Source organism: Camarhynchus parvulus, chromosome 17, assembly GCF_901933205.1.
Source record: "Camarhynchus parvulus chromosome 17, STF_HiC, whole genome shotgun sequence".
Lineage (NCBI taxonomy): Eukaryota > Metazoa > Chordata > Aves > Passeriformes > Thraupidae > Camarhynchus > Camarhynchus parvulus.
The window spans coordinates 890568-1001949 of record NC_044587.1 but is presented as its reverse complement, the minus strand read 5'-3'; the positions used below and the strand labels follow the sequence as shown (position 1 = coordinate 1001949).

The 111382-nt window shown below is 53.0% G+C and overlaps 3 protein-coding genes across 7 annotated transcripts; 1 reads left to right on the top strand and 2 right to left on the bottom strand.

Annotated features, from left to right (window-relative positions):
• Positions 1 to 3848: 3848 nt before the first annotated feature.
• Positions 3849 to 25587, top strand: ADGRD2 (adhesion G protein-coupled receptor D2). 2 transcript variants are annotated; one of them, XM_030961686.1, is made up of 26 exons: positions 3849 to 4219; positions 5808 to 5885; positions 6000 to 6060; positions 6660 to 6890; positions 7033 to 7686; positions 7842 to 7940; positions 8428 to 8513; positions 8887 to 9168; positions 9378 to 9489; positions 9884 to 10018; positions 10304 to 10415; positions 10933 to 11038; positions 11278 to 11333; positions 12391 to 12517; positions 12616 to 12719; positions 13317 to 13419; positions 13640 to 13793; positions 14559 to 14692; positions 15259 to 15374; positions 16289 to 16409; positions 18902 to 18943; positions 19134 to 19187; positions 19501 to 19642; positions 19962 to 20020; positions 22156 to 22186; positions 25273 to 25587. In XM_030961686.1, exons 2-26 carry the CDS (start codon positions 5838 to 5840, stop codon positions 25278 to 25280), a joined length of 3177 nt encoding a protein of 1058 aa, XP_030817546.1. In that variant the 5' UTR covers positions 3849 to 4219; positions 5808 to 5837; the 3' UTR covers positions 25281 to 25587. The 2 variants fall into 2 exon arrangements, 1 of the variants encoding a protein (XP_030817546.1); XR_004061226.1 differs by lacking the exons at positions 19134 to 19187; positions 25273 to 25587 and having other exon boundaries at positions 19533 to 19642; positions 22156 to 22176.
• A 962-nt stretch (positions 25588 to 26549) lies between these two features.
• Positions 26550 to 45531, bottom strand: NR5A1 (nuclear receptor subfamily 5 group A member 1). The gene is made up of 7 exons (XM_030961687.1): positions 45373 to 45531; positions 43222 to 43337; positions 42664 to 42805; positions 38516 to 39156; positions 31607 to 31726; positions 30937 to 31084; positions 26550 to 28427 (listed from the first exon to the last, which is right to left on the bottom strand). Exons 2-7 carry the CDS (start codon positions 43321 to 43323, stop codon positions 28180 to 28182), a joined length of 1401 nt encoding a protein of 466 aa, XP_030817547.1. The 5' UTR covers positions 43324 to 43337; positions 45373 to 45531; the 3' UTR covers positions 26550 to 28179.
• Positions 45532 to 49596: 4065 nt separating this feature from the next.
• On the bottom strand, positions 49597 to 109357 carry NR6A1 (nuclear receptor subfamily 6 group A member 1). 4 transcript variants are annotated; one of them, XM_030961229.1, is made up of 9 exons: positions 109312 to 109357; positions 66627 to 66857; positions 64177 to 64232; positions 62668 to 62825; positions 61596 to 61820; positions 60963 to 61217; positions 57529 to 57650; positions 55958 to 56110; positions 49597 to 55041 (listed from the first exon to the last, which is right to left on the bottom strand). In XM_030961229.1, exons 1-9 carry the CDS (start codon positions 109352 to 109354, stop codon positions 54953 to 54955), a joined length of 1332 nt encoding a protein of 443 aa, XP_030817089.1. In that variant the 5' UTR covers positions 109355 to 109357; the 3' UTR covers positions 49597 to 54952. The 4 variants fall into 4 exon arrangements, with proteins under 4 accessions (XP_030817089.1, XP_030817090.1, XP_030817091.1 ...); XM_030961230.1 differs by lacking the exon at positions 109312 to 109357 and adding an exon at positions 73288 to 73396 and having other exon boundaries at positions 61596 to 61823; XM_030961231.1 differs by having other exon boundaries at positions 49597 to 56110; positions 61596 to 61823.
• Between the last annotated feature and the right edge of the window lie 2025 nt (positions 109358 to 111382).

Genomic DNA, 111382 nt, shown 5'->3' with positions numbered 1-111382 from the left:
ACTGGCCAGGAGGGAAAGCCCTGGTGGTGCTCCTGCCCCCTCCCCACGGCTGTGCCCGGTCCATATTCCAGCACACTCCCGGCTGGTGTGTGTTCCTGGCTCCCAAACAGCAGCTCCTGTGATGTCCCAAGGTGAACTCGTGTCAGGAGTGGAGCCAGGCAGGGAGAGAAAGGCTGAACTGGAGAATAAATGCACCATGTGTCTCTCCTGCTCCAAACCGCTCTAATTTCAAACACCTCGCCTCAACAACGATCTGTTAACGAGCTGCGAGCCAAGAATCTGTCAGAAGAATTTCAATACAATTCTGACAGGATCAGAACTAGATAGACTCAAACTTTACCAACATGTGGTTAAACCCAAGCTAAAGGAGTGAGTGTTTGCCCAGGCAGGACAGAAGGTGAGCTTCCTGGGATCTTCATTGCAACTGAAACTCCCAAAAGCAGACTTATTTGACATATTTAAATTCATTAGGGGAAATGGAGTGTTGATTTGGGTCCAAGAGGATGCCCTCATTACTTGGAAAACTGAAAGAGGTTGAAGCTGGAGCAGACAGGAGGTGAGATGTGAAGCAAGTTCCACAGAGCTCCTGAAGAGCCATTTTCTGAATGGAACAGCTCCTGGCAGAGGTGTAGATGTGAGAGCAGACTGTCTCCCTCCATGGGACAGGATGTCAGCAAAAGGCACGTGAGGGGGATTCCCAGTCCAGGCTGGGAATGCACACTTGAGTTATCTGAGCTCCCAAACCGTGGAGGCCCCCGGGCTCAGCTGGCCACGACTGCTTCCTCTTGCTCAGCATCTGTGCTCCTGCAAAGTGGTGTGGGACTGCTTTTGCCAGTTGTTTGTAGGCCCTCCTGCCTTGTGGCTGGCATGATTAAAGGCAGCAAAGAGATGGTTTCTCCGCGCCAGGCTCCTGCAGAGGAGGCCTGGGCCATCTGCTGAATGGTCTGTTGTGTTTCTGGTGGCTGCAGCTCTGCTGTTGTGCAACGGCCACGTATGGAAAGCTTTAGCCTTTCATGTGAAAAACGGGAAAGACAGATGCAATCTGGGGCTAATATTGCTCTGGTATGTTTTCTCTCATCTCTCAGGAGCTCTCTTGCTGCTGCCTTTCCTCACTCTGAGCACCAGAGCTCCTCTTTTTGCTCGATAAAGCAGGCACAGCCACTGTCCCCCAAGTCCAGATCGCTGCTGAGGGTGTTCCTCAGGACCTCCAGAGGGTGTGAGCCATCTCCCCACGCTTGTTGTGACCTCAGCCTGTGCACATTGACACCTCACAGAAATGACTGTTTGCAGGGGTTTTCCTAGCTGTCATTCCAGGTTCAAGCAGATGCACAGTGGGTGTCTGGTTAAACCAGCAAAACCCCTTCATTAGAAAAGTATGGAAAAAAGAAAGATTTAGTGTTTCAAAGAGAATCAGAACCAAATGCCCTGTCCAGCTGGTAGGAGGATGGGAGATTTAGGGGTAGTTAGCTTGAGGAAAAAAGCAACACCAAAAAGATGAGTAATAGAGGCAGCTCCTGTTTTTTCTTTTAAGTTTCTGGGCTATACAGATTTGTAAATGATGGCACTAAATAAGCAGCCGTGCCCAAGCTCCTTGAAAGGCTCTGGAATATCAGCAGCTGATGTCCCACAGCGCAGGGACACAATTGGGTCTGTTCCTCCAGACAATACACCTGTCACTGGGAACAGAAAGCTGGCAATTAACGGGGAGGCTCTGCGCTGGGCTTTCATCCCACACAATGAGAAGGGCCTGGAAGAGTGAGATTAAGGCTGGCATGTCCACACGAGATTGCTGAAACAAACCTCACTGAGACTTGGGGGCATTTAAGAAGCAAAAATAAGAAAATAAAACCCTGGTTAAAGCTAACTCTACAAACAAGTAAGAAAGCAAAATAGCACTGGAACAGGATGCTTTGCATTAGAAATGTGAGTCTGGGGTTGCAGAGGAAACGTTCTTCTCATCTGAGATGTCTTGTAGTTGTCAGTGTATCACAGGAAATGAAACCAAGGGAGGTTCTGCACTCAGGGGCTGCAGAGTTCTGGCAGGTCTGCAGCACTTGCTCAGACAAGATACCTAAGGAATCACACTGGGCAGCAACCTTGCCACAGAGTCAAAAGGTTTCCTTACAAAGGCCCTGAAAGCAAAGCAGCAGATTCCGACACATGGTGTGTGCACACGTATGTGTGACACGTGTGTGTGAGTGGTGTGTACAGGAGTGTGTGACACAAGTGGTATGTGACACGAGTGGTGTGTGACACAGGCAGTGTGTGACACAGGTAGTGTGTGACACGAGTGGTGTGTGACACAAGTGGTGTGTGACACAGGCAGTGTGTGACACAGGTAGTGTGTGACACGAGTGGTGTGTGACAGTGGTGTGTGACACAAGTGGTGTGTGACACAGGCAGTGTGTGACACAAGCTGCTCAGGGTTTACTCACTGCTAAGGAAACGTTCCCTAAAATGCACCTGAGCTGATTTTTTAAATTGACTGAACGTAAACAGAACAGCGGCCTATCCCAAACCAAGCTAACCCAGAGTGACAGCATCACCCAAACGGCACAAAACAACTTGCCCTTTGCTCAGCTGCTTGTTAGAGAGATTTACCAGCATTAAAAGTGCTTTGGGGTTTTGCCATCCAGCCATCCCAAGGTCGTATGTCTGCTTGCCAAGGTCTTCATGTGCAGGACAGACACCTCTTAACTCCAGGAGCTCTGTCATCCCTGGTTTGTGTTAGGATGTGTGAATGAAGGCGATTCCAGAAGCTGAGTTGCCCTAAGGAGACAGCTGACTGGCTCTGTGGGAATCAGTGCTGATACAGCGAGGAGCTGCCAGCACTGATGGCAACGAATCTGCTCCATGGCAGGGAGCAAACAGCTGGGCACAGAAATCATCTGGAGAGCCAGGAGGTCCACAGGAACCACACTTCTGGGCTGTGCTCTCTGGGGCCTTCCCAGTGTGATTCTAGGTGAAGCCAATGAGATGCCAACTGTGGGTTCCCACTTGCTGGCTGTGACCTTTCCTTTGAAATGCCAGTGATGCTTTCTTGCCAGGGTCTCTACAGCCATCCTTGATGCCAGCCAAAGCATCAAGTCTTATTTGAAAGTCCGGTGTATACTTATGGAAATCGGTCCATGTTTAAATCCAGGTAACTGGGGTAGGCGAGGCTGGAAACTTGGGTGGCATTCAGTGATCACAGGAAACTTCCCTTCACCTCCCTGCATGTGCACTGAGGAAGGATTATTTGAATATACAGAGAAGAGTGAGGCTGAGGGCTTGATCTCTTTTCTAATGCTACCAGAAAACTGTACTTTGTGCTCTTACAAAAGGTGATTCATTCTCTCTAAGACACAGGCACAAAGACCACAGTTTTGCTGTCTGCTGGGAAACTCTCTCATTAAATCTAACCCAGCCTTAAATTTGAAATAATTTTGCAGTTTCCCTCCGAAGTCCTTTGGTGCAAAGCTGGGCTCTGCCTCGTGCCCTTTGCTCCCTCCATTCCCAAGGGAAGCAGGATCCAGTTTTGGCCAAGCGTTGGTGGGCAGCAGAGCCTCCTGCAGAGCTGCCATGCTGCTGGCAGCCCCTTGGCACTCTGTGCCACACTGCCAGGAGTGCCAGGCCACTTCCAACCGGCACCTAAGCTCAGAGCAGCTGCCTCCAAGGTCCATTCTTCTGTGGGAGATTTATTGCCAAGAGCAGAGGCGTTGGGATGGGAAAATTGCCTTCATTCCCAGGCGAAGACCCTGAAGAACAAAAGCCAGTTGCTGGTGAATCCATGGTGTGATTCAAGCATTTCCTGGGGTGGGAGGAGTGGGAGCTGTGTGCCTGTTGCTGTAGCAAAGGTGAGTGGGCATCAACCAAAGGAGCAGCTCTGGCTGGTGGGCTGGGGAGTGCCACAGCCATGGGGTGACCTGGCCCCTCCAGCCTTGGCACTCCCCCCGGGGCAGCTGCAGGCCCTGGTGGGAGGAAACGCCGGGATGCTGAAGCTGCTGGGTGAGGACGTTGCACCAGGAGCCCTCTGGACGTCTCTAGAGCTGCCCCTCTTCAGCTGCACTCCTGGGCTCTTCGGGATCTCTCTGCTGTGAGGATCCGCGAGTCACTCCCCCACCCCCTGATTTCTTTGCCATGATCATGCGCCAGGTTTTCTGGGAAGGTTTATTGGACACTTCTATGGAGCAGTGACCGCCAGGGAAGAGGATCCCGGTGCTGCTGGCACAGTGGAGCAGTGAGTGCTTGGCTGCCGGCGATGGGGTGGGCTGGAGGCGGGTCCGGGGGCCATGTGGGGTGAGGACGGGGGCAGCGGGGTGCGGGTGCCCAGCAGGACTCGGAGTCACCGTCCCGCTGCCCAGCGAGCCCGGTGCGGGGAGCGGCGGCACCTTCGGTGTGCGGGGCCCGGCGGGGCTGCGAGGGGCGGCGTGTGCGGAGCGGGGTGCGGGAGCTGTGCGGAGCGGGCGGGAGCTGTGCGGAGCGGGGAGCGGGAGCTGTGCGGAGCGGGGAGCGGAGCGGGGTGCGGAGCGGGATGCGGAGCCGTGGTTCCGCGGAGCGGAGCGGACCGGCCGCGGTTCCCACTCTCCTCCGCTCCGGACATCGCCGCTCCGCGCCCCGCCGGCTGTCGCGCTCCTCCCGCCGCGGCCGTCCGGGAGCTCGGCCCTGCCCCGGCTCCCCAGGGCGGCCCCAGACCCGGGGCGCCCTGAGCCACTGGGCTCGCCCCACAGGGTCACCGGGCTCGCCCCACAGGGTCACCGGTCTGTCCCACCAGGGACACCGGTCTGTCCCACCAGGGACACCGGGCTCTCCCCGCAGGGACACCGGCGCTCCCCACTGCCCCGTTTTTCTGCCCAAAGCGGGTTCCAGGTTTCGTCCGCAGCATCTCCAGGGCCCTCCTTGGAGAAGCGGACACCTGAGGCTAAGGGCGCAGGCTGAGGAGAGGGAGATTGGCGATGCCATGGTTCCCTCTCCCCCATCAGATTTATACTTTTTCCTCGAGGGCCAAGAGCTGTGCTGGGTGTTTCCAAAGTCTCTGCTGAACTTTGGAAGACTGTGAGCCCAGAGCCCGGGCTGCAGAGCGGATCTCCCAAGTCCCTTAGCAGCAAAGTGCTTAAATGCGCTTTTACAGCCCGCGGGAGAGCCCGCGGGGAGCAGAGATCACTCACAGCCGGCGGTGCCAGTGCCCGGAGCTCTGGGGCTTGTTTGCATTGGCGTTGCCAGTTTCCATCTTGTGTCTTTACGGGCCTCATCTATGATTTTACTGGGCTTTTTACTGTCTGCACTCAGAGTTTCCTCCCCCCGGGGCAGAGGTGGGGACATGGGGGATCGCTGCCGAGCCCTGACCCTGCCGCTCCCGGGACGGCTCCGTGGTGCTGGGCTCCGTGTTTGGGCTCACAGAGGCTGGATTTGCTGCTCTGCAGGGTCTGCTCTGGTGCTCTGGTCCTGCAGGCTTTAAAGGCAACGAGAAAAGCTGCCGGTGATGCAGCACCGTTTAATGATGCCATTTATGGTGGCTTTTTTATTTAGTTAATGCAGATGAAGAGGCTCTGCGGTCTTGCCTGTTCCTTGATATTGCACATCTCTATGTTTTATGCTTAATTATTTTGTATCCCGCAAACAAATGTTTAACTGAGACCTTAAGGTCTTCAAGAAGATCTGGGAATTCTTTGGATAAGATACTATTCAGGACAGGTATTTCAGAAGGAGTCATTTTCTCCTTTTTGTTTTGAGACTTTCTGAGGAAAGCAGCATTGTCAGGGAATGCCATTTCTACAGAGTGCTTCTGTCTCCATGATGCATCTCCAGTGATACTTTATTTATTCTAGCAAAGGGTGATAGCTTCCCAGCTGGTCAGCATGGTTAGGAGAGACTTGAGACCTGATTCTTGCCTCTTCAGCTTTCTGGTGAGTATTTCTGGTTTGTTTTTTTTTGTTTTGTTTTGTTTTGTTTTGTTTTGTTTTATTCTGGGTATTTGAGATAATGTTTCTCTGTGTGTTACAACACATCCTCTCCACCAGGTCGGTCTGTCCAGGAGTCTCCTTGCCTTTGCAGCCCTTGCCAAGAACCAGACTTCTCAAGGTTAGTGTTTTTATCAGCACTCTCTACGTGTTTTACAAGCAATATCCAGCACAGAGAAAAAAAAGGTGTCTGGTGGTGCAAACAAAGGTAAAGAAACTTTTTCTGTTGCCCTGTTTTGTGCCTAAAATGCTGTTTGCAGAGCTGGTATTTGCCAGGCTGTTTGCCCAGCTGCTGCTCTGTGCCCCACTGCAACTGCAAACCAAACAGATTATTTTGTGCCTGAAAATTGCATCTGCAAGTGCAGAAGCTGGGATGAGCTTTTTGGGGATAAAGCAAGTAAAGTTATTTTTGCATAGCTGCTTTGAACAAGCTTTTCCAATTCCTGGGCATAGCAGAGTGAGCTTTTCCTTTGTGCTGAGCTGAGCATGGTGTGTGTGTCCCACAGGGGTGTGCCCAGCTCCAGCGCTGGGCAGAGGGCAGTGCCAGCACCCCTCAGTTCAGGTCCCATGTGGTCTGGGCTCTGTCACACTGAGCCCAAGGGCTGCACGGGGACATGAGCTCCTGCCAGCAGCTCCCCCAGGGTGCACGAGGCAGGGCTTTCAACCGTGGGCTGCTGGAGAGGCTTTCTGTTTCCCCAGGCTGTGTGTGTCTTCCTCCAGGGTTTGCTCCTCTCACAATTGAGACCCCAAGACACACGTATGCCTATGTGGGCACTGCTCTGGACTGGTGGCAAGCTGACAGGTACTGTGAGCAGCACTTTGCCCAGCTGCTCCTGGAACCCCAGGACAGCGAGCAAGGCTCCTTCAGCAAGCTGCTGCAGTCCCACCACATCAGAGGCTCTGTCTGGCTAAAGGAAAGGGACAGTGTGCTGCACAAAACAAAGAGGAGACGTGAGTATAAGTGTTCATGGGCTATTGAGGGATGTTTTCAAACTGAAAAATATGACTGGAGAAGTTGTCCCTTGGTTTTTTTTATTGTCACTTTATTTGCCTATTCTTCTTCCTTTCTGCTGACTGAAATTTCTCCTTCTAGGTGGCCACACTGTCCCAGTCCTGGTATTCAGGGACAAAACAGACACAAAATATGTGAAGGTGCTCTCTGACTTCCCGGCCCTGCCTGCTGTCACAGCCTGTGCCCACCTGCAGTGGGACACCAGGAGCCAGGACATTGCCACCATCTTCTCCTACGCCGTGCCTGCTTTCATCAACGAGTTCCAGCTGCGTGGCTTTGTGGATGAGGAGGGCTTTGTTCGGTTTGCTCTCATTGTCCACGGGCACCATTCCCCCTACCTGCCCGTGTTCCGTGCTGATGGGCAGTGGCATCACTTCTGTGTGACCTGGCAGCAGGAGAACGGGACCTGGGCCATCTATGCCGATGGGAAGAGGAGGGCAGCAGCCAGTGGTTTGTGCTCCGTGGGACCCTCTGCCCCCCAGGCCATCTCTGGCCAGGGCACCTTCATCATTGGGCAGGACCAGGATTCCCTGGGGGGCACCTTCAGGGCAAAGGAGTCCTTCAGCGGGAACATCACTGACTTGCACATCTGGCACAGAGTCCTCAGCGCCGAGCACATTGAGAAAGTTCGCTCCTGCTGGGTGGTAGAGCAGGACCTGCTTTTCGGGTGGAGCTCCAATGCCCTGCAAGTGGAGAGCACTGTCCAGACAGTGGCCACACAGCTTCTTTGCCCAGGTAAGTCTCAGGATCCTCGTGGCCACTATCCTGGCTCTGCAGGCACAGCCCAGAGTGTTTGTTGTGCCAGGGCTGTGGATTACTGCAGGAAAGGCGATGCCTGCTGGGGATGGCGTGTCCCTGGGAAACCCTTCTGTCTGTGTGTGTTTCCACAGGGCCTGTGGAGGAATGCAGAGTTCTGGAAGTTGGCAGCAGTGGATTCAGTTATGTATCTTGTTTGCAGCCTTTGCCTTTCATCTGTCACTACAGCAAGGGTACAGCATCTGTTAGTTATTCATGCCTTGCTTCAAACACGCACTCCTGGAGGTCCTGGCTGGGCTGCTGGCCAGGGATGGGGAGGCCCCTGCTCTGCAGGGGTCACATGCAAAACCCTCTGGGGCTGGCACTTCGCTCCAGCTGCCTGCCCTCTGGCAGGGGGTTTGGCTCTTCCCCAGCTGGGCTGGGCAGGGGTGGCACACCCTGCATGGCTCCTGGGCGCAGGGCTGTCAGTGCCTCCCCATCCAGGCATTCCCAGACTCCTTGGCCAGGGGAGCATGGGGAGAGGCAGAAAGGGAGTGTGAAACTGTCTCTCCAGAGGGGATCTTGTGCTAAAAATAAAATGCAGCTGTGAAGTCTCCTTGTCCTGCCTGTCCTGCAGACTTAGCCACCATCTGAGGACCATTGCCCAGGCTTTGAACGTGGCATGTGTTAACCACACTGTGGGACACCTCAGCAGTGGTTCTGGTTCTGGTTTGTCCCCAGATGCATACTGGCAGCTGAAAAGAGCTCAGCTGGAGTCCAGCCACGCGCTCGCCAGCCGTGTGAACACCCTTGCAGTGAGGACTGTGGTGAGTCCTGCAGCCCCAGCAGGGGCAGCTGGCGCCTGGAGCAGGCAGGAGCTGCTGGGGTGGGCATGTTGGCACCTAGAGCTGTTTGAGGTCACTTTGCAGCAGCTCTGCCCAGGACCTTTCCTGAGCTGCTGTTGGAGATTGTGGTCAACACAGCTGTAGTTTCTGCTGTGATCAAACAAGAAGTGTTGCTTCAGATTGACTCATTGCACTGAGATGGGAGTCTGGACAAGAGATCCTTTCCCCCAGGATATTCCTGTTGGCCAGACAGGTCCTGGTGCCAGCAGGGGCATGCAGGGCATTGCCAAGGCACAGCTGAGGATCAGGGAGAGTCAGGGCTCTGCACTGAACTAAATAATCTTCTCCATGACAGATTCCTGACAGTGTCTTCTCGAGTGGTGTGCAAGACATGAACCTCTCTGTGGCTCTTGATGCTCTGGATATCTTGGCAGCTGTTCTGAGAGAAGGGGAAGTGCCTGTGCTTGAGCCATCTGACCTCCTTGCAGTCCTTCAATTACTAAAGCAAGTTTCAGATTTGGAAATCCAGGAGGGAGACGAGCTGGAGATGCTGGAGCAGTTGGGCCAGTATTACATGGAAGTAACTGAGTTAATTCTGGAAGAGCAGAACACTGGGACGTGGTCACTGATCAGCCAGGTACTGCTGTCACCAGTGTGGTGCTGTGTGCCTCACCTGCTCCTCCTTGGCCTGCTGCACCTCCACGGGCTCTCGTGCTGTCCTCGAGTCTCAACTTCTCTTTTTTTGTTCTGCCAAGGACCAAACATTTAAGGGAACTCTTGTGAGCCAGGGAAAGGGAGGGCTGAAGGTGCAGGTGCTGATTTCCATCACTCTCTCTGCCTTTGCAGGTTATCAGGGGGCCCATGGCTGTGGTTGAGCTCTGTGACAGAGTGGTGTCACTCTTGGTCCCACTGCTGACCAGAGAGAGGACAAAGATCACGATCCAGCATGGCAATATTGGTGAGTGGCACTGGAGGGCATCTCGCCAAGACCCAGATCAGTCACCCTGTCTGGTTCCCAGCCCAAATCCATTCCTGGCTCCTCTGCTCCTCTGGCTCAGCTCTTGCCAGCCCTGCAGCCTGCTCTGCATTTCCTCTGTGCAGAGTGTCACAGTGTGAGGGCACCTCTCAGGCTGTGGATTGCAAGAGCATTGCAAGAAGCCTTTGGCCATTTGAGCAGCTGAGCCCAGGTGCTCTTGGTTAGCACAGAAAGGGACCTGCCTGCTGCTGCTGCTGCTGCTGTGGGTCCTGGCTGGCCTTGGCTGGGATGGCAGTGTCCCTGGGGTACTTTGCTGTAGCAGTGGCTCTGGAGGAAGGCTGAACCCTGGTTCAGCACCTGATGTTGCCTTGCACAGGGATGGAGGTGAGGGAGCTGGAGCTGAGCGAGCAGCAGCTGAGTGGTGAGGCCTACGTGGTCCAGACCCCTGAGAAGGGCAGGCACGACCTCATTGAAGTTCCTGCAGAAGAAATGCAAAGGCTGAAATCCAGAGGTTTGTAACCACACTTGAGCTCCCCCTGGCACCTCTGCATGGCCTCCCTTAGCGGCACAAACTCCTTCCCTTGGCCACGTGAGGTCTGGAGAAGCGTGGGGAGGGGACACTCCTGGTGAAGGGAGATGGGCCGTGGGGGAGAGGTTCTGTGCAGCCCCTCCAGAGACACAGCTCCGAGCTCAGGGGGTTCTGGACCCCGAGCATCACCCCCAGGGGAGGGCAGGGGTGTCCAGCGCTGCCCTGTGCCCTGTCCCTGTGCCCTGTCCCTGTGCCCTGTCCCTGCAGGTCTGCACAGAGTCACAGTGAAGAACATGTGGTTTGGCTACGGCTCCCTGCAGCGCTGCCTGTCCAGCAGTGCAGTGTCCCCGGACACGGCTGCCCCTGATGGGGCACAGAAGTGAGTGAAACCGAGCCCCCCGCACCCCAGGGCTGCCCTCAGCGCCACGGAAGAGCTCGTTTTCAAATCTGCATTGAGCTGGTGCCTCGGTTTTGGGGTCAGCTTCACGCCGATCCATCTCAGCCCTCGCACTGGGGCTGCCCCGGGGGTGTCCCGTGTGCCTCTGGGTCCCGCGGGTTACCGGGGTGCGGGCACAGAGCCCCCGGGGGCTGCTGCAGGTGCCCGCGGATGGTCACCGGTGTCCCTGGGATGGGGGCTCTGGGCTCGCTGCGCTCCCGGAGCTCCGGACGCTAGGTGGGGATGGCCGCCCGCGCATCCCCGCGCGGCTCAGCCGCTCCGCCGGAGCCCTGCGGATGCTCCGGTGCCCGCCGCAGTGACGGGCAGCGCTGGGGCTGTGCCCGGTACCCCAGGGTCCGCTGTGCCCCGTGCCCGGCCCTCGGCAGCGCCCGGATCCCGCCGCCGTCCGGGAGATCCCGTTCGCGATTGCTGTGCCTGAGAGCGGCTCCTTCCCCGGCAGGTACCTGGGCACCTCGGTGGGCACAGCGGTGATCTCAGCCACCCTGCTCAGCGACCAGCAGGAGATCAGCGCGGCCGTGCGCTACCGCCTGCAGCACCGTGCCCAGGTACCCCCGGCTGTCCCGGCACGGCACGGCACGGCCCCGCCCGGCTGTCCCGGCACGGCACGGCCCCGCCCGGCTGTCCCGGCACGGCTCAGCCCCCCGAGCTTTGGGATGGGGCTGTCCCTGCCCCGACTCTGTGTTTGGGCCGCGCTGCCAGACCTGTCCCAGCCGGGGCAGTGACTGCACCCTGTGTCCAGCAGTGAGTGCCTGGGTGACCCCTTCTCTCCCCTCTCTGCCTGCAGGACCTGCCCAACACTCTGCTGGGGCCCGTCTGTGCCTTCTGGAACTTCAGCCTCAGGTGCCTTGTCTCAGTTCAGGTCCCCAGATTTATGAGCTTTTTATTTCCACTGGAAAACAAAAGATCTCAATATAAATGTAATGGTAAGAGTAGAGATCTGGAATTTTTTTGCCTCCTTTGCATGCTGGCATCCCCTGTCTGCTGGAGCAGAATGCTTTCCTGGGAAGATTTCCTTTGGAGAAGTCACTCACAAGCAAGTGACCTTTAATGAGGTATATGCAGCTCAAATGGAAAGCCCTAGTTAGTGATGGTTGTTGCCTGTGACAAAGAGGAGTTAGCCCAAGATACAGGCCCCAAAGACATGCAGGACTCCCAGCCTCATTAATCCTGCCTGGCACTGGGATGTGTTTTTGCTGGATGTCACTGTGGTGAGAACACTGAGGCTGTGATATGTTATAGATTGGTAATTAGGTCATTCAGGTGAAAAACAACTCCTTAGAGTGCCAGACTTGTAGCAGGCATGGATCAGGTAGGGGAAGGTGGGAAGGGTGATTTTGGAAAGAGCTGGTTATTGTCCAAAGGGTCCAAGCAGCCCTGCTCTGCTCCTGTGCTACTGGCAGGCTCAGGGGGCAGTGGGGACAGAGCTGCAGCCACGGTCCCTGCCCAGGGAGTTCAGATGGGAGCAGCGCTGGGTGCCTGGCACAGGCCGGGCCTGGGCACCCAGGGGCACCATGCTGGGTCTGTGGCGGGCTGAGCTGGTGGGCAGAGCTGGGCACAGCCAGCCCAGGGCTGCTCTCATGAAGGGGCTGTGCAGGGAGCCCTTCCCAGAGCCATGCAATAGCTGGGCTCTCTTTGGAGCTCTCATGGCTGAACTCCACTCTTTAATGCACACATTGACACCAGATCTGTTTTCATTGTGTGCCTGCTGGGTGAGGCAAAGCTGCTGAGAAAAGGGTGAACCAAAGGGAAGTCCAGGTGAAGACCTGTTTCTGATATCCTCATCTTCCTCCTTTAAACTCTGCTTTTGCTGGGAGAATGAAATTCCCATCGTGCCCTGGCCTTCTATGGAAGTGAAGGGTAATTTCTGTGTGTTTTCTGTGGTTTTGCTGCACGTTAGCCCAGATGCTGGTGGGATGTGGTCCACAGCTGGCTGCTCTGTGGCCAAGTCTCTCCCAGACTCCACTGCCTGTTTTTGCAACCACACCACCAATTTTGCCATCCTGCTGCAGGTGTATGAGATGGAGGTACGTGAGGAGCCTGGCTCAGGGTGGTGCTGGCACTGCCACATTTGGGGTTAACTCATGAGGGATTTGAGTCTTCTGTTGTTTCATGTCTGGAGCAGAGGACCACCAAGGAGGAGCTCACCCTGCAGACTTTGACTTTCATTGGATGTGGAGTTTCCTTCTGTGCCTTGACGGTCACCTTCGTTTTGTTCCTGGTAGTTGGGTAAGAAAAGCCTGGGTGCTTGCAGCCTTCTCTGTATTTTCTACTTGATATTTTACTCCTGAGCCTTCCTCAGAGTGTCCTCTGTCAGCATGGGCTGGGGCAGGTGTGTGGGAAGAGCTGGGAGCTGCCCTGTGCTCCGTGGCACAGGGGAGGGCTTGTTGCTGGCTGCAGAGGGGCTCAGCCCTGGCTGTTTCTGTGGAGATGCTCACTGATCTGTGCCCACACCTGCATGTCTGTGGCAAGGTTTCTATCAATTGCTAACCATGTTCACTATAAAAGCTGCTCTGCTAGAATTAATTTTTATAAAATAAATGGAGCAAGGACTATTTCTTTGATTGCCAACCCTTCTGTGTCGCTTGGCAAGCCTGAGATCTGCCTTGTGAGCGTGGCAGGGGCTCCCTCCACCTCTCCCTCCCTGCCTGTGCCCTGGAGCACCAAGGGCTTGCACAGCAGGGCTGTCCTCTGCCCCTCTGACTGTCATTTTGCAGGGAGTGCCAGAGAGACCACAAGTGGCCCAGGCAGGCCCGCACAGCCCGAGGGGACAGGGAGGGCCCTTTTGTGTGGCTGCAGCTCAGGGCTCCCTCTCTCCCTCCCCAGTGTCCCCAAGAGTGAACGAATGACTGTGCACAAGAACCTGATCCTGGCCCTGGCTGCAGGAGAAGCTCTGCTCATGGTCAGTGAGTTGGCCAAGCCCAACCAGGTGAGCTCAGCAGGAATGGCCCATTCAGCCCACGTGGCCAGGCTCCAGCAGCTCTGTCGGAGCAACAGAACAGAAGTATTTATTAATTCCCTTAAATTAATTAAAGAGTAATTACCTTACCCTTTCACTAATTACCTGTAACTGGCATTGAGGGTAGAATTGTCTCTCTGTTGGAGATGCACAAATATACGTTGTGCAGTGTGGTTCCTGTCCCCTCCAGGTGCTGTGTTTCATGGTCACTGCCTTCCTGCACCTCTTCTTCATGGCAGCCTTCTCATGGATGCTGGTGGAGGGGCTTCTCCTCTGGAGCAAAGTGGTGGCAGTCAACATGAGTGAAGGCAGGAGAATGAAGTTCTACTACGTGACAGGCTGGGGTATCTGCACACTCCTCTGCCTTGGGTCCTCAGGAAAATATTATTTTTCTTTTCTAGTGAAAGTTTTCATAGGAGAGATGCACAATTCTTTGATTGAATTTAATATGAGAACTGCGTGCCAGTGCCCTTCAGAGGCTCTCTTGAATTATTTGTCAAATTGCTAGTCTTAGAATATAAATTGAGCAGTATTTCTGTTATACTTCTGAATGCAGGAGTTGAGTTAAAAAAATGGAGGAGGAGATTTATGGTAAGTTCTTGTTCTTGGAGAGCATCACAGTTGTCTGATAGTAATTAAATATAAATGTGCTCCTCACTAAGCACCTTTTATTCTGAGGGAGCCCTTTAGGGACACAGAATTATTTGAATAAGCTGAGTTTTGTGTCAAAGAGGAGCCTCTTTAGGGATGTGCTGCTCAAGGAGCACACACCTCGTGGGACACTGGGCAACCACTTCAAGTATTTTGGATTGGTTTATGTCTTTGATTGTCCATTTTGTTAAAAAAGCAATCTGAGGAATAAATTGCTTTGGTCAGGACTCAGGACTTGGGATGCTTTATACCTCAGAGAAAGATGCTGACAGCTTGTAAATCTGGCTGTGTTGAGCCAGGACAGATTTCAGCTGCAGAGGATTGATGTTGCTCGTGGGGTTTTGGAGGCTCACGCTGAAATCTGGTCAGGGGGGTTTTGAAGCAATTTTCTGGTGCACAGTGCCCTGCATGGGGCATCTCTGCTTTCCCCAGGGTTTAACCTGTGGGTTTTTCTGCAGGGCTTCCAGTCCTCATCGTGGGGGTGACCCTTGCCACCTCCTTTAACAAGTATGTGGCAGCCAACCACTGCTGGCTGAACGTGCAGACCAACGTCATCTGGGCCTTCGTGGGGCCTGTGCTCCTCATCCTGGCTGTAAGTGCCAAACCCTGCTGGCAAGGGGGAATCCCTTGGGGCTGCTCCCAGAAAAGCAACGCACAGTCAGGGGTGCAGCTCCTTGTGACTGCTGCTTTTAGAGGAAAAGTGTTGTTTTACTTTATATGGACTTGTGCAACATAAGTAAATCTCTTTAATCAAAAAAGCTTTTTGATAGGAAAAAGTGCTTTAAGAAAATTTTGCTGACCAGTTCTTGGTTGGCTGTTCAGTCAGGAATGTGTTGTGTGACATTGCCTTAGCTAAGGGTCTGATTTTAATACAGGAATATCTACATCTGTGAAATATACAAAACACAGCAGCAGAAAAAGGTCCAGTGTTAAAGGTCCAGAATAGACCTTTAACAGGGAAGAGGTTGTTAGGAGCAGTTTTGGGATGTTTCCTAGATGTCATCTCTGTGCAGATAGCTCTGTGAAGCCTTTTGAATTCATTGCTTTGCCGGTGGCGATATTTGTCCCCGAGTTCTGACCCCAGCTGCCGGCAGAGGGGTCTCACCCTGAGGAGCTGAGGCTGCAGGATGCCAGCGAGCCCGGCTCTGTCCCTGGCAGGTGAACAGCCTGGTGCTGCTCCGCGTGGTGGCCGTGACCGTGGCCAGCGCCCGCAGGAGATCCAAGATGCTGACACCCAGCAGCAGCCTGGAGAGCCAGATTGGAGCACAGCTCTGGTGAGCAGGGAAGGGCCTGGCTCTCCCAGCAGGGCTGCCACGGGTGGGAAATGTGTGAGGCAGTGTTAGATACATGGAAGGAATCCTTTCCAGCGAAGCTGCTGAGGCACTGGCACAGGCTGGCCAGAGAAGCTCGGCCGAGTGAAAGGCAGTGAGCTGTGCGAGTGAGAGCAGCAGGGCAGAAGGGATTCTCTCCCCCAGGGTAGCTGTGTCCCACCCAAAGACACTCTCTAACCCCAGAGGAGAAGCCCAGCCAGCACCCTCAGCTTAGGGAACCAGTGCTGGTCTCCATCTGCACTCACACTCCCAAATCTCACCCCTTTGGGACAGGAGGCCCTTGGCAGTGCCTGCAGCAATCCAAGCTTGGGACTTGGTGGGTTGAAAGTAAGGCTGGTGGGGGTTACACACACAGGGGGAGAGGCAGTGGGGACTTCTGTAATCAGTCAATACTGAGAGACCTCTAGAAAACTGCTGCCTGAGTCATTACTTTATCATGCTCTGTGAATTTTTATTGTTGTTAGCTGGCGCCGGATACCCCTGCTAGACACGCATTGTTCCCCTGTAGCATAAATAAATTTTCCCAAATTTACAGAAGCACAAAGATAGGGCATTGCTGGAGGGCAGGGTGACATCCATGTGCAAATAAAACAAATAGAGAAACCCTCTTTGTAGCAGAAATTGGGGGGAAATAGCTGTTTTCTCATGGCTGATGACGTCAAAGAGCTCCCTTCTTGCTAACTTGCAGTGATAAATGAAGAGCAGGGCTGGCACACTGGGGTCTGGGAGGTGAAATATTTGGTTTTTCCTGTCTTAACTTATTTTGTTTGCAGAGGAATTTGTTCCACAGCTCCTGTCTTGCTGGTGTTTCATCCCTGAAATGCGCCCGGGTAACCCTGAGCTCTTCCTCCCACCAGGGCCACGGCCAAGCCCGTGCTGGTGCTGCTGCCCGTGCTGGGGCTCACCTGGCTCTGTGGGCTCCTGGTGCACCTCAGCATCGCCTGGGCCTATGTGTTCATCGTGCTGAACTCCCTGCAGGTGAGTCCTGCCCCACGGGGGTGCCCAGGGCCCGGCCAGGCTGGCACCTGCAGGGCACTCTGCCTGTCCTTGCAGCTCTGAAGCCAGCCCAGCTTTCCCCAGCCACGGGGCCATTTTGTCTGAGGAAACTCATCTCATCCTTCCAAGATACAAAATTCAGCTCTGGAGACCTTGCATGGCCCTCAGCACCAGTGTCTGGCAGCGTCCTGCTGGTGCCACAGGTTTCCAGTTCAGACCTTGTTTCTTGTGCTACTTTTTCTCACATCAGTGTGATTCCAAATTAGCAGTTACAAACTCATTAGAGTTTTTATTTGCTCGTATAATGGGTAATTAAAATGATACCTGTGCAGCCAAATGGGGCAGACATCCCTCCTGCTGTTTGTACCTGGGGAATGAGCCTCTGCTGCAGCACAGGGCTGGCCCTGGGGCTGTTCCCAGGACCTGGGGATAGCTGAACTCTGGGGCACTTGGTGACAAAACCTCCTGGAACATGTGCTTGCCACCTGCGGTCCACAGCATCAACAGAGGCCTGCAAACCTTGAGAGAAGGGAGCTGTAGATGGAGCTAGAGAAGCACTGAACACCCCTGCATGGCCCTGCACACCCCTGCACTCCCCTGAACACCCCTGCACTCCCCTGCACCCCCCTGCACACCCCTGCACACCTCTGCACACCCCTGCACGCCTCTGCACACCCCTGCACACCCCTGCACACCCCTGCACGCCTCTGCACACCCCTGCACTCCCCTGCACACCCCTGCATGGCCCTGCACACCCCTGCACACCCCTGCACGGCCCTGCACGGCCCTGCACACCCCTGCACACCCCTGCACTCCCCTGCACACCCCTGCACACCCCTGCACTCCCCTGAACACCCCTGCACGCCTCTGCACACCCCTGCACACCCCTGAACACCCCTGCACACCCCTGCACACCCCTGCACTCCGCAGCTCCCAGCATGGTCCCGAGGGGAAGGGGGAGTCCTCAGCAGGCAGGCGGGAGCAGGGAGGGGCAGCCCGGCCCTGGTGCCTCAGCTGAGGTGCCCACGGGCACTCCCTGGACGGTCCCAGCCCTTGGCACTGCTCATTCAGGGTCCCTTGCCCAGTGCTTGAGGACAAATCCTTCCCCAGGGGATCCAAGCCAAGGGAGCACTGGACACTGCCCTCCAAACCACTGGGATCAGAGGGTTTTGCAGCCCATCTCCCATTTTCCTTCTGTTTCAATAGGAAAGGGCTCCTGCTGTGCTCAGGTGTGCAGTGCTTCCCTCTGGCACCCTTGGCTGTCTCCAGCCCGGAGCTGGCCCTGCTCTCCTGGGTGACACCCAGCCCACAGTGGCCCTGTCACCACGTGCACATGTCCCTTCATTGCCAAGCTCAGGACAATCTGCAGATTGCCCCAGAGGAGAAAGAAATGCTGCTCAGAAGCTGCAGGGTTGAGGGAAAGCCATCCTGTTTCAGCCCCTTTGCTTACTTCCTATGGACCACTTGGAATTTCCTTTGAGGCTGGAGTGTTCCTTCACGTGCGGGTCTGCACAGTTGTTCTGTGGCCGGGGTTGGTTTCTGTTTGACTCTTTTCTGCTTGCCTGCAGCAGCCCAAGCCTGTCCTCAGGGCTGCTCTGTGTGTTCGCACCAAACATGACAATTCCTTCTGCAGCCAGGCAGGGCAGGAGCACGGACAGGGGCTGAGCAGCAGGAGGGAGCCCGGGTGCTGTGGGGCAGGGCCGGGGCAGGGGTGGAAGGGGAGGGGGCAGGAGGGGCTCCCCCAGAGCTGCCTCTCTGCTCCCACCCTCTGCTGCAGCTGGGCCTCCTCTCCTTCCTCCTCTCCTTCCTCCTCTCCTTCCTCCTCTCCTTCCTCCTCTCCTCCCAGCCAGCCCTCCCCGCTGCCCCTCCCCACGCTCATCCAGAATGATTCCTTCAAGGAGGACCTGCCTTGGAAGGCTGGCCAGAAATCTGCTCTGGGGGAGTGAGCAGCACTGCTGGCTGAAGGACAGGTCAGGGCACGGTGCCAGGGGCCGCTGCCATGGCCTGCCAAGAGCTCGCAGATGAGAGCAGGGCTCGTTGGAGGCAAGATGGATTGCATCTCCTGCTGCAGCTGATTTATCTAGCTGCGATAACAAAACACCCACAGATATAACATAAATCTGCTGGGCCAGATAGGGCTGCCTTAAGGCCAGAGCCGTGGGTCTGGAGCTGTAATTAGCCCCAGGCTGTGGCCCCAGGCAAGGCTGGCTCTGGGCACGTCCCTCACACAGCTGTGCCCAGCGGTGCCCGAGGTGCCACTGCTCCCCGCCCCTGTCCTGCTGTGTGACAGCAGCTCTGTGAACAGCCTGGTCTCACGTGTGAGAGGCTTTCCCTGCCTGGCTGTCCCTGCTGGGCTGTGCCCACCCTCTGTGCCAGCCTCACCAGGCCCAGGGCTCCTCAGCCGCTTTGCTCCGTGCAAAGGAGCACAAACCAGCCAGACACGTCTGACCCCTCCTCTGCTCTGTCCCTTCCAGGGCCTCTACATATTCCTGGTCTATGCTGTCTATAACAGCGAGGTAAGAGATGGCTTCAGTCCCCGCTCACAGCAGCTCTGTGTTGGCACTGGGGGGAGCTGGGTTCTGGCAGTGGCAGCGCAGCCCCAGTGTGCTGCTGGAGCCCTGGCTGCTTTTCCTCCTTGGCTTGCTGGAGCATCTCCAGCTGTGCTGGAGCTGCTGTGGCCTCTCTCATGTCCTTGCTCTGCTGCAGGTGAGGAATGCCATCCAGAGGATGAAGGACAAGAAGAAAGCCCTCTCATTCACAGTAAGCTGGGAGGAATCCCTGCTGCCCCTTCATCCACCAGAGGAGGGTCCCAGCTGTACTGTGGGTCTGCTTTGGGGAGATGATGATGATGGAAAGAAATATTATTTTTTTAACTTTTGTCTGCCTTCTTTGTGGTCTTGTTGGACAGCACAGACCCAAAGATAGCCGACCCCTATTGGGCAGCAGCCTGCTCTGCCAGGGTGGGATGGGAGCCAAAGCAGTGATGATGAAATCCCCCTCTGAAGTCGGATCTGGGTGTAGCAAAGGCTCGTTGCAATTTTCACTGCCCTGTATCTCCTGCCTGTCATTCCAGAACTGCTCTCATCCCATCAATTACTTATCCAGCCCGAGGAACACGACCTCCTGGGACACAGGGAGGCTGAGTCCTGCCCCTGAGACTGCCCTGCCGAGCCCTGTGCAGAGAGAGCCTCCAGTGAAGAACATCACCAGCAGAGGTGAGAGCATCGCTGTTAGCCCAGCCTGGGTGGTCTCATCAGCATCATGGCAGCATTGCATTCTCCTGGGGCAAAAATCCATCTTAGCGTCTTAAAATTAATTTTCTGGAGGAGAGGCAAAGGTGACAGTTGAAAATAGGGATTTTGGCTTTGGGGAAAAAAGGTTTTGCATTCTCCAACCAGTTTGTGGGTGCAGTGATGCAGAAAGCCCGTTTGGTCCCTCTGCTTCAGTGGGGGGCACAAAGCACTGAGTTCTTGGGAAAGCATGAATATTTCTGTTCTCTGGTCTATGAACTCACTGTGCTGCTTCACCCTCTAGGAAATTTTGGAGCCAGGATTCCCATGGGCATCTCATCCATTATGTCACCTGAGAGACCGGTATGTAACAGCTCCTGTCACTCAGCTGCACCCCTGGCAGAGCACAGCAGGTCTGTGGGGACACCCCCTGAGCTGGGCAGGGGACAGCAGGGCAGGGCACCTGTCCAAGGGCAGGGGAGAAGTGGTCCCAGAACAGCCAAATTCCAAGGCAAAGGCTCACCCTGAGCCCATGGGGAGCCAGGAGGGGGCTCAGAGCAGGGCCCTACAGGAACACGAGGTGCTGCTGAATTTGGGCCATAAATCCCTAGGCTGAGGTTGGTATGGATCATAGGAGGCTTTCCCAAGGACAGCAGATTGAATCAGGCAGTGGGGCAGGTGCCATGGGCAAGTCTCACCTCTCCCAGGAGGGCTGTGCTGCCTGCATGGGGATGGAGAGCTCAGCAAGGCATGGCCTAAAGCAGGGAACAATTTAAATTTGACTACTCTGCTCCCACTTCCATCTCCTGCTTTTGAAATGATCATCAGTCCTGGTGTACTTGACATACAAGTGCTGTAATTCCCTCAGAATAAAATCCAGCACTACTTTCATGAGTCTCTCACTGAAGGATCTCTCTTTCCCTCTCTAATATTTATCCTTTGAAAACCTATGTCACATAGACAGCTCTTATTTATCCAATAGATAATACTTCTACAGCTGGCATATCGTTCTGGAGCCACTCAGTAAAATCCATATTTCCATCTCTCATGATTTATATTGTGGTTAATGCTGCAGCACCAGGCCCCCTGGGCTGTAGAGCACCAGGGCTCTCTCAGGTGATGCTTTTCCCAGGCACAGGTGCCGGCTGTGTGAGCCAGGCTCAGGGCCAGCTCCTGGCACAGCTCCAGGGCGTGGGCCCCAGGGACGAGCCCAAGGACCCCAGATCCCCGGGGCAGGGGCAGCAGGAGGCAGCAGATCCCCTGAATGCCAAGGCCGTGGCATTTCTCAGCAGGCACAGACAGAAAGTGCTTCCCTCCTGTGAGGGTCACCGAGGGCTTTGCTGTGCATAAACATTGCATTTTTAATGTGCTGCTTCCCTTCTTGGCCGAGGCAGGTGCTGCAGGGCTGGGGCTGCTCCCCGTGCTGCTGCAGCTCCCGGGGCAGGGCTGGCAGGGCCTGTGAGCCCTGGGCATGGCAGGGCATGGGAGAGGGCTGGGCACAGGGCTGGGCATGGCAGGGCTGGGAACAGCACAATTCTGGGCATGGCACAGTGCTGGGCATGGCACAGTGCTGGGCACACAAAGTGCTGGGCATGGCACGGTGCTGGGCACACAGAGTGCTGGGCATGGCACAGTGCTGGGCATGGCACGGTGCTGGGCACACAGAGTGCTGGGCATGGCACAGTGCTGGGCACACAGAGTGCTGGGCATGGCACGGTGCTGGGCATGGCACAGTGCTGGGCATGGCACAGTGCTGGGCACGCCTGTGCCCTCCCCGTGTGCCCTGCGCTGCGCAGGGGCTGGGGCTGCTGTCAGTGCCCTCAGTTATGTAAGGCAGGCTGTTTCCCTGCTCCCTGGCTGAGTCACGGTGAGCAGCACACTCAGAATGTCACTGGCAGCTGCACAATAGTTTGGATGAAGAGAAGATGCTACTTAAAGGCGTTTGAAAACACTTAAAATGACAAAACACTGAGCGAATGGAGATCCAAACACAGACAAGATGTTCTTCGTGTTTCAGCTTTTTTAAAATGTTGTTTGGTGATCTTTGTTGTTGTTGTTGGACTGGGAGCAGGAATTTCACATCTCCCAGGGCATTACCATCCTTTGAGCACAGAGTGCAGACTGTGTGGGCTCTTCCCACAGCAGCACAGGGGTGCTCTCCTCCTTCCCCGGCTTTTCCTGTGCTGTCCAGCATGGCATCCAGCCTGGTGGGTGCCCACGGGGCTGGAGGGGTCCCCAGGGTGGGTGTTAGGAGCAGGGAGTCAGCTCCCCACTCTGAGAGGTGCAGCCGGGTCCAGGGACCCTCTGCTGGCTGCCCGTCCCTGGGGCGGGGGTGAGGGCTCTGGTTCCTGTGCAGGGACAGTTGGGTGGCTCAGTGCTGGGACAGGGGGTGGGTGGGCTCTGGGGAGCCCTGCCGGGCCCCAGGGATGTGCTGGGGGCAGCCAGCAGCAAAGCCACCAGAGCCATGCCCTCTGCTAACAGCTTCTCCCCTCTTCCAGGCCGTGGAGCTGACAGCGTTCAAATGCTCAGGTAAGGTTTGCCTCCATCGTGTTCTGCAGTTTTTGCTGGTGGTGCTGGCTGTGTGCTGCAGGGCTGCCCAGAGGGCAGCTGCTTTCTGCTCAGGCTCCAGGACAGTATCACTTCCACGCTGCCCCGTGGGCGCTGTCCTGGCCAGGCTGTGGGAAATCCGTGTCCCCTGAGCAGCTGAGGGACAGGCTGTGCAGCCCCAGCGCCCTGCCAGTGGCACTGCCTCCCTGGCAGCACTGTGCCTCAGCCAAAGGCCCCATCCCAGGGCGCCTGCCTGGTTTCTGCCCATGTCCCTGCACCTTTCTGCTGCCCATCCCTGTCTGCTGCAGCTCCTGGGCCCTGCTGTGCCAGCAGAGCCGGGGGTCGCAGGCAGGGCCAGGGGCAGAGGGGCCCTGAGGCTGCTGGGGCTGAGCTCTCTGCCTGCCCCCAGCCCCAGTGCTCTGTGGCAGGGCCAGGGGGCAGCAGCTCTTTCTGCCCTGGGCTATTTTAGACCAGCAGCTGCGGCAGAAAGCCCTGGTGGGTGCTGGGAGTGCCATGATCCCAGAGAAGGGAAGCTGGGGAAGGTGGGTATTCAGACAGGGCTGGATTTATGAGCTTAAAAGCAGCCATTTAGCTTCTTCTGTTTCAGGTTGTAGAAAGGCCAATGTCACCATGGAGGTGGGGAGAATTAAAACCAGAAATCCCTCCTAAGCCCCAGCCCTCTGCTGGATGGCAGCTCCCTGCCACCTCCTCAGCTTCCCAGCCTGGCTTTGGGCAAGTCCCCAGCTCCTCAGAATACAAATGCAGCATATTTCACTTTATTTTCTTTAACAACCACTGCTGGGTACTCCCAGTGCAGCTCCTGCGTGGGGACCCTCAGGTGGACAGTGCAGTGAGGACACACCAGGGGTGCAGTGATCATATTTCTTCTGCATTGTGACATTTCCTTTTGTCAAGGCAAGCAGTGCCTTAGCAGGTCTCTGATTTTGCTCCACATGAAGTGTCTAAGCAGGGCATCCTCAGGCTGTTTTCGAGACGGTGCCACCCAGCAGCAGTGCAGCTTTCCTCCCCACACTGGGCACGTGGGAAAGGCAGGAACACCCAGGAGTAGCTGTGCAGCCATTGGAATATTACCGTGTTGCAGCAGCATTTCGGGCAGGAGTGGGGTCTCAGAGGGAGCAAGACCTGCACCCACCACGGGCATTTGTGCTCTGTCCACCCACCCTCACCTTCAGCTGCATATCTGATAGCCCACGTGTGTTATTAAACTCCAGCTGTGCAAAGAAGTGGGTTGTTTAGTTTGGTTTTGTTTCCTCAGGTGAGCCCTCAGTGTGTTTTTAGAAGCCCAGGTCTGCACAGAGGGTGATGGAACACCAGGCTGGGCTCGGTGCCATGGGAGTGCCAGGGATGGAAGGAGAGCTGTGCTGAGCCCCCCAGGCTGTGCTGTGCACCCCCTGAGCCCCCCAGGCTGTGCCATGCACCCCCTGAGCCCCCCTGGCTGGGCAATCCTTGAGCCCAGGGTGAAGGAGAAGGTCTCGAAGCAGAAGAGCTCTCCTCTCACTCTTGTGCTCGCGCAGTGGTGCTGCCTCCGCTGCTCCAGAGAGCCTCCAGCCATGGGAGCAGATGATAAAAGGCTGCAGTGCCCACCTGAGGGGTGCTGGGGGCCCAGGGCAGCTCAGGTTCACCCAGGCTGTGCCTTCACATTCTGCTCACAGAGCAAAGCACTGCGGAGCCCTCGGGTGCCAGGATGGGGACAGATCATTCCAGCACAGACACTGTCCCCCTTCTGTTTGTTCTCTCCCCAAGAGTTTAATGGAAAGACGTGTGTTTATAGCCCCAGACACCTTTATTTGAAAGCTAGCAGCCAGCTGATGAAAATGGTGCTGCTGCCAGCAGGAGCTGTGGCAGAGACAGGAAAGCTGTTCCCTGTTCCACCAGTCTCTCCCGGGAAAGCTGCGCTGGGTCTGGGGTGGGGTCCAGCACCTCTCTGCTCCAGGGCCTCAGCCACCCTCCGGTGAGAACTCTGGGCGTTGCAGTGGCTCCAAGTGCAAGAGACAGGCAGTGGGTCCATGGGGAGGTGGGATGGGTGAGGATGAGGGTGGATAAAATCCAGGTGAGTGCCAGGCCAGAGCCAGAGAATGGGCAGTTTTGCAGCGTGGCTGTGGCAAGAGCCAGGCAGGGCCTCCCCCCACAAGGGCTCAGTCCATGGAGCAGCTCTGCAGTAATGAGCTCCAGGCAGCTGCAGGGAGCTGCTCTGTGCAGCCAGCCCTGCCTGCCTTCATTACACACATTTTGTGAGCAGGGCATGGCTGGGGCGGTTCACATATTTGCACAAACAATAAGTCCCATCTTCCTTGTCTTGACAAACAAGGGCTCCAAGAGGCCTCCACATCCTCCATCTCCTCAAGTGATGGCTGCTTTGTTTCCCCACGATAATTTCATTATTCTGTTTGAATACATTTATATGTTGCTAAGCCACACATAGCAACATGGATCTTGTCTGCACAGCCCAGCCTTCCACTGATCGATACTGGGTAATTCTGCAACTCTCACCATATTGTGCTCCATAAGCTTGGATTGAAATAATAAGGAATCTGTGAGTCTCTGGGATTCAAAGCCAGAAAAGCACCAGAGTGTCATGGGGTGAAAGGCAAAGCCCGTCCATGCCCTGCTGGGTGACCGTGGTGGGACCAGCCCTGGTGCCAGGGCCCTTCCTGGGGAGTCCCCTGTGCACCCTGGGGAGGAGATGCAGCCCATGGGTGCTCCCTGCCGTGGCAGAGCTGGTGTTCTCCTTAAATGCCATTTAAAGCTCATTGTCCCATGCTGTGCTGTGCTCAGGCTGACAGGGGAGAAGAGGTTTCCCTACAGCCATGGCCCTGTGCATGGAGACTGCTCTGGCTCCCTATCTCAAGGACCCCCAAAGGGACAGGGGGTCTCTGGGGTGGCAGAGCTGTACCACTGGCACAGCCAGCCCATGCCAGCTGCACCCACAGCTCTGCCCTATGGCAGGTTTGGGCTGTGGGGTCTCTCCAGTTCTCCCCCAGGCCTGGGAGGGATCCCTGCCCTCTCCTGCTGCCAGCAGAGCTGAGACCTTCTCTCTTTTGCTTTAGGTTTCTGAGAAGTTTCTGGTGATGAGCCTGCAATGCAGAGGGTCCTCCGGCAGGAAGGATGGCAGGCTGGAGGAGCTGGCTTCCCTTGGAGAGCTTCCAGCCCGGGCAGAGCTGTCACCCTGCACTCCTTCCCAGCCCCACGTGCCAAACCAAGGCAGGGCAAGTGTGGGGTCCCATGGGGCTTGGTCTGCTGCTGACGACTGCCCTGCTCCTCCCCCGGGTGGGTATTTGTGTTCTGGGCTCCCCACGGCTCCTGCAGCCCCTGGCAGGGCAGCCAGGGCAGACCTGGGGCAGGGCTGCCACCCCTGTCCCTGTCCCTGCTGGCAGCACTGGCACTGCAGGGTTGTGGCTCTGCCACCCCTGTCCCTGTCCCTGCTGGCAGCACTGGCACTGCAGGGCTGTGGCTCTGCCACCCCTGTCCCTGTCCCTGCTGGCAGCACTGGCACTGCAGGGTTGTGGCTCTGCCACCCCTGTCCCTGTCCCTGCTGGCAGCACTGGCACTGCAGGGCTGTGGCTCTCGTTGCTGCCTGGGGGAGCTGGAGCAGTGGGATGGGGACAAGCCCAGCTGTGCCCAGGGCAGCCGTGCCCAGGCAGTGCCCACGCTCCCGTGGTGGTGGGGATGGGAGCACCCTGAGCTGGGCTGGGCTGGGTATGAAGCACATGCACTAGGGAAGCCAGCAGCCGGCTCCAAGCCTTTTCTGAACCAGCTGACACCAATAGCATCTTCTGCTGCTTAGGACAAAAATCCTCTCCCTGCTCCTGCTTGGGTTCCTGCCTGGCTGGCCTGGCCCCTCGCCAGCTGGGCGCTGCTTTCCTTCCCTCTCCTCCTATTACCTCTGTAGTGTTTAGAACACAGAAAATGTGGTGGGTTTTGCTGATTACAACAACAGTAAATGCTGATTTTAAAAACAACCTCCTCTCCTTGTCGCACTGTGTCCAAGGGAAGGGGCTGAGCCCAGAGATGGGGCTTTGGCCACGGTGCCAGGACCAGGACACTGCCCACTAATTGCCCACAAATGTTGCTGTTCCTGCACTCACTTGCAAAACACTTTAAGAGTCACTGTGGCAATTCCCAGGAGCACTTTGAACCAATCTGGGGTCCCCAGTGCCCAGAAGCAAATGCAGCAGCAGCCCCCTGCCACAGCCACACTGTCCCAGCCCCACGAAGGCAGGTGACACCCCAGGAGTACACCCACAAACCTCCAGCCCTCCCCATGCCGAGCACCAACCACAAGGGTTAGAAAGACAGCCGAAAATTACAAAGTTTGCCATTTTAAATGAACTGCAAAATTTATTACAGTGGTTTGCTCCTGACAAGGAAGTTGGTAACCTTCTGCCTGGGAAGGAAGGGGGAGGAGTGGGGAAGGGCAGGGATGAGAGGGAGAAAAGGATGTAAGAGACAGAGAGAGACACTTAAGGACACTTTTCATTTTCTGAAAATAAAACGTCTTTTACCTCCCAAAACATGTTCTCCAGTTAAGTTCACAAAAAGAAGAAGGTGAAACCAAACCACAGACTTCAGGAGGAAAATGCACAAACGTGTTAAAGCAGAGACAAACATGCTGTTTCTTCTGTGTCTAACAAGCTTCACAAACGGCTCCGGGCGCAGCCCCTGTGGCTCCTCAAGGCACCGGCTCTGCAGAGCTGCAGCGGCCCCGGGGCACCAGGACAGCCCTGGGAACAGCCCTGGACAGCCCCAGCCATGCTGCAGGACCCCCAGGCTGGGGGTCTGTGGGGCAGGGGCTGGGCCAGCCCCAGTGCTGGGGCAGGGGAGAGAGAGCACGGCTGAGACCGAGAGAAAGCAACAGCAAGAGTCCAGCACGGCCAGTCTGGGGGGTTTGAGACCCCCAGTGCTCCCAGTCCTGCCTGTGAGCCCCAATCCCATGACGGGGGAGGAACAGAGAGCTCTTTGCCTGTGGCTTTGGCACAGCATTTGCTGTGCCCTGGGGACATGGCAGAGCAAAGGAGGGGGCCAGGAGGCCCAACATGAAGTGCAGGTCAATCCTTATTCCTCCTTACCCACTCGCTCAGCAGATAAATGCAGGGGGGCACTGCGGAGCTCCCCAAGTGTCCCCAAGATCCTGAGCACATGCTGGAGCTTGCCCCTCCCTCCTGCCTGGCTGCTCTGGCACCACAGCTGTGGGCAGGGCTGAGCTGTGGTGCCCGTGGCAGCTCTGGGCTCTGGGCACTGTGGCTGGCACAGAGCTGCTGCCTCCAGCACCAGCAGGCACTGGGAAAACGCTCCTCAGCTGAGGATTCAGCACTGCCCAGCCCTGCCTGCCCTGTCTTGGCCAGGGCAGCTTCAGGACTGAGCTGGCAGCAATTGGGACCCGGCATCTGCACCTTGGGGTCCTGGCACTGCTGCATGGGGCCGACATCTCCAGCACAGCCCCCAGATTCTGTGTGGATTCCTGCAGAAATCCAGCACCTCTGTGTGTTCCCCAGTGCCTGGAGACACCTCAGCCACCATAGAACCCCAGCCTGGAGGGGTTTCACCTCCCCTCTCTCCTGCCCTGTGCACGAGGGGCCCTGAGACATGGGCAGGGTTGGGGAGGGATGGCGGCGGTCAAGAAACAGCTGGTGGGGGCAGCAGGAGGAGCAGAAATAGGAGAAAAACTGTGGCAGGCTTTCCCCTTCCTTGGTGCTGCTGAGCCGGGCTGGCAAGGGACAGGTTTGGGCACCAGGTGTGCGGTGGAGCTGGAGGTCAGCACTGCCAACGGGGCAGTGCCAAGGCACGGCCCTGCAGCCTCAACTGTCCTTGCTGAGTACGAAACCTGCTGGGGCGTTTCCGATAGCAGAGGTTAAATAGCATCGCTGAGGAAGGCGGGGGGGAGGCTCCTGCCAGCCCCGGCACCGGCCCTGCCCCAGCTGGAGGCACTGCGGTGCTGCCGGCTCCTGCCCGGCCGCTCAAGTCCGCTTGGCGTGCAGCATCTCGATGAGGAGGTTGTTGCAGGGCACCTCCCCGCTGAGGTGCTTGTGGTACAGGTACTCCTCGGCCTGCAGGCTCAGCGCCCGCACCTCGGCCAGCCAGAGCAGCAGCTGGCGGAACTTGTCCGTGGAGTGGGGGTAGTGGCACACCGTGTACTCCAGCAGCGCCGCGTTGGCCTTCTCCTGGGCGTCCTTGGCCAGCGTGTGGTTCTCCAGGTACTTCACGTCTGCAGGGGGAGCACGGGCATGAAATGGTGCCAGACTCACGGCTCTGTCCCCTTTGTGCCACACCGTGCTGGGTGAGCCAGGAGGGACCCACACTCTGCATGCAAACAGTGCAGGAGGGGTCCCACACCCCATCCCTACCCACCCACGGGCTCTCCATCCCTACCCCACTGCCCAGGTCTTCCCTGATGCTGGGGACAGATTCCAAACCCCCTGGCAGTAGGACTGGCGTCTCCCTGCCCTCGCTGCCCAGGAAGCTGCAAAGCCAGAAGGTGCTGCCAGCTGTGCCAACACATTGGGAGCTGCTGCCATCAGCCCTCTTTAATTCCTGAAGGTCGAGGAAGCGGCTGAATTAATTCCCTGATAAACCTGGACTTTCCAATGTGGCAACCAGGCTCACCAGCCTGGAAACCCTAATCCTCCACACCTGGCCAGGGCCACAGCAGCTTCCCATAATCCTGCTGCCAGCTCCGGTGCCAGCAGGGCAGTGACACGGGCCACGGGCACTGCGGGGGCAGGCACAAAGGGCACAGGTTGTGCCAAGATGCAGGGGATCAGATCACCCTTCCGTTTTCACTCTGACAGCGCATTTGCTCCTATTGTCTCCTGCTACCCGGGTTGTTGTTATGAAATCTCTTTATCTGCATAAGGTTATTGTGCATGTCATTAAAAAAAGAAGTTATATTGATAAATGTCAACTCTATCCCCTGAGTTGGCTCAACAATAGCTAGTTCTACTCGATGAACTCACCTGGTTCTCTGAAAGACCCTATTCACTGTTTAATTGAATATTTGAATAATCTTTTCATTCCTGCAAGGAATAAAGAATGTTGTCCAAATAACATTGACTCACTTCATTTAGAGACACTGCAGCAGTTGCAAAGACTGTCCTGTGACAAAGCCTCCCATCACACATACAGATATGCCTGGGATTATTTCTATGCCCTCAAGTGTTCTTCCTATTCACAGCTCCTTTTGTTTGGGAGAAGCTGCTGATAAATTGCAAACGCTTAAGGGAATGTGGGCTATAAAAGCCTCTCTTCCTCCCCTCCCCAAGAGTAGCTGCTTCATGAATGTAAGTCATGAAATCGAATGATAGGTCAATCCATTAAGGCTCTATTAAGCCCTTCTGTAGAACAAAGCTAACCTGTGCCGTCCTCATAAATATTGCTATTTTGAGAAGCCCTAATTTTAATTAAATCTCTTTACCTGCTCAGGAGAGAAATCTATTTAGAACTCAAATGGCAGCTCTTGTGAACAGGGCTTGGCTTTGACTGTGCTGTGGCAGAGTGGTAAATGTGGAAATTCTCTTGTTAAAGGCAATTACATCCTGCACATAATACACAATCCCGTCCTCTACAGCTGAGCCTACGAAGGGCAAATTACTCCAAGTGAGCTCTGCAATATGGAGAGAAAAAGTTGCATTTGGGGCAAAATGATGTATGGGAAAACACGGCTATTGGATTCCACGCCCGCCCTGAAAGCCGCTGCTCTGGGGAGGCCATCGGGGGGACACTGCCCTGCTCGCTGTGCTGCGCTGTGCCAGGGGACACAGGGGGACCCGGGCAGCACCGGGGGACCCGGCCCTGCTGGCGCTGAGCCCGCGGGGCTCGTTCATTTCCCAGCCTGGGCACTGTTTGTGCCACACCTTATCTCTGCTGGAACAGCGAATTATCGTCTCTCCTTCTCTGGGTTCCTAAACAGCTCCAGAGGAAAGGAAAGCCGAGGGAGGAGATGCTGCAGGTGCAGGACGGGGCAGCAGCGCAGCTCCCACCGCTGGTCCCTGGGCGGGAGCCGCGGGTGCAGAAGCGCAAGCATAGAGCCGAGGCACTGGAACAGGGACAGGGATGGGGATGGAGACAGGGATGGGGATGGAGACAGGTCTGCCACGGGCGGGGGAGGGCCCACCATGCTCACCAAGCTCACCAGGCTCACCGCGCCAGCACCAGCACTCGGCTGACACTGGGATGGATCCCAGAGGCAGGAGCGGGCTCTGCCAGCCCGGGCACGTTTCGGGCTCTGGCAGCAGCGCCCACGGCTCCGGAGTTATTTAGTCTGCCTGAGGTGGGAGGTGTGAACGCGCCGGCTGTGCCCGACCGCAGGCTCCCGGCTGAGCCTAATCAGAGCGGAGCCCAGCGCTCTGCACGGGCTCTCTGACGCAAATCCCGGCTGATAGGGCCGGCCCGGCCCGGCCGCCCCTGTCAACACGCCTGTTTTCCGCAGCCGTATCAGCGCTTGTTTCCCTGCCCGCTGCGATGGGAGAGCCACCAAAACAGGCTCCGCTGGGCCAGCGGGTGACAGCGTCCCCTGCGGCTGGGGCAGAGCCCGGCCCCGCAGCGGGAGAGGTTTTGTGTCCCGGGACAAGAGAGGGGCACAGGCAGGAGCCAACTCTCGCTCCCGGCTCCTCGTCCGATGCCCCTTTGCGGCACAGCCGGACCCCGGGCCGTGTGTGCAGCACGGCCGTGATGCCGGAGCGCTGCCCCCCGCCCCAGTGCCCCCCAGCTGCACTCACCGAGGCTGAAGAGGATGAGGAACTTGAGGCAGACGAATTCGTGCCGGTCCACCTGGAGCGAGTGCAGGTGCAGGACGAGCTCCTGCGCCCGCATCACCAGCGTGTTCAGGATGGAGCCGGCCTGGGCTGCGATGGCCGACATGTCCACCTGCCGGGAGGACAGGGGTGGCATCAGCTGTGGCAGCCCCAGTCCCCCCACAGCCTGCTGCAGGGCACCTCACACTGGGCAGGAGCTGGGTCCAGCCCTGAGCACTCGCTGAGGATTAGGGGTGTCAAAAAAAGACTGATGGGTGGAACAGGAACACCATTTAAAACGGGGGCCCTCGCAGGGTGCTGGAATTGTAGGCGCCACATCTCCAAAAGCCACCTCCGGGAAGGGAAGGGGCCCCTCCTCCCATCCCACTGCTGACAGTACAGGTGGGGCTGTTGGTCTCTCCTTAAGAAACATTATTCTCCAGAACCAGGAGCTGTGTGGCAGGGTGGGACAGGATGGGACAGGATGGGACCTTCTGCACAAGCAGACCCAGAGTGTAACAACACCTGCCTGCCCTATGCTGAGTTGGCCACACTGGAATGAAAGAAAGAAAGAAGTCATTCCATTCTTCTATGCAGCCCCTGCCCATCCCCACTGCCCCTCCACAGCACCACCGCAGTCCCGAGCGTTCCTCACCTCCTGGCCAGTGACCAGCAGCACACTGTGCTCCTTGCCGTGCTGCAGCTGCCGGTAGATGTGGTCGAACACCAGCAGCTCACTCCAGCAGTTCTGCAGCAGCTTCATCTGGTCACCCACCTGAAAGAGAGCAGGAGCAGCACAGCTGACACCCACCGTGCTACAGTGCACAGCACCCACCCTGTGCCTGGCAGGCATCCCGTGGGAGGGAGCATCCCCTGCGGTGAGCATGGAGAGCTGGAGCTGCACCCCAGAAAGGGGGACCCCGGGCAGATGGCTTTGCAGAGCTGGTTTCAAAGCAGCTCAACATGTTTCAGTGGCACTTGCTGGCTCTTATCAGCACGGGTCTTCCCCCAGCAGGCACAACCTCCTCGAATCGCTCACAAATTTTAACAAAATGACTGCGGGAGGGGCATGTGGTGGCTGCACAAAGGGCCTGTGTGTCCAGACAGCCCCCCTGGATACTTTACAATGAAAGAAGGCAGTGCCCATCCTGAGTCCTGGCCAGGATGGCAGGCTGGGGGGGCAGCAGGGCCGCGGGGGAGCCGCCGGGTGCGGGACATCGCTGTGCCCTGCAGCTGCCAGCCCGGCCCTGCCCACGCACCAACACACGCACTTGTGACCACGTGCCCTGCTGCACATGTGCCACTGAGTGTGTGTGCCCAGAGAAACACCTGGGACTGTCCCTGAGAGGGGCTGAGCCAGGACACTGCCTGGAAGGGTCCCCAGAGGTCTCACAGGGCACTGGGACTGCAGGAGCAGCAGTGGCTGGTGGGGTGAGCTGCCAGAGCCAGCAGCTGCATTTGGAAGAACTAAAAGCCCCTGGAGCTGTGGCAGGATGCAGGGCACGCTGCCTTCCCCACTGTCCTGCCAAGAAACACCACGGGTCACCGGCTTCATCCCCTCAGCACTGCTCCCTACTGAACCCCAACTCCTTCCCACAAAGAGCTGAGCTCCTGCCCGGTCTGGACTCCCGTCTGCTGCAGGGCCAGTGTAGGGAATGGGTTGGGATTACAGAACTGCCTCCACCACGAGGAGCAAATCCAGTGCCAGCAGCCGAGCTCTGCAGGGCCATTGTGCTCCCCCGTTAATAGAGGGAAGACAGATGCAGCATCACAGGGCTGGATAATGCCCTCGTTCTGCTGAAGAGGCTGCAATAAACCTGCGCTGGGAGATTGCAAAAGGAATAGAAGCCAGATGAGAAAGAGCTTTATGGTCTCAGAGCTGGCGCTCCCTGCGAGCCGCTGGGATTTGTCTCTCAAGGGTGGTGGGTGGCCAGAGCTGGCAGTGTGGCAGGGCAGGGAATGAGGTGGGGTGGGAAGGCAGTGACTCCTGCCCACCTGTGGGGCCGTGGGCACTGTGACAGGGCTGTGGCACCGCTCCTGCCCACCTGAGGGGCTGCCCCTCATCTCCCAACCAATGCAGCAGCTGCTGTTCATGGCCCAGCACTTCAGAGAATGAGGCTCCTGGTCAGCTGCTCGATAAAACCCTGGGGAAAAGCTCATTCTGCTCTAAACCAAAATAGAGACTTTCTGCAGCCCCGGTGCCCTCTGCCAGAAGGCAAGTGGCCGGCTGTGGCTGTGGCCAGCCCGAGCAGGGAGCTGGGGCTAACCCGAGCAGGGAGCTGGGGCCAGCCCAGCTGCACAGCCCCGGCCGGTGCCGAGCGCCTCCGCTCTGGCTCAGTCAGGCCGTTGTTTTGGAAGTTCTTTCCTGTGCCTCATTCCTGAGCGGGATGAGCTCCAGAAGAGACAGACAGAAAGTTTTGCCTTGAAAACCATTTTAAAAAGTTAGCTTTTCCAAAGAAAGCACTTCAATAATTCTGAAATCTTATTTTCTTCCTTTAAAAATTACTAATCAGCTTCTCCCAAACTCTGAGGGGTGCTTGGCTGAAGCCTGAAGCCCCTCAGCAGCACATTTCACCCTTCATGGCTGCTGCAGGGCTGTTCCTTTGCCAGCATGCTCCAACATGCCGCGGTGTTTCCTGGGAACGTCGCAGTGCACCAGAGCCACATGGCCATGGCATGGGGGAATGTGCAGATTTAAATCTGCCAATGGACGTGATGGGGTGGGCTGGGGGCTCCGTGGGCCTGTCAGGGCTGGCTGGGGTCTGTGGAGTTGTGCCCAGCCCCAAGCAGGGTGTGCCATGCCCAGGCTGGGTGGCAGTGGGCAGCCCCCATGGCCCTGCTCTGGCACCGAGGCTCTGCTGCAGGGGCTCAGGCTGGGGGTCACCGGCGTCCCCCGCCCTGGCCTGGCCTGGGGGAGCAGGGCGCTGTTAATGGAGGGCACTCAGAGGCAATCAATCCTCCCAGCCAGGCGGCAGCACACACACTCCCGTTAAAAGTTAAGCAAAGGATCTTCCTCTTTTAATGTCAAGGCTTTTCTTCAGAGTGCTTTATCAAAGGCCTGATGCAAGCTGTCTTTGAGAGGCAATCCTTATCTTTTTTGAAGCGAGCATTTAACCCATTCACAAAACACGCGGTGAAACCCTCCCCGCCCTGGAAGACCAATGTCTGATGGGCTGCAATCCACAGGAAATGTAGTTCTCTGTGGGAAAGGCGCTAGGATGGTGCTAGAGGGGAGGCAGGGCATGCAGAGGCAGGGATGGTGCTGCCCAGGAATGGGAATGCAGGACCTGCATGTGGGTGTAGTTTTAAATCTTCTGTAACCTTCCCTGTGGGTTCATAGGTACAAGGTGGGGGAGCCCCTGCAAGTGTTGGGGCTCCCAGAATGTGCCCAGGTCAGGCAGGGATGGTGCAGCCCTGTAGTGCTCACTGCTCCCTGCACGGCTGGTTCAGGGCAGCCCCACCCCATGCTTTGGGAAGGAGAGTGACCCACCAGCAGCCCTTCTTTGGCAGGAAGCCCTGAGCTGGTGCCAGGACATCCATCCCCAGCCATGGGCCCAAGTAGGACTCGGATACCCTCGACCTGTCCCCCCACACACATGCCCTCTGGGCTTCCTCCCAGATCCCAGGTGCAGGACTTGCCCCACAGCCCTGTGGCAGGTGTGTGGCACATGCCAGCACCCCGAGCAGCCCCAGCAATTCCTGAGTGCAAGCAGGACCCATCACCTTGGCTACTGAGAAGTGTGAAAGTGCATTGGTGTCCACCAGCCACCCGCAATGGAAAACCCCCACAGGTCCAAGGTGTTAATGGTCAGTGCAGGTCCCATTGCCCTGCCCAGACACCACCACGATGTGCATCTTAAAACAAATACCCACCAACGCCAGTGTGGCTAGGCCAAGACCCCATCTCCCTGCTGGCTCCCAGGCTGCTGCAGCCCTGGCTGCACGGGCACCACGGCTCTGCAGGCAGGGCAGTGTCACATTTCCCCCAGTGCACGGGATGCTAAACATTGCTGCAGCATCCACCACCAGAAGGAGATTTTAAATCTGCCAAAAACGCTCTGGCCATCGGCCAGGAGATGGGGTCAAGATGACCCACATGTTAAAGGCAGAGGAGCAATTGACTGCAAATAGGCTTTGTCGTGGCTCTGGGATCTCTGAGCACAGCTGAGGGAGGGCAGCCCAGCAGACAGACCCAGTGACCTCAGGGACCCCTGGGTCTGTGGGAACAGTGCTGCCCTCAGCATGCCCTCATCCCTGGAACTTGCCTGTGGATGGAGGGTGGTTTGCCCCAGGCCCTTGGCACAAAAGGGCTGAGGAAGGGGTCGGCACCATCCCACCGCCCTGCGGCTGCTCCGTGCCCCTCCAGCACTGCAGGGACCCACTGCACACCCAGCCCAGCCTGGCCTTCGGGCTGAAGTCGTGGCAATTTGTTTAACATTCCTGGCTGCTCATCCCAATCTAAAGGTCACTGCAACCCTGTGTTCACAATATTGATATGTAGGTATGGCAGTGACACCTATATAAACCAGGCTGTGCAAGACTCGCGTGTATAAACCTCACCAAAACCAGACACAATGTGAGTGTGCAAAAGCGCCTGCGTGCGTGCACATCCCTCTGTCTGTCTCTCCATATACATATAAAAAAATTACATCTGAAAGGACAAAGTTGCCTGAGACTCACAACCCAACAAAATATATTTCACCCCCGGCCTATATTTTTCTTCCTGAAAAGATGCTGCAAATCTTCCCTCAGTCCTGACACATCTCATCTAGACTCAGTTAAAGTTCGTATTTATGGGCGTCAGCGCTGACCTCTTCCCCCTCCGCCCGCGCGGCCTCGCGCCGCGGCTCTGGCCGGCCCTCGATGAGCAGGCGGGCCCCCAAATCCCCTCTGCCCAGCAGCGTTATTAGTCTTGCCTCCGAAGGCCAGCGCAGTCCGTAACTCTCCTCCTGGTGACACGGGATGAGCGCCGCGACATCAGTCTCCCGGCGGATTGGCATGGGGACCCTCGTTTGTCAGTGGCAGACTGACAGAATTACTGGCCCTTAAATGAAACGATATATCTGGGAAGTTAAATCTGTTTTCAATCTGACTGCCCCGCGCCTGCGGGCGGACGTGGCGTGCGAGCCGATGTCAAGAGGCCATTAGCCCGTGGCCCCCCTCCTTCCCCGGGCGCAGCGGTGGAGCCAGGGGGGCTCTCCCCGATGTCTCCCAGCCCAGCCACCGCGCCAGGAGTGCGGAGACAGCAAAGCAAAGCACCCATTCTGGCCCTCGGCAGATTGCTAGGGTGGGAATGGGAATGGGAACTAGACTGGCCAGCTCCAGGGGAAACTGCTCCCACTCTCCCGGGCAGCCACCAAAGGCTTGTCCTAACGAAATGTGAGCCAGCATCTCCCCATGCCCCCGAAGATCTGCTCCTTCCTCTCCAGGCTCCCTGTGAGGCCCCAGGGAGAAGCCAGGTCTCTGCTAACAGCCCTGTGGAAGGAGCACAGGGGTGCTGGGCAAACTCAGGCAGGGCAATCCATGATGGGGCAATCTGCCCATCCACCCCTTCCCACCTGCCTGCACCTCCTCCCATGTAGTGCCAGCCTGCACGATGCCCTGGAGAGGTGTCCCAGCACAGTGCCTTTCCAGCCTGGATCCCTGCTCTGGCCCCAGCCAACAGCCCTTCCCTGCTGGGGCTGGGCACTGTCACCTTCACACAGAGCTTCCCCAGGGATGGAGAGGCCTGCTGCAGCCCTGCCCTGAGAGCCCCGAGCCCCCAGCAGGGCCTGCCGGTGCCATCGATCCCGGAGATTGCGATGTTGCTCCGTGCTGGCTTTAGGGCAGAGCCGTAAACCCTGCGCTAGCAGGAGTTCATTTACCGCCCCAGCGCCGCTGGCTTTTATGTGCCAGGCAGGAGCAGGAATGGGGATTCCAATTCTCAGAGCTGCTCCTGCTTCCCTCTGGCTGCTCTCCCATGCCTGAGGAAAAGCCTCTGCCCTGGCCAGGGAGGATGAGCCGTGTGGGGAGGGCAGGGGCAGCCCCAGGTGGGGGCACTGAGGATACCGGGCACCCCCGCTCTGTGCTGGGCTCGGAGCTGCCTGGGGCTCTGTGCACAGGAGGGAGCCATGGGCAGCCAAGCCTCATTCTCCCTCTGCCACTGGAGCCAGGGTGGGCTGTGGGTCCTGCAGTCCCCAGCCCTGGGAGGTGCTGGGAATGCACCCCACAATCACCATGTGGATAAGGCAAAATCTTGAGCCCCCAGGATGGCAGTGATGGATGTGAGCCATCACTGAGCACTGAACCCCCTGTCCTGAGCATGGCAGGACATGTGCTCTGCTCCCAGCAGGACACTGGTAGCTCTGCCCAGGTGAGGCCTGTGGCACTGCCATCCCCCCCAGAGTCCCACGGCAGGAGGGGCACCTGCCAACACCGATTCACACAGGAACAGGCTATTTTGGTGGCACAATCATCCTGACAATGGAGCTACAAGGCTACACAACTATACAGCTGGGAAGTGAATTTACGCTGTTTACAATATCTCCTGCAAAACAACAACCACCCTGTTCCCAAAATCCAGGCTGGACGCTGATATGATTGAAACAAGCCCAACCCACCCCCACAATGCCATTTCCTGACACTGTTCTGAACGATGGGGGCTATTTTGAGGCACGAGGCTCAGCCACACTCAGCCCCATGGCACCCATGGCACAGGGAAGAGCCTGATCCTGTCCTACAGCACAGTCCCACTAGAAGAAAGTGATTTCGACCACAGCCAGGCAGCACAGTCTCATGCTGGAAACACAAGAAAGCACCTGAGTCTCATCACAGCTGCCCCAGGATGTTGCTCTCTGGGTTTTGGCCATGTTGCAAAATTTTCTCTTGTATTTGGGATCTTAGGTCAGCCCAGAACATGAATGGAAAATTTCTGAAAGCTTGTCAAGGTGTGCAGGATGGCAGAAGCTGCTCCAGCCCTGCTAACCCCCTCCTGGCCACAGTAAATGTTCAGGGACATTTGGTAGAGGGCATGTCTTGGCAGGATGGAGCTCAGCTCCATGTCCCCCAGCCGGGCACACTCGTGGGCTGCTGGCAGCAGACACAGCTCTGGAGCGGGCTCGGGCTGCCCCTGCTGCCTGGTGCTAACAGCACCCACCTGACCACATCGATTTTCCTCCTAAAGGCAGGGGAGAGAATTGTCTCAACTATAATTCCTCAACGTTACATTTTTCAATTATGTCTTGAGCTTGACACCACAGTCACTCTGCCGGCGATTGCCTCAACAGCTGCCCCCGCTGTGATGAATCTGAAATCATTAGCCCCACACAGAGTGGGAATCGCTCCAGCACCACAGCCTGGCCCTGGCACCTCCAGCCCTGCAGGGAGCTGGGAGCAGGACTGGTACGTGCCAGCAGATCTGCAGTGACGGCCCCAGGCCTGTGCCCACGGGTGTTTCCCCATCCTCACAACATTTCACCTCAGTCCTGCCCACAGCCACATCCCATCCTCACATCAGGCCAGCCTCAATCCTGCCCGTCCCCCATCGTCCCCCCAGAGCAGCGCCCATCCCACTGACAGCTCCTACCTCCAGCTCCTTGAAGAAGATGCAGCTCCGTGCCCACTCCACGATGGAGAAGAGGGTCTGGTCGGCCATCTTGCACATGAGGCCGAAGGTGCTGAGCTTCTCGTGCCGGCCTTTGCCCTGCTCCTGCTGCAGGCAGGACAGTATCCGCGCCTTCACCTGGGCCTCGTCGGGCTCCAGCTGCAGCAGCTTCAGGATGAGCTCGGGGATGTCAGGGGCGGAGCTGCTGGGGTAGGTCTCTGGGTACATGTAGGCAGGCACGGCCTCGTGGGCGGCTGTGTAGTGGTCGGGGTACTCGGACTTGATGGTGCGGTTGGGGAAGGAGGGGTAGTGGTAGCCGGGCAGGGGCGCGTGGCCGGGCACGGCCGTGCCCAGGGCTGGGGTCCCGTAGGGGCTGCGCTCGTAGTCCACGGGCGTCAGGGCGGCCGGGTTGGGCGGCAGGGGCTTGGACATGGCGTGGATGCTGTGGATGGTGGAGGACAGGCTGTAGTCGCTCTGCACCGGGGACATGATCTGAGGCACGGTCTCCAGCTTGAAGCCGTTGGCTCGGATCAGAGCTTTCTTCTGCTGCTTTAAGGCACGGTCCCGCTTGTACATGGGTCCAAACTTGTTCCTCCCTCCACGCATCCGGTCTGCACGGACAGCTGGAGACAGAGAGAGGGCAGACACTGCAGTGAACCCACATGGAGAGAGACCACGGCTTCCACAGGATGCAGAGAAAATGCTGGGGGACATGACTTAGTGGCAAAAAGAATTTGGGGAGCACTGGGGAAACCTTCCTAGAAAGATTGTGTCACTCCCAGCCCAGCCAATGTCACCCTCGGAGCCTCTGGGGTTTGCAGGAAAGGAAGAGACATTTGGTTTTCACTACAAAACGAGCTGAGGGAAAAAGCAGCTTTCACTCCCCGTGGGTTGAGGGGACAGCCCTTAAAGCCTGAGCAGAGGAGGGGATTTCACACTCTAGTTTTAACAACCCGTGTCACTGGACCAGCCCTGGGATTTCTTTGTCCCTGCAGAGCCTGGGACTCCACAGTCCCCTCAGGACCCTGGTTCCCTCCATCCAGGCTGCACGTGCTGCTTCTCAGCAGATCCCTGCCCCTTTTTCGGGCAGCACGGCTGGCAGGTCCCAGCGGATGCATTTCACCCCACCGGCCTCAGGCAGGAGCTGCCAGCCCTGGGGGTCCCAGCCCTGGCGAGGGCTCTGCTGGAGCATCCCGCTGGCAGAGTCCCTCTGACGCTGCAGCAAAGCAGATGTTCCACCAAACCAAAAGCCCCAAGGATCTGCCAACATGCCAGGGAGCAGGTGGTTCTCTGCAGAAGGAGCCTGTCCCGCGGCACTGCCCTGCCGTGCTCGGGGGCTGCTGCCCGGGCATCCCCTCGGAAGAGCCGCAGATCGCTGGAAGGCAGGAGCGGGGGCTGGACGGCAGCGGAGGAGTGCGCCGGGAGAACAGCCCGCAGCGAGCATCAAAGGCAGAACCCCTCCGCTATCTTGTGTTCCTGCTGACAGCCAGCGGGTCTTGCTTTGCCTCTCAGCTGTTACCTCTGCCTTTCTTTCGCCTACTTATCCTGGGGCTCACAGCCAGCCCCCCCGGAGAGCTGCAGCACCTCCCCAACGCTCTCAAGGCAGGCTGGAAAGGCGGAGGGTGGCCGGGAGCAGCAGCATTTCCAGGACGAGCAGGAATGCGCTCCCAGGAGAGCCGCCCTGGCTTCCTCCCTCATTCTTTATTCATGAAAACAGCATCTCGCAGGGAGCGGGCTGCCAGCGGCAGCCTCTGAAGAGCGGGGTGCAGTATCCCCGCTCCCCAGAGCCGGCCCACGCCCCTCTGGGCAGCACAGAGCTGTCCCGGGGCAGCTCCCGGCTCGGCGCCCAGGGAGTGGCCACACTCAGACCTATGCACACCCCAGCTGGGGTCCCAGACGGCAGAGAGGATGGCAGCCCGAGCTGGCACAGGCAGGTCTGGTAGCCCTGGCCACAAACCTCAGAGCACACCAAAAACCAAATCTCACACCCACTCGAAGTTACCTCACCACTGCTCGAGGTCGGGCCCAGTGACGCCCAGGGATCACATCCCAAAGCAAACCCCTGTGACCCTGGGCAAGGGTGCCCAGGCAGAGACCCTCCTAGGGCTGCCTGCGCTCCCACACACAGCGAGAGGTGCTCACAGCCTGGTCTCACAAGCCCTCCAGAGGCAACTGCACACACCTCCTCCCCTCTGACAGCAAGAACACAAAGGGAGAAAAGGCCTTTTAATTCCCTCCTGCTCTGCTTTCCCTGCCATTTGTGTTACACTTGGGATTGGGAACAACTTGCCATTTGCTGTGTCCCGGCTGACAGCCGAGAGGAAGATGATGCATCCTGACCTCCAGGGCAAGGGGGCTCAAGTGGAGCCACCCACGAAGTGCCTGCACCCCCAGCAGCAACCCCAAAACCATCTGCAGATGACCCCCGAGGCACACACCCAGACGGTGGCAGGAGGGGTCTCCAGCACCCTCAGCCCCCTTCCCACTTGCACTGCCTTGCCTGCTCTCATTGCAGTGCAGAGCCCTGGCTGGGGCAGGCTGCTGCAGGCTCTGCCTCCCCTCGGCCACCTTTCTTTGCCTGGGCAGGGACATGGAAGGTGCCATGGGCAGTGCTCCCAGGGCTGTGAGCAGCCTTCGGCCAGGGCTGTGCTTCTCCTCCCGCTGCCACCTCCCTTCAGGCGCTTTGAGGGGCGCCTGTGTCAACACTGTGTTCCCCAAATCAATCACCTCGGGGGTGCTCTTGTCCTGTAGACTCACCTCCAAAGCATCACCTCAGATGCCTTGCCCAAAAATACTCGGGCCTGATAAAGGCGGTCTCTTTTTTACTACAGAAGAGACGGTTGCATGGAACATCACCTTGGCTGGGTGATTGCCCTGTCTGCCCAGCTCTGCTGAGAAGCCAGCAGCAAGAAAATACACACAAAAAGGCTGTTGGGACAGCTCTGGGACTAAAGCACCTCCACACATACACGACAGAAACTGCTGGAAAGGGACAGATTGAGACCGTGCCTTTTCCCCCGAGCACCCCAAGCACTGTCCCTGCCCGTCTGCCGTAGGGTCTCCAGCCCCTGCCCAGCGCCCAAATCCCCTTGTGACATCGATCAAAACGGCCAGAGCATGCAGCGAGGGATTTAGGGCACCAGTAACTCCAGCCCAGAGAGGAGAGTGGAACTGGGATCTGTTTTGGAAGGCAGCCCACGCCGGGAGTTTGCAGGGCTGAATCTGCAGCTCGATGTTATGTCTCACTCCTGCGCTTCTGCTCGCAGGCTCCCACCCCGCTCCCGAGGCGAGCGGCTGCCCTGCCAGAACACGAAGCACTTTGCGATGAACCGCGCCTTGTCCCGAGCAGCGAGCCCGGCGGGCGAGGGGCTCAGCCCCGCCGGGGTCAGGCGGGAGGACTCAGCCCAACCCCACCCGCTGCAAAACGCAAACGATTTCAAGGGAGATGTGGGGAGGGGGCGGCCGGCTCGGGGATGGGGGGCTCCTCTGCCCCTGCCTTTGCTCTGCCATCCCGTGCCAGCGACCTTTCGCTTCAAATACATTCCGTTGCCGGATGCTGAGCACTGCAGAACCCGCAGCACGGGCTGTCGGGGCCCGACTCTGATGTCGGGATCGTCCGCGCCGACATCGGAGAGAGGCGGCGGCTGGGGGGCTGGAATCGTCCCCCCGGGGGTCAGAAATCCGTTATACTAAATGTCACCGAGAGGAAAAATATAATTCGTGGTGGGTCTGCAGCAGTTTTATTGCGATCCCTATATTTTTTAACGTTTTTCCTTAAGTCTCGGCTTCTGGAATTATGTGCTTAAGGAAAGCAGTAATTTATTTGCTATTTCCCAACCTTTCCGCCAGCAAAAAAAAAACACGTGGAAAGCTGAAGGCGTAGCAGCAGGAATCTCGGGGAAACAAACAAAATGAAACAAGGAAAAGAAGGAGACGACGCGAAAAAACGATTTTTTTCTTAACTTAGGAGGGAAAAACGGAATCGAAGCGGCGGCGGGACTGACCGGCCCGGGGAGGTGGCGGCGGCGGTGACAACGCGACCGGTCCCGGCAACCGCACAGTCCTCGCACAGTCCCGACCCAGTCCCCCGCCCCGCCGCCCCCCGCCGTGCCGTGCCGTGCCGTGCCTACCTTCCAGGCGCATCCCCACGGTGAGGCACTTCTGGAAGCGGCAGTAGGGGCAGCGCTTGCGCTGGGTCTTGTCGATCTTGCAGCTCTGGCTCTCGGTGCAGGTGTAGTGCTTGTTGTTCTGCACCGTGCGCTTGAAGAAGCCCTGCGGCGGCGGGCGGCGGCGATGCGGCGGTCACCGACACCGGCATCCCGGCACCGGCACCCCGTCCCCGCCACCCGCCCTCGGCAGAGGCTCCCGGCGCGCTCGGGGCTCCCGTCGCGGCCGCGCTCCCCTCCCGTCACCGGGCGCGAATCCGCCGCTAACGAAAACGCGCGAGAGAAGCCCCGCGGCCGATCCCGCTGCCCCGGCCCCTGCAGAGCCCCGGCCCCGCTCCCTGCAGAGCCCCGGAGCCCCCGTCCCCGTGCAGCGCTCCCCCCACAGCCCCGGCCCCACAAGGCGCCGGTCACGCAGCGCCCCGGCCCCGCTTCCCGGCCCCGCACAGCCCCGGCTGCGTTTCCCCGGCCCCGCACAGCCCCGGCTCCACAGCCCCGACCCCGCACAGCCCCGGCCGGTCCTACCTTGCAGCTCTCGCAGGTGAGCAGCCCGTAGTGGTACCCGGAGACCTTGTCTCCGCAGACCGGACACAGCTCGTCCAAGTCCTCATCATAGGAATAGTCCATCCCCTCCAGCGGCCCTGCTGCGGGACGAGCCGCGCTCAGCGGGACGGGATGGGACGGGGAAGGGGACGGACGGCGGCCCCAGCCCCGGCGCTGGGTGCGGACCGGGAGTGGGCGCGGTGGAGACCGAGCGGCAGGTGCGGGAGCCGGAGCTCTTTATAGCGCCTGGAAGAGCATCTCCATGTTGGTGCGGGCTCACGGCCAGCCCCCCGGGGCTGGGGAACCTCCTCTGGGAGAGCGGGCGGCTCGCGGCGGCAGGGACGGGGCGGGGGCGGAGGGACCCGCCGGCCCGGGGAGCGGGGACACCGCGGCCGGGCTGGGGAGCGGCTCGGCCAGGCCTCGGCAGCATCAGGGATCCCCCCGGGGACTCCCCCAGGGACAGGCAAGGGGCACCGCTCTGCGGGAAGGGGCGTGAGACCCTCTCTGCTCCCTCACACCATCTGTGGGGTACAACAAGTCCCCCAACCTCTCTGGAGGGTCTGGCCTGAGAGAGGCAGGACTTGCTGAGAACCAGGAGTCTCAGGGCTGGAGGAAAATTCACCATGTCTGGGCAAGAGCCTGCTCTGCTCGGTGCACAGCCCTGGACCGCCAGCTTTGTGAGAAAAAAAATCACTCTCCACCAGCTGCTCCTGCCAGCCCAGGGAGAGCTGCATGGGAAACACCGGGGCGTGCAGCAGCTCCTGAAATCTCCTCTGGGGCCACCACTGAGGAGATGAGTTTGGACCTAGCGCTGGCCACCCCACTAGGAGCACCCAATTGTGTCCTGGTCTGCCTGTCAGACAGTAGATATTGAATCCATGCTTCACAATGAGGGTTTCTTGGTGAAATGTTCATGACGGCAGCAGGCCAACACAGGAGCACCCCAGCTCCCGGCATGTCCTGTTTATCAGGATGCCCTCAGGCCACACACCTCGCCCGGGACTTGCCTATGGGGAGCTCGAGGCTCCAGCTCTGAGCCAGGCACTGGAGCTGAGCCCGTCCTGCACGGCTGAGCCAGGGCCCCTTCGTGGCTGGTGCAGAGCCTGTCCCAGCATGGTGGGAGCCTGCTGCCAGCACAGCAGCACTGGGGCCAAGGCTCTGGGTGCCTGGAGCCCGGCACAGCTGAGGACTGAGCCGCTGGCAGTGCCCGCAAAGGAAAGGCATGGCTGATGGCCCCACACGGCTGATCCTGCCGGGCGGACCCTGCATGGTTTGTCTTGTCATCCCACAGATCTCATCCCACCCAGCTCACCCCACACACAGCTGCCCACGGGTGCAGCGGGTGGGAAGCAGCGCTGGCAGGGAGAGCAGCAAGCAGGAAACGGGCTCAGCGGAGCATCACTCCAGAGCCACCAGGAATGGAGCCCGGGCTAAGAATAGCAGCAGAGCGCTCTGCAGTGCGGGTCAGCCACTGCTCGGCCGGGAAGGAGCGCTCCCACTGCCGGCACAGCCTTCAGCCAGGGCCCCCACAGCCACCACAGCTCCTGGGGGAGCTGCCAGGCAGTCATGGAGCAGGACCTGCCATCCTGGAAAAGGAGCCCAGGAGGGGCTCTGAGCTGGGAGAACTCAGCAAACACTGCGAGGAACAAAAGCAAATCAGGGCTGAAGGCTGTGATCCCTGCCAGTGTGGGATGGGGACAGGACACGGGCTCAGCCAACCCCATGGGTCAGGGGGTCCTGGATGCCTCCCATGCCCGCTCCAGGGTGTGGAGGCTGCCTGTGCTCCAATGGGCAACTCCCAACCCTTGGGTGACTGGAGACCCCCAGGCACCGCCAGCTGGGCTCCCAGAGCCCCTCAGCAGCCCGATCTGTCACTTCTGAGCAGCAGCTCGGCCGCAGGGCCAAGGCTGCGGAGAGGCCTCGCTCTGCTGCCCGTGATCGGCAGAGCCGCCATCCCCACGCCCGCCGAGGGACGGGACGGGAAGCGGAGGCCCACACATGACTCCCGCTTCCTCACCAAGCCCTGCCGCGTCCCCAGCTCCGGCCTTGGCTGCCACCATGGCGGGGAATGGCGGCCGTGGCTGGGAGATGGCCGGGATGGGGAGCGGGATCCCCCCACGGACACGTACTCACCGTGAGGCGGCTGCACGGCTGCTGCGCGTGGGGCCGGCGGCTGGGAGAGCCTCGCTCGGCCACCGGCCAGGAGCTGCGACCCGAGGAGCCTCCGTGGGGCGTGGGTACCGTGCCCCGTCCACGGCAGGCCGGGGGATTTATGGGGACCTGCGTCTCTTGGGAAGGTGTTGGGGCTCTGGCTGCGCACACGCCGCCCCGGGCAGGACACCGGCCAATCTCCTCCCCATGGGGGCCAGGCTCAGCCAGGATGGACCCACTTTGGTGCCTTATTGGCTTCTGGAGCCACGTGACCATGCTGAAAAACATCATAATTAAGCTACAAAACGCTGCCCATAAACTAGCATTAGAAAGTGACAGCGAAGATAAGTGGAACCCCTGGAGCAGATAAGGTGCCCCGGGAGGGAGACCCCGCAGGGAGGTGGGGGGCACCAGAGTGTCCCAGCACCCACGGCCACCCTGATTTATGGCCCAGGGCAGGAGGGAGGCGGCCGAGGGCATGGGGCAGGACACCTCTGGGAGGAACGAGAGCTCACCTCACCCACCGGGATGCAGTCATGGCCTCCTCAGCCCTGAGAGGTCTCCTCTGCAGGGAGGACAGGAGGAGGATCCTCCACACTCAGGGCCCCACTCCCAGGTCCCTGGGGCTCACTGTGCCCGTGGCCAGCAGCTCTTCATTTGCCAGAACAGCACTCACAGAAAGCCAGTGCTCCTCCTGCGCCTAGGCAGCCACACCTTGGCTGTGTTTTTGCCATGTGTGATTCCCCATGTTTCACTGCCATGCTCCATCCTACCGACAGGCACTGTGCCGGCTGATCTCAGCTTCCAATTGCCCTGAGCAACACAGGAACTGCAGTGCCACGGCAAGAGGTTGCATGAGAAACACTTCCATCCTGCCAGAGCAGCGATCTGCTCTCACTGCCAGCCCCAGGCTCCATCCATCCGTCACCACGGTGTCCCCCAACACGTTTGCACAGTGTCCTGCTCTCTGCTTCATGCCACAGTGACGACAGCCTTGAGAAGGGGTGGCTGCCTCAAGCCCCACACCAGCCCAGCAGGGGCTGCACCACAGCTCTGCTCTGTAACCAGCGTGGAACAGCAGGACCCACAGTCCCGGCTCAGGGAAAGCTTCGTGCTCTCTCTGTTTCAGCACAGCCCTGACACGGTGTGAGTGAGGTGCCCTGCAGCATTCCCATGCAGAGTGAGGGAAGCAGTGAGCCCTGGGTGCCGAGGGGAGAGGAGTGGGAGTGCGGGCTGCACAGCCCTGCTTGTTTTTTCCTTGCTTTGCAGCTGAAGAGAGGAGAAAAACTAATGAAAACAGAGCTCTGGAAGAAGCGCCAGGCCCGGAGTGGCTTCCGCCCTGATCCCCAGCAATTATCAGCCACGTGCCAGATGTTCCGATGCGATGCCAATGTCAGAGAAAATAAATCTGTGTCAGGTTCAAGGTCCCTGCCGGGCCGGCACACAGCGCTCGCGGCTCAGCGCCGTGCGAGGCAGGACAGGGCTGCGGGCCGGCCGCGGCCGCTTCCTCCTGCCAGGCATTGTTCCCCTGGGAAGCCCCGGCCTCACACCGGCCACTTGCTATTTTTGCAGCAAGGTGCTTTCGGGGGTAAATACGTCCCTGCCGGCCTTGGGCACTTTCCTCTGCGCGGGCCCTGGCCAAGGCTGTGGCCTGGCTCCTGCAGCGGGCGTGCAGCCATGGTCAGGGCCAGCGCATGGGCCCGGCGCGGCCTGGCCGTGGCGTCAGGGTGGATTTCTGAGGGTGGATCTGGGAAGGCCACGCTGGAGTGGCTGCACAGGCACCAGGTAGAGCCGGCTCCCAGCAGCCTTAGGGGTTCCTGGGGACAGCAAGGAGGCACAGACAGGCGACATTTTGGAAGCCACAGCCCCTGGGAGGAAAGGATGAGGTGGGTCTGGCTTCCAGCAGCACGGGCTGTGCTGGGGAGGGGATGTTCAGGGCTGGGGACAGGCCCCAACGCTGCTGCCCTGAGCAGTGCTGTCCTGGCAATGGGGGCAGCACAGCTCTGTGCCCTCGATGGGCCCAAGCGCTGGCACATCTGTCACCAAACTCCCACTGTTGGTTTGGAGTCTCCTGGTCCGATCTCCTTCCCTCACGGCCGCAGCGCAGGCGGAGCCCGCAGACCCACACCGCCTGCGGCGGGCCGCAGCGTGCTTTGGCTCCTTGCTGGTGCTTAGCCTTGATGCTCAGCAAAGCCTATCTCCTGCTCGGATTTTATCTCCATCCACTCAGCTTATCGGCGCGGGGCAGCCCTCCTGCCTGCGCCACGTTCCCGGAGCGTGCCTGCAGCAGGTGTGGCCAGCACTACTGTTTGCCAAACGCCGCTGCCTGCCCGCAGTCCCTGACTCCGGGGCCCGCGCTGATAATGCGCGTGCGGCGAGGACTCTGGCGATAGCGTTCCCCATGACATTACCTTGCACCCCGCATTCTTCCGATGCCACACACGCCTGCGCTCGGGGCGCGGGCAGCCCGGCCGTGGCGGCGGGTGCAGATGCTGTGCAGGCAGCGCTGGGAAGTGCTGGTGGTCTCCTCCCGGGGGGACTCATTGACATATCAGTCACATAGTTCTGCATAATTGGGACTTGGATGCAGCCTCTCTTTATGTTTCCTTTTGGAAGTTGCCAACAACATGAAGCACTCCTGGGTCAAAATGACAGCCTTTTGTTTACTATTCCTGCTTATGTGCCTCATTTTCTTCAAGGATAAGAGCTCTTTATAGGAATCTTTATTGTGATGAGGTTAGCAGAGAGAAGGATTTCTCTCCAGCTTTCTCTCTCTGATTAGCAGGGTCGGCCCATGAGGACAGTGATGTGGAGCACAGACCTAGCATTTGTCTCAGGGTCCCCCCAGCCATGAAGTATCTTCTCCAGCACAGCCCCAACCTGCTGGCCCCCCAGCACCCAGCCCGTGCCACTGCTTCCCTCCTGCTCACTGCAGGCTGCAGGGAGGGGATCCACCATCCAATAAAGGTACGGAAAATCCCAACTGATCCCAGAAGCTTGGACGGGAGCTTACCCAGACCACACACCTCCCCTCCATGGTCTTACCAGCCCATCCATGGTGATGGATATCCTTCAACTGACCTCTGCAGTGGTGACCAACCCCATTGGAAGTGTCCACATTTGGCAAACTGAGATGCGAGATACTTGTGATGGACCAGGCAATGGAGACTCACCAGTCTGCTGCACTCAGAACTCTGGTTTTCAGGTGTGACTTGGGAAGGGATGAGGAGAGATGTGGGAACAGTTGGTGACAAGATGGGGAGAGCTCCCAATAGGCATGGGCAGGGTGGACATCAATGGAGAACCTTCCCCAGCTCTGGAAGAGGCCCCCCAGTACCATCCTAGCAGATCTTTCACCTGGTGCTGGACTGACTGTGCCGCTGCAGAGAGGTGACCCAGCTGACCCCACAGCCCTGTCCCAGCCAGTGCCCATGGGGTGACACCCTCCTGGGAACAGCCACTCCTGTCAAGAGGAAAGCAGCTTACCCTTGAAAGTTACTTAGCGAAGGTCAAGAGTGGGACTGTGACAGAGCAGCCTGACAAACACATCTCCCTAAGTCCTTGGGCCCGATAATGTATGTCCCATGCAATGTTGACACTAGTGATCCACCAAAGATCAGGTTAACAAGTTTGACGTTAGTGACAGTGTGATTTGTTCCGCGCTGGCTCTGAATTCATAGAGCCGCCGGCCTTCGGTGATAAACTATTGCGCCGCGCACGCAGGGCCGCCGCAGTTGTCACCCGCCGGAGCACCGAGATGAAAAGGAAGCAGAGCTCTAATCAAAATACAGTGGTCAGTAGGGGTTGAGCTGAAAATTAAAAGGTGCTGGTACTTTTCCCACTCCAGCCTGGCTTTCCAGGCAGCGCCTCGTGTGAGCGCAGGGTGACGGGAGAGGCTGCCTCGTCACCTTTGCAGGGCTCCAGCTTCCTTTGAAGGTGAGGACAAATCTGGCAGCCCACGTGCACAGAGCATCCTCTGCCACCTCCCAGGCAGCCCCACCACTGCTGGGCTTCAGGGCCCCTCACTGGGAATAAATCCCGTGTGGCACAGTGCCCTTATCCCAGTTCCCAGCCACGGAGGCAGCCCCAAGGCCTTCCCCACACCCACAGCCCATTCCAGAAGCACAGCAGCAGCCAGGGCAGCACCACCCTGAGAGAGAGCCACCACCAAAGGAGAAAGCACAAACAGCCTGGAGACACCAGCGGTGCAGAACATTTCACATTTATTAGTTCATACAGCTAAACACTCACTAAACATGCATTCAACACTTATTGGTCACATTTCCACAGGTAGTCAAGTCCCAGAGCGGAGCAGCGGAGCAGGGGTGGGCCGGGCTGAGGCGGAGCCGCCGGCAGAAACATTCATTTGGTCACAGGGTGGGGAGGGGGCAGCTCCCGGTGCCCGTCCCCACGGTGACACGGGGCCAGGCACACCCTCCTGCCCCAGCCCCGGCTCCGAGTGTGCCAATGCTCAGCGTGTACCATGCCGAACATCCTGCTTCCCTGATTTACACAAGGGATTGTGGGAAAAATCAACGGGAGAAACCATCACTGGGAACATCACCAAGGAGCCAACAGCTGGGACTGACCCTCTTGGGAACACCCCTCACACCAGCAAGGGGCCGACACAAGCAGCAAACTGGCCCGCTGCCTCCCCGGGCAGCCCAGGACGGACACACTGCGGGGTCCCGGGTTACACAGGCAGCCTCTGACCAGGACTGAGCTGGAATGGGCACTGACAAAACCCACACCGTCCCCAGGGAGGGACAGCAGAGCTCAGCCTCAGCACAGGACACGCAGCAGTGACAGGAGCCAACCCCAGCCCACGGGAAGGGAAACACAACTCCAGCAATCACAGCCCCTGCTCCTCGCCGGCAACAGACACTGGCAGTGTTTAGTTTTTCACACAATCCCTTTGAGATGATAAACAGGATGTCACACGAGGTAGTTTAGTTATGGAAATTGAGTCAATAATGTTATCAACTATTACAAGACATTTTATAAATTGAAAGAAACAATGAATCACAAAAGGCTTTGTTAACGTTGATCGTCATCTGGTCTCAATTTCTGTTTCTTTTTGCCCTTGGGGGCATTTCTTCCACTGATCCATGTTGCTTCTTTCACAGACTTGTCAGAAGGCAGTTCACAGGAGCTATTTTTTAATTTTTTTTTTTCCCAAGCGAAAGACACTGCCTGGATTGGCCTCCCCAGCTTTTTGTGAGGCTGGTTTAAACTCAGGTTAGCAGACTCTGGCTGAGGGTGCTGGGAGGGGATTTCAGCCCTTCAGACTTTTGCTGACTCTCAATGCTGGCCCTGTCTATGGCTGGACGGGGCTGTTTGGACACTCACAGCAGCTGTAACCCAATCAGAGTCACACACCAGTGCCCTTCTCAAGCTGTCTGACTGTTCCTACAACCAGTGAGAAAGTTGAACTGATGAAAATTAAGAATTCATGAGCAACAGAGTACAGAGCCCTGCAACTGGCTGCCAGGGACACAATGAGAAATGCCTGTTTCCACTTTTCCATGAACAGTCAAACATTTAGCCATGAGGGAATGCAGAAATAGAGCCCCACAGACAGAGCTGGTCCCCAGCTGCTGGGTGGTGCAAGGGCACAGCCTCGTACAGCCCCGTGCACCTTTGGGATGCTCTGCCCACAGCACCACGTCTGAGCCTTCAGCAGGCAAACTTCCCACAGCCAAATCCAAAGCTTTCCCCCCAAAATCCCCATATGGGGCTTTGTCAGCTCTCCGGGGTCCTCCAGACAAGTCGGGAAAGAAGCAACTGTTGCAACATCAAAACTAGGGTTTCTCTGGGTCACATTTTAAATACTTATCCCTGAGCTTCTGTGCATTGAAACAACACACCGTGAACCCAGAGAAACACCACAGCTTGATACTGATAGCTATGCACTCCCCTCCATTTACACATCATCTACAACTTAAAAATTAGTTTCATACTTTAACTAGTTCCCCAAGTTTCCCCCTTTCTCCTGCCTTTCATGTGGCAGGGATGATTGCCGCTTATTATCCTGAGAAATAACAACATTTTCACAGACACCAAGCTTCACAGCTTCAAATCAAAACCAAGAAAGAAGAAAGAATGAATGGGAAATAGCACATTCGCAGGAGATTTTTTTTTTCTTTTTTTCCTTTTAAAAATGTAGTAAAGATAAAAGAAATTCAAGTGTTGGTTTTTTTTTAACAAAGTTGGTTTGAAGGACAAGACTTAAACTCCTTTAGCTGAAGTGGCTGTGGGTCTGTGCAGAAGCCTGAGGAGCAAGGGCAGGTCCTGCTGGCACAGGGGAGGCATCACAGCAGAGCCACTTGAGCCTTTGCATGGCTGGGGCCGGGGCCACCAAGGCCCCCCAGCAAGTGAGAGCAGCCACGCTGAGGGGTCAAGGCTCAGCCCCTGGCAGCAGCCTGAGCTGAAGGGGAAGAAAACTCACTCACTTTCCAGAAGGTTCTGTTGAGGCCCTGGGGTCCGGCATTCGCCTGGGACAGAGTCCCAAGAGCGGGACCCTTCCAGCGGCTCCTCAGCAGCCTCCCCTGAGCACTTCAAATTTATGTCCCAAATCTCTGCTCAGATTAAAAGTAACTCTTCCGTTTTCTATCTGCACAGATGCTTTGAAGGAGAAGAGGGGTCAGCCAGCCAATCTGTCTTTCAAATCGGGGATAAAAATTGACTTGTCATGGCAGAAAATTCTACCAAAGACTATTATTGTTGATAGATTTCTCTATGACAGAAGGTCAGATAAGCAAGAGCAGATAGATACCAAAGATAATGAACTTCCCCCTAGTAGCATTAAGCACAAATAAAATATGAGTCCCTGTAAACTGAATGTTACATGAAGAATGGAACAAAAATTCCAACCTTTCCAGGGTGTCCTTCAAACCAAATTCACAAATACATCTACCTAACGTCTCTACGTCTCTAGCTACATTCCTACCTTCTCATAATACCTGAGTTTGCAATGCAACACATTCACATTACCCTGTTTAAAAAATACAAGTCATTAGAGGACTTGGTGCAGAAGATATCAGGAATGACTGTCCCGTGATTCCATCTGGTCTGTTTGCTGCTTCCTTACCTGTCAGTTCAGGAAGGATTTTCTACTCCCTATGGCAAATGTGTATTTGGGAGCGGATACTGCTGCCAATCAACCGTTGTAAAATTTGCTTTCTACAACAGAAAGTGGAACATTCATGTCTGTTTGTCATCATAACTGAATTTAGGTTTTTGGTTGTTGTTGGTACAGCATTAGTTTTGGGAGGCTATTTTGGAAAACCACAGATTACCCAATAGATTATTTTTGTTGGGTAGCTGGCAACAAGATGACTGCTTTTATGTACACTAATTAAAACACTTATTCATCAACAGATTATAATAATTCAGTAACTGTAGAATAAAATCACTCCTATGCAATTTTAACAATTCCTTGAGTGTATAAAACAGCAAGCCAGAAATAACCCGTAATAAAAAGATCATATCAAGCTATTTGGAAATTAAACTCAAAAGCTGAGAAATACATTCTAACTCACAAACAGATACACTAAAATCTTCCCCTGAACACGTGAGGTATTGGCTGTATGCAGAAGGCTTTCCTGAGAATACACACAGAAAGTAAATGAGATTTATGGAACCACCTTTGGGTGCGAAGCTCCACCGAGCTGAGCCGCTGCTGTGCCCAGCAGCTGGTACCCGTAACCTCCTGTTTAAATAATGGAAAATGAACAGCTATGGACTTTGAGAAGAGGGAGACGTTGAGCTGGGAGATGCCCCAGCGGGATGGATGCCCGTGGTGAGGCAGCAGCAGGCCCTGGTGTGGCGTGACCAGGCTGTGCCAGGGCACCAGGGCACAGCCCCCCTGGGGCTGCAGCCAGCAGCACCCGCTGGGACAGCAGGGAGGGAGGCAGGGAGGGACGACTTTGGGGAATGGGACTCTCCTCCTGCTCACCATCACATTCATGCACAGCAGCTGCAGCCCTGCTGAGCTGTGCTTGCTCTGTGCCACGCAGCTGCCACCAGGGAAAGACAAGAAGGTAGTGACTCGTCCCTCCTACCCTGAAGGAATAGAAGTTGTTTCCACAAGTATTTTAAAATCAGCATTCAAACACTTATCGAGGAGCCACCCTGCTAAGTGAATGCCAGATTGACATCTAAGGAGGCAGGGAAGGAAATCCAGCCAAGGCTGTCTAGGAGAGTGACAGAGTCTTTGAATATTAATTCCTAATGAAGGAGATGAGATCAAGAGCATCTCATCCAAACCTCCCCATCATGAGCAGGAAATCATGAGGTCACTCATGAGAATGCCCAAGTTTAGCTAAACATCAGCACTGAGCAATCACTCAATCAGCTAATCAGCTGTCATTAAACCAGTTCTCCATCTGGAGCTGTGGAGAGCCTGTGAGATGGAAATCCAAGCCTGGCAACACCTAGAACATGACAGGTAACCAAGTACAGCAGTAATGTAGTTTTTCCTGGGATTCCACAAGGAACAGAACAGTCTTGGCAGGATCTAATTATGGAACACCCATTCTCTGTGTCCAGCAGAGAAAGCCATGCCAGAGGACACTGGAGTCCCTCACCGCACTACACAGGCCCCACTTAACACAGGATTCATTAACTGCTCCCAAAATGGGGATTGCTGCAATGCAGAAGTCTCACGAGTCAGGTACCATGTTGGAGGAACACATTTAACAGGGGCAATCCTGCCTCTTCTCTAAGTAGGCTTTTCCTGCTTTTGTAAACCTAAAATGAATTTTAAGGAAGTGATGATAAAGTCCTTGCCATCCTCTAGTAACAGAAGCACCTTTGTGTAATGCCAGGAACCTGTCATGAACCGCAGGAACACAAATTCAGAGGAATTGGCAGGTGCTGTGGCAATAGTAAGAGGGCAGGTGGCCAGGAGGAGCTGGGACAGACCCCCTCTGCAGCTCCCCAGACAGGACAGGGCCAGGGAGCCCCTCAGAGCCCTGCCATCCCACTGGAAACTGCCAGGGGAAAAGAAACCAACTGCCTAGACAGACAGACAGACTTCTCCTTCTCCACTCCTGCCTTTTTAAAATTAAAGAAAAAGCTTGGCACTTCTCTAGCACCCACTTCTCCAAAGTCGTCCCTTTGGGATAATAACAGCTCTGACAACATTTGCTCTCTGTGGCAAATGCTTTGGATGCAAATCATGGAAAGAGCAGTGCGTGAACAGCATCTTCTCCTTGAGGTAGTCTTAGTCATCTCGGTCCCCAGCCCCAAATACAAAAGAACTAACCCTAACAAACACTGTAACATTAAACATCTTCACATTCTGTAAACTGCTGGAGAATGCATCTGCTGCATTCTTACAGAACCATGTGCATCGTGTTGAAGATCATACATTCAACTCTGTCGTGAAATAAATATATAGGAAAACGAGTAAAAAAACAAAAACAAACAATAAAGACTCTTGCTACGAGGGCAGGGAGGCGCAGTGCCCTGTCTCCTGCCTGGATGGCCTTTGCCCCTCTCCGGGTGAGCCGGGCCGGCCCCAGGCTCAGCGTAAGGCACCGGCCGGGGCCAGCTGCGCTCACTCTTTGCTCACACTCGTCTTGCAGGAATGTAGAACGGCCTTAAAAAGGAGAGGCAGCTGCTCCAGAGGGACATTCACCATTTTTCCTGGTAAGAAAAAAACCAGAATTAGCAGCCACAACTGAATCAGATTTCAGAGACACCTAAGCCAGCAGCACTGGAGATGGTTTTACCTTGAACCTTTCGCAGAAACAGTTAATCATCCTCCAGCTACATTAGACATTTGATATGCATTTGGACACAATGTGATTTATTTACTGAATAGAAAGCAAAATAAATGGGCAAAGTCAGATCAAAATGATTTCTCCACAATGGAGAAGTATTTATAGAAAGCGGGAAAGGCTAAATCCCATCTCACCTCAAACCCCTTTGTTGATCTCCATGAGTAAATTACGAGAGCTACTCTGAGATTATTATCTAGTTCATTATGACGGCGTAGGATGAAGCATACGGAGCCTTGACACAGGGAGGCAAGCATCTCCCTTTGCCATAACATTCAGGAACAGTTTTAGTAACACTAGGCCTTGGAGATCTAATTAGCAATGCAACTGCAGCTGAGAATTCACCTGAGGATTTCCGAGGTCCAGATGAGGAACCCTGGGGGTTACACTGATCTGGTTGAACTCTGCTGATCACTTTCTGCTCAGCTCAGGGATCTCTCTAATTCTGATAACTACTCAAACCAGGATTACATGCTTTTGGGACAAAATGCACTCCCATCTGGGAGTGAAAGAACAATAAGGGGAGACTGAACAATGCACTTAAAGGGTGTCAGGTTGGAGCAAGGCACCTCTTCCCCAAGTGGGACTAACCCTGTGCCCACCAGCACCACCAGGACACCTTGCCAAGAGCCTCTCTGACTGGATGAGCTCATGGCAACGGGATGGGCTTAAAGATGGGCAGAAGCTCTGAAAGGAAATGCTCCCACACAAACATCCTCGACCAAAGTCCACAAGAGTTTCACTGCAGTAAGTTAACGTTGTTCAGAAGCACTCGGAGTTACCTGCAATGTAGCGGATCTCTGGCAAACACATCATCAGATCCGGGAAGCGGTTTGGCTGGTGGGGGTACTTGTACTCTGTGAAGTCCTGGCAAACGTACCAGTACCGCTTGTTCAGCTGCTCCAGCTGGGAGGCGTTGGTCAGACCCCTGATATCTGGAAAGGAATACAATCAGAGCAATGAAAACACAACAAAAACATCTCAGAAGAGCGGCAGCCTCGCACTTACTGCCACTTCTTCATGACAGACTGATTTCTGTCACTCTGATCCGGGCCCCTGCTTTGGAGACTGGCTTCCAGCACCCGGTTAGACCAATACTAAAATTCCCACCTCCCCTCCTGCTGTGCCTGCATCACGGATGTGTCTTTATACGTGTGTCTGGATCCAGGATTTTGCTCCACAAAAGGCTGGGAAAAGAACAGCTGATGTCCTGCACTGCTCACCTGCAGCTCAATGAATGCTCTTGGAGAGAACAGCCTCAGCAACCTGAAATCCCTGCCTGGCACAACACAGCCAGGTGTCAGGGTTTGGTCCTCACAGCAGACCAGTGTAACACTTCCTCACACAGGAACACATTGGTTTTAGGTGTATCATCTTGGCTGAGGACAGCGCTCAGCTCTATAATTAAAGATATCATCACACTCCTCCCCATCTGCTTATGACTTATGTCACGGGAGCTTTACAAACTTGTCATGTTCTTATATTTAAATTTAGCTTTGCCAGTGTCAGGCAACACACACAGAGGAAGAAGGGACAGGCAGGAAGTCCCACTGGCAGCGTGAGCAGCAGCACTGGCAGGTCCTGGGAGGATCCAGCACAGCAGCGAGGAAGCTGCGGAGCGGGCTCGGTGCTGGGAGACCATCTGACGGAAGAGGCATTGATCTACTGCCCAAAAGCTGACTTTTAAAAATAAGTCTCAGGTATTTCACATAAAAAATTGCAAACTTCAACTAAAAATAAAAGAAGACAGGAAGTTAATGAAAATACATTTTGGAAAACAATGGAGACAGCTCGAGAAGTGCATTATCCAGTGTCAGGAAACTGCCCAGGGAAGCAAACCGGAACCTCAGCCCGGCACAGATTGAAGTGTCAGCATTATCTCCCTCTGGAAATGAGCGGGGGAGGAGGGAGCCCACAGCACATTTTTACAGACTGCAACTATCTTTCACAGTACAAAAGACTTTGGGGACATTTATTTCCAAAATTACAGCTGAACACTATCCACTGAGCATTCGTCTCTGCATGGATTTTGAAATGCCCAGGGTCTTGGAGGAGCCTGAACTGCCAGCTTTAATATGCTGCTTAATCAACAGGAGGATGCAGCCCTTTCCCAGGATGAATTCATGGCCTGCATGTAAACACTTCATTCGTGATTACCTTTCATTGTGAAGAGTCAGATTTAGGTATAGAACCTAAAAAGTAGGAACCCAGCTAAGAAACCCAAGGATATATCCTGAATGTAAACATTTTAATGAGTCTCAAAAACTCTAAAAAGAGAGCAACCGGTCTTACAAATTCACCTTTTGAAGTATAAAAATGAAGAAGTGTGGCTGGTAGCTCCTGTTTGCCTCACCTTGGTTTAGGAAGTTGATGGCTTTCATGCAGGCATACTCCTCATTGCTGACCTTCAGCTGGTTGAACTTGCGAAAGAGGTAGATCAAGCGCTCCATCACCTCCATCCCCTCTTCACTGAACCTGCAGGACAGAGATCACATCAGCACGCACAGCACACGGCCTGGACAGTGAAGGCACGAAGCTTATTACAGTAACTTCAGAGATTTTAACACCTTGCAAGAGAATTAAAAAAAAAAAAAGTCATCAAAACTGCCTGAAGTCTGCTGGTACCAAAAATAAGGAAGAAAATGTCTCAGTTAGAAATGCAGAATCATAGAATCATGGAATGATTTGGGTGGAAATTACCTCAAAGCTCATCCAGTCCCATTCTCTTGCCGAGGGCAGGGACACCTTCCACTAGACCATGTTACTCAGAGCCCCATCCTGCCTGAACCCAGAGATGGGGAGTTCACAATCTACAGATATTTTTAGGAAAAAATCCCCGCTTGGTGATTCAGTTCACCACCAGCCTGTTCTAACAGCAGAGAAGGCTTCACAGAGCCAGGAACCTGCAGCAAACCCAGTGACAGAGATGGGCAGCACAGGGCACACTGATGCACAGGGAGCACCCCAAAACCTCCTGGAAAATAGCCTGATGGAGATTTTGTGGGTGCAGAATGAGGTCCTCCTGCTAAAGAGGGTGCCACACTTCATCAGGAGAAATACCCCACATGTGCACCATGAAAAAGCCATGGGGAAGGACCAGGCTGGAGCAGGAGGGTGTGAAGGGCTGTGGGTGTCTGCAGGCATCTCCAGACCATCCCACGCCTGCCCAGGGCCAGAACAGCCTCTTGGGAACACATCTCACAGCAACAGCCCCGGCTTCAAAGCAGGCACATATTGCAGAAGCGCTCAGAAGTGGGACAGAAGTGTTTCGGGAAGCTTCAGCGTGCTCTGGCATTGTGCAGCACAAAGAATAAGAGCACAGCCAGCAAGCCATCTCTGAATAGAACAGAAATAGAACCTTTTTCACTGAATAATACCTTATTTTGGCATGTGTGTTTGTTTACTTCAAAGTTATTTGTAAAATGCATGATGGGGTTTGACCTCTGCAAAGTGAAAACAAGCTGTCTGAACTCCAGGTCAGTTCTTCAAGAAAGTAATATTGTAAGCGATGAAAGCCTTGTCGGCTAATCTAAAGTTATACAAGTTTTCTTGCTCTCCAGTTGACATTAAAAATCTTGCAGGTGCAAGATTGCAAAGCTCAAGAAGTTAATGAGCACAAAGACCACTCAGTCATCTGTGGGGTTTAATTGTTTTTAGAGCATGCACATTTTTACCAGCCACTCATCACTTCATAAATCCAGGAGAGCTCTTCTCTCATTCCTGCAGTTGAACTGTCTTACTTTTCTGCACATACTTTCCTCCCCCTTTCAAACAAAGCTGTTCTGTTTTTCACAGCCCTATTTCTTCTCGAGGACTGACTCCTCCACACACTTTTCCTCACAGTTTACACCAGGCAAGTTTCTGGCTGGGAGTTGTCGGCATCAGCTGGGGAGGAGGGGGAAGGGAAGCGCTATCAGGAGTGCTGGGGGAGGTCAGGAGTCTATTCATTTCATATTCATCTTCAGAAAAACAGCACAATAAAAGAAAACATTTGATCTAGCAGGCAAACAGAACATTTAGCCAGTTGTTAGCAGCAATTAAAACAAAAGGGCTGGGGAGCTCATTCTATGCCTTTGTTTGTCACCTATGCTTTAGCACTGCTCTTGTCATTTTGTTAAAAGCAGAAATTAACCCTGAAGTGCCAGACCATCCCTACTCAGTGACATTTCTCCAATCAGGTGTGAGCTCTAATGAAGTTCCCTTTGCAGTCATTCCTGACCAATGCCAGAGGAGCCGGGGACTCTTTGAGAACACCCACAAATGGGACACCTCTCCTAAAGGGCCCCTCTCAAGTCCAAAGTGACCAGATATTCCACTAGTGCTTTGGACAGGGAGACTGATACCCATGAGCTATCCCACTGCTGCTGGAGACAGTCAAGCCATGGCTGAAGGACCATGAAGACCAGTGGGAGGGAGCAACACAGCCCCAGTCCCCTCAGCTGTGCAGCTTCCTGCTAAATGGCTTTTTGGGTGTGCATTCTCCCAGGTTACTAATGACAATTAAGGACACTTGAAAAGCTAAATCACAAGAGGAGACTGCAGAAGCATTCCTCTCCCAAGAACATCTATTTTCATCCATGTGCACAGATCTTCTCTGAAGGACCTTCAAGGCGACCAGCTCTGAATTGCCGGTTTCTGCAGGGCGAGGATTCCTCCTTTGTCTCGTTGTCTTACCTCTCGCTTGTATTTATCACAAACTCAAAATGAAACAAACACTTCTCTTGTGAGGCTCTGACCAGGACAGCAGGAACAAAAGGACAGCTGAATGCAAGAACAAGTGTCATTGTGGTTTTCTATGACCCTCAGTGCTCCTCGCAGGAGCTGCACCAGATGCACGATGAATGGCTGTGCAGAGCAGCGCCGCAGAGCAACCTGTCCCAGGAAATGAGACACCTGGGGCCAGCTCCCTGCTCCCCACCACGGGCTCAGCCAGACAGTGCCTCTGCTTGTCACAACAGATGCACAAAGGAGCCCCCAGGAACCATGAGACACTGCAATGGCCGAGGACCACAGCACTGTTGTGAATCTCTGCTCATCAGACATCCCTGGCGACTCCAGCAGCATCATGAGCCCAGCAAGGGCAGAGAGCAAAGGGCAGGTGTTTAAAGGGAGGATGGGCAGCAGTTTCTCTAAATTCTACCTGTTCTGCCAAAGTATGGTGAGACTGGGACTCTTCTACCAAAAGAAGAATCTGTCTGGCACAAAGACTACAAAAATAAAATATCCAAACCAAAAAACAACACCCTGACCAACATGATAAATGAAAAGCAGGTTCCTCAGAGCATCAGATAGCCTGTACCATGGAAAAAACAAGAGCTAAGTTGCAACATCTTTAAATTTATCTAATCAAAACAATGAAATAGCAATTAATAATGAACACTTTGATAATACAGACAACCAGCTATGTGAACAACCTTTCCACTGGCCCAAAGGGTTTTTAAATAAGGCTTTCTTTCCTGTGTGTCAGGGTTACCCAAAGTGCTGGTCAGTTTTACCCTCCTCATAAATGGTGGCTTGTAAGGCTCTGTTGGAGGACAACAGCATTGCTAAGTGGAACTCAAACAGCCCCACATATCACCATGCCCTTCCCTGAAGAAGGGAGTTGTGATCCAGCACTGACTAACCATGATGTGCTTCCTAAGCCTGGAACAACAGTTCCCTAAAAAATAGAAGAAGAAAACAGCCACAAGTACAGTGACCTGTCCCAGGAGGTGGTCAGAGAACACCTGTCTGTTGGGGTCCCATGGCTCCACATCCCCAGGTGTCCCTGAGCTCAGCCCATCTCACCTGTGCAGCTCGTCATCAGAGGGAGAGTACTTGGAGGTGACATCTGCAAGGTCACCAAAGATCTGCTTGCTGTAAACAGTCAGCGAGGAGAGCAGGATCAGCTCCTGCCACGTAGAGCTGAGCAGGCAGGTATAGTCCTTGATGGAGAGTTCACAGAAGAACGGCAGCTTCTTGATCCAAGCAATCTGCCTGAAAAGCAATTCATCCGCCAGACGACACAGCAGCGCAAACAGCTCTGCCTGAGTCACTTTGTACCTGCAGGCACAGTAAGTACAAAGGCAGAAAAACCATTAAAAACGTTGAATGACACCATCTGACAGGGAACTTGGAAACAAGGCAAATGCAGAGGAATTGGGTGTCACCTGGTGACAGGAGCCACGATGTCAGGAGCCCGGGCAGGGGCTGAGGGGAGTCCTCGTGGCCCCTGGGGTCACCCACCTGCCCAGCACCCAGCCTGGCCAGAGCATGCAGCCTGGAGCCCCTGCCAGGCCCACACAGCCCAGTCCCTGTCCCAGCCCCTGCCAGGCCCACGTAACCCAGCCCCAGCCCCAGCCCCAGCCCGGCGGGATGGGCTCTGGTTTGCTGCCTGCCCCGTGGTTGTGCCCGCCCCGGGGCTGTCCCTGTCACACGCACCCGTCCTCGATGAGCATGGGGGTGCTGAGGGGCTCCAGGTCCTCGGCACACAGCAGCTGGCTGATGAGGCCGTGCGACTGCGGCTCCAGGCTGCGCGGCTGCGGCGCCACCAGCGCCGAGTGCGCCGAGTAGCTGAAAAGGTGCGGCAGGTACTGGTAGTGCGTGGACACCGGCGTGCCCAGGTACTGATCCCTGAGTGCAGCGAAGCCGTTCAGCTCCACCGACCTACTGGAGAAGGAAAAGCTCTTCAGTACACCCCCACAACTCCACCTGATTCAGTACAGTGTCACATCCAGCTCCACCAGAAATGTGAACAGAAACAGGGAAAGCAAACAGAATGGAAATGCCTCTGAGTTCAGCCCCTGCCCTGGAATGAGCTGGCCATGCACTGCTGCACACCCAGCCCGGCTGGGCACTGGTTCCACGTGATGGAGATCTGGGAGCAGCTGCTGAGCTGCCATTCAGGGGGCAAAGCAGAAACCCAAAACCCACCTGTGCCCAGCCCTTCCACCCCAGCCTCCTCACAGGGCCAGAATTTAGGACTGTACATTAAGTACTCGCACAGCCAGCGAACACAAACAAGGCCAAGCTTAAGCTGCAACTGAAAGCAGATGGGACCAGGTCTGAGATTCTTGCAGTGTTTGCAATCAAAGGCTGCATCAGGAGGTTTGCACTCACAGCAGCCAACACCACCAATTACTAACATAAATGGTTTTATTTTCAGAATCTGAGCAAAGTGCAGAGAAAGAGCTTATGCAAAATGAGCAATGAAAGCTGATCAAGTTCTCAAGATCTGCAGAAAACACAAACAATATAAACTGAGGTATATTTTAAATATAATTGTATCTCAAGATTTCTTCCTTTTTTCACAAATATCTCATTTCCCAGTTCAATTCTTTTCAGCCCGGTGCCTGTTTGTCTTAGAACACAATCAGAGAGGTAAGAACCTGCTGCATGACCAGTTTACACAAAGATGCACCCACATGTTTCCCCTACACTGACCCCAAGTATCACTCAGGGAAAGAAATCCAAGATTCCTGTAACACCAAATTCTTCCAGGGGTCATTCCCACCTTGAAGATGGAGTAGAAACAGGTGAAGGCTGGTTGCTCTCAGAAACTCCATTTCCAGGGGAACTATGGTCACTGTCTCCGTTGTTGCTCCATGACATGTTTGCCTCTCCCTCAAATTCTTGCCCAGACATAATTCTCTCAATCTCTTCCTCTGATATCTGTCAAATACAGGACACAATGGTTGGGAACAGAAAAGCAGAGCCTCTGTTTGCAAACACCCCCAACAGGGCTGAGCCTCCTGCCCCCCTGCAGGTACCACATCCTTCCTCTGCATTTAACAACACACAGGGAAAATTCTATTTACAGGTAATCACGGTGACCTCCAGCAGCACCGTTCAAGTGAGGGCAGCACAGCAGACAGGAACTGACACATGAAAAGATGATGTCAGATGGACATGGCAACGAGCTGTAAATCAGCCACTGTCACACCCTGAAAAAGCTGGCAGTAATTGAGGCCAGTGCATTGGGAACATCACTCAGGACTGGCAGAGGGAATGGCAAACAGGAGGTGGGGCAGGCTCTGGTTTGATAAAGCAATCAAGAGAGGCAAGGTGACACATATAAAATCAGTCAGGAAAACATTTACACGGAGACAGAGCTCCCTATTTTCCTCCAGATAAGAACCAGGTGGCACCTGAAGTAGCAATTGAGCACTTCATACCTAAGTTCTAGAGAGCAACATATACAAAGCTAAAATAGAGTAAAAAAATTTTAAATTGAGTTCACTGTAATATAAAGTTTCAAGAAAGTGCTGGGCATGCTCCTTGAGGAATGTTCCACCACTAATGGGGAAAATACAACAAAAATTTAGAGGCATCTTTTTTTTTTTTTTTTAATTCTGTGTATGTCCCTTAATGTGAACAGCAGGAAATAGGTTTGTGTGGTTGCAGGCTGTGTCTGACGCTGCCCAGCAGGGCAGAGCTTGCTTGGCTCCTCATGCTTTGGGCTGGGCTGAGGGCTCCTTCCCAGGCACTCAGACTCACAGAAATGGCTTTCAGTGTTATTTCTATTTTGCTAAAATAAACACTAAACTTTTAAAAGACCCCTCTTCCAGGAGCAAGCTGGAAATGGCCATCATTCCTCAGGCTGCGGCACAAGCTGCTGTGCTGAATTCCCTCTCTCTTTACAAGGCATCTCTGCACAAGCTGGGCCATCAATCAGACAGACATTTACTGGTGCCCTGCTTGCCACAGCTGAAGGGATTGCAGCAGGCAGATGAGATTTACTGGGAGTCATGGAGGGACAGACGTCCTTGTGTGGCTCACAAAGGACAGGGTGCAGCGAGCCTGTCCATGCGTCCAGCAGCACCCAGCTCCATTTACCAATCTACAGCTCCTGACGTGTTCCTGACAGAGCCAGAGCCTGCCACACCAGCAGGAGGCACGGCCAGGGGTGATGGAGGCTCAGCCAAGCCAGCCCCAGCCCAGGCTGAGCTGCTGCCATGGTGTGAGCCCAGCCCAGGGGGCCAAAAGCTGAAGGGAACCACAAGGGATAGCCACACGTGCTCACCTGGACAGGTCCAATGCTTTTGTTTCTGCCTCCTGGCATGCCATCCTCCCTGATTGCTGAAAGATACAACCAAACCTTAGTGAGGAACACTGCCACAGGGTATTAAGCAGATACCTATTTATGTTGAAAGAAGTTTTTTATACCTTAAAAGATTCATTTTTTTCACTAAAGAAGTTTACAGAGAAACCTCCAGTGCTTGAGCAGCACACAGCATGGTTCTCCCCCCAAAAGGCACAGACACATCAATGGGGCTACAAGCATTACTCAAGGATTTTAGTTCCTTCATGTGCTCCTTGAGTGACAGGTAATGAGGAAATAACAATCCTTTATCACAATTGATTTCAGCGTAATTTGAGAAGTGGAACAGGGTAAGGAACCCTATCTGACCCCTGGAAATAACGCAGTGAATGCCCAGGACTGCTGGAAAATGAGATGTGAGGCCAGCACGTCCAACTCCACCACCCACAGCCCCGTGGAGCAGCAGACAGACACCCCCAGTGCAGCCCCCAGCACAGACACACAGCACTGCACTGCTGGATTCTGACCCTGCTGTCCCTTCAGAGGGTCCCATCTCCCACAGCCACCACAGAAAACAGAGGGGAGATGTTTGACCCTGCTGGCTGCTTGCAAAGCTGCTGTTTAAAACTCAAGTTACCACCCCGAGCTGCACAGCTGCATTTCAGAGGGGCAGCCTCATTTCTCAGCCTTTTTAAGGCTCTTTAATCAATTTCCAGGGAGCTGCAGTGAAATCCAGCTAAGGGGATAAACGTGGAGCAGTTTCTGTCCCTTGCTCTTCCCCCTGCAGAGCCCAGTGGCAGCCCTGCTGCCCTGTCCCCCCTCCCAGGCTGGTCCCTGTTTATCAGGGTTTGATCTCTTTCCCACCACGACCTGGCCAGACTTGGCAGGAGGCTCTGCCCAGCTGCACGGTGACCTTGCTGCTGCACAGCCTCACCCTGCTTGGCACAGGGGCTGCAGGAGGCCCTCCCGGAGCAGAAAATGACACAAAATTTGAGCGAAAATTTCTGTCCCACAAAAGCCACGGTGCTGCTTGGTTTGAGATATCCTCAGCTCAAATCCTCCCCGTGTGCCTCGAGGCTGCTCCTGCAGCTCAGGGGGTGCCTCAGCAGGGCAGAGGAGAGGGCCACAGGAACTGAGCTGTGCCTGCACAAACCCCAACCACCGACCCGACCAAGGCACAGCACTGGCTGTTTATTTCCTATGAAAGCTCTTAAAAAAATAATCAGTTTCTCACTAAAAAAAAAAAAATATTTAAAAAAGGCTGTCAGTCAGCTGTTACCCCCTTTAGGTTTTTTTAACTTACTGGCATTACAGGAATTCTGGGGGAATTGTTTTTATTTTCCAAGATATTTTACCACTAACTGTGACTTAGAAGCTTCCCAGATTGCCTTGGTCTTTTGATTTCAAAGCATAATTTTAGCAGACAATAGCTTCCACCTGCAGCAAAACGTAGGAATGTTTTTGCTGGTGGTCCATCAAAAAGGCCTCAAGAATGGTTCCCAAATACAGATGGACTCTCTGGAATACCATCCTGGTCCTGGGCTGCATGACAGCCAGCCTCCTCAAAGCTGGTCTTCCTACCAATGCTAACCTCTGCCCCTTATCTGAATGTGAAAATTATTGTATTTAGACCTAATATGGAAGGGACTTTCCAACCCAACAATGCCATAACTTGGGCAACAGGGCAGGAAGAGAAAGCTCCAGAACCCAACACTGAGAACCTTCAGGGCTGCCTGAGGCCTCCCTGGCCTTGGTGGAGACCAGTGGGGAGTGAAATTCAGATGGTTCTTGGGGGAAGGAAGAAAAAGGAAAGGAGGAAATTAAGGGAAGAGGAAAGGAGGAAATTAAGGGGAAGGAGGACAAGGAAGGGCAGGAGGAGAGCAGGGAGGGCGGCGCGCCGCCGGCAGGTGGCGCTGCGCCCCCGCAGGTGAGAGCGGCCCCCAGGTGAGGGACCCGCGCTGATCCCAGAGGCACAGCACAGCCCGGATAGCCACAGGTGAGGGACCCGCGCTGATCCCAGAGGCACAGCACAGCCCGGATAGCCACAGGTGAGGGACCCGCGCTGATCCCAGAGGCACAGCACACCCCCAATACCCCCCAGACCCACAGCATTCTCCATACAGGAATGAAGTAGCTCAGAGCTTAGTATCTGTGCATAATTTTTAATCTATGCACGATTTTGCTGAAGCTGTGAGGTTTTTTTTGCAGGGAATTTGGGAGGCAGAAATGCAGTACAAGATGGCAGCTGATGGAGGGGCAGGAGAGGGAAGGGTGGCCCCCATGGTGGCAGTGCCCCTCTCTGTGCCTCCCCATGGCCCTGGCAGCCCCCACGGTGGCAGTGTCCCCTCTCCCGGTAGCAGCCCCCACGGTGGCAGTGTCCCCTCTCCCGGTAGCAGCCCCCACGGCGGCAGTGTCCCCTCTCCCGCCGTTACCTTTGCGGTTCATGCCCATCTGCAGGCACTTGAGCAGCCGGCAGTACTGGCAGCGGTTGCGCTGCTTGCGGGACATGACGCAGTTCTTGTCGCGGCTGCAGCGGTACACGCGCTTGTTGCAGATGCTCCTCTTGAAGAAGCCCTTGCAGCCCTCGCAGGAGATGATGCCATAGTGCAGCCCCGTGGCCCTGTCCCCGCAGATCAGGCAGGTTCGCTGATCCACCCGCTCATCTGCAAGGCAAGAGGGAGCTCTGAGGGGAGCCTGGCGTTTCTGTCAGGTGGGTCTGAGGGGCAGCCACAGGGCCCATCCTGCAGGGGCAGCTCCATCCTCCCCTTCCCCACTGCCAGGCAGGGCCCTTGGGGCTCTCCCCAGCAGCCTCCATCGACCTTCCTGCTGCTCTGAGCAGAGAGGAACAGAAATTCCAATGGGTTTGGAGAGGGACAGAAACTCCAACTGAAATGTCCCACCTCAACTGCACAGAGTGCAAATACAGAAACCTGGCAGGCAGCAGTGACTGTGAAATCCTGTCACATCTCACAGACTCCAGGGGCACCTCTGGGCTTCAACAGCCTCACTGCTCTCACAAGCCACTGCCCAGAACCTGAGAGCATCGTTAGAGAAGCCATCCTACAGCTGAGCCACAGTGATGTGATTTTACTGGTCCTTTTCCAAATCTTTGAAAAGCCTTTGGATGACTAAAAATGTAAATTTCAGGGCTCTCCACAACAGGAGCTGTCACATTAAATTCAGTATTTTAAGACTCTAACACTGCCTGAGGGAGAGAGCAGAGATGATGCTCAGCTTGGTCCAGACAGGGATGTCAAACAGAAAGGAAGATGATGGTGAAGAGACCCAGGTAGTGCACCCAGAATCTCATCACCTCCTACTGCACAGGGAGGCCTAAACCTCACTTCAACCAAGTCAGCTATGCTTAAAATAATGCCAGCAAGTTGCACCAGCAGCTCTTCCTGCAGCAGATGTTCCACAGCTCAACAGTTTAACCCCTTGTACACCAGGCCAAGCTGCCCCAGCCCCCATCCTGTGTTTTAACCCCATAAAATCCCAAGAGTTGCAAACAGATCTGCACTGCAAAGGTGGGAGCCATCCAAATACATTTAGGAACACACAGATCTGCAGTATTCCAGTACTCTCCATGGGGTTGCCTTCCCAAATGTCAAACATTACCCAGATGACTGGATCACCCTGCCTGAGCCAGGCACGAGAAGAGAAAGGAACCACTCTGCTGCTTCTCACTCCATCACACCTCTCCTCGGGATGCTGGTTAAACCAGGCTGTCTCCCAGTGCCATTGCCCACAGGGACAGAAGCACCCACGGCCCAGCAGGACCCAGGAGGTGGCAGGGGCTCTCTGGGTGCCTGGGCACGGAGCAGGGCACAGAGCAGGGCACAGAGCAGGGCACAGAGCAGGCATGGCAGCTCCCCGTGCCCACCACCCACACTGGGAGCCAAGGGCAGCTCACAGTGAGCACACACAAACCCACCCCGTGCCTGGGCTGCTGCCCACACCCACTGCTCCTGTGTGCACACAGACCCTCCCCAGCCTTTGGGCAGCACTGGCTTGCGGAGATGAGCTGGTCAAACTCGCTCCAGCACAGTACCAAGCCAATTTTCCTCCTTTAGATTTGACCAGGGAGTTTTCTGAGACAAAGGTGTTTATCCACAGGATGGATTTGTGGAGCAGCAGGAGGTAAGAGTCACAGTGAAGTCTTCTCCAGCGTCAATAAAGCCCAAGCAAACTGACAAACCAGGGTGTAGCTTCTTACTGCTGCAGCACATGTGAATGCAAGAGAAATGAATGAGCCAAATGTTTTGGGACCAGAAATTAAACCAGTTTTCTGTTACACAAGCCAAGTAAAAATCTAAACCAGCTGCTCCTACTCACAAGCAGCTTTCTCCAGAGCTTAAACCCAGTAGAAACCAGAACCAATCTGTGTTGATCTCTAAAAGGTTTGCTATGCACAGCATGCACATTTGCACTGTTCTGCAAATTTCACTGTTATAAAGCATTAAAATAAAGGAATGAACAAAGGAAATACAAACTTTAAGTGAAGAAACACTCCCGATTTGCAGCAAAACATTCCCAGTTTCACATGACAGACCACCTCAGGTATGTGCTGCACCCAAAGGAATGTGGGTACAACCAGGAGTGGGGCTATCTGAGCATCTCTGAAGGGAGGCAGCTAAACATGACTTTGTAGCCACCAAGTGCATAATCTCCACCTTCAGCAATCTGATAAGGGCGGGGAGGGGCCGGGGATTAGCCAGGACAGAGGAGTCCTCTATCTGCAGGGTTTAGCTCAGGCGCAGCCTCCCCCTGCTCGCAGAGCCGTCCATAAATCCCGGGCTCAGCAGCAGTGCCCGGCTCGGGGGCAGCGCCGGGAATGGCAGCGGCTCCCACACACGGCCAAAGGCAGGACACGGCTGCTCCAGCCCCAGGGCTCCCTCCGCAGCCCCGGCTGACCGTGTCAGTGAGGGCTCATTTCCAGGCACAGCTTGTTTTGTTGTGGGAAGAATGGGGCCGTCACCCAGGCAGTGTGGGAAGCCCGGATGATTAAAGCGAGGAGGAATCAGAACCCTTCCCTCGTCATCTCCATCTCCCCAGCCAAGGGGGAGATGGTGTGAATGGCCCCTGGCCACAGGAACTGCACTCACCTCCAGCAGAAACTGCTCCTGGGTTTGCAGGTTAGAGCTGGAAACAGCAGCAGCACACACCGGGAACAAAGACAGACCCCAGGGACCACAGAGGTGTCCGTGCTCCCCACAAACAAATGGGAGATGAAAAATGATGGCCTACAGAAAGTCATAGAGGTTTAGATCTTTTAAAAAATCCTGCAGGGACCACAGCCAGGCTCACACTGCTGCCCTGTACCCATGGGTTTGCTGACCTTTGCCAGTTTTCATCCCACGTAATGCAGCCCCTGGTGTGGGTGAAAGATGGGAGAGATGGGGCAGAACCACAGGGAACTGCACAGAAACGGTAAAGCACCAGCAAATCTAAAGCAGTTTTGCACTGAGGGTGCTCTGAACTCCCTTAACCTTGAAATTTCACTAGAATATCAAAACAGATAACAAGAATAGCAGTTTTTAAGTGAATAAGCCCTCCCTCCTCCCTGTCACCTCTCGTCTCACTGATTCCTCTGGTTTCAAACGCTACACAACACAACACAGGTTAGGACACAAAGCAATTGGTAAGAAATTTTTTCAAATACCTGTTTTATTTCAGAGAGAGAGCTGAGGAAGCTTCCCCCCTCCCCAATTTTCCCGATGGGTCTTACATTTAACAAACTCATACACGGGATATTCTGGCTTTGTTCTCCCAACCCATTGTAGCAGGGGCCACTAAATCAAACAGTTGCTGCTACGACAAAAGCACTCACAAAAATCTCAACCTCATCTTGAACCCTGAAGATTTTTATGGCTACTCCCTCGCTAGCCCCTCCCTGAAGCCACATTAAAGGATGTATTGTTTTCAGAGGTCATGGTAGGTTTCATACCACATACAATGTAAATTCTCCAAGAATATGATGATGTTACACAAGAAACACAGAAGATGGAGTAAAAAGAGGAAAAAAAGCTCTCCCCATCTATGTTTTATAAGACAAAAAGTAAAAGCAATAAATTAAATTTTTCAAGAAACTGCCTTTTGCTCTCAGCAAAATAAGCAGTCTTGATAATTTTTTTAACAAAATTCCTGTGAATTTCCAAAAGGAAATATCTTACAATCCTGCTGAAACACATAGCAAAGACCCAAACAGAAAGCACTACAGCACGTGGATGAGATTCTGAACCACACAGCAAATGAACTGAAGCATGGGGACACACACCCAGCACAGCCCTGTCACTGCTCCCACCTGTGCCAGCCCTGTGCTCCAACACCCCAGCAGTCCCACAGTGCTGGGAGTGGCACTGCCACATTCCCGAGGGGACCAGGAGCTGGCTGCAGGTCCCCAGGCTGCCGGGGGCTCACAGCCACCCCTGGAGACCCCACTGAAAACTCTACAGCAACTACAGCTCCCTGGGAGATTTACCTTGGAAACCTGGCGGGGTTTTGGTGCGGCCGGCCTGGGGGATTCTCCACAGCGGTGCTTTACGATGGAAGAGAAACAAAGACTTTATTTCCAAAAGTAAGGCCAAAAGTGAAGGCACAAGCCCTCACGCGAACCCCAGAGCAGACAGTGCTGGGATTTGGCCTGGCTGGAAAGCAAGAGGGAGAACGAGGAAAGATGCCACAGGCAAAACTTCCCAATTATACAACAGAACGTGAATTTACAGCTAAGAAAATCTTTCACGGCTGAAAAAAAATTACAGGCAACACTCAGCACTGCAATTCATTAATATATTTAACCTCTTTTCAGCTGTATGCCAGTTATTTGCTTCTTGATTAACTGACCCTATCTCAGCCCCCTGCAGCACCCTTGAGCTGGGTTTAAATCTCAAGCTGCTAAATACCAGCTGTTTGGGGAGGGGGTGGAGGGGGAGATCTCACACATGTGTTACTTAAATCCCAACCGCATCTCACTCTCCTCTCGCCTCTGGTGATGCCTCAAACACAAACAAACGTGTTGGGGTTTCTTTTCCCCTTTACTTTTCCTAACGATGTTTTTCACTATCAATTTTTAGTTTCAAGAAAACCATCCCGTGAAATTCAAGCCCCAGGACTGGAGGAACTCGCCCCTCAGTGTGGAGCGCTGCATTGTCCAAACAAGCCCACCCCCAAACCAGGCGCCTTCGCTTCAGGGGCCTTTTTTTTTTTTTTTTTTTACTTATAATCGATGAACACAGGGATTAAATTTTCTGCGCGTTGGGCCCTGCTCGGGCCGGCAGAGCCCGTGGCCGGGCGCACAAAGGGCCGGGGGTCCCGCTCCTGCTCCCCACCGAGCCCGCAGATGGGGGTCCCACCCCACGCGTCCTGCCTGGCCAGCCCGGCTCAAAGAGCAGATTGTGCTGCCCCGGATCAGGCCGGCCGCGGTGAGGGCTGAATAGAATTAACCCTCTGTGAACTAAAACAAAAACATTTGTGTGCCCAGCTGGGAGAAAGGTTAATTTAAATGGACAAGCCTCCTGTAAAAAAAAAATAGAGGAGGGAAAAGAAAGAGGAAGCCTGCAACCTTATTCCCTGTACTGTAAAAAGATGTTCTACTCACAGAGAGTCTCATTTTAAAAAGCAGCGAGTACTGGAAAGAAAAGAGGAGAAATGCTGCGCTAGCGGAATGGCCAGTGCATCTCTGGTCTCCCTTTCCATTAATGAAATCCCAAACTCACAGTCTTATTCCACTCTGATTCCGTTTCTGCTCAAGTAGAGTTCAATCAAAAGAAAACCCCCATTAAAACACCCAGAAATCATCAGCTGCTCCTTTTCGGCTCGGTATAAATCAAGAGCGTGCAGCTGATGAAACCCATCGCCCATCCCCTGCCTGGGACACATCTCTATTTGCATATCAAAAACTCATCTGTGAAATGCAACTTCTCGCGGGCAGGAGAGCCCCGAGCCCGGCCCCGCGCCCCACGCACCGCGCGTCCCGGCGGGCGGGGGCTGCCGAGGGACACGGGGCGCTGCGGGACCCCCGCCCCGCTCCATTGTGCGGGACGGGGACAGGACGGGTCCCTCACCCCCGCCAGTTGTTGCACAAAGAGTTTGGAACAAAAGCCCGCACACCAAAATGTGCCCGATGGCCGGGACCGCAGCTGGGGACACGCTCGAGGGTCTCGGTCGCGCTGCCCACGCTCACAGACCGACTCCGAGTTCAGGCGCTCTCTCAAGTGATCAACTTTCGCTGATCCAATTTTAGCAAAATAAAGCTCCATGCGCGGTCCCTGCCCCGGCTCCGGCGCGGCCGCACGCTCTGAATTAACGACGGGGTTACACGGGTTTGGTTATTTAATTGGTACATTACAAAGCAGTAGGATGAAGCTCTGACTTACCTGCCCTAAAACCTATTCTCTTGGCCCTATTGAAGCTGTCTAGATGTGCAACCCCTGAGAAGGATGCTGAATTAAGAAAATCTGAAACTAACCCCACCCCCAGCAGTCCGGGCTGCGGGAGCAGGGCCCGGGCACAACAGAAACAGTGACTTCTCCAACGTGTGTTGCCCAACACGCCATGCTCTCTCCTGAAATATTTCATCCTTACTCTGAAGGTGAGCTTTACCGCTGTCCTCAGTCACAGAGGGGAAAAAAGGCTGCAAATACCGGGGGGGGCAGCGCCGGTCCCGGGAGGGCGGGCGGGCGCTACCGAGCGCCTCCGTGACCCCGATACTATCCATAATTAACGATACTAAAAAAAGCTCCTCCAGATGGTCGCAGGGATTAGGAAGTTTAAAATATAAACAAATTAAGCCACAAAACAAACTAATGCCCTTTTTTTTTTTTTAATTGCATAATCCTGCTCGCAGCCCAGGGCTACGCTGCCCGGCCCCGCGCCCCGGGAGCCGTGAAAAGGCAGGAAAAGGGGAAAGCCCGCACGGCTCCTTCCTTGTCCCCGCGGTCCCGGGCGGCCCGAGCCCCGCGGTCCGAGCCCCGCACGCCGCGCCCCGCGGGCGCCGGGACGGGGCGGCCCCGGGCCGGTAGCGGCGGGGGCGGCGGCCCCGGCCCCGCGCAGCCTCCGGCGGCACCGCCCGGACAAAGGCCCGGCCCCGCTCACCTTCCATGCAGGTCGAGTCCCGCTTCATCCCCGGCCGGCTCCTAGGGCCGCCTCATGGCGGCGGCGGGCGGGCAGCCCGGCTCGGCCATCGCCGCCGCCGCGGGCCGCCCTATGCTAACGACGTGATGTCAGCGCCGCCCCCGCCGCACCGGCCGCGGGGGGGCCGGGCCCCCGCCCGCCCGGCAGAGACGCTGAGCCACCGGCCGAGAGACCGACTGACAGACCGACCGGCCGAGAGACCGACTGACAGACCGACCGACTGACAGACCGACCGACTGACAGACCGACCGGCCGAGAGACCGACTGACTGACAGACCGACCGACCGACTGACAGACCGACCGGCCGAGAGACTGACTGACAGACCAACCGACTGACAGACCGACCGACTGACAGACCGACCGGCCGAGAGACGAACCGAGAGACTGAGCAGTCGGCTGACAGACCGATCATCCGACCAACAGACTGACTGACAGACCAACCGACCAACTGACAAACTGACAGACTGACCAACTGACCAACAGACGGACCGCCAAGTGAATGACTGACAGACTGACTGCTGCCACCGCCATGAGGCATGGCCTGGGCAGTTGCCAGGAGGCATCAGATGCTGGCCACCACCACCAAGCACGGGCCACTGGCAACCAGCTGTTGGCCACCAGCCATCACTACTGGCCAGCCCTGGCACAGTCCTTGCCAGGGAAGATGAGAGCGCTGTTCTCTGCGGTGTGAAACAGGTACCACTGACACATACACCAACAAAACCCAGCGATCCCCAGCATGAAGGTAAAAGTTGCTCAGAGCAGCTGTGGCTGCCCCATCCCTGGATCTGTTCAAGATGAGGTCTGCACAAGTGAGACACCGGAGTTAAAATGGAACACAATAAATCCATGACTGACTTAGCTGCCCACCTCCAAACAGGTACCACTGGCAGCACTGGTCATGGTGAGCCCTTCATCAGACACAGCCGCCTGTGTCTGCACCAGAAAATATTCTCATGAAGCTCTTCTGCCCCTTCATTCTCCCCTGGTATGAACTCAGCCTGGGCTACAGTGCAGCTCATGTGTCCTTAGTGCCTAATAAACTGTCCTGGTGCTCAGCTGTGTTTGACCAGCCCAAACCAATGCTCACCACACCATTTAAGGGAAGGCCCAAGAGCATTTCTGCTGATGCCCAATCCAACCTGTCATCCAGATGTCTGGATCTCTCAAAACTGGCTCTGCTCAAAAGGCACAGTTTGCTTCTGTTCCTCATCCTGAGGCCTGCAGCACCCAACTGCGCTCTGAGAAATGCCTGGCTTAGAATAAACAAGGCTCAGAGGCAACAAAAGAGGTCATATTTCACACCATCCCAAGCCTGAAATTTTATTGCTTTCTGGTGACATCCAGCAATGCAAGTAACCTCGTGAGCATGCAGGGCAGAGCTCAGTGGTGTCCTCCTGGCAGCCTGGGCCCCCTGCTCCAGCTGACCCTGCTTGGGCAGAGGATCTGGCCACCAACCCCAACCCCTCCATGATTCCCTCTACTCATAATCCTGGTTTTAACCCAGCATTTCTGCACAGCAGGTGCATTTGCAGGAGCAAACTCTCTAAGCTTTGCTGGTGCTGTAAATCTGTGCAGTCCTGTGTCAGTGAGACCCTCGTGGGACTGGTGTCCCCTTGTCCACAGCCACCAAACCTGGGCTGGCTGAGGAGCGGTGCCGCCCTGGCAGCGCATGGCCAAGGTAAGGCAGCCCTGGCTGCACTATTGACACAGCTGTTTGCAATTGTGCTGCTCCCAGAGCTCCACATTCTTCATCCCCTGCGAGCCCTGAGCTGGCTCCCGGCACCCCTCGGAGGAGTGTGACCAGAATGCAGAGTGCTTATTTTGTAAAGCTGCAGCGCAGTGTGGACACAGCAGGCTGAAATGAAGCAACTTAATCTCCAGATAACACAAAGTTGCTCCCACAACTGCTGTTCGGACCCAAAACACAGACACACCAAAAAACCCCCAAAACAAACCCACTCCCACACCCCACCCCCCTCAATTCTGAAACTGCAATTATAGACCAAACCTGGCTTGGAAAAATTATAATTGTCCAAACAACCCAAATCATCCCAATTATTCAAAACTCGCATTAAATACACATGGCAGTTTATCCATATGAAATCCTTAAGGGCAGAAAATAATTGAAATAATTGCAGAGATCCAAAACTATTCTGTAAAATCACAGGCCAGCTGGGAATGGGCAAAGAGACAGGAAAAGGAGTTCTGTTGTCTGACACAAACAGCCATGCAGCAAGTCTGGGCAAAAGGAAAATCAAGTAGCTGGTTCTTATTTTAGCCAATTCCCATCCCAGACAGAAAAGCCTGATGCTACTGTAACCAACATCTAAGAATTTATAACAACACCAGGTTGCAACAGTAAAAGCCAAAAGCATTGCCAAAAAGTGGGCAAGTGGCACTGCTGCCTGCAAGGGATTTATTGTCCTGATGTTAAAGCCATAAGGGACAGGCACAGGAAGCAAGAGGAGGTCCTGCCCCTCTCCCCCTGCTCCCTGGTGATGTGCCATGAGATCACCGTTCCAAAGAGAAGGAATTCTCAAAAGATGTGACTTTTTTCAGAAATATGGAGACGAAGTGGCATCATGAGCCTGAAAATGGATTGAACAGTGCCAGGCCAGGCCAGCACAGCTCTCCCAGGACACTCTTTGCCAATACCATCACTTGCCGCAGCCAATCCCAAAAACTTTGATGAAAACCCCGAATTTGGGCCGAGCAGGGTTGGCAGAGCTGTGTGGCCCCAGGCCAGGGGCAGCCCTTCCTTGAGCTCTTGCTCTCCCACCCACGGCCACAGTTTCATAATTCCCCGTGCAGCAGCGGGCTCTGCCCATTTTCATGACAATCGGGGCTCTGTTGTGTCCCCGCAGTTTGAGCCATCAGCCCCTTTGTGGCAGGAACAAAGTCCGGGCTGTGACAACAAAACCCAGCACATCTCGGCGCTGAAGGCGACAAACCCAGGGCTGCCCCCACACCACTGAGCTGGCCACGGACCAAACGACAGCACCGAAAGGGATTTGATTTCAGGCAACGAACAGATCCTAAGGAAATACCCGATCCTGGCTCCGTTTTCACGTTACCAACAAGGGTGGTGCTGGCAGCACCTCCGCAGTGCCTCAGCCCGCGTGGGTCGGCAGGAACCTGGGGAACGAGACCCAGCACCCACAGCCACAACCAGCCTGGTTTGCAAATGTGGCTGAAAAAATGATAAAAGTTCACATTAGCACATCTCAACAGCCTCGGTAATGTGGATGTTACTGCTTTCAGGCACTGCAGTAAGAGCTGGTTGGAGGTAAACACAGCGTGTACTTCCCCCAAAAGATCTACTCCACTCATTATGTATGCAGCTATTTCAGAGAAAAAATTTAAAAATTAATATTAAATTGCTTAGAGGAGCTATGGAAGAAACTGCAAGGAATGATAATAAACATCCACCTGATGTCTGAGCTGCTCTTGATAATGGTTTAACAACAGATCAGGTAATTCCTCTCCTCCCTGGTGTTAAATACACCAGGAGTGTGGTGTTAATAATTCTAGTGAAGGTGGTCACTTGGTGCACATAAAATTAAGCTATTTTCTCCTTCTTAATAGTTTGATAGGTCGTTGTGTAAATTGAATCCCTATATCAATTTCTGGTTTTATCCGTTTACTTATATTTTTACTTGCCTGGCTACCGAATTTGCCACCCCAGACAATTGAGTGGTTACAATACAAGAAGCGTTTCATTGCACCTCGCTTGGTGGGTGACACACAGCAGAGAGCAGCTCTGTGTAACAGAGGAAAAGGCAGGGGGGAGGTTAAGGGCTCCTCAGAGAGGTCGCCTTCAGAGGAAAAAGGGAAAACAAATGGGATTGTAGGCATGGGAAGTATATGGTTTTACTGCCTTAGTGGGAAAGTACAAGAAAGGGGAATTGCAAAGGGAGAAGCTTTACATTTCTATGAGGAGGCAATCGAGCTCCATTCCCTTCCAGTGGGATGGCTCCATCCATTCTAAGAGTGCATCTCCTGTGACTCCCAGTAACCAAATCAGGTCACACAGCATCAGGGCACACTGGAAAGCATGGGGAAGTCCTTGGGCTGGGTCCTGGCACCAGGAGAGCCTCACAGACCCCAGCACTGCATGGCTGGAGCAGCAGCAGGCCCAGGGCAAGGTCTGAGCCTTGCACCTCATCCTGTGGGCAGCTGTTTCTGCCTGGGGTCGATATTCAGAGCACAGAGATGCAGCAGTGGGGCTTTGTCCCAGTGTGTCCCACCCACAGAACCGTGCACCCATCAGCCAGTGGGGACACAACGAGCCCAAACTCTTCATCCAAACCCAGGCAGAAGATGATGTTCAGCAGGGTGCAGGGACAGAGGAGAGGCCTGTAGGCCGGGAGGCAGAGAGCATCTCCCAGATTTGAAGAGGTGGGGAAATTCTGTGCATTAAAGTGATCAACTGAAAAGCCAAAAGATGACTTTATGCCAGATTTAGACAAACTGCAACCACACAGATACACCAGCCTTCTGCAGTTGCTGGTGTTTTTAATAATAGCAACAACAGACCAAGTTTGTTATCATAACTGTAGTTATTATATGTAGTTATTATAGTTCTGAACAGTATTTACAAATTCCAGCTTGCTGTTGAGCAGCAATTTTTTGTATGCCCAGGGAAAAACAAACAAACAGTGAGGACATTTCCTCAAATTTCCGGTCAGATGGCAAAACAAAGAAGAAAAAAACCTTCAGAATTACAACTGCAGCCAACCTGTTGCTGGAACTGCAGCAGCTTGGGAGCTTCTTTGGTGTTGGGGAAAGTCCTGTTTGGGAACATCCTGGCTGCTCCACGCCTCTCACACAGCGGTGGGACTCGGCAGAGGGACGGGAGGCGGCACCGTGACAGCACAGAGCGACCCGCGGGATGCGATGCCGAGCAGCCCTGTCGGGCCGGGCTGTCACCGGCACAGAGCAGCGCTTGGACGGGTCGGGAAACACCGGCGGATCCGCACCCACAGCGAGGGTAACCGCGCTCCAGGGCTCCGGCGGCTCGGGGACACGGGACACGGCCCCGCGGCTCCGTGCGGCCGGCGCTGGACGGGAGAGGGCAGCACCCGACCGGGGACACGGCGAGCGGCACGGCGGGACGGCACACCGGGAACGGGACACCGGGAACGGGACACCGGGAACGGGACAGCGGGAACGGGACAGCGGGAACGGGACAGCACACCGGGAACGGGACACCGGGAACGGGACAGCGGGAACGGGACGGCACACCGGGAATGGGACACCGGGAACGGGACACCGGGAACGGGAACGGCATACCGCGAATGGGGCTGGGCACACCGGGAACGGGACGGCACACCGGAGCGGGGCCGGGCACACCCAGCGGCCCCAGCCCAGCCCCTCCCGGGACATCCCCGGAGTCTCAGCCGGCTCTGCCCAGGCCGCCCCGAGCACGGCACCGATGCGGGCCCGGTAGCGATGCGGGCCCGGCACCGATGCGGGCCCGGTTTCAGCCGCAGTTTTTGTTCCTCGCTTCGGCCCCGGCGCTGCCCCTCTCTTCCCCTCCCCTCCCCTCCCCCCCCCCCCCCTCCCGGGGCCGCACCGAAGGGCCCCGCTCACCGGCTGGATGGCGCTTCGGGTTCACTCCTCCTGCAATTAGCCGTTCTGTCAGTAGGAGCAGCTATTTAAAATGTCCCTTCCCGCTCCCAATCATCTTTAAGTATTCAATTTAACTTGTTGAAGTTTGTAATCCTATTTTAGTCTTTTACAAGAAAAGGAAAAGCTGACCTGAAATGTCCTTCCAAAATTAACAAAAACGGGAACAAAATTATGGAGGAACTATCTAAGAAACCCTCAGACTTCCTCTTTGTACCCATGTAACCAGCCAAGAATACATCCATGCAGAAAACAGCATATTCCACTAAAAAAACCACATCACCTGAACTCCCAGCTTCTGTAAGAACCTCCTGCCCACACCTCAGCTTGGAGACTGAGTGATTTACCATCTACAACCATTTATAAACAACAATTACTTATTAAGATGAATTCAAGCTTAAATCAAATTGTGAAATGTCAAAACCTATGGAAAATATATTTATTAGAAAGGCAAGGGCAATTGAGGACAACAGCACAGGACAGCAGGGGAAATCACCATATTCAAAAAACCCTCCTCCAGAAAAATGCTCTCATCATTTTAAGTTTCTGCTGTTGTAAATGTGAGGAAAATGTCCCCATGAGCTACACAGGTTGTCCTGGCTGCAAGGTCAAATCTTTGTGTGTCCAGCAGGCTGTGTGCTTTCAGCTCAACACTGCAGAGCAGAATGGTGCTGGGGAAGTTCTTTGTATCCTGCTCAGTGCTTTGGAGCAGCGTGGAAATCTGGGGCAGTTCTGCACTGCTCGCCCTCCTACTAATATTGGTTCCAATTCTGAGCGGGGCAAGAGCTGAATCCTGAAAAAACCATATGTCATTTCCCTGTCTTCCTCCTGCTAAACCTGATCCTCATGCTTTCCTTCTGATAAAAGGGATAATTTATGCATCACCTGCACCAGCAGCTCCCAGGCCCAGATACCACCCACCCCAGTCAGCACGAGGTTCCAAATTAAGATGTACGTGACTGCAAAGAGCCAATTTTATTAGACAAACACTAGGGGAAAAAAATCTTCCATCCTCCTCTCATTTGTGAAGCCACACAGGGCAAAGTATTCCCATGCCTATTCCTGACAGGGAGCGAGGCTGCCCCAGCACAGGGGCTGCTGCTTTGGGTGTAAAGACTGAATCGAACATGCAGTATTTAAGACAATTAGGTTTTCAAAGAAACTACACTAAACATTTCTTTCATGTGTAATCAAATTATGTTAAAGCAAACCTCATAATTTAAACCATTCCATTGGTCAGCTCCTATTTGTTTTCCCTGCACCCTCATTTTTGCTCCAGATCTGTCACATTACATTAACACCTTTCCTACTCACTGCCTACAGAAATAACAGCCTTCGACATGCCTGCACAATCCATTTGTCCTGCTCTAATTACTTTTTGACATAGCCTCTTCTGCTGTTATCTTGCCTTTTCTGACCTCTGCCTGTATTAAAGCCATTTAAAACAATCTTTACTCTCTGTATCTATTGTGATGTGTCTTACATGATAGTGCTGGAGTATCAGGCAGCGACATTTTGTAAATCAAATATTTAAATCTGTGGTAATACGATAATGTACTTGAGGAGGGAAGCCACGGCACAGTGGTAACAGCTACGACTGGCTGCTCACAACACGAGCCCCCAGGACTGCAGCACATATTCAGGATGAAATTTCTATAGTCATAAAACTGTTGTAAATAACGACTGCTCAAAGATAAACAGGGTTTTCTGTGTACTGAGGAATTTCCCTTGATTTCACAAATGGAGAAGAAAGCAGGAGAAACTGAGAAAAGTGGTCATCCTGCACAAGAGAACCCAAACAACCTCCAGACAAATTGAGCAGACAGGAAGAGGATCAGGCAGGGTGCACCAACAATGCAACCCATGACAAATCACACTCTTCTTCAAAGCCAAAGAAGAAACCATGAGTCTCTAATCCCAGTATCCCTCTGTTTTCATCAAGCCCATTCAAAAACTGTGCCCTCATTTTCTTTTGTGGTGATTCACAGAAGATGAGCCTCTAATTACCAGCTACTTCCCCAGCTGAAGCAGAGGAGGATCTGCTCTGTGCCAAGTGTCTGCTTTGGAGTCAAGAACTTTTCCACAGAGTGGAACTAATTTTTTGGATATCAAGTTGATCCCGATGTATGTATGTCTCACTATACAGTCTAACTACATCTTTACATGCTATTTACCACATGATCCAGCCTCATGCTCACTCAGTTGGTATCTAGTCAATATTTTACTCACATTTCAAGAGATTCCTCAAGCCTACATTTGCTCTGGTTCATTTACAGGGTAATTATCCAGCTCACACCAAGGCTGGCCTTCTAGATCCAACCAGTGCAGACACAGGCACAGCTCTGCTGGGAAAGCACAGCTCTACACTTTGTCTTCCAGATGACAGCACTATAAAACCGACGGGGGACAAAACCAGAGTCAATTAAAATACATTAAATGCAATGCAACAATTCTATGATTTGTCATAGAGATTTTATTCCTTTGAATTCCTCTGACTGTGTCCTCAGGACATTAAATCCCACAAATGCTGTGGAAAGCTCTTCCCACAACATTTCCTTATGCTCATTTTTATTTTCCCCTTTCCTGTCAGCAGCTCTGACCACAAACCTTGGCCTCATTAAGGCATCTAAACAGAGAAGGGACCCGTGGCTGCACAGCCAGAGCAGTCTGATGGGAAAGCAGGAGTGTGAGACGATGCTGTGCTGGAGCAGTGATGGAAAGGCTTTTCAGCCATGGTTTTCCACAGGACATCCAACAGCAGGAGCGGGTCTTGCCCACAGGAGCTGCTGAAACAGTGAGGATTTAGGGCACCAAAAGCAACAGACACCAAGGAACCAAGGCCATAGAGATTCCCAAATTTCATGTCTTTTGTGTGAAGAGGCTCCAATTCCTCTGTCCAGTGCACAGAGCAGCATCTCCTCCAGCAGGCTCCGGAGCAGTGCACGTTGGGCCTTAATGCCTTGTGCAGGAGCCTGGTGCTCGGAGCAGCCCCGTGCTAGGACTGTGATTAGTCCTTAACAGAGCCTCTGAATTGCCTGCTGGAGGAATCCACCTCTCCCCTGACTGCCTGGGGACACGGCCCCGAATTAGGGGGGTTGATTTCCCCTCATTAAGCCTGTCCCGAGCTGCTCTCTGCAGGCACCAGCCTGGCCACAGCTCCCACCACGGCTCCAGAGACACGCTGGAGCTCCAGACCCCAGCACAGCCTGCCCTTCCTGGCTTTGGGAGGGGAAATGGCAGCTTGGCCAAACCAAACTGATTCCCCTGCTGGCTCTCGGGGCCCAGGAGCGCTGCAGCCGAGCCCCACTCACAGCACGTCTGTGTGTGCAGCACAGACAGACAGACAGACAGACAGAGCTGCCCTGCTCTCTGCAGCCTCGCTGGCTGCCATAAATCCTCCCCAGTGCAGCACAGCGGGTTTAGCCCGAGGGATCCTCTGCAACAGAGAGGTGCTGCAAGAAATGTGAGAGGGTTTGAGAGGAAACATGTAAGATTCAGATTTGAAATTAAAATGATCTGCCCTGACAACAGTGCCTGGATTTCTGCATTAAATTTTTGACATTCCAATGGCATGATACGTTCAAGCTGCTCACCGAAGATAATCCCACGCGTTTTTTTAGGAGTTAAAAATGAAAATCTGCATTAGGGTTTTTATCATACATCTTGGAAACAAGGCAAATAGAAAACTCCCAGCGCTCACCACCAGGCATCTTATCAGCAAAACTGCGAGGCTCTTTGTGCTGCGTTGTGATGACTTTGCAGCACACGTACTCCTGAAAACAGCCCCTGCTACTCACAGGAGGCACCCTGGATGCTCAGCCCCACAGATCCCACCGTGAGAGACACACATCTCATCGTGTGTCAGAACAGCCCAAATCACTCTGAGACAGCTCCTACACCAGATTTAGCAAACTGCACTTGCACTACGTCTGCAGGAGCAAATGTAAGATGCTAGACTAGGGCCACACCAGGGTTATACGCACTCAGTATTTGGTTAAATCAAGAATTAGACTTATGTGTAATAGAGATATGAATGTCACTTTACCAAACAGAACATAAATACCCACAGGACAGCGACCCTCTTTAAAGGAAAAGACATCCAGCTTTTCCTGGGTGAGTCTTGCCTAAGACTAATTACATTATTGCTTGTTATTTGCAACAAAACACAAACATTTTCCTTATGCCCTGAGAGAGCAGTGACAAAGGAACCCGTACACCCTCACCTCAATACACGCTACCGTGCAGGATATAAAGCACTCTGATCTAGCCTCATCCACCCACTAAATTGCTCCAAAGTTTGCTTGCACATATTCTCTGCAAGTCCAGGGAGAAGCTGCTTTCTGCACTGGCAGTACAGCGAGCAGGGTGACAGTCTAACATGGTGTCCTGCTGAGATCCAAGAATAGCAATGCCTTAAAAGGCAGCGATGTTGAGATCACAAGGAAAAGAGAATTAGGGCACAGCTGTGGAGTTCTGCAGGCTAAAACATAGACTCAATATGTCAGAGAAAATTAAATCACAAAGCTACATGTAATTTCTAGTCTCATTTGGAACTTTGCTGTAGCTGTGCAGAATTTGTGCTCAGGTCATACATGTGAGTCTCTGTGTTTCTGCACACAGGAAAAAAGCATGAAATTAATTTAAAAAGATAAAACAAAGGAGTTGAATGCTGCAGTAACACAAACAGCTAGGGAAGGATGTGTACATGCTACTGCAGCTCACACACAGTTCTGTGGGCAGCTCTGGAGGCCAGACAGCTAAGCCCCAGACCAGCCTGTGACACAGCCTCACCTGCAGCACAAAACAAAGGCAAACCGATCTGACAGATCTGAAAAATGCCTGTTTTCCTGCCGTTGTCAGATAAGTGAAAGGGACCCTTCCTCAAAATTGAAGGTATGAAAAGTGATAACAAACTTTAGCACAGGCTTTTCCCCTTGAAGATGTTACATTTCTCAGACAGTCTGTAGATACAAATTTGCCAATATTTATTTATCCTTGAAGCCCAGCACCAGCTTCTACTCTGGAAGCATCCAATATCCAACAGAATACAGTCCATTATCCTCTGCCAATATCTACTATCTCAATCTGTGTCCAACTAATGAATTTTCGGGACGTCAGGGTCTGTGCCTCGAGCAGGAGCTCGGTGCCCTCCCCAGTGCCTTCCCCAGCTCCAGAGCTTCTCTGCTCCAGAAGGCACCGTGGCAGAGACCAGCACAGAGGGCTTTGATGGCAGGACTGTGGGTTTCATGGATGAAAAGCTGACCTTTAGGCAGAGCAGGAGGGGCTCTCCCAGCCCAACATGGACCCATGGAGCAGCTGAGCAGTGTCTCACCCCACAAGAGACCAGGCTTTACCTGACCAGCAAAATTACCTCTTTAAAAGGCTCTGAAGGCCAGGGACAGATAAGAGAGAAGACAGAGGAGATAAAGCAGCTGGCAACAAGAGAGCAAGACTGATTGGGATGAGGTGTAGATAGCCAGACTTTCCTAAATCCCTGGTATTTGAGCAGTACTGTGGTACAGAACAGCAAGAAAACAGAGGTTGGAAGCTGCACATAATTACAACTGTGTTTAGCTAAGTGTGTTTCCTGTGGAGCTCACAGAGCACGGCTGCACTCAAAGCTGGTGTGTTGATATCAGCCCTCCTTTGTCCCTAAAGAGGGAAATTATACCTCTGATTTGTATATAAAGTTCAATAGCTGCTAATGGCTATGCTTGAGCTGCAGACAGAGCTGCAGGCTGGCATCTCCAGGAGTCAATTCCTACGAAGGGTTAGTACATTAAGAGATTTTACAAAGAGGGAGAGTTCAGCAGCCAGGAGACAGGGAGAAGTGAAAACAAGCCAGGGAGGGCTGTGCAGGGGCAGCCCGGTGAGGCCTGGCTGGGGGAGCGGGCTCGGTGGGACGGGACCCGTGTGCCCCTTGGTCTGTCTGATGAGTGCCAGCCCTGCCCACAGCAACGCAGCCAGGTGATCACTAAGGTCCGGTGGGACGGGACCCGTGTGTCCCTTGGTCTGTCTGATGAGTGCCAGCCCTGCCCACAGCAACGCAGCCAGGTGATCACTAAGGTCCGGTGGGACGGGACCCGTGTGTCCCTTGGTCTGTCTGATGAGTGCCAGCCCTGCCCACAGCAATGCAGATGATCGCTAAGGTCCGTTCGAGCCCAAGCCGTCCCATGATTCTATGACCCAACTCCTGCTGGAGTTCCAGAGCTGCGTGCACGTGGCAGGGCTCGGGAGAAGGAGGAAAGCACCGTGATAGCCATCACATGGGCAGGAGACACCGCAGCAGTGCGGATGAGCAGCAGGGATGGGATGTGTGACCGCAGCCCGCAGCGATGGACGGAGGAGAGCTCCTCTGGGAACTGCCGGCACCGGCAAGGGTTAACGGGGCAGCTCCGGGCACGGCGCTGCACGCAGGGGCACACGTGCACAGCACCATCTAACGAACAGAGAACATGCCAAATGCTGCGGGTGAATTGCCTTTCCCGAGCAGACCTGTGTAGTACCTACTTTAAGCACAGCCCGGTTCATACATATGCGATGTTCTTCACAAACACCCGCGCGGTGCGGGGAACAATCCCGTGGATGAGGATGCAGAAGGAGGTCACGATTCTCCGGGAATGTCTCCGGGAATGTCTCCGGGAGCGGAGGGAGCGGAGGGAGCGGAGGGAGCCCGCACCGCACGCGATCCCGATCCCGCCCGGCCCGGCCCCGCTGCCCTGACCCAGTTTCCCGCAGCATTTCTGCATAGCGACAGAGGTCCGGGCAGGACAGCGGCACCTCCCAGCCCGCGGCATTCTCCGTGTCCTGCCGCTTCCATTGGATGTGCCCGGCCTTTACACAGGCATTGCACATGAGTGTCAGTAAACACAGGAAGAGAAGGAATTAGAACAACAACAAAAATCCTGTTCTCGTTCACAGAATACCCCTCGGAAGTAGATACAGGGCTGTGAGAGTGGCAACATGAATATCCATCCCATGGATCCTCCTTGGGAGAAGCCTGGCAGTTCCATTCTGGCCAAAAAGCTCTTTTAAAGGGACTTTGCTCCTTTCTGGCTCATCTGAGCATTCCTGTTGCCCTGAACCATTCCTGCCCTTTCACTTCCACCAAAAGGAATCCTATTTATTGAGCCACCCAGAAGATTACAATTCCTTCATTACCCCCAGCCAAAGCTCTGACGCTGTGAGGAAATGCATTTTCCCACCCCAAGCCCCACACCCTGCATGTACTGTCCTATTTCCTACTCCCTCAGTCCCTACGGAATTACAGTGTATTGACTGCAGATATACTGGCAGTTCTGATGTCATCTCCATGCTTTTTCTTTTTAATTTTTTTTCCTAGGTGAAGCATCTTTATTTCTTCTGCTCTGAAATTTTGTGCTGAAACTTTAACAAGCCAAAAATCTTTTCAATGGGAAATTTCACAAACGGAGGATTATGACTTCAGCTCCAGAATAAGCAGCAGGAGCAGATGGAACTCTTCAGAAACAATGATTCCATTTTCATGCAAATTTCCTTAGTAGTTAAAAAAAGACGACGAAGAAAAAAAAAACCCACCAAGATATCAGAATGGTCTCTAAATGGAAGAGTTTTGAATGATGCTAAAAGCAAAGGGCTGGTAGCTCTCCAGAGTCCGAAGCATTTTAGCGGCAGCCAGGGTGAAAAAAAACCGTGACAAACTAAACCCAGACTCCATCTCCACTCAGAGTCAGGATAAGGGAAAGGGAAAATGGAGTGCATGTGTATTTTAGTTTTTATGATTTTCAACATCCTCGCCTTTGTGCTAATGCACACTTCAGAGCTAATTCTTATGCTCTTTAGGAGCACAGGCTTCATTCATGAAGCAGCATGACAAAAATTCTTTATCCACTTGATGACTACAGAAGGTGACAGGCACCGAGAAGCAGCCAGCCACGGGGACCCTGGCAGAGTGCTAACCTGCAGCGTCCTCCTCGGAGGACAGCGCTCCCCTGATTGCAGGAACACAGGCATGCATATTTCATAGCCCAAGTGTGGAAACAGAGCCAATTCTTTTGTTATTAATACTGGCAGCATACCCTAAAAAACAAATAACGCACAGGGTTAGCAAACCCTGTTTCTGGCTCTTCTACTGACTTTTTACTCAGTTTTGGTCTTGTGCCTTACTTTCCCCCTTGTGTTTACTCCCCAGGCGAGAGAATTCGAGCTGCTCCCTCTCTCAGCATGGTGAGCACAACTGGCTCTGCCCAGCAGAGTGACTGTGGCACACTGTGGTGCCAGCCACTGTCCTGAGGCGCACACAGCCCACACGGTGTGGGAGTAAAGGCAATACTTGGGCAGGCCCAGGGGTTCCACTCTCACAGGCCACTTTCACGCTGAGGTTCCAAAGCCAGGAGGATGAGCAGGAATGCAGCAGCCCTGCGCTGTTTGTCAGGGGAATGTGCAGCCAGGCCCCTCCTGGCAGAGCTGCAGCCACCAGGACAACTCCTTCAGACCAGCCCTCCAAACCCAGGCATCCCTCCTGCCACAGCTGCTCCCTGATGCTGCTCCTGGAGTTTTGCAGTGAGGCTTCACAAATGCCTATCAATTCTATCAAACAATTTCTATCTCGCTCAGTTTCACATTGATATTTTAAATTAATTTTATCCTTCCTTTTTCATGTAAAAGGGATACAAATTTGGCTTCAAATAAGGCTGCCAAGAGTAAAGGCCTCTGAGCCATGTGTTCAATACCAAGAATATGTCTGTTTAATCCCATTCTACCTACACTTATCCCTTTCATCATGTCACTGGTCAAATCTTTTCACTTTGAATTTGCTCTCAAACTGAATCTCTTTCCTTCCTCATCAAGTTAGATGGATTTAAGCAATGACAGCTACCAAAAGGACAGGGCACATACAAAATAACTCCAAAAATGGGCTCAAAAGGTTTATTTTCAATCTCTTCCCTTGCTTACTTCTTAGCAGAGGATGTAAAGAAACAATTTCCTCACTTAATCCCTCCTTGACCCAAATTAACTTTTTCCAAACTATTCTCTTAAATAATTTCTTTATAGTCTTGCCTGAACTGACTTGACAATAGGCACATCTCAGTCTCCCAAGGAAAGGAAGAGAACAGCAATGCAGAGGGATAAGAAGATAATTTAGTTGGTCCGACCAGCATGGCCTCATTGAGAACGTGCTTTAAAGTGTTTTATTCTGTCCTCCCATACTGGGGTGGTGGAAGAGGGAGGTTCAGATTAACACTCTGGATTTCTCTTTATTTCTCAATAAAGATGACACAGGAGGGAAAAAAGACATGTATCCTTTAAGCCCCCACTTCTTCAGCTGCTGGTCTTTGTGGTAGGAAGGGAAATGAGACCCATCTGCCCTGGGTCTTGCCTGTCTGGATCAGCACACTGGATCTGACCAAACTTGTGGGAAGTCTTCCTTCCTCCCTCCCCTATCTTTTCACAGCCTTTCTCCAGGATGGGAGCTGCCAGAAAGACTCGAGGATAACTGGGGGAAGCACAAGGGAGCACCGGCATTGCCTCTCCTTTAGATGCCTGAACGGATTTCCATCGCTTTTTCATTTTGACTTGGGTAAATTCTGAGCAGCAGTAACACAAAGTTGATGACAGCACTGTAAAATGGCTGAAAGGCTGAAAAGTGGGTCAACCCCCACCTCGTGCCCCCAGCCCCATCAGCACTGACAGGGTCCTGCAGGGCCCAGCTCGGCTCGGAGGAACGGCCGCGGCTGCAGTGCCCTTGCCCGGGGAACTCGCTCTCCACGGCTGCTCCAGCAGCTCACTTCCCAATGGGAAATGATGTTTTCCACGGATTTAGTGAAACATGGTTCTAATTTAGCAATCTCCATGTTCATCCTACTGAGCAGGACTGAGTGTTTTGAGAATGAGAGCAAAATAATTAGGACGAGCCTCAAAATATTCAAGTGACTCAAACATTTGAAGATCACCTCTGATGTGGGGACAGAAGGAGGCACCTGGAGATTGGCATGTGGTTGTGCTTATACACTGTGCCAAAACCCTGCTCCCTTTTCCAGACCCTAACATTTCATGTTTGAGGACTTCTACAGTATTTCTGCTAATCTTAAAATGGGTTCCATAGCTGTTCAGATATCTTGTAAAGCCCACATCACCCTCAAAAACGATCCTATGGGTTAATTTTTATTTTTCATAAATATGATCAAAGATACTATGTGTTCTTCAGTCAGAAGCCCACTCTTACCTCAGCAAGCACCAAAATACATATTTTAACAACTGCATTAACTGTGCTTCAGGAGTGTAACTACATGAGTCAAGAAATGAAAGACAATCCTCAGAAGAGGAGGCAGATAGGAAGCTGTCTGGGAGCTGGAGAAAGTACTACAAAGGTGATTGTGGGCAGAATGGACAGCAGACAGGAGTTATCTCCTTCACACTCATGCCAGGGAGGTGGGAACCTCTTCATCCACATCAATGGCAGCTGCGTGACAGTGATATGAGCCTGGGTCACCATTAAAGCAGCATGTCAAGCTTTTTTTTTTTCTTTTTCTTTCCAAATTGCTTCCTTTTGGATGAGTTCCATGTAACTGTCATTTGTTTCCTCATTCCATTTTCATCTTCCATTTATGCACTCATCCAGCCCTTGAGGGGGAATTCTACAGAAATCCGTGTCAAGAATGCCCACAAGGGCCCTCTGACCCACCCCTCCCAGTCCTCGTGTCCCTGCTAATGACATCATAGCACAGCTGAAAAACTCAACAAACTGACCAGCAAAGGGCAGGAATTGCCACCGTGGCTCCTTGCCTTCATCCCTCACCTGCAGCTGCCCCTGTGCCCTGCCCCAGGGTGCTGGGGCTGCCAGACTACCAAAGCACAGGAACCCAGAACCAGCAGTGCTTGCTGCAGTGGTTACTGAAAGCATTTTAACAGCAGCAAAACACAGAGTGAGAACAGTGCAGTGTCAGAGAATGAGAATCTGTCCCACGGGAGAGGGTCGTGGGTCAGAAGGGAGCTCAGGAGTCACCCAGTCCAAACTCCCACCAAGGAGGGTGTCCAGGGCTTTGGACTCCCCTCTCAAAATGTACTCAGAGAAGAGGAAAAGGTCAGCGACTGAAAAAAGCAGAGGAAAAAAAAGGCTAAGAAACCTGGAAGAGAATGAGAAAATACAACACAGACATTGATTTGTCCCCACTGCTCAGCCCTGAGTTCCCTCTGAGAACACTTGACAGAAACAAAGTTAGTGCATTTTACTGCAACTCCAGAGACATGCCAGTGTCTTGTTTCACTGTCCTAGCACAGGGAAGGGATGCAGACCAGTTGTGGGAGCAGCTCTGAGTTTTGTCAGGGTCAAACCGCTGGAACTGGCAAAGTAGTGCAGTTCATTCATCATCAGGTGGTCTCATTGAGAATGTGCTTAAAAGTGTTTTATTCTGTCCTGCCACAGAAACGGCAACGGCTGCTCTCACTGTGCTGAAGAATGGAAAGGAAACAACCACAAGTGGAAAATCTCCTAGATGAACGTGTGGTTGAGGGCAATGCAGCCGCAGGGGTTCGGAAAGGCTGTCCCGCCGCCCGAGGGGACAACCCCGAGCTCCGCCAGGAGCCACAGCGCTCCTCAAAGGCGCTGGAGCCGCTCTCCGACACCTTTTAGGTGCCTCACAGTGCGCACGCGGAGCGGCCCCGCGGTGCTGCCCGCTGTGCCCGTGCCGGCGGCGGGGCCGCGCCGTGACCCAGTTTCCCAGTGGCCCAGAACGCCCGGGGATAACCCGGGCGGGGGCTGGGGGCCGGCGGACCAGGCCCAGGCACCGCCCGCCGGGCCCGGGTGACAGCCCGCGGCACGGCCGGCGGCGGGGGCGGGCGGGGCCGGGCCCGCGGTGCGGCCGGGGGCGTGAGGCGCGGCGGCGCCGCGGGGCAGGTGCGGGCCGGGCCCGCCCGGCACCCAAACAAGCGCGGCCCTGCGCCCGCCGCCGGGGCGGGACGGACCCTCCGGGGCGCGGGCGCGGCCCAATCGCCGCCCGGCCCCGCGCTGCCGCAGCCAATGGGCGCGGCGGCGGCGCGCACGTGACGGCGCGCGCGGCCGCCCGTCAGCGGGCGCTATATATCGGGGCGGGGGGCGCGGGCGGCGGCGGCCGCGGGGCTCGGCGGGTCCGGCCGCCGCTCCCGCCCCGCCCGCGCCGCGCCGGGGCCGCCGGTCAGCGGCGGGAGCCGCCGGGCCGTCCGCACCGCCGCCAACTTGGGGGACAGCGAGCCCAGCGCGGAGCCGAACCCGGGAGCGCCCCGCCAGGTAAGACGTTAATCCGAGTCCCGGCGGGCCGGGGGTAGCCGCCGGGGGGGCGGGGGTCGCGCTGCGCCCCGACCTGCCGCCAGTTGTTTTTTTTTTTATTATTTATATTTTATTTTTCCAGTCTCATTTCTGCACGTGCTCCTTTGTTCTCCAACAGAAGCGCTTTTTTTTTTTTCATATATGTGTGTATATATATATATATCCGTTAATGTAACGCAGCTGGAGCAGCCGCTCCCCGCCGGTACCGGGGGAGGGGGAACAGGCAGTAGCTCCCCCTTACCCCCCCCTCTCCCCTCCCCGCTTTATTCCCTCCTCCCCCGAAGAAGAAGGAGAAACTCGAGCGATTCCGCGGCGCTGGAAGTTGCTCGCGGGTCCGGGTCGGTAACCAGACACGCGTGTCGCCCGAGGGCTGGCGGGGAGGAACTGAGCCAGACGGGGACACAAAGGAGGGGGGCAGCCCCAGACACGCCGTCCCCGCCCCGCGGCGGCAGCGCCCGGCACCGCCGAGACCCGGGCGGGGACGGCGAGCGGGGAGAGAGAGAGAGGATGCCCCCGGTCCCCCTTTTGTCTGGCTCCGGTGGCACCTGCGGGGGCGAGCGCTCGGCCGCCCCGCCCGCGGACCCTATCGCGACCGGCGACGGATTAGCGACAGTTGCGGTCGGGGAGGGCTGAGACGGCCCCGGCTCGGCGGCTTGGTTTTGTGGCCATGCAGGGCTCGGTTCCATAAGCCTCATGTTAATTAACAAAATCATTAAAAATACAAAAAGAACTGCAATAAAATGAGCCCCGACGTGCAGAATTCCACCAACTCTTGCTCCATCACACGCGGAATTTTTATCGTAACTTGCTCTGAAAGAAATTTAACATATTTGCTCCCAGACTGTCGACAGTGATTAGCTGTGCCGATTGCAGTGAACTCAATACAATATCTAAAAGAAATTTAATGTATTTGCTCCCCCAAACCATCTGCAGTGATTTACTGTGACGATTGCAATGGGCTGTGTATATGATATCCAAAAGAAATTTATTTTCTCCCAAAATCCTCTGCAGTGGTGCTTAGGCTTCTGTGCATGATAAAAGATGTTCAGTACACACTTAAAAATCTGGTATTTTCTAAGGAAATAATTTTCATAAACTTTTCCTATCGTTTCCTCAGCAAAAACAACCCATTATGAAAGCTCTAAGTAGAATTCTTCCACAAGTTTAGCAAGTTGAGAAGGGGACGATTTGCCCTCCTTGTTTTGTCCAGGAATGTGAGATAGCATATTTTAAAAGTTAATAAGTATTAAAAGCCACGAGGAGCATCAAAAGTGTATTTCCAAGTGGCATGCTGGCCGCGGCGCGGAGCAGCCACGCAGCGCCTGCAGCTCCACGCAGAGCAGAGGTTATTCACATGGCTGTTCCAGAAACTCCATTCATATCTCTGACTACCTGGATTTGAATAGAAACCAGACAGCAATTCTTTGGTCCCAGCCACTATTCGCCCCGCTGGACAATAGAGATTTGTTAGCACACAGGCACAAGCCCTGGGACACAAAGCTGGAGGCAGCAGAGATAGGGGCTTCACTGCACAGGAAATTACAGCTTTTGATGCACTGTTGGCAGGTCTGTCGGTTCAGAACAGCAACATGCCTGTGCCATGTTTAAGAGCTCCTGACTGCCATTTTTAACCACCTAGAATGTCATAAAAGCTTTATTGTCGCAGTACATAAAATCATGAAGTCTATATGGTTACTTTTCAGCTGCCCTGGGTCTGGAAGGCAGAAGCATGATCTGGCTGGAGATTTTAATTTGGGGAGGAGGAATGGGGGAGAATTAGAATTTGAGAACAAAAAAACCTCAAAGTGTTTATAAAAGCTGAGATTTGTTACCGAGGCAGCTGATGTCCAGCCTGAGAGGGGGTGATGTTCTAATGGACTTGGTTTAGTGGTGGCTGTAAGGGGACGTGGCTGGGCAGCTTATTTCATCTTAAAAGGTCCAGTAAATTTACTCCATGCAGCTCCAGTACCAGCTGTGGAGAAGAACATTGTTCAGTTGTGTCAACTTGGCAAACACAAAAATAAATAAGAAAAACCAAACTGCTCGGTGTCTGGTACCTCCCATTTCCCCTACTTTCCCCCCAGTCTGGAGTTAAAATGAGAACTGCTCGGAGACTGGGCTTTAATCTGCTGATTGGAGCCAATGAGCAGAAATTATCGAGATTAGAAAACCAACCAGCAGGTTTTATTAGCTGAGAAGCCAGCCCCTCGCTGTGCGCGGCGCCGCGCGCGGGCTCGGGGCGCTCCTCGCCCAAAGAGCGGCAGCCTTGGGGCTGGTCCTGCTCTCTTTTTGTGTTTTTCCATAAATCCTACCTCCCCTACCACCTCAGAGCCAGATGAAATTCCCGGTCCAGCGGGGTTTTGGGCTGTTAGAATTCCGCCAGGCACACAGTGTGAGGGTGTCTCTAGGTGCGAGCCTCGCTGCAGCACCAGCGGGATGACTTGGCTCTTCTTCACCCAGGAAAAACAATGAAAGTGAGAGTTGGGTACTGCAGCTGGGAATTGTGTGTGTTTGGTATGAACTGCAGCAATACAAAGCATCATAAAATACAGAAACAGACGTTGGGCTGTTTACTGCTGTTAAGCATGTTTTTATCAGCACAGTCCTGGTGTGGAACTCAGGAAAAGGGGAAGAGTTTTAAAGTAAGGAAGGTCCATGTTCCAGGGAGACACCTGAGAGAGCAGTGCTAATGCCCTGCACCAGCCCACGAGGCAGATGATGGACCTGCTTCCACTGGTCCTGAGCAAAGAAGGACAAAAAAAGGCTGGATGACTAAAAGAACACACTTCTAAAAAATGTGCTTCTTGTATGACTGACAAGGGCTCGTACATGTGAGGGGCCAGCTCATGGAATTTTCAGCTGTTACTTCAGAACATTAAAAATATAAATGTGAATGAATGTAAATACTTTTCACAGGAGTCAGTTTTGTCTGAGCAATTATATAACTTCCTTGAATTCTCTTCCTCATGGAGTACAATGCCTTGGGTGTATTAGTTCTCAGCAGAACTTAGCTTGATTGTAATCTAGCCCAATTCTTATCACCTATTTTGATTTTTTCTTTTCTTGCTGGTACTAACAAGCCCAGAAGGACCTACCTAAAGTAGGCCTTTGAACAAAAACATTATTATTTTATAATGTTAAGGATATTGATGCTCTATCTACAACACACTTTTAGATGAAATTCTATGGTATTCTTAATGTGCAGCAACCTTTTCTGTTACCTGTACGACTGCTAATACTTAATATTCATCCAGATGCTAATGTTAAAACCTACCCCTTGAAAGTGCTGTCTAAAAAAAAATGTGCTGAAAAGTTAAATTCAGTCCTTGCAACTGGGTCGTAAGATTTTGAGTACCTGTTAAGCACATAGTTCTGAATGGAAACCAGACCATTCTAGGTAGGCAAAAAGCACTTCTGCTCAATCCAAACAAACACAAGGGGAATGTCTGGGCATGACCTGCCCCCAACAACATCCGCAGACTCAGCCTGGACACGGCAATAATCCCATCAGGCATGTAAGAAAAGGATGCTGATGGCTCTTCTCATGTGGTCAGGGTTTATTTAAACTGCACATAGAAATAACAGATAATTCCAAAGTCAGTGTGCACAACTCCAGCTACAACTGTTCTAAGGGAAAGCTTATAAAGCCTGAAGCACTGTCACAAGCACTAACAGCCTTGGAAGTTGCAGCAGATGCAGAAGAGCAGCGCGTGCATAATCCAACCATTAATAGATGGTATTGCATTACAGGGTTGGTTGCCAATAAAAATGTGTCAGGTATGCTGAGATCTCACAATACACTTGGCAATTTAACAAAAAATGTGGAATCCTAAGAATTTCATTTTATCTTAATAATAGCCAGCAGATGCTGTAATCGTTTCAGACCCACAGTGTTGATTAACAGTGCTCAACAGTTTCAAATGTTAAGAACTCAAAAGATAACAATTGGGTGTTTTGATACAAGGATAACATGGAAGCATGCGTTTCCCTAAGAAGCAGCACGGACATACAGACGGATGACATCACCTTTTCAAACAGGCTTCAGTCATTCCTGCCCTCCCTGAGAGTAGCTCAAACCATCTGCAGCTGCCCTGTACCATAACACAAAGAAATGAACCCCACTGCCAGCAGTGACCTGGGTAAAACTGCACATTTCTGAGTGCTGAGTGCTGCATCTCAAACCCAGGAACCCTCCTGCATTAGCAATTGTGTGGGAATGAATATTGCAGGAAGCCTGGGAATGGGAATTCTGCTGCCTGGTAGCAGGTCCCTTTGCACCACAGCAGCTTTGGGATCCTGCACAGTTTGGGTTTGCAGCACCACACTGCTCAGCCCTGCAGTTACCCTGGTGCTCCCCTGGGAAAGGCCAGGCTCTGTGCGATGGATGAGCACGGGCAGCACGTGGAGCATTAACGTGTCCCCTGATGGCACTGCCCCCAGCTCAGAGCTGCTCCAGCACTGGGGACAGGGGCTGTGTGCTCTGGGGGCTCCAGCCCAGGCAGGGGACAGGGGCTCTGTGCCCTGGGTGCTCCAGCACTGGGGACAGGCACTGCTGATCCAGTGCAGCCACATTGGAACGCAGTGAGTCCAGCACTGCATCAATCCCCAAAATTCTATCAATACATTTACTGATTCTCAATTTGGTAACCAAATCAGTTTATAATTCTCTTAGAAAATACCTTGTCATGAGTATTCAAGGCTTTCCTACTTGGCTTTCTCCAAGCTTTGAGCACACATTACTTGAGCACTAGAGCACACATCTATCCCTCTGTTCCCGTGTACAAGTCCACAGTGTCTCTGTAAGTAGTGCTACATCTTGAGTCTGGTGTCATGAACAAAAAGGATTCATCTGTCTAGGAGCAGAAGCGGTCAGGGTTTCACCACGCACTGCAATTCCCAATCTCCCATATTTACATTTCCAGCTGCACGCACGCCAGTGCCCTGGAGTGGCAGCAGCTCCATTTACATAACCAGGGCTGGGTACCCCGGGGCTCCTGCTGGAGCCAAGCCCCCAGTGCAGGCCCGGAGAGAGCTCTCACCCTCTGAGAAGGCTGCTCCTCCCTGGGGAGGCTGGGGGAGCCCACCAGGGCAGCCATGGTACAGAGGGTGCTGATGTGACAGACAGAAAACCCTCCCCTGCAACTGGCTGTGATGAGTGGCTCTTCCTACTCAGATTCATCTCTTTAGGTAGAGCCTCAAATTCAGACTGTTAAGATGATCAACACATTGGCAGACAAGGTTCACATTAAAAAGGTCCTAGTTACAAAACAGAATACATTCAAGTTTGCCATATATTATTTTCTGCTAAAGATTTAAATATCATGTGGCTTTAGCTTTCTTTCTGTTCACTGAATATCAAGGTCAATTAGGAATGATGTCTGGCTAGTACTCTCAGAGCAGATTAGACAGTTGCATCAAAAACTAGGACCATGTATAGGTCATCTGTTACTGTGACCTAGATTTCTGAGAATCTGTTCAATTTGTTTTATTGAAAATGTGATCCTTTCTCAGTTCTGTTTCTCATAGCAAACCTTTCTGTAATAGCAGAAAATAGCTTTATTAGATACTTAGAGACATTGCTTACTACTTCTGCTAAGACACAAAGAAAATCAAATCCATGCAGCAGACCTGTGCCTGTCATCCATTTAATTTTAAAATAAGGTTCTGAAAGGCTTATGCCTTATAATCTAAAGCATTTGGTCCACATGGCAAATACTAAGCAGTCTGAAATACATAATAGCTTAGCTCCAGCTTTGTTTGCCCTATTTAATTCATTTTTTGCCTTCAGTAACCAGTGTGTAGATGCAATATTTCTGCCATCTACTTTGGAAAAGAAGGAAGTGCTGAAATATGTGAGTGAGGCTGTTTTGTCTGCACCTGTGAGGCTTTGTGGTGCCCTGGGAGGAGAGTTGGTGTGGACTGCCCAGATCCAGACGTCCCTCCCAGCCCCTCCTGTTTACTGAGGATAAGGATGGTGCTGTCTGAATCCTGACACTTCACAGTACATCCACCTATGCTTGCTGGGTCGTCATTCTGAAACCACATAAAAGCAGATTTCCATTTGGAACATTTTAGCCAAATTTCCTCTCCTCTCACAGCTCTTAATTGTTCCGGTAGAGAGCAATTACTAGAACAGAGCCCGTGCAAACCCCGTGCTGGTGGTGTAAGTACTGGTGAGAGGGAAGACAAGGAGGTGTATCTTAAAATATTAGAAACCATTTTCTAAACACCAGTGAGTTCAGTGTAAAGAAAAACAACTATAAAAATCTTGAAGTGACTGCAGAACTCACAATCCAAAGACCATCAACCAAATTTGAGCATTACCATCATCATCAGTCTCTGTGGCTTTATCATGCTGGGGCACAAAGCACACCTGGAACACCTGTGCTCTCATCACACCCCAGGACAAAAGGTCAGTCATACAATCAAACATCGGGAGAAAGGGCACCAGAAAACAAAATATGCCAGTAGGTTGAGATTCACAAATGAAAATCTGTGGTATGTCCCTCCCTCCCTCACACGTCAATCTTAGGAAATCTGTTCCCATTTTTTCAAAATTCTAAAGCCAGTTCTACCAACTCATCTGAATTTTATACTACTTTCATATTCAAACTTCTATGTGCATCTCACAGCACACCGGGACCAATTTATTTTATAGGCAAGATAAAACCCTGCAATATTTGGTGACGTTATCCAAAGATCATTCTTCTAAATGAACATAAGTACATTTTCTCCTTTTTGTTTCACATGATGGCTGCATTTAAATAGGCTAAATGTATAATTCAGAGAAGAATGGCAGAGTCCTGCCCACCTGGGGGTCATATTCACATCCATCCAATATTTAAAAGCACGCAAAAGCAAAGAAATTAAATATATAAGAGGTGGGGGAGGAAGTTGTTTCTTCCAACGGAATATTTGCCTGGTAACCAGATAGAAGAGACCGCCTCTTTTTTTACCCCCAAATCACAGTTAGTTCTACAAGTCTTTGAAGACACTTCTATTTTAAATGTTAACACCTGAAGGAGCAGTTCAAGATGTGCTGAGCCACACACAGTGGGAGGAAAGTCTCACAGAAACACAGCTGAAGCTCTGAAGCCAACACTGCACGTTCAGACCACCATTCAGTAAACAAGGCTGAATGAATTTGGTGTGAGAATGGGAAAAAAGAGCAAGGAAACACAGGAAATCCATCTGTGGTGTGGATGGCACCGTGCTGAGGGCGTGATGTTTCCCTGTCAGCCCAGAGCACGTCCATCCAGGCCTTGTGGTACTGCTGGGGCTGACTGGGAGTGACCACGGCCAGAGGATGGGAGCAGGACCTTGCAGAGGCTCAGTGACATCAGGGCACCTGTCCTGTGTGGCAGCACCCGCTCAGCTCAAGGAGGACACTCCTCATGGAAAGAATAACACACGTCTGGCTAAGCCAGGTGTTGGCAAGGGATAAGAAATCTCATAACCTTTGCGAGGAGGAGAGGGAGAAAGCCATGTAAGGATTCATTTTCCTGTTCATTACAATGTCATCATCATGTCATTTTCTTTGCTTCCGTTCTATACAGTTACTGGAAGTAAAATTTTATTGCGGTGAGTGTATTGTGAAATGGAGTCTTACAGGGTGGCACATAAAACTGACCCAGAGGTGCCACACTGCCAAAACTAAGCCAAAAAGTGAGATTTTACAGGTATTTCTTCTGAGAAGAACTTCAAATCTTGAAGTCTATCAGATGAGAATTGCTGGATCATAAAGATGAAAACCAGGAACTAATTATCTTCAAAGGGACAGTTATCAACGAATCACGAGGAGACATTATGATTATGAAAAGCAAATCCTCCATTTGATCCCTCTCCATCCATACTGCTTCCCAAGCAGATAACCTAAGCTTTATCCATATGGAATTGCTAATATTCCAAACAGGGAATCAAATATAAAAGTCCCAATTAGCATATTTGAAAAAACTCTGTATTTTTCTAGTGTTGCGCATGATCAGTGTGTGAACAGGGACACATGGCAGCAGTTCCAGGGGGGTCACGTCCCTGGTCTGAAGTCACAGGAAGCCATCTCAACAAAACAGACCTCAGATTTTTCTCCCAATTACTTTGAACCATGTTTTCCCCATGTTTGCCTATTACAAGTGCAGGTTCTGGGCACATCTTCAGTATCTCCCATGGGAAAACTGAAGTGATTGCTGTGAAACACACCCAGGGGCAGGCATCATGCTGGGGTCAGCCCACCCAATGCACTGCTCACCAAAGCCAAGGAGACCTTCACTCCAAAGCCAGGGTTCTCTGACATCATCCAGCTACATTATCCATGCAGAAACAATGACAAGGGAACCGCAGCTGGACTCGTGGGAGCAGCAGGAGAACCAGTGGTGCTTCCTGCCCTCCCTGCCCTGGCAAAGACTGGTCCAGCTCCTTCCAACCTCAGCACAACAGGGCAATGCTCTGCCACACAGGAACTGATTTTTGTGAAAACTGTCAGACTGATGACTCTGCCAGCAATTTCTAAAAAGCTAAAAGAAGGAAAACAATCTCAGTAACAGAATCGTCTGCATTTAGGATCATCTCTCTCCTTCCCAAAACAGGCACAGGAACTATGCCTGAATTCACAGCTAATGGGAAATCTTTTGATCTTCACAGACACAAAGCTGCCAGCCAAGAAGAGCAGTCAGCACAGGGGGACCTTCTGAAGAAGCACTTATCCTAAATTCACCACCAGCATAAATGCAGCACATCCTGGGTCTGGAGCAGCGCAGTCCTCAGTGATGGAGACCTGTGAGCATGTTTAATACAGCAGAAAAGACAAGGTTATTTATATCTCACAAAGCTGCTTACCCAGCGTTAGATGTGCCCAGCCATAGTGCAGCTGCAGGAATCCATCAGGAGGACACCTGAGATTCCTCTCCATTAAAAGTGATGGATCTAACACAGCCAATCATCCTCATGGCAACAAATGTTATCTTAAAAGACAGGGGATAAAAGTTCACAGGGAAGCTGTGCAAATTCATGAAAAGAAAAATGCATTCCTGGTGACTGAACGCACAGAAGTCTGTCTCCAGGAGTCTGTGTGTTGAAAAATGTCTGGAAGACAGGAGATGATTAGCAGGAAATATGCAAGCTTCTCCTCCTTGTAGCGTTCTCCAAACATCCATTAGCCACTGGTTTGATTTTATTTTAAGAGTCAGAACTGCTTTATTGATTACAGCCAACAGCTGCAATTCAGCAGTGGTCCCAGACATCTAAAATAGTTTTTTCCCAACAAAGACAATTTCTGAAGTTCTGTGAAATGAGATGACGACACCATTACTGAGACATCCTGGGCTGAGGTCATTTTGTTCCAGTCCAGGTACAAACAGTTCAAAAATGGAGCTCCCTCCAAACCCATCCCTGCCACCACCCTTGGGTGCTGGGGAGCTCTTGCAGTGCTGAAGGAGCTCCTGGTGCCCTCCCAGCCTGCTTGGGGGAGACTGTGCCCAGCCCTTGGGGAAATGTGGTGTGGGGCAGGCAGGGCTGGAGACATCACGTGCTGATCCCTTCACTTGCACAGCACAGGGCAGTGAGCTGGCTCTAATCCTGTCACTCCTGGCTAAGTAGGTCAGCAAGGAAGCCCCTGCCCATGGCTGTGTCTTCCAGCCCCAAATTTGACAACTATTTCCTTTAGGAGGTCACAGGAGATGGAGAGTTTGATTCTGAGAGCTTGTGTGTTTGTTCTAGAAACATAAAACAAGTTTCACTTCAAAAATGCATCTATTTCACCATTTTGATAGCTCAGAAAGAGTTTGGTGAAGCACCTAAAAAAACACAGGGCATTGCATTACTCAAGCTGGGATGTCAGATTGCAAGAACATTCAGAGTACCTCATTCATAAATGCCTGATTTTAAAATATTTGGGGAAAAAAATCATAACCAAAATAATTTTACTTTACTTTTCAGTTGAAATCACTTGCTGAGTCTTAGCCCAGCATTTTTCAAGCCCGAGTGTCTAATTTTCTTGCAAAATCACATCCCAACAGGTCAAAAAAGCTTTCCACTCTTTCATATGCTCTTGAAACACAAGTTGGTGCCTTAAGTTTCTGAAGACTCAAGCCATTTTTCCCTGCTAACACCCACTGCCAAGGTTCTGCTTCCTGCTGTGAAGCCAGACCCATTCCCAACGCCAGGACAGGGTTGCTGTGCTCTGACTGGCTCAGTTGTGCAGGTAAAGATGTCAGGAGACAGGACAGAACTCCTGAACCTTCACTGGTTTCCCTCAGAGAACCTGATTTTCCTGGTGACAGTCTTTAATTGCTCTCCACTGAAAACTTTCAGAAACCTGCTCAGCTCAGTGATGTCTTCAGGGCAGCCTGCGCCAGAACTGGCTAAAGCATCCATCCTTTCAGCACTTTCAGGAGAACTAGGTGCAGATGCACCAGCCTGTGCTGCTGTTCAACATTTCATTGTTTGCACAGTAGTAGGAGTCAGATTGTGCACACACATGCAGTTAATTATCTCCATGGCAAGAACTGTTCATGGGCCCAGCCCTGTATCCTCACACATGGTCTGTATTCCCTGTTCCCAAACATGGAACTTTGCATTCACTTGCACTTGATTTATCTAGAGATCCAAATCTGTGTCACTCTTCTGCCTAAAACCCCAAACCTGCTCATATGGGATATACTGTGTTTCCCCCAGGCCTAAAGCCATGCTCTAGGATGTGGCCAAGTCATTCTAAGGCTGCGCCAACTGGATCAAGTTCCCACTTGGAATTGCATTTAGACCTCCCCATTTGTCATTTGTTAATCCTTTTAACATTTGCCACAGCAGATTTGTATCATACCAGTTTAAATTGTCATTTGGTATTAAGTCAAACACCTTACAAAAGTCCAGGGTATGTTGCATCCACAAGCAGGCTTGTCAACTTAGAATGAGATTAAAAGAACTTGATCAGTCCTCCCTAAATCACTGGCAACTGGTACTAACAGCATTTCTCCCAGGTCCCAGAAGAGCTCTGCATCTGTTTTCTCTAGGATCATCATCACAGCACTGTGTTCTAAAAGGGCAAATGGAACAGATTGGTGACTTTGTCCCCCAGATTTATGTAGCCCCCAGACTTGTCACATAGTAGTCCCAAGGAATTTTTGGACAGTTAAAAATAACCTCCAGTGCTCACTGTAGAAGACTGCTGAATCTGAGTGTTTGGCCGTGGCACTGCTAATTAAACACTCACCCCAATTTCAGTGAAACAGCAATAACTAAAATTACTGGCAGCAATTCCATGCTCTTGTCTCCCCAAGGGGTATTTGCATGCTTACCCTGCTGAAGTCATTTACCTCAACAAAGAAAACACATTTTTATAATACAATTAAAGCTTGTTCCAGGACAAAGCAATTGTGCTTGCACATGGCATTTCTGTGGATGCTCCAGGCAGGCAGGAAGACTCTGTCATGTGCTGAGGACAATCCTGGCCCCAGTTTCCTCACTGGGGTCACACACCTCCCTCATGAGAGTCACAGCTACAGCACAGGGGTGGGAGGAAAAGGGAAGCTGTTTTACTACAAGATGCATATGTAAAATTTATTTAGTGATACTTTAGGGCAGTGCTGTTGGGATTCCTGCCCTGCTAAATAAAACCCTTATTGTGAGGAGCCAGTAGAATGATTGGATTAGGGTGTAAGAATTGTTCAGGCACCATAAATACAAAGAGCACAAGAAACATGCACCAAATTAACTCAATCCTGAACAGCTACCTCTTACAAACAGGTTAGCCACTGTGTTTCAGGGTTTGTATGCAAATTTTGAAGAAACCATTTTCTTCATACAGCAAGCCATTCTCCACTGTAATTTGAAAGAACCCCCGTGTGCTCCCGATGTTCAATACTTCAATTAATAGAAAAGGTCTTGTTCAGCAGGCACTGCCTGCTGCCTGGTGGCCTTACAGGGCCCCAGCTTACAAGGTGTTCATGCAGAGAACAGAGCTGGCTCTCAGGGACCCCTGTCAGCATCTGGGGAGGGTCCACTTCATGCTTTTTCACAACAAAAAATAATAATTAAGGAATTGCAATAGAGGTGGCAGCTGTCAGGTCTAGTTTCAGTGCTTCCTAGGTGAAAGAAGTCTGAGGGAAAGGAAGGTATGCTGAAGGTTCATGCAGACCATCACTTTTGGAGTGTGCCTTGCACATATTGCCCATTACAGTTTCCAGAGAGCTATTTTATAATTTCAGAGTCTGTCCAAAAAATCTGATGGAGAGCTTTGAACTTTGCAAAGGGGAAGGAGTGTGCAGCCAGGATATAGAAATAACATGTACAGTTTAACTTACAGTAGAAATTCAGGCTCTGAAATTGTGAAACAAGAAGATGAAAGTTCCTACCTCGAAGGTCACTGGAGGGATAAAGGAGGAAGAAGTAGTAAATTGAGAAGAAAGCCTCTCTCACAATGTCATTTAAATATAAACACACTGTTTTGGTCTGTTAAAACCAAAATTTCATGCTTGACTTGAACTGAGTTTCCCTGATTTATGTTATACCTACCACATGTAGTCACCCTTCACACTGGGACACTCCTGAGGCTTAACACTCCAGGCTGAGCACTGCTTGTGATTAATTCAAATTGTCTTTGTTCTTTCCACCAGCTCCTACTCCAAATGATGGCAAGAAAAAGGTGAGACTAATTTTTGGAGAATTCTTTTGATTTTCAGTATCAGCTGATGTTTAATGATTCCATTAAAATCAATCAGTTTAAGTGCAGGCTACAATCTGTATTCCTGAGCAAGATTGCTTCAAGTACTTTACTAGACAATACACTTACTGTTCAATTACATGTATCAGCACAGGATATTCTGAGAGAAACTGCTGGATCCCTACAACAAGAGAAAACACTCCGAATTTAAAGCAACTTTCCAGCATTTAAGCAATAAATTATCCCCACTGACTCTGTAGGCCCACTGCACTCATAGCAAAGTTATTTCAGATACAGCAGCAGATTTACTTTTTAACAAACAAACTGCAAATAAGTCATCCCTGTGGAACCATGCAAGCCAAGTGGAAAAGGTGAAGATAATTAGATGCAATATAGAGATTTAAAGAGACTAAACCCCTTTTTCCTCTTTTTAGGGGAAAGAAGAGCAGGGACAGGCGCTGTGGAAACACAGACATCATTACTCCACTAAGCAGATCCCCTTCTCTCACTTCTGTTGTTTTAGCACTGTGGGTGAGCCCCCACCCCCAGTTTTTTTTCCAAGTGAACTTTATAAAGAAATCTGAATCATTATAAACATCCTTAGTGCTCCTATTGAGAACCTGCATATCCACAAGAGGAAAGGCTTTTCCACAACTGCAACTCCAATATATTCAAAGCTGGTTTAAGAAATACTGAGTGAACTCAGCATCCATAACCAGAGTGTTACACTTCTGCAATTCATTAGTCCTCGAGGTTCCATTCCGTAATTAAAATACTTTGCAGTTTAAGCCTTTACAATAAAGAATGTGCAGTCCTCAGCAGTGTTTCCACTGCCAGTCTATGGAAAACATATGCATGGAAAATCTGTACAGTGCATGTGCACAGTCATCTTTGGATAGCTTCAGTGAACATTCAACGCTGTCGGTGAGTTTGAGAACTAGAAAAAACCATCGACCGTTGACTGTACCTTGAGGTTTATCACAAACCCTCTGTTCAATGGAGAGCCTGAACCTTCAGAGATTTCACATGTGGTTGCCATTAGCAGGTCATGATTTACAGATTATATTAAGAGCTACAGAGGTTGAGTTTTTCCAGTTCTGCTTTCTCTAAAAGTGAATTGGTGTATAAGAGATGCTTGTTTTCTCTTAAAAAAAAAAGAATTAAAGCTTTATACTAGCACAGAATTTCTGCAGAACGGACTATAAGAGATCAATGGAAGGTTTTGTATGGGCAGCACAAAAGCAGGAACGTATCCACACCATATGGGACACTTGGAAACAAATCTGAGCATGGTATATATTGAAAATAGCAGAATATAGGCCAGACCAGGAGGGAAACCTTTCCATTTGGGCTGGCAACTTGAGCTTTGCTGGAGAAAGCTTTGGAATGTCCGTTCATTGCTCCCAGGAACCTGCAGTTGATTCCAGCAGCTGCTCACCGGGTGAGGGGCGGCTCCTCCCGGGCAGCTCCAGCTGCTCCCAGCGCTCAGGCTGTCACCCCGCAGCCAGGCAAGCAGGAAACAGCCTTCCCTTCCAAGGCACACAACCAGGGGCTTGGGCACCTCAGTGGCACCCACGTGGAACCTCCTCCAGCCCAGCTGGCTGCCCAGGACTGCAGCCTCTGGCAGCAGGAGCCTTCACAAGGTTGCAGGCACTTGTTCTGCCTGTCCAGGGACTGCAGAATCCATGAATAAGGGAAGACCCAAAGCACGTGCCAGGGAATTTTGTCTTGGGCTGCTCTGGAGTGAAGCACCATCGCAGTGCCGTGGCATCTTCAGCATCTAATGGCTGCAATCAACATTCATTGCTGTCGGTGGGTTTTCATTGCTATCAACTCACTGATCAATGAATGCAAACTGCGGACCAGCCAGCCAAGGACCTCCTGCTCTGATGGCCAGGGGGCCTGGCCAGCAGGAAAAGTGACACCTCTGTCAAAGAAATGCTCTGCCCAAGTTCTGCCTCCCAAAACTGTGTAAGACTGAGCCATTGTCCCACCAAAGGAGTTCAGGACACATCATCCAGCTCCTTCAAGAGCAAATCTGAGTAATTAAGAAATAATTAAGAAATGCACAGGGATTTTTAAAGGAGCACGACAGTTGAGGAACTAATTCAGTTTTAATAAAAGTGACACCCAATTGGTAAATCCATCAGTAAAGCATAAACCTACAGCTTTACCAGGTTATAGGAAATTAAACTTCCTCCTGAGTGAGCCAAGCTATGGAACAGCACTGGTCCTACAAAGTGACCAGTGAGAGATGAAAAGGGACTGAACTGTGGGGCTTTGGATTGACAGGGGTGAGAATGGGAGGAAACAAAGCAGAAAATAGTGCTTTAAGGTACTGCTGCAGAGAACGTTCTCCAGGGCTGTGCTGGGCAGGGCCAGCTTCAGTTCTGCTGGAAGGGTGAGGAGCTGGAGCTGACTGCCTGGGGCAGGCAGGGACCTTCCTGCTCTGCAGCTGTGCAGGGAGGAGCAGACACCTCTCTGCATGGCAGACAGACTGACACTGCCCTGAGACACAGGAGCAGCCTCTCAGCTGCCCTCCAAGTACTTCTGCATGGCTGGCATGACATACCTGCTGCAGAAATGCCCCTGGCTCTGGACAGGGTGGGCAGGAAAGGGAGGAGGCTCCTGTGGTGCAGGGATGGTGGATCTCCCTCTGCTCAGCAGTGGTGTCAGTCAATCCCCTGGGCAGTAAAGGCTCCAAGCACTTCTCCTACGCCTTGTTTGCTCCTCCAGTTGCTCACAGGATTATCCTGAAGGAGCCTGTTCAGACATGCTGTGCTGCTATCCCACAGGAACCGTGTCCCTCTGTACAGCTCAAGTCAGAACAGCTCACCAAGGACTTCTAAACTCCAGTTTGGTGAATATTCAAAATATGTCTGCTTGCTCTGTTCAGAGACTTAAAGTTGTTCAATTTTACACAAGAACAGCTCCACCAAGTTCAACAACTACACACTAAACAGACTGAACTTTGCAAAAGTGCCATTTTAGGAAAAATCTGCCCTCTCCCTGGGTCTGATAGCAAAGAGACCTTTTCAGTCACCCACAGCAAGCCCTTCCACTGACAGCCCGGGTAAGTGTGGTGGCTTGGGACAGGGAATTTACCACAGCAGTGTAACAGTGAGCAGCCCGAAAGCATGCCTGCCAGATTGTTTTAACATTATGAAAACAAGACAAATGACTCATTTTTGATGCAGTTTGACATTCTCCCTTTGAAATCTCAAAATTTTCAGCATGCTTGGCAGACTCATTCGGAAGTGAGAGTGCACAATTTGGATTTTTTCCAGAGACATGTTACGTGATGTACAAGAAAGCACTTTTGTGTTATTTTAAATAGACATTTCAGCCAACTGGTTTTCCTCATGTATACCTGCATGAAGGTAGAAAATACAGAAGCCCTGACAGAGGTGTTCATCTTTACTGCAAGGACATGTGAAAGTAATTCACTGCAATTACTCTGAATAAGACATTTCAGACAAACAGGGGAAATTACAGTAAAGGGGCCATTACCCCAGTTTGCCAATGCACGACAAGCCAAAGGCTTGAGCACACATTCCACACCTCTCAAATGCTCTGCATGTACAAATAGGATTAAAATTTGGGTTCCTACTTGGCTGTAAGAAATCCTCCAGAATTTTTTTTTTTGCTTTAATTTTGGTAAGGAAGACAGCAAGGGAAAAAAACTAAGGAAAGACAGGCACGTTCAGAATGTTTTTAAATCCATGCTTGAGAAGCTTCAGATGTTTGTGTCAGCAAGTGTTTGCTGCCTAGCAGAGGCACCACCCCGCAGATGTGCCTGCCTGGGGCACATCAGGGTGACACTGAGCACAGCACACTCGGTGCTGCCACCACAGCCAGGGCACAGCTGGGGCTGGGGACAGTGGGCACCTGCCCAGGAGGAGCTCCAGGGCTCATCCATCCCCAGCAGAGGCCACGAGGGCTGGCTCATGGTCCTGACTGAGCAGTGGCCACCAGCGCTGAGCGGTGATCGAGAGACAGGAAGACATCAAAAGAACTCGAGGAGCTTGGTTTATTTAGTTTATCAAAAGTTTATATAAATATCTCCATAGGGAACAGACAAGCATTTTTCATTTTAGCAAAAGATAACAGACACGAAAGCTGTAGCTAGACAAATGCAGACTGGCAGTAACATACAGTTATTTAAGGGGGGAAGGAGGGTCAGTCAGCTCATGGTGGACAGCCCTGCCCTTTTTCTGCTGATACATTCTGCTGGGAGAATACTATGGGAAATTTAGTTATGTTTTAATACCTGTCAATGCACAGGAGTAAATATGAGCTGTATCAGGCCACAAAGGTTCAACAGAGTATTAGCCAATGTATCATCACAAACTATACGTGTCTCTAGATGACAAATGATTCTACATATGCATGTGAAATTACCTGTTTCTATATAAAAGTGATAAGCTGCATGAAAACCTAGCTAAATACCAACATAGATGTGTTTTATTAATCACCAGGCAAATAAGTGCACACATGTTCACAGCTCAGAGCCTACCATGCATGCACTCCACAGGGCTGCTCTCACTATAAAGGAAGGAACCAGATTTTCACTCCCATCACACAGGAACCACAGTTCTCCAATAAAAGTAAGTGCAAGTCCACCAGCACAAAGGCACGTGGAAAGGACCATGTCCTGGCTCTGGGAGGCTTTCAGCAGTTGTGAACATCTGAGCATTACTTTGAAATGAGCTGCCAGTTCAAAGTCTGCCACATTTGAAAAATCCGCAGAGTTCCCAAACAATGAGATGAAAAGTTGCTCTCAATGAGGGGCTCTCAGCCCTGTGAAGCACACGGTTTCCCAGTCCCTCCAGTCTCACATGGGCCTGTTGCCATCTAGTGGATTCCCACCGACCAGTCCCGCCGCACAGCAAATGCCACTAGATGGAGTGTTAAGAAGGAATTCTGAATTCCTACTTTTTTAGGTGTCCAGCAGCTCGGGTTTTCAAAGTCTCAAAAAGTTACAGGCCCAGAATTACCCTGAAATTGAGGAGTATTTCACCAACTGCTCTCAGTTGCATGAGAAATTTCAGGCTATAGATTTTCAAGTATTATAATGAAACACTACAGAAAAAGACTCCCATGTCAACGTAATTTACATCACCTCAGGGGTTTCTATCACTCGTGCAGGCATCTCCTTCACTGAGATATCTCTGCTGGCAACAGATCTTACTGAGACCGGATTCTGCTGGTGTAAATAGTGATGTACAGACCTGGTCTGTGCTACTTTAGAGAGAAACACCTCATCAGCTCTCAGCTATGGGAATCCTCATTTCCATATATAAGCATCAGCTGTAAAAGTTCTCCAAGTCTCTACCATGGAGTATCAATTCACATTTCTGGATTACCTCAGAATGAGAAATTCTACCCCGTCCCACATGGCAAGAAAAGGGGTACTTACTGCCCACGGAGTTCACAGGGAGGACAGGAGAGGAGGAACTCATCTGCTCCACATCTGTAGCTAATGGGAAAGTGAAAATGAGAAAGATGTGATGTGCATGTTACTGAGAAGGTTTTACTTTGAAAACTTTCATTTACACTGAAATTGAATACGCATGTCTTCAGTCACCCGAGGAAGCTGCTTTGAGGAGCAGGTAATTTTAACAGCATCAGCCTCCCCCTCTCAAGGTATTTCTGTCATACACATTATCTGTAGATCCACTTCTCTCAGCAGTCATATTAGTAATTTATAACTTGTGATGGTTTGAGACTATCAATTCAGAGCAACTTCCAGCACAAAGAAAGTCTAAATTACATCAGGTTTAAACTGTATGCAGAGCCTTACTGTGGAATGAAAGGACATGATGATCTCCCATCTGTGGCCAGTGAACCTTCAAAAGATTCCTGATCAGAAGAGAGATCCTCTTCCAAAGGCTGGCAAGCTGCTGGAATTTGATCTGGAGCAGCATCAGAAACAAGTGTCTTTAAGCACAAGACACTCCAAAGCTTTATTTTCTAGCAGCTGAAAGAAGAAACAGAACTTCCTGCCTGTGTCTGCCAGTGAAAACCCTCAAAGTCAGAACGTGATCAAAAACAAATGCCAGATTGCCCTCTGTGTTTTGGAAAGGATCCACCTTTCCAGGACTCAAACCAGGAGAAAACCATCGTGCACTAACAGGGTCAGTGTTAACCCAAGATTAGGTACAGCCAAGATGCATTCTTTGGGCTTGATCTCTCCCAAAAGACCACAGCCCCTCTCAGCACATCACCACCAACACCCAAGCCAAGCAGCTCAGTCTCCATCTCTGTGATTTTGGTGCTGGTAGGTCCCACATAATTATATATTCTGGAACTCTTGTTTAGCTCTAAGACCCAATGAATGCACGCTACAAGTTTGCATTCCTAACCACAGAACACAGCCCCAGGAGCACAACTCCAGCCCACGCCTGGCTTTGCTGCCAGCCCAAATCCTGCCTTTCACATTCTTGCAATTCCCATTTCTGGGGCTGCAGGCAGTTCCCTGAGGACCACTGTTTACACTGAAAGTGCAAAGTTCTGCTCTAATTAGGCAAACCACAAACAAAAGTAAACACTTCAGCAGACCATTTTTACAGAACGTGAGAGCAGACACTGTACCACACTGACTAAATCCTGCTGCCATACTTCCATACCACCCCGAGCCTCCTCGGTGTAGCTACTCAAAGCAGCAGCTTTAGTTCATCGTGTTAAACACCAGCCATGGCTGAGAACAGCAACAAACACAATTACAGATTTATTCAGCAATGCCCTGGCTTGTTCCTGTCCTACTCCCCACTGGATTACCAAGGCATTTACTGCCTAGAACACCTACACATGAATTTATCATCTTGCTTGGCTCCTGCAGCAGTGCTCAGAAAGCTGCATGTGACATGCTGGCTGCAGACCTCCCAACAGGCTCTGCATTACACTGCACAGGCCTCTGATGTGCTCAGAGAAGAAAAATTATTTTGCATCTTCCTATTTCCCACCTTAATACTACAGTCTCCCAAATTTAGGAACTAGTAAGCCATATACTGTACTTGTTTTGTAAATAAAAAAAATATATTCTTCATATGTAGTACAGCCATTTCAGGTTCCTGGAAAGTTTTATCCTTTTGCCTGTTGAAAGTTACATATGCTCTCACATAGATCCAAGTTAAGCCAAGCAGTAAGTGCAGGCTGAAGTTACTTTGCCTCTGTGGAGAGTGGTGCAGAGTGAGCCCTGAGCACGGTGGTTTCAGCAGGCTGAGGGAGGGGAGCAGCCCAGCAGATGGTCCCTGTGAGGTTACCTGCTGCTCTGGCACAGAGGTCACTGCCCAGCCCTGGCCAGATGGCACAGGGCAGGCACTGAGAGCTGCTGCGAGGGCAGAGGCACTTAGGGCAGTAAGCTACACCTGCCAACATCTGCAATGGTTCATCAAGTATCATTCAAAGAGCAACTCAATCATGCATGTGCCTTCTGAAGAGAGATTTCTGAGTGGGAACTGTTTAGAGAGAGGCAGCGCAAATTCTGC

Bases quoted from the DNA above. Each gene is read 5' to 3' on its own strand.
- ADGRD2 (XM_030961686.1), top strand. From the start codon at position 5,838: ATGGTTAGGAGAGACTTGAGACCTGATTCTTGCCTCTTCAGCTTTCTG. The intron at 10,416-10,932 runs GTGAGTGAAACC...CTTCCCCGGCAG, and splicing joins GCCCCTGATGGGGCACAGAA to GTACCTGGGCACCTCGGTGG. The intron at 12,518-12,615 runs GTACGTGAGGAG...TGTCTGGAGCAG, and splicing joins TGCAGGTGTATGAGATGGAG to AGGACCACCAAGGAGGAGCT.
- NR5A1 (XM_030961687.1), bottom strand. From the start codon at position 43,323: ATGGACTATTCCTATGATGAGGACTTGGACGAGCTGTGTCCGGTCTGC. The intron at 39,157-42,663 runs GTAGGCACGGCA...CTCTGTCTCCAG, and splicing joins CGTGGGGATGCGCCTGGAAG to CTGTCCGTGCAGACCGGATG. The intron at 31,085-31,606 runs GTGAGGAACGCT...TCCTCCCGGCAG, and splicing joins TGCTGGTCACTGGCCAGGAG to GTGGACATGTCGGCCATCGC.
- NR6A1 (XM_030961229.1), bottom strand. From the start codon at position 109,354: ATGAGTTCCTCCTCTCCTGTCCTCCCTGTGAACTCCGTGGGCA. The intron at 57,651-60,962 runs GTGAGATGGGCT...TCTGTCCTGCAG, and splicing joins TCTGATGACGAGCTGCACAG to GTTCAGTGAAGAGGGGATGG. The intron at 55,042-55,957 runs GTAACTCCGAGT...TTTTCTTACCAG, and splicing joins AGAGATCCGCTACATTGCAG to GAAAAATGGTGAATGTCCCT.